Source organism: Maylandia zebra, linkage group LG14 (assembly GCF_041146795.1).
Source record: "Maylandia zebra isolate NMK-2024a linkage group LG14, Mzebra_GT3a, whole genome shotgun sequence".
NCBI classification, from domain to species: domain Eukaryota; kingdom Metazoa; phylum Chordata; class Actinopteri; order Cichliformes; family Cichlidae; genus Maylandia; species Maylandia zebra.
The window spans coordinates 32,339,098-32,475,710 of record NC_135180.1 but is presented as its reverse complement, the minus strand read 5'-3'; the positions used below and the strand labels follow the sequence as shown (position 1 = coordinate 32,475,710).

Below are 136,613 nucleotides of genomic sequence, written 5' to 3'. Positions count from 1 at the left end.
AGTCTAACGTCACATGTGCCTGCGTGTTTCCTGAAGGTATGTCTTTAGTACCATATCATCAAGTGAGATTTCATATACCTTCCACAGAATAACAGGATGTGGTCAAAATTAAGATGCCAGACAAGTTGGCAGAATCAAGTTTAATAGAATTTGTTGATTTTTTATCTTGACACAACTCTACCTGACAGAAAATGTGTTTGAGGACATGTTATGATGAAAGGCAGAGATTCCAGTTCAGTTACTTTATCCCACCCGGTGGCCACAGAACAAATGATGTTCAATTTATTTCCGCACGGCTTTGAAGATCACTGTGATTGTCAGTATGACGATTATTTTGCGTCACGATCCTGCTGCCAAACCACTCATGGAAATTCCAATATCTAATAGGTTCCATCCATGACATTTAAGTTGTGGAATTACTAAAAGGTACTTTTCTTTTTTCATGTGTGTGTATTTGTGTTGAATTAACTTTACACCTTCCAAAGGACTTGTACATCATGTACAATTACTCAACGTGGTTTTGCACAGAATGAGGAAGGACGTGCAACAGCTAACAGTAACTGGCCCTGTGCCATGTACAAATCCTCCTTTACTGAGGCTAAATGCCATTTTAATTTCTGAATTATTTTGGCATGATATGACCCTCTGATTAGATGAATACCACATGGAATGAAGCGAAGAAAGAAAAGATTTATATAAAAGCAAAAAGTGAAGGACCTCAAAATTGTGCCTTAGTAGATGCCTGCACTTAATATCATTTCCACTACTTACTTTCAGTAGTTCAAAGTAAAGGGTAATCTACAGTTTGTTTACTTTTCCTCTTATAGTCTACTTGGGGCTAAAAAATAAAGCAGTCTCTCCAGTGATGTATTTTGTAAGTGGAATAAGCTGTTGGTTTGATAGAGCTCTTTAACTTGTCACAGGGCTTTTTTTCAATATCAGTTTGTGTGGTTGGTTCATCTACCCACTTTGTTTACATCACAGTTGTAAAATTACACACTTTGTGTACATCAAATCCTTGCTGCAGCAGAATGCTAGCACTTTCTGATAAGTCTCGTGACTTAGCATCTGGGAAACCTGTTTTTAAAAAAGAAAGAAAGAAATGCAGGCAGGCCTTTGCCCTAGAAACAACCCAAACACCACTCTGCATACCTATTCAGCCATGCAAAATAGCTTGTTCTATTCAAGCTTGCAATAGAGTTGGGGGTTTTTTAACCATGAGCCAAATTAAACGCTGTGGTTTTATCAGCTTCCTCCCAGTAATGGGAGATGGCTATGAGGTTTGCAAATGAATAAAAACACAGAAAATTGAAAATGGCAAATAAAATCTCTGTGCACTGCTGAGAGTGTTACTTAGTTCATACAATGTCAAGACCCCAGTAATACTGGTTTTTGAATCTCTTTAATACTCGTACTTGCAGTTTTCTTGCATGCAACACTGTTTAGTTAAATTTAGGACATACAGTGATTGCATGTGACACTGTGCTGGATTCAGCATGTAGCGGTTAATGAAGAGCTGTAGGTTGGTTGATAAACAATCAAGCCTCAAACGCTTTTATATGCAAGTTGTTCACTGTCACTTCATATTCTGCTGCATATTGCATATGTATAAAGCTTGACGGTTTGAGATTATAAATTTAGCACTAGAAAGACTGCTAACTTAAAAAAAAAGACATGGGTTACAATGACTTTATTTTTTCAGTACAGTACAGGCCACTAAGTTTCAGTGAGGGCAGAGGTTGGTGGGTGGGAAGTACTTGTTTTACAAAGTAGACGAAAGCTTTAGCTGATAAGGCTGCGTGGGGGAGCATGCTGCCCTTCATTCTGCCACAGACCTACTGCAAACTGTGTATTCTAATATCAAAGCTGGCATGGTTCAGCATACGTAGGAAGAAAAAAATTTCCCAAAAAGATGACGATTATGATAATGAAGTTGTAATTACCATATATTTCACTTACATCATGCAGGCACTGGGGAAACTTCTTTCTGGGCGTGCTTTGATCATCCACTTAGCCTGATAAGACATTTGTCTTGAAAAAAAGGTTTTAAAACAGTTTCAAAAAATATGTTTTTAATGTGACAGAATGATTGTGTACTTGTTCAGGTTTGTTGTGCTGGGATGCGTCAGTGGTTTGTGTATATCCACTGCAGTTCTGCTGTGGTTTAACGTACTTGTAGATGGCATCACAGCGTTTGTAAAGTCCCTGTTTCCAGAGAGAGAGTGGAACACAATTAGATGAAAGCCGTTTCACTCTCAGACTAGCCACTCATCAGAATGCGCTCTTGCTGAGACATTAGACATTATTTTCTTTTGGATTGCTCTCTTTTCATCTTGAGGAACTCAGAAACAAAGTTTTGTGGCTTACAAAATGTGTTATTTTAGATATTTTTTAAAGACTTTGAATTAAAACGTGGCCAGGCTTTCTGATTTGGATCATTGTTTTCAATGTATTCTAAAATGATACAGCAATTTAATGATATTTAAACGTCACTGAAGTGAGCCCTAGTCTCTATCTTTTGATTCACACAGACTTTAGGCTTGTGACGTGATGTGATAGACAGTTAAAAAATAAATTCAAGTGGTATTTAATTTTTTTTTTTTTTTTTTTTTTTACAACATGTGGTTGTCATTGCTACTCCTGACCACATTATACAACAACAACACGTGTCATAAAACTGCTTTTATTTGAAGACTTGGCCTTGGGGGTGCCAGACAATTTCCTGGCATTGTGAGAAATTTAACAGTCCAGGGATTTCAGGCGCATGTTTTTGTTTAGTGACCACATACTTGCATGTGAAGAGCTTGTTTTTATGTGCTCCATGGAACAACTTTGAGAGGGAAAGACAATAGTACAGGTTTTTCTATTTTCTCGCACATTGCATTCTAGCCTTGATCATGTTTGCTTTGTGGTAGGCTGACAAAGAGACGCACGCTGAGCCATAAAACAACCTCTTGTTGGACTATTTTTGGTAGCTCTCAAGTCTAAATTAACCATCTTTGGGTTCTGGGTCATGTTTTTGTCAGTAATATCAGGAAAATGTTATGGTAACAGTAACGAGCGAAGTAGGTTATCTTATCTTTGCCTGAGTGTTTTGAATTACAAAGAGTACATCTGGCAGAAAAACAGTTGCTTGATCTCACAGACAAGCATTTGTTTACTGGCAGGAAAACTAACCAGGTACTCAGTTTCCTATTTGACACAGTAGAAGCCAACACAAATAGACTCAAAGGGTTTATAGCATTTGCTCACCACAGGCCTGATCAAGGGGCTGAGAACTCTTTTAACCCTTGTGTGGTGTTCGTATTTTTGTTACTCAGCCAGTGTTCATGGGTCTGGTGGACCCGCTAGAGTTTTGGCTTTCCAAATTAACACTATCAAACAATTTTATGTTAAATTACTCAACAGATGTTTACTTCATCCCAATTACAAGACATATGAACAGCAAACATGGTTAATTTTTTCCCTTTACCTTTGTTAGATCACATTTATGAATTAATGTGCTTCTCGTTTTTCTTTTATATAAAATGTTATAAATAAATCAGTTATAATCAAGTGGAGTGAGTGGAAAGACACAACACATTTACACGTGAAAAAATAATTAATTGTTTAATTTTTCTTTTGAAAAAAACTGAACACGGGTCTCACAGACCCGAACACCATACAAGGGTTAAGTTGCCTGAGAACAGTTCTAAACTGCACATTCCCCCGTACTAAGCTACTTCATTCACAACACATACCCCAATGTTTTTTACTGACTGCCAAGGAGAGAGTTACTGCAAAAGGATAGCCAGAATGCCCCAAGAAGAGAAGGTTGTGTCCATGGAGTGACAGGGGCAGGAGAAAAAAAACCTGCTGAACAGAAGGAGAGCTTTCTGTTCGTCCTCATTACTAATGTCCTTTTGAAAATAAAAATCGGTTCTTCAGCAGAAGCTTTAGCTGCCCACACAGGTCGTCACAAACAAGAAGAAGACAGCTGAATTTTCCCATACTTTCTGTCAGATGAGTGGAGACCCTGTGGGGTTTCAGAGAACTTCTCAGGCACTTTTGGCCTCCTGCTGTTATTAACAGCTTAACTAATGAGGGGAAAAATAATAAAATCAAGCCTTTTTAAAATGAAAAAGTATATTAGCAGTAAAGTGTTACAATAACAAAAGTAATAGCTCTTATTAAGCTAAAAAAAAAAAAAGTGTTTCCAACATCCCAACTCAATTTCAAAGTAGGTAGTGATGAGAGGAGGTGAAGTGCAGTATTTTTAGCTGTAGACATGTTGTAGCCTATGTTGTACAGCGTGACATATTTTATTATCCAAACATGTAACCCATTTGTAGAAAGCAAATATTTTACCTATTTTTCTTGTCTCAATAGATGAAAATTTTTATGTGCTTTTACAAAAACAAATATTCAGCAATTACAAGCTTAACATTTTACTGAAAAACGGGTCAAGAGAAAAACTTGAACCTTTTCTTTTAAATGTATTTCAGTGATCTGTGTTTCAAATTCTGTGACAGTATTTTAGAGTAACTATGAGCTCATTTTTTAAATTAAGTTTCCTCTCAATGCACTTCTGTTTATGTGGTTGACTGTAAAAGCAGACAAAGGAGTAGGAGGACCAGAGGCAGTGGGAGGAGTTACTACAGCTTCTCTCTCTTCTACCCAAACTGCAAAAAACTGCCGGGTACAAAGGAGTAGTCGAGCCTGAGTGGTGTGATGAGTGGTGAGCAAAAGACCCCGAGGCTGTATGAAGAGGAGTGAGAGAGATACTGGTTGAGCAACTAGGTTAGTAAAACAAAGAAGGGAAAGGAAAGAGAAACTGAGGGCAGACAGAAGACAAAAACACATTGAATTGTCACGCTGAGAGCTCTGCTTGGAAAGAACCATGGTCATTTGTGGTCATGACCATGTGGGAGATGGAAAGCTTATGACGACTTCACTGATTCGGAGCTGAGAAGAACAAAACCACAAGGCTGGGTTTTGACAAAGAACAAGAATCCTGCCATGAGGTCACTTCTCTAATGGACCTGAATGTGGATTTCCCATTTCTCTCTTTGTGGATTGAGCAGCTCGTGATTATTTGGGACCTTGAGAGCAAAAAGGTGGCACATTCATGTGACTGATTTATCTGAGTAAGTAAAGCTAACCCTCTAACTTGTGGGGTGCTGTCTGGCCGAGAGACAGGGCAGGGGGAGGGGAAGACACTCCAGCCTGGATCTCTGTCCTCTGGGAGGGGTCTTTTCAACTGAGGTAACCCCCGAAATAACATCCAGAAAAGGGAGGGAAACATGCAGCAATATGCACCGCTGTGTTGAACAAAAAAAAAAAAGTTGCTCTAATGGATTGAGCATCTCTCAGTACTGAACTGTTCTCTTCTTCATAATTCATTCATGGTCAGTTGATCGTGCTGGAAATACCTTTCCCTGAAGAGCTATTGCATAACAAACACTTCCCATCCCTGCAATCTTAAAACTGATAATGATAATGTACAACAACTCTTCAATATCCAACTCATGCATCAAGAATGATGGGTTCAAATATCCACTATACAGTACGGTCTTCAGCATTGTATTTGTTGTTGGACTTATCACCAACGTTGTGGCCATCTATATATTCTCCTGCTCTCTGAAAATGAGGAATGAGACCACAACCTACATGATAAACTTGGTATTGTCTGACCTTCTGTTTGTCTTCACCCTGCCGCTACGGGTCTTCTATTTCATCAACCAGAACTGGCCTTTTGGAGGGATTCTCTGTAAATTGTCTGTGTCACTTTTCTACACCAACATGTATGGCAGTATTCTCTTCCTCACCTGCATTAGCGTGGACAGGTTTTTGGCCATTGTGCACCCCTTTCGCTCAAGGACGCTCAGGACCAAGCGCAATGCTAAAATAGTATGTGTTGGTGTATGGGTGCTGGTGCTTTCAGGCAGTATCCCCACAGGATTCTTGTTGGATACCACCTCAAATGAAAAAGGAAATGCCACTTACTGCTTTGAGAATTTCTCATCCAAGCAGTGGAAATCATCCCTCTCTAAAGTGGTGATTTTCATAGAGACAGTAGGCTTCCTCATCCCCTTGCTACTCAACGTATTTTGCTCCATCATGGTGTTACAGACTCTGCGCCGTCCCCAAACTATCAGCCGTGGTGGGAACATGAACAAGAAAAAGATCCTGCGTATGATAATCGTGCACCTTACTATTTTCTGTTTTTGTTTCATCCCCTACAATGTAAACCTGGTTTTCTATGCTCTAGTCCGTACTAAAATTTTAGGAGGCTGTTATGAGGAGTCGGTGGTTCGAACCATCTATCCAGTAGCCCTCTGCATTGCTGTATCCAACTGCTGCTTTGATCCCATTGTTTATTACTTCACCTCAGAGACCATTCAGAATAGCTTCAAGAGGAAGTCTCAGACCACTTGTAAATATGACAGCAAGTTCTCTGAGGCTCTGCACTCAGAATCCACCACCAATCTGCAGTGTAGTCTAAGTCATCTAAAAGCTAAAGTCTTTCACGGTGAGTCTTCAGTGTGAAAATGGGGTCACTACGTCCAGGGTAAAAGATAAAACTCATCCATCCATTAAAAAAAAAGACAGATCTGATTTTTTGTTGTTTTTTTGTTTCGTTGAGCGCTTTATCTGTTTTAGTCTCAGGGCAAATGTCCGGATCTGGTCTTCACAGCCTCTGTTTTGCAGTATTAACATATGAACTTTTTCACAACTGTGGTTTTAATGTTACTACTTTCTAATTTTCATTTCCTGTGGAGTTAAATGTAATTATGTAAAGCACAATTAAAGTCGTCTATGACGTTTAAGGGAAAGTGATCACTGAACAGCAGGACAGTTATGAAACTGACTGCTTCATATGCTTGTGCGTTTGTACATTTCCGTGGTAAGTTGTGGTGCTAACTTTAGACTGTTATCTATTTAATTAACATAAAGGTATATCAAGCTATAAATGTGCAGGGCTTTTTTTTTCTTTAAATGTACAGATAGATCACATAAGCGCCCTGTTGTGTTTGGCTGGTATTTCATGTTTGGACTCGATGTCTTTAATGACCTTAAATGCACTGACTGAGTTCCTCATGCTGCACTCATGCCACAGCAATGAATAAAAGTTATGTAATACCTAAAACAAATGATTGCATCTGAAACTTTTTGTCATTTGAATCAACAACATGCTCTTAATGCAAAAATTTCTGTGGTTTGTATTGTTAAACGTGGCAGCTCCGGAATATACAAATATGTTACTGGCACATTACACGCTTATTTGCATTTAACTGTCGTGACATCGGACTTCCAGTTCCAGTTCCAGTGGTGACTAAAAAGTTAAAAACTGTTGTAGCATCCTGCACCAAGCAAAACAGAGCAAAACCTCTTGTTGCTAAAAATGTTTCGAGGATTAGTCTTGCACGCAAAGAGGTTGTACAATTGTGGAAGCAGAAAGTCTTTTGGAGATCGGTAAAAAGAAGAAGTGTTTTTGTTGCTAACTGACAAAAACATACTCTTAAAATTTGTCACCAAACAACTTGTAAAAGAAATACAAGGAAATGTTGTATTCAGAAGCATTAAGAACATCAAAGCTTGTGTGTGCCAAAATGATCAATGTTTAAACACTGTAAGAGGATCAACAGGGGTTCAACGAATGCCATTTAGGCTTTTTTAAAGTTAAATAGAGATTACATTTTATCATCTTGGAACATTTTATTTTCCTCATCTACAAGGGCACAAAGTGACTATAATACAACCCAGAGGTCTGCCACAGAATCGTGCAATTTGTACAGTGAATCAGGATGTCTTTGTTCAACATGAGATTACATTTCTACCAGCCAGGCAGCATAACAAATAATCGCTCACACATTTGTGTAAATACAAAGCCTGTGAAATATTTTTCACACATGCTCACTCTTGCTGTGAGCAACTGCACCGATGATAAGACATGAGCGAGGAGCACGCACAGCATGTGAGAACAGCCAGCACACAGCCCCCTAACTTTATTGACATAGCCTGAATTCGAAGGTCAGTCGACTGCACTTTATTTATACGCCCCATACCCCATCTCCGCTTTTGAGGCCATGTGACTGAGTCAAGGCCAGGATTAAAAACCTGGGATGTTATGAAGACAAACAAGTATCTACGCAGAAGGCCGTCATCATGAACACATGACCACATGCTTACTGAGCAACATTGTAACAGTCAAAAAACCACAACGGCACGTTATGGATCTGTCACTGTGCGTGACTGTATAAGGTTGTGTAATTAGCTAATGCACTCTAACCATCAGGTTTTCACAGCACTTGATAGACAAAGCAAAGGTCAGCACAGATAGAACAGTGATGTAGGAAGCCATACAGGAAGTCACATATTTAAACCTGATTTAAACGTCTCATATTTTTATAAGCATACATTTTGCACATTGCTTCACACCTTTGTCTTTCTGTATCAGTGACTGATGCAACTTGCCATTTTATTGAAAATTTCTAAGTATGCTGCTTAATCTCATGGGTTGTGTATAAGAAAAAAAGTCAAACGCCGGTGCAAAGTCACTGTGTCAGGGATTAAACCCCTCACATGATCCCAGCAGGATCCTCTCCACAGCAGTTATCTAATCAGCTTGACCTCTCCTTCCCAGCAGGCTGCAGGATGAGAAAACACAGACACGGCACTGCTTGTCAACACAAACTGTTCAGGATTGCTCTGGTAATTTTGCATGGGAGCATTCATCAAAGCATACTGCAGTGTGACCTGTGAGTTTCTTATGCCATTGATGCAAAGATAATGCATCAATAGCAGTACCACTGAGTCTTAGACTGTAACGTGCAAAGAAAGTTTGACAAGTTTTCACATTTACCATAAAGTAGAGATACCATAATGTAAACAAGTAATTTAGGACTAGTGGTATCGTCCAAGGTCATACAAAACAGCAACAATGTTTGGGCTGTTGTACTGCCTGCATCAGGGTCATTACAGTTAATGTCAAACTGCAAGTCTTAGTAGAGACAAAAACGAGTCTGGATCTACACTTTAGCTTTAGGTTCATGTTCCCATGTGAGAAATCCAACTGTTTTTAAAATAATCCTCTGAAGGGGCTGTGTTGATGTTCTCTCAGTCTGTTTTGAGAGTCATTTCTGCTCGGACACCTACAGAGGCTTCACTGTGTGTATGTGTGTGTGTGTGCTTTTTGGGTGGGGTTGTAGTGAGATTTAGGTGAAGTTGTCACATGACAGTGACTAAATGGATGTGAGGAAAGAGGGTCTCTGTTGAGGATCATCAGCCGTTTTCCCCCCTGCATGTCTTACAGGAAACATTTAAAAAGGAAGTCGCTGTCGTGATATGGACACTGCCTGTTGTATCTACTCCAGTTTCCCACAATTCTCTCTGAATCAGCCTCATATACCATATATATCATATTTTATATTTTCAAACTCATCTTGGTTTGCTTTTTTTCTTGGAAAATTGGCATTATCATCATTATAAGAGAAGGTGGGCACCAGGCTACTTGTCTTCAAGGCATTTTTCCTGCCTGGGAAGGAGATGGTAATAAAAGCAAAGTTTTAGCTAATGAGTTGCCAGGATGTGGTTTGAAAAAAAGAATGTTACTCATAACTACACAAGAACTTCACTCACTTATCTAAAATCAGAAGCAGCACTTAACTAATAACCAAATGTGGAATGAGTACAGTGTGTGCAGGGAGGCAGGCAAGCAGGCTAAATAACCAGACAGAAATTATCTTCCTTCACTCTCTTGTCACCTTGGACTATAAACAGGCGTTATCAACCCTTGGAGGAGTTCTGTGTCCAAATCAGCTTTTGGTTGAATAATGTCTTGGCAGTAACGTCTTGGGAATGAAACAAAGCATGACCAGCATGTTGATAAAACACTCCCTTCGTCAGGGTACCATGGTGTCTAGCAAAACATGCAGCACAAATAGCATTTGGCTCATTAGGGGAGGAAAGTTCATTCTGGTCTCCCGTATATTTCAGGAATGAAGGCAGGAAATTAAATAGAGACAATTCGACTGGATTTAACTGAAAGCGTGTGCACAAGTCACATCACTGTTCTTGTCTTTAATGACTGCATGAGTCTACCTCTAGGAATGAATACAGCCTGTTGCAGCTTGTTTTGCATTAGTACAGGTGGCAGGAACCCTGATGCAAGATGATTCATGGACAACAAAACTCTATTGCTCAAACTGGGAAAACCATGCCAGGAGTTTTGGGAGAATACGAAAGGGTTAGCAAATTCTGTTACTACATTTCTTTACTTTTTTGTTTCTATGTGTGGGAAGATGCTGGTGGAAGTGTGATGGTCCCTTAAAAAATGTTGAAATACATTAGAAATGAAGCCACAGTTCAATTTCCTGTAAGACCAGAAGCAAGTCCCAGCAGGACAAGAGACATTTTTGGGAAGGGTTAACATTCTGACAAATCCTTGCAAAATCACCTGGAAATTCCTGTAAACATTAAATCACTTGCTTAGACTGGTTGGTGACAGTCAAGTATTTCATAGTTTGGGCTGACAGATTAATATCTTGGACACACCCTACTGCCTCTAAAGCTCAGTAAAGTTTGTCCCTTTCCCATGCAATAAGTGCACATACATGTAAGCTGTAACAAAACATTCAATTTTCAGCCTTTGTGTCTTAAGCCTGATCTAACATGGTGTTACAGTGTCTTTGAGAACGATAAACAAGACATTAACACTGGGTGTGTTCTGCTTGATGGGATAAGTTTGGGTTTCCTTTGCTGGAAGACCTTCCCCTGGTGACTTCTGGGGGCACGGGCAATGTCTGATCAGTCAGTGTAAAGGCATTAATCCCCACCTACAGCTTCTAACCAAAGGAAACTGCTTACTGTTGCAACTGACTATCTTGTGGGAGAAAGTAAAGGTCACTGGGCCATGCCACACACAAGACTGTATGTACTTTTAAAGTGCCCATATAGCAAATAATAATGTGCACTTAAAGACATTCAAAATGATTTCATGTCGTTATTGAATCCTTTTTTTTAACTGTTGCAAACTATAATTTTCTGTTAGAAAAAGCAAAGTTTTCCTAAAGCATTACAATTTTAAAAAATAATAGTAGCTCTGTCCTTTTAAATTCTGTCAGTGAAGTGAAGCAACCTCTGCGGTTCACGAATAAAGCAAGCAATCACATACAAGAAACTTTAGTTCCTCAGCCTACTATTTGAGGAAGGCTCCAAAATGAGTGACTGCACATATGCCCAAATTTAGAGCAGACATAAAACAAATTTTCATTATTCAGGTGGCCTGCTAAGCGACAGGTGCACGCTAACTAGGTATTTAGCTGTCTGCTAGGCTTCACCTCAGCTAATTCATTAGAGTTACTGGCACTAATTAGCAGGTATCTGGAGCACATCTGTGCCATGCATCCATGTATTCTATGGATGCAACTTACTAATCAGCTTGCAAACTTGGCACACTGTACTCTCATTGCAAAACTGGAAGTCTAAGTTAAAAAATAAAAAAAAGCAGCCCACAAACCTGTGGGTGATGTCATTTGTTCATCATGTGCATCTTTCATTTCCTTTAATCTTCTGTATGTATACTTATCAGCACATTATTGAATTTCATAGTACATTCTATAGATTGAACATATATTAGTTTATTTAGCTTTTTGTAGTAACAGGTTTATTTAGTTTGGAACATTTTTTTAAGAAGCATATGGTTACTTTTTTTTTCACAAGTTTGTGAAATTGAGAGCCCTGCTATACACTAACAGCTGTGGTAAGAAGATTGCATGTGCTCATCACTGGTGTGAATGTCCTAATATCTGTGAGCTTTTTAAAAAATAAATTGTTTGTGGTTTGGTGTATGTTGCCCAGGCTCATAGAAAACAGGTCTGGCCTGAATCCGGCATCAAGCTGGCACTGCTGACTGACTGGTGTCATGGCAGGGTGTATGTCAACCAGACGTGGGCCAGGTCTGACAATGATGGCACTATTTATGTTCCTATTTTATTATTTTAGTTAGAAGACTCAAATGCTATGTTGCAATACTATAATGATATGGTAGCCAACGTTTCAAATGCTGCTCCAGTCTGCATGTCAAGAGTGTGAATGTGTATGAATGTAGTTAGGAAGCACTCAGTTTAGAGAAAGTGTGTGATTGGGTGAATATGGCATGTTATATAGAGCACTTTGAGTAATCCGGGAGAGTAAAAAAGCGCTATATAAGAATTCAGCCATTCACTGTCTGAACAGAGTTTCGTCATGTTTATTTTGCACTATTATGTTCCGGCACATGTTGTTATTACATGACTTGATTAAGGTACAAACTAGGCTGACATCTGGGTCCAGAGCTGAAACTGTTCTGGGCCAGCACAGGGCCACCAGTGTGTCTGCAACTGGCCCGTGGCTGCACACAACTTACACATGGCCCACATACCGCAAAGAATGACGGCCCTTTGGTGGCCCAGATCTGGTTTGCCAGAGGTAGTCCACACATGGGCCAGTACAGGACCACCAGTGTGTCTGCAACTGCCCTTGTGCTGGCCCATGTGTGGGCCACCTCTGGCAAACCAGATCTGGGCCACTAAAGGGCCCACATTCTTTGCAGTATGTGGGCCTTTAGTAAGCACATTGTGTGGGCCAGATCTGGGCCATACCAATTTTGTTATGTGGTTCAGTCCATGAGAGGACTCAAAATTCTAAACAGAGATGCAAAAAGGAGATGATCTGCAAAAGTTATACTGACCTGAAATCCACCATGAACTTTTACACCTTAGTTCCATTACGCACATGACACTGCTATTATCAATAGCCCTGCAAATACCTCAGTAGGCATTCTCGAAACACATCCCTGTAGCTCATTCCCCAGTACATCCACACATAAAAGCTGACACTGACAGGTCAACTTTGAGGTCACCGTGTTCCACATAAGGAATTTCCCCAGAGCCTCTCAGAGCACACAATACCTTCCCTCTCTTCCTCAGCAGAATTTAGTGTGCTGGAGCCACAGAAAATCACTATTCAATTCCACATTTAGCTGAACTGAATTGCTAAATTTAATTACTAAGAATTGCTACAGTTCTTAGTAAGATCCTGTTAGGTTTATTGTTTAAGTGTTGGAGTTATTTTTTTATTTTATTATTATTATTATTTTTAGCAATGATTCATTTGTCATACAAAAACATTTAAAGTTCCTCATCGAATTTAGCATGGAAAGCTTAAAATACAGCTTCCACACCCTTTTTAGCTGCGATCTTGCGGAGACAACAGATATTCTGACTTCAGATTGTGAAAATTAGGCTCATTGATCTTGCTGAGGTTATCGTCATTGCTTCAGAAACATGAGACACAATTAACCTAAGCTAAAAGACAGATGAGACGAAAATAATTCCAGCGGTCACAATAGTGACCTGAAGCATCATAATGCGCACGATCATTTCTGCTTGTTGTACATTTCCACTGCACGAGTAGCCTAGTCTGAGTTTTTCTTTAGCTTCTTCATTGCTGGCTTATATCATTTGAATAAAGTAAATTGTCTATGGAAATGGGTGGAGACTGAAGAAATACACAAGAAAACCTGAAACATTGAAGCATTCTTGTTATGCATCTCAACCACTATTTTTAAGCAAATCCTCACACAGAACAGTACATTCTTATTGTAAAACATTTGCTCTGATGCAAACACTACTCAAGCAATGTGTCACCAAAGTTACATGACTGATAAAAGAGCTTAGCCATTAACTGTCTTTCTTTACCAATTTGTGCAGGAGATTGCACTATTCTAAACTTACATAACACATTGACACAATCAAAGCAACGAATGTTTCACTTCACACGAAGTGCTTTCATACTTGAATGGATCTGTTTGACACATTAAACCAACTTTAGTTTTTCTTAGCTAACAAAACTTTTATGTGAAAGCCAACCCAAAGCTTATTTAAAGGTAAATGAAAATTGTTACCTATAGTCAGATGAATGCACATTCTTAAGCTAAGCTTAAGATGTTTTAGCTAAAACTGTGTATGTCACCACCAGCTAGCATTATATGGAAATCATTCTGACTTCAGATTCAACTTCAAGCTTTATTAATGTTTCATGAAAAGACTTGTGAACTGTTGGGACAAGATATTTGAATCAGTATGATTTGTGTCTTTGCAGTTCATGAAATGAACAAAAACACTAAATACCAGAGGCTGCAATCTTGCTGATGATGCTGCAATTACTGCTCAGTTTTTTCCCCTTTTAAGCTATCCCTGTGAACTGCAGACTTAACTATGAAGAAAACACAAATATGATTCAAATCCATTGTTGATCACAGTGATTCTATCACTATGATTAATGAGAGTATCTTAGTTGTGTCAGTAATTTGTATAATATTCATTTTTTAAAGTCCAGTAGTGTATGAGAATCTATGGGAATCAGTTGTTTTTCATGCCTGAAGAAATGTTTGTATTTTTCTCATTCATCGAATTCAGTGTCAAACATATAGGTCTGAGGCCCTCTTCACTGTGGGTGTTCACAATGAATCATCTTCACAATTCGGTTAGTCACATGATATAGGCTAAGCAGTGGGTGATACATGCTGCTTCATTCAAGAGATGTAGAGTATGCAAAAACATAAGTGTCATGTTAAGGTCAGTGAGGTGGAAAAAAAGAGCGTTGTTGAAGGTGTTGTTTCGACAGTGTTTTTTCAACAGTGCTGTTTCCGCAATATCAGAAGTGTTGTTCTTTTTTGTCAAGGGAGACCAGTGCACAAAACAACAGCCACATAATAAACATTATGTATGATTGCAACATGCAACATGCAAATATGTGAGTATTAGGGACACCTTGCTCATAATGGGTCGGCCCCTCTTTTGCCTTCAACAAACCAGTTGGTCTGAGCTTTGTGACACGGACTGTGCTGGAAGCAGTCATCGGAAGATGGGCACACTGTGGTGATCCATAAATGGATGGACATGGTCAGCTTTCGCTCAGGAAGTAGAGCATGTCATCTACAAACTGGGAGGTTGGTGGTTTGATCCTCGGCTGCTTCAGTTTGCATGCCAAATATCCCTAGGCAAGATACTAACACCAAGTTGCTCTCTGATGCATCTGTTGGAGTATGAATGTTAGATAAAAAGCACTTAGAATAAAAAAGTGTTATATATTTTTAGGTAGCATATATATTTGTGTTTATTTTGGACCATTCTCTCCAAACTCTAATTGGAAAACCACATCATTTTCTAAAATATTCAGAATATTCAGAGCAGCCTGTCTGGCCCCAGCAACCATGCCACATCTAAATAACTGAAAATTCAAAATAATTTAAATAACCTTCCTTGCTCATTCAGATGCTAGCTTCAACTTCAGATGGTCATTTAAACCACGTTTACACACCTAAACCTATAGTTCTTCTGCCATATGATTGGCTGGTATAGATGTTCGAATTTAAGAGCGGTTGAACAAACGTGCCTAGCAGTGGCTGATGAGAGGATGAGAGAGGAGACAGCAGAGCCTATGACCTTACTTAAAGGTGGTCCAACTCATCAGGAGTTAACAGGCGTTTAAGTTACGAACAATAGCAGCATTTATAACAACAAATGACTCTCCAACCTGCCTGGAGCCAGCAGTGTCCCACTTCACATAACCCGGGATCCAGATTTAACTGTTCTTGACCTTTTTACTTTGAGCAGCTGATGAATTGTGCAGCTCCATGACAAAGCCCTGCTTGGCTACGCCAGTCTCATATTGTCTGATACATCACTACAAAACACAGGCAAAAGACAATGGAGGGTCACTGCAAAGGGCTTGAAATAATCATAACAATGACAGCTTCCATATTTATAGTTGCAAAGAGACTCCCAACTGCAGCGCCTAAGTGCTTTGTTATTAACAGGAAGAGCGGCTCCCCATGAAGAATAAACAATACTCCTCTTTACTGGGTGAGTCATGACAGAAGGTTTCATGGTCTGCTGCTATGCACTGAGGCTACAAATGTCCACTAGCTATAGCGCAGAAACGTTGCTACATTTATATAAAACAAACAAAGAGTAAAACAGCAAATTATTATTACTGTTTTTGCTCTGATAGTTTGCTCTGAATAAGAAAACTGAGAGAGGAATCTATCAGAAAATGCCTTTCTAAGCATCAGTAGCCAGACTGAGATCACTGGGTCATCTTGCATCTGCACAGCTCTTCCTGAGTGAAACTGGGGGTGTTCAAAAAGGAGGCCACAAAAACAGGGAGACAAAAGGGGAATAAGGGACAGCGGCAGATAGGAAGTCAATTTTTCATCAAGGGTGATGACAGCAGCTGAGGGTCGAAGTGTGGACAATCTCCCAACCAGGCATAATGAAAGGTCTTTTGTGCATCATTTGATAAGAATGGGTGGTACTGGACGATAATGTGTATAATGACACCACACCACACCACACCTTGGGTCATGTGATGAGGCACATTATCAATAACAGGTCAACGATTTGGTCTTGGAACTGAAGAAGCTTCTCAAATGAGAGTTAAGAAATATCTTGAAGAAACTTAAAGAAGTCCAGTCGCTTTTCTTGACCATGACCTGGATGACTGACAACCTACACAGACATACGTGCTTCTGGATTGTTTGCTATCAGGTCACCCGGATGAGCAGGAAGAAAATCGGTGAGGGAACTCAGATTAGGGCCTGAACAATAGCTAGAAGTGCAGCTTCACTACAGATCCGAGCATATAATGAAAAACCGGAAACAGCACGTTTCAAAGTGAGTACATTAGAATGAGAGCAAGGAAATGCTACATCACTATGCACGCCTCGGTATTTTCTGATGTTTTCATATGTGGTGCTCAGCTTGCGTGCAAGGAACAAACTAGGGCCTTGTGGTTTTGATCATACTTCAACAAAAAAGGTGTCACCAAATGTTCACAAACACACTGCACCAAGGTGGCAGGTTACAAAAGTGATAGGAAATCACTGTAGATAGTTGCCCTTCTCGGTGTATGTTTTAGTCAAACCACTGAGTCACAGCAGCAGACACACTATTTTCACAATGACCTCACAAACCCAATCTTAAGTGCAGGAGTTTTGAACAATTTATTTAAACAGCTTTTTTATTTCTTTTTTTTTCTGGCACATTTATACAGCAGACATGTCTGTTGGAGACAGCACATACGTCCTTCCTGCAAGAGGAAACCTCTGTTCATGTTCATTTCCTTTTGCACCAGTAGTTAAATGAGGTGGACAAATCAGGTATACCTGGCACTTGCAAACAAACAATGCTTTATTGTTTAGATTTCTTTGAAACTCTGGTTTTAAATGCAATTTTTGTTTTAATATTATAAAAAATTATACTGGCAAGAAACTTTTAAAAAATGAAATAATTTATAAGGAAATTTGAATACAGCAGGTAGAGGACACACTTACATGGCATGAGAAAAGAGACTGCAGTAACTTACAAGTGATTCAATGCAGTGTAGAGAATCATATCTCGTTGCTGCAAAAGTAGGTGCTCTTTTCATTGTTCAAACGTGAACATTTTTCGGGATTGTTTATATCCTTTTGCAGTGTTTCACATATTTCTTGAAGGCTGTTCCTCCTTTTCCCCAGACATTATTTCTTGCTTCAGGGCCTGTGTTAGTCTACCTTCCTCTTTTAAATACTGAATAATAATAATCTGATATGTATGGAAGTTAGGCAAGATACTTGCCCAATTTCACTTTTTTCTTCTTCCTTAAAACCTCTTGTGTGGTATTGGCAGCTTGCACTTGATCATAATCAGGCTCGGATATTTTTGTGGATATCTTTGTGGATATTTTTTTAAAAGACATGATTTAAGATGCAATCTCTGATCTATCCAACACCTTGAATGAATGCCTGTATTATTGCTCCCCTCACGTCCATACTTGACTAACTGGGCTATTATTTCCCTGTGTGAGGCCTGGCCAGGTTCCTGCCAAACATGTTTTTTATTTCCACTGAAGAAAGTTTTGTTTGCTTATAGCAAAGCTCAATTTTCCAGATATGTTTTTCCAAGCAATATTGTACATGTAATTCACTGGTTGTAAATTTTACTTTATGTGCATTACCACTGCTGCACTACTGAGCGGTACATTTACTTCACCTCCTTAGTATTCCTGCAACTTTGCTTCCCCTCTTGACTGATTTCTAGTTAGTCACTGATCTTCGTGCATCCTCTGTCTTTGTGATATCACTCATGTGAGATTAACTGGAAGTCATAGGTTTGCTCACCTTAGTTTCAGTAAACTGAAGTAAACTGAAACTAAGCAAGTGATCATTTGCTGCAAACCTCTGAGTTTCAGTCTGAGTTCAGTCTTTGTACTCATATTGGATGTTCATAAGGAAATACTTATATTATATTTATAGCTATTACTGTTAATCCTAAATTCTCAGAGGTGGCAGAAGTTCAAACAGCCAGTATAAACTCTTTTAGACAAATTCATACACCTCCAACCCCTCAGTTTATAAGACCAATACATAAAGACACTTCCCGGTTCATCATGGCCAGTGGTGGGAGACCCTTCTATCTGCAGGACACAGACCATGATGAAGTTGCAGCTCTGCTATGATACATCACATTACATGTATCTTTTCCAAACATGCACATCTATGCTATGGAGGTGCTTTTTTTTCTATTTCTAAAAAGCAGGGGGGGGGGGGGGGGGGGTGAACTGTGAGCACTGGAGAGGGGATTCATTGTGCCCTCGTGATAAGGGTTGAGCTTCCTCAGTGAAACACATCGTGGGCAGATATCTGGTAAAAGATACCATGGAGCGCTCATGTCAGCCACTAGGAGTTCTAAGTTACTGAAAGAACTTTAGCAGCTGGATAATCCAGCTCTGGTGTGACTGTTGGTGAATCATTGTGGTTTTGTTGACTCAACGGGCTGTAGTATCCCTATCCTGCTCAGCCCAAACTGTAATGGGCAAGGCTTGGGTTAAGTCTGTCTGTAGCCAAACATGTGGCTGTTCTATTGTCTGGTCCTATTCCGTCAGGCTTCTCATTTGGCAAACCAAATACAGTAACATGTTCCACTTGCTCCTTTGTATTTATAACGTCTTTATGCAGCATGGGGACTCACTGATTTATTTCACTGCCACTGCTAATTAGAAGCTTAATTGCATCTGAAACAATGGTTATCATTTTGTATTTTCTAATTCGTTTTTATTTTTATTTCATTTTTGACTTTTTGTTTTCACTTCAGTTTAGATTTAGTATCCAGAGTGGGTTTGCTCGTTTCAGTTCGGGTTTTGTTTTGTTTGAAAATTGCTTCTTTTTTTTTGGTCAGTGTTAAGATAAGTAGTATTATTGTATGGAGTGCATATGTCAGAGGTAAACTGAGGAAAATCAGCACGGGGATTAAAAAAAAAAACCCTTTATGAAAGCAGTTGACAGACATCTTATAAGAATACAAAATCTCAATAGACAAGTCCATCAAAGCCTCATCAGGGGAACTGATAACAAATTTTACCAAACAAAGAAAGTCTGAAACTAAAGCTATTTTCTACATATTTTCCCATATTTTATTTTATTCTGGTTAGTCTTCTAAGTTCACAAAACCATTTCAGTTATTTTTTTCTTTTCCCATAAGTCTGGTTTTTAATCTTATTTTGTTACCTAAACACATTTTTTCACATCTAATTTTAGTTTTTAGTTTATTTTACCAAACTTTAATTACCCTGATCTGAACCACACGATAGCGTTTCCCATTCCACACAATGGGATCCCAAAGGGATTCCAACTCCACCTAGTGGTACATAAACCAAATAGAGTGCAGGAAGGATGGGCCCTGTAAGCACTCACTAGAAAATGAAAAAACAACAAAGCAGCTGAAAATACCAGATATGTGGTTTGTTTAGTCACAAGAATAAAAGCCATATAACAGCAACAAGATGTTTAGTCTGCTTTTGATATCGCAAAAGAAACAGACTTCAAAAGGTGCAGGCGGGCTCAAATTGGTGCGACTGCATGGAGACATAACCTTTCTGACTCTAATATTTCCTGTTTTCCGAACAAGCCAAACAGAAGCTTCCCAGTGGCCTCAAATTGCAAGGAATGTTTATCACTGCTAACCTGAGGCGAACACAACTTATTAAACAGAGCACACAAAACTTCTAAACATCTTTATGTGCACAAGGTTTTCTGACAGCAAGCTGAAAAATAAACACAGTTAAAATTTTAGTGTGTTGTTGCAGCATTTAAAAGTTAACCTTTCCTTTTTTACAGGCTCAGAAGGAAAAAAGGTCTTAGTGTTCCAAAAATATTTTCTCAGCTTCATCCATCCAGTCACATGGAGATTCCTCTTCAAAGTCCCTGCAGTGAGAGGACCAACAAAGTCAACACAATTTAAGAACTATACTTTCATTCAGTATCCTTCCCATTTCAGTCTTTTTCTCACCCTGTTCACATTAAAATCAATTAAAACACTGCTGTAACTATTTCCCTTTATGTCCAGATGCTGTACAACATCATCTAATATGCTCTGCATTAATGCTGGGATATTAAACAACAATATGTCAGGGTTACTTACGTGTCTTCATCATCAGAGCGTGGCTGCAGTCGGTCCTCGTCTATAACCAGCTCTTGTTCGGGCCCATCCGTGTCATCAACCTGAGGATGGGAGAGTGGTCCCAACAGAGGGTCTTCACCTGAACAACACCACAATGATGAACACATTAAAGATTTCAGTTGGGCTATCTACAGCTTATATTGAGATAAGAGTCTGCTCACAGATCAGCAGACCTCTGTTTATTATGAAGGTGCTGGAGGCTTTGCTCAGCTGAGCCTTCTCCAGCAGACTCAGAAGCCTCTCAGGAGGATTCCTTTCCCATCGTCTTCTCTGCCTGCTGTCCTCTGGCTCCCCTGCAACAGAATGCTTTGGTTTGGCATTTCAGTCTCCGCCGCTTATTTTTGCACCTTTCAGGAAATGAAATTCTGCTGCTACCATACCTTCATGAGTAGAACTTGTGAAGGTCCAGCCAGTTGATGTCACGCTGTCAGATGAAACCAGACTGGCATTAGCTAACACCTGCAGCACGGTGTCTGATGGCTCAGTAGACCACTGCTTTCGAGGGGCGGGGTCTCTGCTTTCGAAGCAGCTTTTTGATAAGTCCATACCTGATTTAAAGGGTTATTTAGGACATATTTTGATGACAAACCATACAGTCTTAAGAACAAATTCAGTAATGTAACCCTGCCAGCAGTGCAACAGTAGATCATTTTCTTCAACATAACATTGTTAGCTTTGACTCCACCTTCAGATGTTGATGTTTTTATTAAACTCTTCTCTCCCAGAAGACGAGCCACATTCTTTCCCTCCTCTCTGTTCCATCGACCTGTATGCCTCGCCTGCTCCTCCCTCTCTGAGGCCTGTAAAAGATTCAAAACACCGCCCTGAATCAAATGCACAGCACGAGCTCTGCGGCCATCTGAACAAACAAAGGGTCCACATTGGATTACCACAGCTGGCAAAGTTGCGTAAGAGTTTAAATTCTCATGCTACCATTAGGTCAAAACAGCAAGTGACTGTGATGAATGTGCAGCCCTAAAATCAGGTTCAACATACTGATTTTCCCTGGGAGGGCAGGTGTGTACGCAAGAGTTTAGAAACCCTGTGAGAGGTCAGGATGGTGTGCAGGGACGGTCTGTCTTTCGGGTTTGTCTTGAACATCTGCTTGACCAAGTACTGCAACTCATAAGGAAGATGACTGGGGAGGGGAGGGTATGCACCCCGGCACACCTTAAGAATCAGACTCTTCCAGCTGGATGCCTGGAACTGGACACAGGAGAAAAGCGTGAAGACACAACAAACCACACTGTGCATGAAGTGTGGAGGAGGGAGTACCGGGTGTCGCAGGGTGCAGAGCTCGTACAGGACGCAGCCTAGAGACCACACATCACTGCAGAACACACAAAGGGAGAAATGGTTATTCATTCACACCAGACATTTCATCATGTACTGGCAGAGTCAGAGAGAACTGGTTAACCCATGCATGAGTTACACAATCACTGCTGAGCCCCTTTAGTCAGAGAACTCAAACTAAATCAGAGACTGAAAATAACATGTAAATGTATGCTGTCAGGGAAAAAAAGCCTGCAGAGAGACTCTAAGCCGGGGGTTCTCAAAGTTTTAATGACTTAGTCCCACTTTAAGAAGCCAGAATATGACTTAACTTTTAGTTAGTCTTTGCACTGTCTCTCTACAGAGGATGACAGTGTTTTATGTTGCTATTTCTTCATTTTATTCAGTCACTTTTTGTTCTGGTACATAGTTGTTATTCATGTATTACTCAAGTGAGTGTTACAGTGCTTGATGCTAGCTGTCAGTGTTAGGAATGTTCAGTCGGCTATGATGGCAAGAACAGAAGAGTTGGGTTTGAAAAGAGATGATCCCTTGGTATCATTCTGCCCTGCTCTATCGTAACACGACATGAAGTGTGGCTGAATGAAATGTGCAGCGGCAGACTCGAGGGCCACTCGAGGGCTAGCACTTGGTGATCCAAGTCCTTTAAGATCTCTGGATATTTTTGTAGTGCAGATTTCACACATACTTTCAATAACTACTGTAGGCATTCCAATGAACTATAATTATCACATACAGTAATTCCGCATATACGCACAAATATGTACACACACTCTGCAGGTGCTCTACTGTCACCATAGTTTGACCAGATTTGGTTCTGGCATGTCCCTTTTTAAAAATAAAAACCACACAGTTGGTTAAACAGATGTATTATTTGTATGTACAGTCATGGCACAAAGTTGATTTTTCAGATTTTCTTTAGATTATTTTTACATGTTTTTTTTGATATTGTGAATAACACAAGGGTTCTGTGAGATTCAAAACATTTTTATTGGCAAACAAATAAAAATTTAGTATGGGCAGTGACAGCACTGCCAACAATTTTTGCACACAACTGTAGACTATTCTAGCATAGGTTCCTGTTTCTTTTCTCATCGATCTAGTTACTATTAAACCGTATTCACAAATTTTATTCATGTAGAAAACATGCCCAGAAACTCTTGTTAGCACATTTTAGTCAATTCATACACTCACCGGCTATTTTAGTGGGTACATGACGGCCTGCTGAAAACGGGAATCAAAATGGGGAAGAAAGGAGATTTAAATGTAAATGTGGCACGTTAGCGCCAGACAGACTATACTGTATATTTTAAAAACTGCTGATCTGCTGGGATTTTTCTGACACAACTACCTCTGGGTTTACAGAGAATAGTCAGAAAAAAGAGAAAATATCTAGCAAGCATAATTTCCTTGGGTCAGAATGACTTATTGATGCCAGAGGTCAGAGGAGAATGGCCAGACTGCTTTGAGCTGATAGGAAGGCAACAGTAAATCAAATAATCACTTACTACAACCAAAGTATGCTGAACAGGATCTCTGAACGTGCAAAATGTTGAACATGAAAATGCTGCGCCACAGCAGGAGAATAAATACACCGAGTGCCACTCTTGTCAGCAAAAAACAGGAAACCGAGGCCACAATTCACACCAAAATTGAACAACATAGATTAGGAAAATATTGTGCGGTCTTACAAGTCTCAATTTCTGCTGCCACATTTGGATGGCATGATCTGAATCTGGCATGAGCAGCATGAAAACATGCTAATCTCCTGTTCAGCAGCATGCTGAGCAGGAGATTTGCAGCACAGGTGTTCAGTTGGCAAATCTGCAGCAACTGTGTTGCTATAATGTTAATATGGACAAAAACTTTGAGAAACCCTCCACCCTCCTATTGAATTAAAGCAGTTCTGAGGGTAAAAGGGGTTTTAACCCAGTCATAGCAAGCTGTACCTAATGAAGTGGTTGGTGAGTGTATATTTACATTTCTGCTTTTAACATTTCTTGTTACAATGGCACACATTTTCTAAGCACAGACACTGATCTATGGAGAAGAAACATAATTTCATCTTTATATTGTTTAATATAAACCGGAGGATCCAGCCGAACGCTCACAGTAGCATACCTCTTATTGTTGTACGGCTTATTGTCCCAGATTTCTGGTGCCACATAATACGGAGTTCCAACATATGCATGAGCGTAAGCCTTCGAGCTGGAACAAATTTACAATCAAATTTAAAATCGACAAACTCAACATTAACTTTAAAAAGCTGAACAGCATCAGGTTCTTTACCTGTTCAAAATACAGGCTGAGCCAAAGTCTCCAAGCTTGACTGTCCCATTATCGGTCAGGAAAATGTTCTGGGTGAGGATGAAAGATAAGTGATGATTTAACATGACACAAGCTATAAGTACAGCCAATTATGGCAAAATTAGATTATATCACATAGATGGGTTGTAATGTTTCTGATCTGGATCAGCAGTCTCATTTTTGTTCATTTCATTCAACACACAACCAAGCAAAATGATTCCGATTTGGATTTAATTGTGCTTGCCTGACATGAAATTCACTGATCCACACCACCGGGATATACAGCAATGACATTGGAATGTCATTCGGGCTGGAGAAGTGTACTCAGATGGTAACAAAGACTGGGAAGGTAGTCAGAATTGAGGGACTCACACTACCAGATGGCAACACTGCAGACATAGAGGACAGCTACAAGTATCTGGGGATCCCACAGGCAAATGTTTATCCATGAAGAGGCTGCTAGGAAAGCTGCAACCATGAAGTACCCGCAGAGAGTCAGGCAAGTCCTGAGAAATCAGCTGAACAATAAGAACAAGATCCGGGCTATCAACACCTACGCTCCGCCCGTGAGCAGGTACCTTGCTGGGATAATAACCTGGCCAAAGGAGAAGATAGAAGCCACTGACATCAAAACCAGGAAGCTCCCCACCATGCATGGAGGATTCACCCCAAGTCCAGCACCCTGAGGCTATACGCTAAGCGGAAGGAAGGAGGCCGGGGAATGGTGAGTGTCAGTACCACAATCCAGGATGAGACAATGAACATCCACAAATACATCAGGAAGATGGCCCCAACTCACCACGTGCTCAGTGAATACCAGGCAGCAGAAACCCAAGAAAAGGAGGAAGAAGAGGAACCACCATGGAAGGATAGGCCCCTGCACGGTATGTACCAGAGGCAGATAGAGGAAGTGGCTGACATCGAGAAGTCCTACAAGTGGCTGAACAAAGCTGGACTGAAAGCAGCACAGAGGCACTAATCATGGCAGCACAGGAACAAGCTCTGAGCACAAGATCCATAGAGGCTGGGGTCTATCACACCAGGCAAGACCCCAGGTGCAGGCTGTGTAAAGATGCCTCTGAGACAATCCAGCACATAACAGCAGGGTGCAAGATGCTAGTAGCCTGCTGCAATAGATGTAGGCTGCCGGGGGATTCCCATGATGCATTGAGTTTTTCCTTTCCAGTCACCTTTCTCACTCACTATGTATTAATAGCAGTGTTGGGACTAACGCGTTATTAAGTAACGCGTTACAGTAACTACGTTATTATTGTGGTAACGAGCACGGTAACTAGTTATTATGCCAAAATCAGGAACGCGTTACTCGTTACTGGGATTTAGATAGGGTCGTTACTCGTTACTTCGTGTGGTGGCATCGCGGAGTTTCCACAGATTCAGTAACATTAGCAAGTGGTGGAGGCAGCAGGTGGATGAAGGAAAAGGGACGCAGAAGGAAAAGAGACCCGAGGCGGCCGCCGGTCCAAGTGTGAACTGAACTTCAGGTAAGAAGTTATGACCTGCAGTCTCTCTGGGTCAGATATAAACCAAGCTTAGGTGGAGTTTATTTTCGTTATTCTGACTTTTTCCGTACTGCGTGCTAGCTAGCATGACGGAGTTTCTATACAGCTGGGTGGTGCTATGAAGTTAATGATGTTGAACCTTATTTTGTTCATAAGTTATTAGAGTTGCCAGCCGTCCCGTCTGGTATTCAGAGAAAATATTACGCGTTTCTTATTGAGGTGAAAAGGAACAGTTTGTCCCGTAATTCAGCTACAATGAAAAAGGCACAAAGCTGGAGTTATTCTGTGTCTTTACGCTGCACAGCTGCCTCTTCTTCTCTCATTCTCCCCCCTCCCTCTCCCGTTTCTACTTCAGTCATGAAAACTGATCAATGATCAGCTGATCGGCTCTCTTGTTTGTTTATCGCCCACTTTGCGCCGAAAGAGGAAACCAGCGGATGTCGCGCTAAACAACAGCAGCACGTTTAAGCTTGATCAGCTGCTGTTAGAATTTATTTAATATTAATTTCTAGTATCAGCTGATGTTTGCTGGAGCCACAGCTGTAAAGCTGCTGGTCATGATATGGTTTGGTTATCTGGTGAGAGGGAAACATGAAGATGAAACCAGGAGATGTTTTTACTGAAGCATCAGAGCTGAGCAGGTGATGGAGAAACAGGTTTACCTTTTAGGTGACATGAATGAGTTGAAGGGAAGTTATGAACTGTTTCTGAGAGACAAATAACCCCAGGATCCTTTTTTAGGTAGCTGACAGCTGGTAACTGTGCAGGTGCGGATCTAGCAAAGTGTGGCCAAGGGGGCATGTAGGGCATTAACAGGGAATGGGGGGCACAAAGAAATACTTTTCTTTCTTATTCTCATTTAAAATGTCTAGCTTTTAAAAAATAATTATCTGAATCTTACAACAAACGATTGATAGATTGATGCATATATACCATCAAAACAGTGAACATCACTGTCACAACAGTGTTTGTTTTCATTCAAAGGCTTTATGATTTTTCCTATAATGGTGGGCCAGTTTCTAGTCAAAATGCCCGGGCCAATTTTCTGTCCCAGTCCAGCCCTGTATGCAGCTCATCTGCAGTCTGGTGTTACTTACATCTTCCTATTCAGAAGGCAGAATTTCTGAGTTCTGAGTACAATCGAAAGCACCACGACTGCAGTTTTTGTGTTGGATGTAAAAGGCGCACATGACTCTGTGACGTAGGCTAGAATCATGGCAGCAGTCAATGACGGTCCAGGCGTGGGATTTCTCTCGTGGAAATATGCACGTTATCATATCCTTTCTATTGGTAGGTGGCACAGTGCACTTGTGGCAAGTAAGCAAGCTAGAAGACTGGCAAAGTTATGGAAGAAACACATTAACAAGAGAATTCTGAGTAAAACCAAAGTTACTTTCCCTAGTAACTAGTTACTTTGAAAGTAACGAGTAACTTGAAGTAACTGAGTTACTTTTGAGAGAAGTAACTAGTAATGTAACTAAGTTACTATTTTAAAGTAACTTACCCAACACTGATTAATAGACCTCTCTGCATTGAATCATATCTGTTATTAACCTCTGTCTCTCTTCCACAGCATGTCTTTATCCTGTCTTCCTTCTCTCACCCCAACCGGTCGCAGCAGATGGCCGCCCCTCCCTGAGACTGGTTCTGCCGGAGGTTTCTTCCTGTTAAAAGGGAGTTTTTCCTTCCCACTGTCGCCAAAGTGCTTGCTCATAGGGGGTCATATGATTGTTGGGTTTTTCTCTGTATCTATGAAGCGCCTTGAGGCGACTTTTGTTGTGATTTGGCGCTATATAAATAAAATTGAATTGAAATTGAATAGTATACAGAAACATCTGTGCCGAATATGGCCTGGAAGTTCCGAGGTCAAAATCAGACACGCCCCCTAGGGCGAGCTAAGATCCTGTGGGACTTCCAGATACAGACGGACAAAATGGCAGTAACATCAGGAAGAAGGAACACAAGAAGCTAGAGAAGTAGCACGGGGTCAGAGAAGAGCTCAAGAAGATGAGAAGGGTGAAGGTAACAGTGGTCCAAGTGGTAATCGGAGGACTAGGTGCAGTGACTCCTAAGCACAGTCACTGTCTATAGGTCTGTTGCATATTTTTTACACACTGGGCTAAAATATGCTGATCATGGATACCTTTTTTTAAGATGTAATTTAGCTGAAATCTGGAATTACAGAGCTGAATTTGTTCAGTAAATGCTACCGAGTGACATGAGTGTTCAAACTGAGAGAACTGAGAGAACAAACATAGGAAATCTGATTCTTCTCTCTATGTTGAAGGCAGGTTTGACCTGAATGAACCAGAAGACACATTCATTAATGTACCCTGAACAAAGTAAAATGCATAAGCTAGAAAACCTAGACGTGACTGTACCTTGGATTTCAGATCTCTGTGCAGAACTCGCTGATCATGGATATGCTTTGCACCTGCGCACATTTCAGCGAACCACTTCAAGATCTGAAAAAAGAATTTAAAAACCCAATGAAACACAAGTAGGGAAGGGTAATTGTGATCATGAGTGCAGGAAGTCAGGACGTACATTATCAACACTGAACTGGTTTGACTTCTGTTGCTTAATCCTCTGGAGCAGATCTCCTCCGCTGCAGTACTCCATAACAATCCACAGGAGTTCATCAGCTAAACAAACACAATCACACATGCTATTTTGAAATCCAAACAATCGTAACTGTATGCTCATAAAAGGTTTGCAATGACTTTTAAAGCGAGTGATATTCGTGTGTACGATTACCCTCGAATGCCTCCCTGAAAGCCACAATATTAGGATGTTTCATTCTGGACAGCAGGATGGCTTCCCTCCTCGAATTCTCCAGTTTGGACTGATTCTATAAAAATGCAAATGCAAACATGATTGTATTCCATACAGCGCGAAACAAAACAAACAAACAAAGGCAGGCTGACAACAAACAGCTTCCATGTCTCAGTGTAAGCAGCAATCTGGCAGGTTATCAGCAAGGCGCAAAAAACGAAACTAAACTCAAATAAAATAAAAAATTTCCATATCCGACCCCAGGCTGCAACATCACGCCTGGAATTCCAACAAGTCTTATTTTACTTGAATGTTTTATAATCATCACAGTTTCGGGGGAAGATTTGAATCAGACTGATCCGTTTGCTCCAAACAGGTGAGGACATTCCCTCCTTTCCTTGCACATACCTTTGGCAGCTGAATCTCCTTCACCACATATTTTTCCTGACTGCTTTTACACCGCACTAACACGGCCCGGCCAAACGAGCCTTCACCGATCACTTTAACAAGTGAGTATTTCTCCATCGATCTTCTCCACATAAAAGACAAAGAGGGAAAGAGAAATAGCACACTGGGGGAAATAACTACAGCGGGATGAGCCGATGGAGCCGACCCTTCACATCACTGCTTTTTTTAAGCCGCGTGTGATCGTACAGGGATTTTTTTTACAATACATACAGAAGAATACCGTCCCAAAAATAACCTCCACCTAGACTAGTGCGGTTTATCTGGCCACTACTTCCTTATTATTATATGACGTAGGGCGAGGCGCCACTGTGCTACCCAGCGTGACCGCTAGATGGCAGAACACAACCTCGAAAACAGACTAATAGTTTCATATGTCGTGCAGTGATATTGTAAAAGCATTGTAACAAATATAGCAGTAGTTTTTTTTAAATTTTACATTATGCATTTTCTTAACCTTGTATTATATGGTATTATGATTCTATATTATATTTGTATTTGAGAAAAAATATTCTTAACTAATAAAAAGTGATGTAAATAGCTGAACAGCCATGTAATAATAACTCTTTGAATACCAACACTTGTTTCCTCGACATCATATAGACTTCCATGGAAATATTAATTATTTAATTAATTAATTAATTAATTAATTAATCAAATAAAGTGCTGGGACCCAGTTAGGTACTGATAGTGAGGCAGACAGCTTTACTTGTGAATCACAAGCATATTAAGCTGAAGTAAAACACATGTGTGTGCGTGCAGGGTAATGACATGGAAGAAGAGGTCCACAATGAATTAATGGAAATGAAACGGACTGTCACTATTCATCATAATGAAACGACTGGTTTGATATAATAGTTCTGATCAGGTAACTGAAGTTTTTGAGTTTAACCCCTCAAGCAAGGAAGTCCACCATAAATGATCCTGTTTTTCATTTCTTAGCAAATGCAATACAAAAAAACTGGCAACCAACCAACGAAATGACTACAAAAACACATTAAATGTTAATAATCATGACTTTGCCCCCCCCCCCCCCCTCTTTTTTTTTTTTTTTTTTTTTTTAACGAAAACGCTTATTTGAAGGTAGGTAGGTATTTGGGGAGGACAGGGGCCTGTTTACTACTATGTTACATCATCCCTCCTTTTGACAACATGCAGTAAGGCTCTGAGCTGCGGTGGCCAGTTGTGTTCTAGTTTTGAAAGTGAAATCTTTTCCTATTCTTCCTATTTCAGTTTCTCAACAGTTCAACGGCATGCTTGTGTCATATCTTTTTGTTTCATTATGCATCAAATGATCACAGTGGGTGACGGGTCTGGACTGCAGGCAGGCCAGCTGAGACTTGAAGTCTTTCACCACAGAGACATGCTGCTGTTATATGTGGAGAATGTAATTTGGCATTGCCTTGCTGAAATAAGCAAACCTGTTGCTGAAAATGGTGGAATCGTTTGGCAATAGTGATTTATCATTATGTCACTACATCCCAGTACCAGGTGGTAGCAAGCTGAATGGGACCTCTCCACTTTGCGTGGGTTTGAGCTGTAGAAGGAAGCCAGAATCACAGACGAGAGGAAAACATGCAAAGTCCAGACAGAAAGACCCCAGCAAGATGGATTCAAACCCAGGACCTTCTTTGCTTTGAGGCAGTAATTCCAAATACAATTAATATTGACAGTAGATATTGGATAGCTTCCACTGCGCAGCTGTCAGTCTTCAGTGTAGTGCTGCCTCAGGATATGAAGCTGTGAAGATTTTTATTATTATTTATTTATTTATTTGAGCGTTTTTGGCATTCGCCTGCAGAGATTTTTTTTTCAGATTCTCTTAATCCTTTAATGATATTATGTGCCACAGATAAGGAATTATTTGCCATTTTCCCATTTCTACTTGATAATATTACAGTCACATTGTTGCATTGTTCCTTACGCTGAATTCACAGGCTGGTGAAGCACCCCCCTCCTAGCTTTACTTCTAAAAGACTTGACGTCTGTATGATTTTTACACCCAGCCATGTTTCTAATTAACCTTGTTAGTTGTGAGATATTCCACCGGATGTCAGATTCTTTATAAAAAACAATGCAATCCATCATTTTTACTTGTTTACACTCATGTACATAAGCTATAAAAGTCTAAATATAAGATCCTGCCAGTACAGCGTTTTGAAATCAGTCTACAGAGCATCACACCAGCTTAAGCATCCATGTGAGAGTCTGCTAATTAACTTCCATATCAGATGGCAATGAATGAACTGGTGTGTAAATGTGTAAATTGTGCAAGGAAAGAAAGTGTCATTTGTAGCTCAGGAGTTGGAAGTTGAGCACACACCTCTGCTGTGCTTTAATGATCAGCAGAATCCCCCAAACAGCATCTTCTGCGTTTACCATAGAACCACAAATTATTTGTTTCATTACCTTCTGATATGCTTCCCCCTCTTTGGTATCGCTCTGGTTGCACCTATTAGCAAATAGCTGATCCTCCTCAGGAGGAAAATAAAGACAGTTACGAATTATGGTCCGACAGTTTGTTTACAGCTTCTGGATTATGCTGCACAAGCTGTTTGGGGAAATGTGATGGACATTTTCCCTTATTTTGGCACATATAATGATGTCTCATTTAGTCTGGAAAGAAGCCCTGACAAACTCTCAGTAGAGCCTACTGATAAATGGTTGGGGGACTATATGCAGCATGGAAGAGCTATCTCTTTATGACAAGCTGTTAACTTTGCATTACAGAATTTAAAGGTAAATCAGAAAACCGATGAAGTTCAGCCTCTTGCTGGTGATTTCATCTACTTCCACAGAATAGTGTTTCTCCAATAAAACTAAAAACATGCTTTAAATACAAAGTTTGTTGGCCACCAGAGGACCAAACTGTAAAAGTTTATGTTTTTCTCTGACAGAGCTATTTTACATCACATTAAACGTTTGATTTGCGAGGTATTTGCTGATTCTATATGAAGGGCCTTGCTGTAGGCGTTTGTGGTATCAGACCGTATCAGATGCTGTGACTCATCTAATTTGTGCTGCTTCATAATTGATGGACGGCTGGCATGAAGCAGCTGTGGGGCAATAAAAATTAAAAATTAGCTTACAGGTTTCTCAATTCAGGATTTAGGCGCTGTATGATATATGGACAGGATCATGGAGGACATCAAAGTGAAATACAGTCTACAGTGCAATACATTTACATTTCATGTTCTTGAAAGAGAATACAAAAACACAGGCCAAGGAACAAAAATGACAAAGAAAACCTGTATTGATGACCTTCTTTCACTGTAATATATTTTAAGAGAAATTCTGTCATGAAATTTAAGCTTCATTTAATTTTTTATGTTTGACATTATAAGTGGAATACACCTTTTGTAACAAAAAAAAAAACCTTGATGTCTTGCCAATTTAATTTCTAGGAGAAGCTTATAGTATATTGAAAGCCATCAAATGTTCGGTCGTGGGAACAATTTGAAATCCATTGTCAGTGAAGGTGAATGTTTAAGTCCATCAGGGAACCATAAACCTGCATGAGATGTAATATGTAGTGTTTAAATTTAAAAAGAAAAAAAGCAGGGCATGAAATACCGCTGCAATATATTGTAACAACAGTGCATTGCCCAGGTGGCATTAGTATGAGAAAGTTAGGACAGTAGTAATAAATCTTCAAAATGAATGCTCTGAGCAGCTTTGTTTAATAAAAACAGCAAATTATAAGGAGCAAGCATTTTTTTAAAAAAATATTCATTGATATAAGCTACTTCATGGAGGAAATATTAAAGATGATGAGTACAATATCTTCAAACCATTGTTTCATTACCCACAGCTGTAAGCTACTCAGCTGTTCAAACAGAATTGGATTGAATGAATTCAATCCAATGATCAGCCATCAAAGAAGCAAGACTATGATTCAATGCACCGTGTGGGTGATGAAGGGCAGATCTAAAGTTCACCTGAATTATAAAGTCCATTTGAGAGACATAAAGCAACACTTTATCACCGTCCTTTCCCTCAGACCACAGTGCTGTCCTTCAGATAATTATCTGGGATATTTTTCACCTTGCCCCTCTTTCTTGTTACACTGTCCTCAAAGATAATTATCCTTCACATATTTTTGGATTTGAATCCTACTGAGTAAAAAAGGACAGGCTAAACAGTCTAAAGAGAATATATTCATTCACTTACTAAAGCCCCATATTCAAAATCCCACAAAATTAAAGAATAGATCCATTATAAGAAACTATTAATTAAAATACCGATTTCCTAGGTGGTTAATACCAATGCAACATTTTCAGTAGTAACTGCTTAGATGTTGCTGCCATCCAAAGAATCAAAAGAGAAATCTGTGGATGTTTTGTGAAACACTGTGTATCATATTTAAAGGTGAATGGCTAGGAGATTTAAAGAAGCAGTATCTCTTTGGGCACTGAAGGAAAAAAGATACGCCTATGAAGCAGGAAAGGGAAAAATATCTACAAAATAGTATAAAATGACCAAACTAAAGCTATGTAATCTAAAAATTGTACTTCATTACAGAGGTGAGTATATGTGGTGTGGTACTTTCCTTAATGCGCACTCTAATGTTCACATCATCCTGGGTGACATTAGTGGTTGAGAGCTTCTGTGGCAGTTCAAAGAAACTTAACAGCACATTTAAGACATACAGGAAGTGGGGAAAGACATAACAATATCATTATCAGACAACTAAATCACCTAAACAGCTTCAGTGGAATGCCTAGACCTATGTGAGCTCAAGAATGAAAGATAAATGCATTTTTCCCCCCAGAGATAATGAACCAAATATAGCACGGGCCACTTCTGCAAAATGAAAGAAAGTTCATAAAATGTATATAGTAGCGGGATAATGTTCGTAATCAGAGCAGACGTTCAACAAAACAGCATCCAAAAAAGGGAACACGTTTCTGAGTGTGTAAAGAGATAGACGCCAAGATATCGAAGACATCGAGATGAAAAGAAACCATGACTGATTTTCCAGGTTAGCTGGAGAACGAAACAAGGGCTGATTTTTGTCATCCCAAAGCAGTAAGAATTGACACACCTACAAATAAAAACCTCCGAAATATCATGAGAAATATATCATAGACGTCATGGGATTTTGTGCTGCTGGTACACCATGTGCAGTCATGTGATGTTTTGCAGAGGTACTATTCTAGTGCTTATAGACTTTTGCAGTATTTTGGAACATTTACCACACAACCACCAGAATGCCAGAGGAAGTTACCTCATAAACTCAGAGTACCAGCATCAGGGAGCAGTTCCCGGAGGAAAATTTTGCTGCTAACAATAGCTGTTTTCTTTTCCATTCCTCTGGTCTGGTATTTTTCACTGGGAAAGTGTATTATTTTTCACTTGATCTGGAGACAAATATCCAGCTCTAAAGCTTGTTGATTTTTGACTCTCGCTGTCTCTACTAAGTGGAATCAGGTGTGTGAGAAGTGCTAACCAGCTGCAAATCATCTGTAATCTTTCCAGCCTTACGTACGGGTCTCTGACTTCCCTACTTTACCAGACTGTAGACAATCCATCTTCACCAGCCTGAGTCCAGCTACTGATGCCCTCTCATTGTACTTTCCTTGTACGTATTTCCCTCTTCTGACTGCCCCTCTCTTGTCTTTCTCTGGCTGGGCTTGACACCGCTGGGCTCCATTTCCCCTCCCTTGTCCTGCATTGGTAAATCCATAAGCTGCCAACTTCAACCTTTCTTCCTGGCCCCTGGACTCAGTATTAACTTAACATGTGAATAGCTTGCTCTTTATTGCTACACCCTACTTCTTCTTCCTGTATTCTTCATTTTGGTTCTCTGTTCAGCCTTAACAATATCCAAGACCACCTGAAGTAAATCAGTTGCAACAACTTTTCAGGATGAAGTGCTTCATTTATGTATCATATAAAATAGGTTTGCTGCGATTCAAAATAGAATTAAAATGGTAGTACATTTGGAATCCTGTACTCGTGAGCTTTTGGAGACAGACAGAAGAATCAGCATGTTTCTCCTGGGAGGCCTTCTGTGCTGCAGAGGGTTGATAGCAGAGTTGATTACGCCAAACAATACCTCGGTGTTGTGACAATTTAGATAGGAGCTCAGAGAACGCTCCTCATACATCTTCTCTGCATATATCTCGTATTGCAGTATAGGTTCTCTATATGGCCCTGAAAATATTTGCACTTTTTTGGATGCTGTGTTTGTAAGAAGTTGTGTTTTTTGAGTAACAAGAAGACATTAATGATGGATTTTTCCTTTTTGATTTTCTAGTGCAACAGAACTCTGTTCAGCCTTTAATGAAAACTGTGCCATTTCTGCAAGCTTTGGGAAGCTCTCTGTGTTTTATTTTTTCTTTTTCCTTTGAGACAGTGCCTAGAGATATGGTTTCAGATCTCTGGAAAATTTGTGAGGCAGTAACTTTTGGTATTTAGGAATTATCTATAAAGTTATTGTACCCAGGTTTCACCCAAGTTTGGAAATAGGCTGCTGCTAGTTTCCTAGTTTGAGTTTTGACTGAAGTGTCTTAAAAGGCAATGGCAAGTGCACACAAGGAAGACATCTGTCTGAGGATACCAATGCTTTTTCACTAATGCTCTTTTACTCCCATCCCTCAGAGCCGGTCTCCTCTTACTAGGAAATAATTTGGATGAACTTGTGAAATGAAGTTATGAAGAGGAGAAGTGAGGCAATGTGGAAGCCATCTGAGATTTGGGTGTTTTTCTCATCATGAGAAATTGGAATGTTATTGATGAAGAGCTGCAGACATACAGCCCACAGGTTTATTTTATTACTAATGTCTGGGGAAAAAAATAGACAGATTTGGTATGTCTATTTATAAGAAAATAGAAACCAGTGACTGAAAATTCCAAGTAGGTGCGAGGTGCAACATGGTAAAATCTACAGAGAGCAACAGCAAAGCTGTTTTCTGCCCTGTGTGATATTAGTGCTCATACTAAAGCTTCACTCATAATCTCACCTGTGGCAAATATACAATCACCAATTAGCCTAGCCCTCCTAACTGCATGTCTTTGGACTGTGGAAGGGAGCTGGAGTACCCAGACAGAACATGCAGACTTCACACACACAGAAAGGCCCCGGCCAGATGGTGGATTTGAACCCAGGACCTTCTTGCTGTGATGCGACAGTGCTAACTACCACCCCACTGTGCTGCCCTAAATAGTAAAGCTGATATATAAAAACTGTATCACCACTATTCTGCATATAGATCATCCTTATCTGTCTGATACTTTATAATCACATTTTAATTAACTCTATGCACACCCATGTTAAGCCCATTTAGGTGATTTAAGTAGTTCCGGCTCATTAGAGGTCTTAAAAAGACAAGATATCTCTCTCAGAGAGTAAAACTTTGCACGTGGAATCAATTCGGAATGTTACAATAGGAAAGGCAACAGAAAAATATTGTTTGCACTAGCTCACAATCATCTATCACCCCCAAGTCTAAATCTCATACTTCTGCAACTACATCTTCTTTTTGTTCTCAGTACCGCTGGCCTTACAAAGTGTGTAATATGTATTCTCTAAGACATACCAATTTGTCATAACATGACCTTGCAGCTGTAGCACAGAGGACTGTGGGTCAGACTGACCAAAGAGTGTACTCACTCACTTACATACTGCAAAATGCTACCAAATGCAGTACAAGTTTAAGGTTAAGCTTTATTTGTCGCACACAGTATAGTCATGTATGTACCTAACTGACTGTGCATGAGGAAAAAAAGAAAGAAACAACCAACATAAACAATAAACCAAAATAAACAACAGTGCAATCATAAGAGACGTCAATGACTGAATATTGGTGTAGTGGGGGAGGAGCTTAAGTCTCTGTCTCATTTAACAGTCTAATGGTCTGAGCTAGATGCTCCTCCTGTTCCTCTGTCTTGGTCACCAGTAGACCATAGCGTCTCCCTGATAACAACAGAGAATACAATCTGTTGTTGGGAGTTGGGGTTCCCAGCAATCCTCTTGGCTCTTGTTCTACATTGTTGATGCCTTTCAGACTTGAGGGGAGTGGCCTTGATTGTTTTATCAGCTGAGTAACCCACCTTCCTGAGGGCCAAGCGGTCCTGTTGGGTAAAGCTTCCCATCCAGGTGATGATACTTCAGCTACCACAAGTTCCTGAGTCGGAGGAGTACAGGCCAAGGTAACTCAGTTTAGTGAGTGACCCCAAAGGGACTATTGTGTTAAATGCTGAGCCATAATCAATAACTAGCAAGCTTAATATAAGCCTCTCACCTGGTGGCCAAGTGGGTGGGGTGGAGTGGAGTAGAGGGGAGTGAGTTGGGTAAGGCTTCATTTGTACAGCTACTGGGGTTCTGTGCAAATTGTAGAGGGTCAAGAAGGATGTGATGACGATTTTTGTTTTGTTGCTATAGTTCATTGACATACTGTGAATGTTCGCCTAGATATTATATTAGATATATTCTAATTATGCCAGATGCCTCATTTTCTTCACCTGTGTCACATGCTTATGTGTTTGCTATTCTTAGCAGGGATTTGACAGAATGATGTAAGGAAGAGATGTAGGGATGAAGGACCCAAAGCTGCCAAACGGGAAAGCTTTGGTTACACAGCGTCAATCTTAAGTGATGTCGTCAAGCTATGATGTGCTGCGCAGCTGGATCACCTGTCAAACCGAATGGTACATCCACAGGAAAAAAAACAAACAAAACAAAAAACAAAAAAACCCAGAACTCCTTCTCCAAAAGGCCAATAAAGTCCAAGAGGTATTTATTCATTTAAAAGGTAAACCATGTTGGAAAACACACATGGGTGTGTGCGTGTGGTCTCTGGAAGGTAAACAGAGGTGCTAATAATATAGAGCAGACATTTTTCCTTGATCAAATATACTCTCTCTGTATGGGCTTTACCTTTTTACTAAGTTCAAACAAACTGCTAATTTTGAAACCCCACTAACCAGAGCCTCCATATATCCCTGAGGGTGAACCAGCGAACCCTGGGCTGTAATCCCTCTATCCCTGTCTGTGAGCTTTGAGTAACAGCCTCTGATCCTCTTTGCTGATGTGGTTTGTCTGGTCTATGTTTTCATGAATTCCCTTTACTTCCCTGCCCATATTAACATGGTGTCACAGTTCGGCTGTGTGGCAGGCAGGAGAAGGACCCAAACGCAAACTCACAGAGTCAAAAGTTAAACTCAAAAAACACAGCTTTATTGCTGGCGTGGAGTGGGACACGAAAAACAATACAAAATAACCTAAACTGGGAAAAACTAAAGCACAAGGAGCCACGGGGGGGGGGGAAAAAACAAAAAAAAAACAAAAAAAAAACACAGCTATGATGGAGGACGCAACACTGACCAAAACCAGAGCAAAAGTCCCACAAAAAGGGCGCAAAAAGCCCATGAAAGGCACTAAAGCTCCGGTGACAGTTCTCAAAACTTTCCAGGGGCCGACCTGGAGGGTGACAGCACAAAAGTCCACAGTTAAGTAGTTCAGGGGGCCGTCCTGGAGGTCGATAGCATAACAGTTCATAGTTCAAAGGTTCAGGGGGCCGGCCACGAGGAAGGAGGCAGTGGCGAAGCAGGTATGGCTGGCCACACTCGGGCGGCTTGGCTGGCGGCGACGTGGACAAGACCCGTCGGGTGGCTTGGCTGGTGGTCGACGGTAGTGTGGATGTGGACGTGACCCCTCGGGTGGTTTGGTGGGTTTCCATGAACAGGCTGTTTTGACAGGCCCCGGAAACAGCCATGCTGGACGTGGCTTGGCAGGCGAGACGAGCAGAGGTGTGGTGTCGACCTCTGGCTGGGCCGTGGCAGGACCAGGCGAGGCAGGACCAGATAATGGCGCTGCAGTCGACGGCGTGGAAGGATGCTGGACGGGCTTGGCTGAACCTCCAGCTGGCGCAACAGGACCAGGCGAGGCAGGGCCAGCAGGTGCGGAGACCTCTGGCTGAGGCGAGGCAGGGCCAGACGCAGCAGAGGCAGAGGCCGGACCTGGCGAGGCTGAAGACTCTGATGAGGCCGGACCTGGCGAGGCTGAAGACTCTGATGAGGCCGGACCTGGCGAGGCTGAAGACTCTGATGAGGCCGGACCTGGCGAGGCTGAAGACTCTGATGAGGCCGGACCTGGCGAGGCTGAAGACTCTGATGAGGCCGGACCTGGCGAGGCTGAAGACTCTGATGAGGCCGGACATGGCGAGGCTGAAGACTCTGATGAGGCCGGACATGGCGAGGCTGAAGACTCTGATGAGGCCGGACATGGCGAGGCTGAAGACTCTGATGAGGCCGGACATGGCGAGGCTGAAGACTCTGATGAGGCCGGACATGGCGAGGCTGAAGACTCTGATGAGGCCGGACATGGCGAGGCTGAAGACTCTGATGAGGCCGGACATGGCGAGGCTGAAGACTCTGAGGCTGGACATGGCGAGGCTGAAGCAGAACCAGGTGACAGTGAGGCAGCCGCAGGTGGTGGCTGGACGGGCTCCTCGGGCCCCCCAGCTGACGTAGCAGGAGGCTGTGTAAGTTGCAGCAACACACAGTCTATAGTGGGTGAGATGAGTTCGTATAAGTTCTCAGACTGAGGTGTAGCAGAACCAGGCGAGGTGTCGTCCTCAGGCTGAGGCGCAGAAGCAGCAGGCGGTAGCGCAGCAGGTGGTGGTCCTGCAGGTGGCGGCACTACAGCCACAGGTGGTGAAGCAGAAGGTGGCCGGACGGGCTCCTCGGGCCCCCCAGCTGACGTGGCGTGAGGCCGGACGGGCTCCTCGGGCCCCCCAGCTGACGTGGCGTGAGGCCGGACGGGCTCCTCGGGCCCTCCAGCTGACGTGGCGTGAGGCCGGACGGGCTCCTCGGGCCCTCCAGCTGACGTGGCGTGAGGCCGGACGGGCTCCTCGGGCCCTCCAGCAGTGGAAGAAAACTGCTCCGCTGCTCGGGATCGCTGACAGCGTGAACGCCGTTTTCTCCGGGAAGGAGGGGGAGGAGACGTGCCAGCCCGCGAATCCTCCAGCGGACCGGGCTGAACCTCCTCCGAGTCTTCATAGTGGAGAGGCCGATCCGGGCGGATGTGTACGGTGGAAACGAGGAAGTCCTGGATGAGAGGGTTTAGCGTGCCAAATAGCCAGGGAAGTCCAGAAACCATCCTCTGCAGACGGATGGCTAACTCCTCCTGGTACTCTTCAAAGGGCAGCGCAAACCATTCCTGGCATAGAAACTCCACCGCATAGATCATGTCCTCCCGGAGCTCAGCGGAGGGATTATGAGTTGCTGGGTCCATTGTCTGGTTGCGTCCTTCTGTCACAGTTCGGCTGTGTGGCAGGCAGGAGAAGGACCCAAACGCAAACTCACAGAGTCAAAAGTTAAACTCAAAAAACACAGCTTTATTGCTGGCGTGGAGTGGGACACGAAAAACAATACAAAATAACCTAAACTGGGGAAAACCTAAAGCACAAGGAGCCACAGGGAAAAATCACACAGCTATGATGGAGGACGCAACACTGACAAAGAGAAACATGGGGCTTAAATACACTGAGGGATAACGAGGGGGAATGAGCCACAGGAGGAGAGCACAGCTGAGAGTAATTAAGCAGGACGAGGCAAGGGAAGCAAAACTAGAAACATTAACATAGAACAGACTGTGAAAGTAAAACAGGAAACACACTGACGGAACTCAAGACATGTGGACTTAACAGACTGGGGGAGACAGAACATAGGGATCTGAAACATGGAACAGAAAGGCACAGTAGATCAACATGAACATAACGCCACAGGGGAAGAGTAAAACTGAACACGATGAACACAGAAACACCAGACCTCTTCACAATAAAACAGGAAACATAATGAGACGTAGACATGACAACCCAAACTTCACAAAGTAAGACACAGACATGAAACACATGAAAAGCAAGGGAGATTTACCATAGTTGGAAACACGAGGGGGAAATAATAAGAACTAGAAACACTTAAGCATGATAACAAATGAACTTAGGAACCTGAAGGGCTTACATAAACTAAAACATCAAAATGAACTAAAACTCAAAACACTGGGTCATAAGACCCAGGATCGTGACACATGGTAATTGTCAGATCTCTAAAAGAAGACATACACAGCTAATTGGCACTTCCTTTAAGTAGAGCAGGGACTTGTGAATCACAGTAGGAAACAAAGAACGGAAAAATGTGGGTGGGATTTTATTTGAAATTAATAAGATGGAGTAACTTCAAAGTTAGTTTACATTCTAGTTAATGTGATCCACCTGTGTAGCTGTGTTTGATGTTGTGTGGGATGCACGTTAGTATTGAAGTTGGTTGTGTAGTTTTTATTTATGCCGCTGCCAGTACATTTAAATATTCCACTACAAAATAACTGCTCTGGGGGGGAAAGTGAGGGTGACACTCTGCTATCTTTCTATACAGGCTCTCCAGATATCCTGCAGCATTATCCATTATGCAATATCTTTATGGAGATTGGTGTTATAGAAGCACAAAACCTTTTTTAAACATGGTTGCTCTTAAGGGCAGCAATTATCTTGCCCAAAAGTGCTGATGGAAAAAAATTAATAATTAGAAAGAACTAATTGATGTTGATGTATCTATCTGGCAGATTAAGTTCAACTCTCTCAAGGTTATTTAGGACTCTCTTTCTTAAATAATTACCATGGCACTGGGAGCTCAAAACATTAGGAAAACATCTTTGCTGTTACGACAATACAGAAATGTGCTCTTCTTAAGTTTCAGTGTGTTAAGCTCTCAGGGGCGTTGTAATCCTCCTAAAATGCTGCAGTTTTAACTGCCTCTAATTTAAGCAACATTCACTACGTTGCCTTTGTTGATTTCTCCTGATGTTGTTTTTCATCTCTTAAAGGTAAAAGGAAAAGCAATTTGGAAATAGACGATTTGCCTTAGGGTTCTTTTGGATCCAGTCCACGTAGTCTTTCTTTGTTTTTGTTTATATTAAGTTTACTTAGGCTGACCTTTAAAATATTAAAAATAAATACCCCTTTTTTTGCCTTCAAGACTGCCTTGGTACAGATTTGAAAAGGTGCTGGAAACATTCCTCAGGGATTCTGGTCCATATTGACATGATGGCATCACATAATTATAGACAGTGGAATTTAAGGATGCTCAGTTCATCTTGAGGAGCCGACACAAAATCTCCTAAATCGTTACATCACCACGGCCAGTCTGAACCAGTGAAGCAAGTTAGGATGAATCCGTGCTTCTATGGTTTAGCTAATCCAAACTTCCATATGTCCAAGGAGAAACGATGACTCATCAGACTAAGTAATGATTTTTCTATATTCTGTTGTCCAATTTTGTTGAGCCAGTGCAAACTGGAGCCATAGTTATCTCTTCTTAGCTGATAGGAGTGGCAGCTGGTGTGGTCTTCTGTTGCTGTAGCGCATCAGATTCAATGATGCCACATTCAAAATCACCTTAAATTGCTTTTTTTCTGATGCTCAGTTGAACTTTGAGATGTTGTCTCATTCATACCTAAAAGCACTGAGTTGTTGCCATGTGATTAGCCGATTAGATTTTTGCAATAGCAAACAATTGACGAGGTTTACCTAATAAAGTGGGCTGGTAAGTGTATACTACTACAGTTGTGGTGATGTGATCCTGCTAGTAATGATTGTATTGTTTTTTGAGTACACGACTTCATAGTTCATCATTTGTATTTGGTCTTTAAAGCTTTGGCTAACTTGAATTTGTTTGTTGACTCCATTGGGGTTTTAAATCATCACCCTCGCTTATAAAAAACAAACTTCTGCTATCTAATCTTATTTTTAGCTCTCTTCCAGCATAAATTAGGTGTCTATAAATCTGTTTGTGATTCTTAGAGCACAAAAAATATGTACAGCTCAAGGTGAACATCAGCACCAGTCAGTCTAAATTCACGTCAGTTACGTCAGTTGTAATATGTCTTCATTCAGGAGCTGATGCGAGCAACTGAATTTCTCAGCCACCACTCATTTATCATGTTTTAAGACAATCAGCCTCTTACTTGTTACAAGATCTCAGATTGAATGGTACACCCTGTCAGTCTGAGATTCGGGTGCAGATATAAAAGAGGGAATGCTCCAACGTGACCCCAATGTGTCTGCGTCTGCTGATGAGGCATCTGGTTGACTCTCTGTAACAATCACTGCTGATATCAATCAGCACAGGAGATCAGAGAGAGGGAGAGAGCAGAATGCAGAGGAGCCATACTAATATATTAAACAGAGCAAGTACTGAGAGGGATATTTCTCCAGTGGGGATGGGGGGGAGGGGGCGTTGCCATTATCTGGGTGATGTTGAGAATTGTGAGAAAATGGGCATGCTAATAAGGGCTAAAACACATCGAGAACAGCTGCATTGTAAATGAGCTGACTTTGTGCACTTGAGCTTGGATGTGGTGTTTGTTAATCAAAGAAAGAAAAACAGAGAACAAATGGCTAAAAATAGTAACTGGAAAAGCTGTGTTCAGCTCGCACCTCTAATGACACGCATGCAGCGGCGGTAATTGCTAAGAAAAGGTTGCCATTATTGTTATTCACACTGTGAAGGCAGGGTGAGGAGCTACGAGATAACCCCTGACATTAAACTGATGGCCCGACGGACGCAGAGCGCCTCAATTTCCCAGGGTATGATTGCATCTCAGGCTTTGTCTGGAAGACTCTGAAGCTTTTAAGCTGAGAAGCCTGATCAAAAGGCAAATACTCTGACTAGAGGTTACTAAATTTACTTCATCAATAAGGTGGAAAAATTAAATTCACAGCACTGCCCATCCTTATCCTCTTTGTCGATCAGAAAAAAAATGACTCCCACATGTAGCGAACACTATCAAGATCAAGAAGTCATGGGAAAAAAGCTTTTTAGGAATGCACGACTGTTCGTTTTTGCTCCGGGGCGTCGACTCAAAGAAGACTTGAAAAACCAGACTTCCAATAAACATTTATTTACAAAACAAACATAATGGCAAAGAATAATTTGAGGGTGAATACAAAACGTGATAAAATGATAAAATACGTTACCATACACAATGTATATCTTATGAATGTGTTAAATAAACTATGCTTTGATTTTTTTTGGGGTCTGAATCGAGGAAGCAGGCAGCCAGTGTCGGATTGCTTTACATTATAGGGATTATTGCATTTCTGTTTGTGTTTAAGGCAAGAATGAGTGATGAAGAGGAGACCGCAAACACTTCACGTAACAATGAGGCAATATTACTTCTGTTCATCACAGGGCGCACTATCACATAAACATTAAAGACCAAAGAAGAGGAAGACAAAAGAAAAAAGAGAGGGAGAATACACTTTTCATTAAAGAAATAGTTATGTAACAATCTTACAAACAGGATTGGTCCATACATTTTTCATTTAAGAACAGCTTTTAAGAGAAGTACCACTTTTCAAAGCCATGTGTGTGTGCTGCATTATGAAACAGTCCCTGCAGTTGTCAGATGAGTAGTGTCCCATGATGTGCAGAGCACCATAATGACTTGATGTCTTTGGTGCCTGATGTGCTGTACTGGTGTGAGTGCACAGAGTCCTCTCCCTTTTGTCGTACCGCCCGAGGTCTCCGCCTGTCCCTGTCTCTCTGATGCTCTCTTCAGTAAGGGTACTGCTTTTGCTTCTTCCCTGCGAAACAGGACAGCCAGGTGCACAGCAGCATAGCACCCGCCGCTCCTGCCCCTGTGCAGTAATACGCCCAGCCGATCTGACAGGAACCTGCAGAGGATGAAAAAAGAAAAGGTCTTTTCACCCTCTAGAAAAACATTGTAACAGATTCAAATTAATCTGGGCAAATAGGTCTTTAGCCAGTAAGACAGTCGCTTGATTTTAATGGAGAACGACACAGCTTACTCTGTATGTATAGCCCTTTTTAGGAAAACTGCCTAAAAATCTCACATCACTTCTGCTATGAAGGGGAACTCGAATGTTTACTCCACTCAGATCAACTACACTGTAAAATTGGACCTAACAGCTCACCCATGCTTTGAATGATAATTGAGCATTACGCTATGCAAAACACACCGAACCATTCAGACGTTAGTTTGAAACGCCCAATCATTTTGTTTGAGATATATCACGAGAACTCCGCACCGCGCCTTTGATCTTGCCCTAGATCTAACATTAACGTGTTAATGTTAATCACAGAGAATGGTGGCAACTACTTAACATCTCTGCTCAGGCTACTATGTTCCCATCTTCTTGTGAAATACAGCTAGCACTGTTGAGAAAATATGCACAAAACAGAGCCCCAATTCATGTGCAAACAGTCTGCTATGTGGGAGATGAACAATTAGAGACTTGGAGAAACGCAGAAATGGAGTCTCTGGAAATTACAGTGATGCAACAAAATGCTGAAATGCAAATAAAACCTAAACCATTAAGTGCCTCCTTTAGACACACCTTGCATAATCATCAGAGGCATAATCATATGCATTATGAAATAGGATACAGTGGTTGAGTTTCTTTTGAAAGTGTTGAAAATACTTATTTCCCTTTTTCTGTGGCATTAACAAAAAGTACATCCCCTCTTCTTAAATGTGACTGTAGCTTATCTATTCATTCAAATTAACGACAAGGGTATTTTCCACTTGCAAAACATATCCCATCAAAGGAATCACTCGGATCCTTCATGCTTTGCTTCTTTGGACTCAGGTATGGAAATGAACACGTCCTCCTGCAGAGGCATTCAGAGTTTTCAAGCACTGACTACAGCCTTCATGGCTAATTAATGAGAGATGAATTAATGAAGGACTGCTTCAGATGTGGTGAAAGCATCATTCGTCGTCACCATCTTATCATAGTGTTGACATAAATGAGACGAACCTTGAGTCGCCAGTTGCTCTGAACAAAACTTTCAACCAAAAGCACTTGTTAACACAAACGTATATGTGCCTGTTCCTCCACAGAGGAAATAAAATGAAAACTGCGAATTCAACATAATTACCTCTGATAGCGTGTGGTGATGTGTTCTTGAAATTTAAAAGGGAGAAATCTGTTTGAATTATGTGGTTTAAGAGTAGATGCTGCTAGAATGGCAGAATCGGTGTGAATCCATAATTCATGTGACAGAAAACTGGATTAAAAATCACAGTTAATGTTTGCTGATGGTGTTCCTAATACATCTGGCTGCTTAGCATTTATTAACTTGCAACTCTTAACTTCATATTAGCAACATTTGCATTTTTTTTTCTTGTGGCAACAGTTGGAGAGGACAGTGAAGCTGTTTGGTTTTCCATTAATCTGTTCAGAGTATCATCTCAGCAGCGACAGAGCACATCTTCATGAAATGGGATACAAGTACTACAACCTGCGGCTATTTTGCCCATTTCCAGTCGGAAAATTGATTAGGATGAATAAGCAAATAAACAGTGGTTATTTTTTTTTTTAACATTTTATTATTTATTTATAATCTGTGTGAGTGCTTCTTCATATTCTGCAGTTGCAAAAAGAAAAAAAAAACCACATGTAGCCTGTGTGCTGAATTACATTTTAATGTTTGCATCCACTGAAATGTGCATCATACGTCTGTTGCCCGGCACCTTCTTTGACCTGTATGCTGAACGGTAGCATGCAGCATAGATAATCCAGTCCCCTTAGTTATTTTAAATCCCACCTAAAAAAGCAAAGAAAAAGTAGTGCATGGGCAGATTTGTTTGCTTTCACGACTAAGAAATTAGCATTAGCAGAAATTTCCCCCAAAAAGTCTATCTTGAAGATTGATTACTGTATGTCGCTGAAGGAAGAAAGACATCTGAAAGCAAACCAAACTGCACGTTAATCAAAATGAAATTTAAACGGATCTGTTTTCCACTGACTTTTTTCATTTATAGTCAAACTTGTTCACTTTTAATTTGTGTGAACCCAGGTAGAAGCTTTAGAGCTAGCAGGCCTATAAATGCTAATAAGTATTTCTTCCCTCCACTATTTGTTTTGTTTTATTGGTAATAAGATTTAGTAAAGATACACATTTTTCTTCTTTCCTTTAAACCTGTAATGAAATGTAAAAAGTAGAATGATTGTAGTGAAGAGGATAGAAAAAATCTCATAAACTGAAGAATATTCACATGGGAGTAGGCTTTAATTACCAATATCTATAGTGATAATGATAATCTGTGTCCCCTTTATTATGCAGGTCAAATGTTTTGTGCAGCTCCATACAGATTCTTTTAATTCAAAAATCTGTTTTTATAGGTTTCCCATCCCTAGACTAGTGGTTCTCTGGTGCTCTTTTCCCTACGGCACGCTTTGATTCTGGACAAAAATATAAGAGCTGAATTTTCTCGAGGTTGATTTTGAGTATTCATGGTCCACACTCAGTGTTTTTAGTGAACCCCACTAAGCATTCAGATCAAGTCAAGATCCAAGCATGTGGGTGACGAATATCAAAATGGGCTGGGATGCTTCCAGGGATCCTCAGAGAGGATGAGCCTTTTAATTTTAATCCAGTGACATTAAAAAAAATCTCCATGTATTCTTGTGTTGAGTGTTAATAATATTAATCCAAGTTCCCAATAAAATATTTTACATCCAGTGAAAAACCAAACACTCTTTGATTAGTATCAAATAAAGGAGCAGCCGCAGTATGAAAAGCTTTTCCACCTCCCTAGTGTCTGATAAAGTAGCATATTACTGTCTGTGAGATAGTCCTGATAATACCAGCTGCATGCAGAGCACAAATCAAAGTATTGCTTATTCTCGGCACACATTTAAAGCTATAAAACATTTTGGAAATGGACAGCTACTGGATCTTCTGCTGTTAATTTTTTCCAAATGCATTAATCAAAACAACAAGAAATCACATCTTTTTTGACTACCAGAGAGAGACAAAAGGCAGCATGTCAACACATAAAGACAAACATCGGTCGTCTGTTTCACGTTTTCTGCGATTCGTCTGTTTTTGGGAATAAAAGATCCAGCGAGCACGGCACAAATTTATGAACCATCTGTGTGTAATTAAAGCCTCTGTGTGTGATGGATCTCCCTTGCAGACATCTTACCTAGTTGAAACTGGCTTGAGCTGTTGTTGCAGGTTTGCTGTACTTCCTCGCTGTCCCATCCCAGTGGATAGAGTGCGCAGCCCGATCCTATGAGCAGACCTGAGAACGAGATGAAGAGCAGGACAGTCGGGTCATGTGACGAGGGAATAGCACTAAAGACCGATCACCGAGGGTTCAAAAATATCACAAAACGTAGCAGCAGGCTGCAAAGACACCGTTTACGAGATAAAACCTGCAGCAAGGACAAACTCATCATCAAGGTGCTCGCTCAGCTCCTTGACGAAGGCCAGCATTGTTTTTAGGAAACCTCGCCTCTCCGGGTTTTTTTTTATAATTTAAGAATCTTTTAAGCGCTGTGAATAAAAATGCAAAGCGCCATGTGTTTTCTTATTTGTTCCATCCAGATATCAAGCAAGGTTTAATTAATTTTAACCTCAGGTTTTGTGCGGATTCTTCCTCATTATTTGGTCAATGATTTAATTAAAATGATCAAAAAGAGACAATGAGCTGTTGCTCTACAGGCATACGTGTGACCTCACCTCTGTGGTTCTTCCTTCTCCTTATCCGCAGCTTCTCATTCTTGTTCTTCCTATTATGTTTTAGCACATATCACCAGAGAGGCAGCACTCACCGCGTCCATCAGTTCTACCTCTGAACTAAGCCTCGCAATCCTTTGGTACATGACACGGGCTGTGATTTTACTACTCTATCACATTTATACAGCAACAAAACAAAGCACCACAGCCATGTAGCTCATAAAACTGAAACAAATGAATGAGAACATATGCAAATAACTTGGCAATTTCTCACTGAGGCAACAGTGAAAAAAACAAGCATTTTTGGTACACAATAATTACTGTAAAACTCTGGAAAATCCTTGAGGGACTTCTTTATGTCAGTGATTAAAGAGACTTATGATTATGCCTAAAGCTGCGCACAGAGACAAGAGCAAAATCTAGTCAAGGCCATTACATTAAGGATTAATATCCTCAATATTTGCCTGCAGCCAGGTCTTGACAAGTTATTCCCTGGATGTCAAGGCCTGTCTCTTAAAATTACCCTGTGGGGGCCCCTGGTAGGTGGCTCTGCCATCACATTAGCTTAATCCCCTCAGATGTGTCTGCTCTGCTATCAGTTATGGGATGTGATGATGGCAGCAGAGGGAGAGACGGGAAGAAAGCGCTGCCTTCCAACCTGATTACCCCTGCCATCCAGGTCTGCCTTATTACATCTAGGCCAGATAACAAGCAGGAATTAGTCCACATGTTAATGAGGATGGGCTAGACAAACTGGCTAACATCTGAGGAGGAGTAGGTAGAGTGAAAGAGACATCTGTGTTGTCCCTGGTCACAGCCAAAAGGACAAACGAAAACGGGCTGTCTCAAATCAATTGGGTGAAACTCTGGCATGTTGATGAGAATGAGGGGATAGCAAAAGGCTCTGACCATGTCTGTGTCATTACAGCTCAGGATCAGAGGGGATCCAGGGATTTTAATACATAACAACTGAGCTGTTTCTCCCTCAAACCCTTAAGAAAACTTCAGACGAACTCCTCCTTCAGACCTAAAAATACTACCTTTAGCCCGTGCACTGCAGCAAAAGCGAAACAGGAGCATTTGATGTAAATCCCTATTCAAGCAACCACTATGGATACCTGATGAGTCTAAAAACCCACTATTTTAAAAGGTGCAAAAATGTATTTAGGAGGAAGGGTGCATTCACGCAGCCATTAAATTTTCTCGGTTACATAATGTTACTCGGTATGTTTTGATTCAAATTTGTAATAGCAAAGACTGTAAAGCATGCCAGCATGATAATGTATTCATGATTAATATTTAACATAATTTAAAATTCTCTTTCAAGTGTTGTGTAATGCAGAGATAGAGCAGCATGTAATCAAACTGAATTTCCTTGCAGCAAAATGAGAGGAGGTAAAAAAAAGAAAAAAAGAGCAAAAAAAAAAAAAACGACTTTATTTCCCAGAGATGTTATTATTCTATCCAGTGAGGTATAATATTTCCATTTGAAAAATCAAACTTGATGGCAATTCTCAATCATACTTTGGTTAACACGTTTGCTAAAACGATCAAAACCATAAAGTTGCTCAGTTCTGCAGCAGGCACCAAACAGAGTAGAATGGGAAAAGAAAGACTTCATTGCATAGTTTCCACATCAGGTCAGATTATGATGATGACAGTGAATGCTGGAAATTGCTCCAAGACTACGGGCGGGAGGGGAATTATTGCCACAACAAAGACTGGAGCTGAGGTTCATTGTGTAAGCGCCTAAAATCAAAGGTTTCCATGTGAAATGTCACTGTTGGCTGTTGTTTTTTGGAAGTAAACTCCCAGAGTCTGCAACGCTGCAGTGGGTGAAATCAATGTGAGCGCTCACATGTTACCGTAACACTATTAAGACAGTTACCGTGGGAGCAGATGAACAAAAAATATGGGCACACTGCTAAGGTGTAAATATGAGGTCCCACGTTTCTCTTTTGGCTTTTATTTATTTGATTTCTTTATTTTTTTTCCTCACGATGGCTAATTCCATCAAATCCCATCCTCCACACTCCACACTGGTTATTGAAAACCAGAGGTAGGGGGGCTGTTGACTGGGATGTAGGAAAAAGATTACTGAGAAAGAAAAAACCCCAAAAACATTCTTTCACATAATGTTCATGAGCCAAGCTGTTAGAAAGAAGTGTGCTGTTGTGAGAGGCAGCTACCTCAGGCTCTCCTTCTGCATGCACGCTGTTATAGTCAGATACTTCTCATCCTTCTTATTATCCCGTCCTAAGCTAACACTGCTACACCCCGATCTGCACAAACACACAGTTGGGGATTTGTGTCAGTTAGCGTGTGGTTGTCAGCTATAGATATGCTTCTCGACCTTTTGTGCCTTTCCAAGTGAGATTGAAGATTTCCTTTATTGCGACTGTTCTTGAATGTTTCAAGATGTTCTCACATTTTGTGACCTAAATCGAATGTCCTGAGTCCTGGTGTGAAACCTACTCAAGTTACAGACACACGACGGTCACAAGCACTAAAGCTAATTAACCATAAACAGCATTTTACTGCATGGAACTTCACATTCTCTTTGCTGCAAAACAGATTCTCTGAAAGAATTTAAAAGTCTTGAATTACGAGTCGTTTCGTTTCATTGAGGTCTTTGAGGTATTTCAGAGCTTTTCCCAAAGCACAGAAAGGAAATAGTCTCTTTCAGACAACATGAACAGCAGATGGTCTCATGATGAAATCGTTGCAGGACTCCGCTATAAGCTGTCATGAGAATAGTTAGTGGAATAAACCACAAGTCTGTCACAGAGCCTTTGCTGCAGCTAGATGACACTCTGAGACTGACAGAAAGGATGACAAATATGAGAAATATACAACAACAGCTTGCATCGACACACAGAGGCAGGCAGAGGAGTTATCACACCTAATACCCCCCCAAAATAAACTGACCCGCTGAAATGTCTGTGCGATCAAATCTGCCTCTAAAGCAAAGAATTAGTGAACATAAAAGTTCCATTACAGATACGAACTATTCTGTAGCCTGTCACTTTAATAACCTCTCTGATTTCCTCCTGTAGCTTTCAGCATGTGGAGCAGATTTCTCTTCACAGATGGGGTGATGGTGACAGGAGGTTATGTCAGAGAGAGCTTTTGTGCATGCACTCCTTATGAACATTGTAACCACTGCGAGGGTTTTTAGTGTAATGTTATGATTAAACTATAATGGTCCATATATGCTATGCCTGATGGTTGTACAGCATTTATCTCTATTGATGAATATTCTACCACATTATGTAGAATATATGTTGATGGTCTTTGTGTTTCTTTACTGTCTCTATAGATACTTTCTCAAACTAGTCCACTTGATTTTTATACTGTGTTCAGCTGGTATTACTGTAATAGGGGTCCAAGCAGCAGAGCTGTTGGATAAGCCCTAGTATTCCTGCATTGGTGTCTTCTTTCTTCTTTTAACATTTAACGCTCTCTTGAGTGCCACCCATAGGTCAAAGTCGGAGGTGTGATTATAAGCATAACTATGGAAGCCCGTTTCCGCCACTAAAAAGAAAAAAGTACCCATAACTTGAAATTTCGACTTATTAACTCAAAATTTTGAGAAAAGTCACTTGAAATTTCGAGTTAGCGCTGCCAATCAGTAATCTATGTGAATGACAATGACATGAAATGCCTTTCCCTAACAGCCACACTTTGAACATAATGATATCAAATTGTCATGGCAACTGTGCCCGGCTGAACTACTAAGTCCACTAGTCGTTGCTTGAGCCCATTGAAAAGTTTTGCACTGATCTGCATGCATGCTTTTTTAAGATTCAGTTTTATCTACTGCTCCAGTGCAACTGAAGTCAAATGAACTGTACTGAAAAGCCAAATTTGTTACTTAGTGAGCTTGTTTTTTTTTTTTTTTTTTTACTATTTCAGCACTCCTCTAAGCTGTCATGATAGGGTAGTTAGTGGAATTCACCAGAATGCTGTTGCAGAGGCAAGGCAGGAACTCATAATCTTTAGAAATCTGCCAGCACCATCATCCACAGACCCCGTGTGTGCTTTCCACAGAGGTGATTAAGGATCCAAAGAGCTAGCTTTCTTTAGTAGCATCAATCATGACCTCAGGTCAAATTTAAAGATTCCCCTTAGCTTTCCGGGAGATCAGGAGAGGTTCAAGTGTGTCTCTATCTGGGAGGTATGTTTGTTTGCCTTACTGCATTTCGCCAGCAACCACTGTTTGTAGAGCGTGCCCCCCCCCATTTTTGAAGTTTTGTTTCAGTTGCTTTGGCAGCCAGCTGATGCTTTATAAGCTTCAGGGGTGGATGAGGCGAAGAAGAGGAGGAAAGGGCTGGATAGTGAGTGCAGTGCAGAATATATGAGGCCAGGCAACTTATTCACGATCGAGTTTCAATTGATCTCCGTGTGGTCATTATCGGAATGACTATGTCAGGGCTAATAGCTTGTCTGAAAGGCTCTTCTATGAACTTGAAAGAGTTGGGTTAAATAGATTTAACCAAATACAATCAGCCTCACATATCAGTGTACAATCCAGAAAATCTGCTCTAAAATAGTGATCTTTCTTCTGCCTCTGCTTGCCTCAGATTTCATCATCACAGTTGAGCACTTTTTTCAAATCAAATTATTGCCTGCCTAAAAAGCATACAGAGAAGTGTTTTATTCCATCACGGCTAAGCCATTGTTCCCCATCTTTTTTTCTCTGTCAATGCTTTTTTACCTGAATGAAAAACTGCCCCCTTTTCATATCCCCCCACATTCTCTGATTCAGGCAGTGCTGATGCCTTTTGTCAAGCTTTCTTGCTCTCTGTCAAGACCCAAGGAATTTCTTTACCCTCTTTCATGCCCCGAGACAATACCATTCAAGGTTATCATTCAAGAGGCCAAAAAGGGCAGGGGGAAAAAATGCAGAGGCTAAAGCTGGAGAGAATTTTTGTGGCCAGGGAATTGGAGTGTGGATGTGCCTGAGTGAGCTGGCTTAATGTAAGACAGTCCCTTTTGGGCTTGGAAGATCATCCAAAAGAAGTAGGAAAATGTAAGAGCAACCACACCTGGGAAGACAGTCTTGTTCTTCTATTAATATACCCTTTGCTCAGCATATGTGTTAAGACTTTTACTTACCAGAAACATGTCAAAGATGGATAAAAACTACACGATCAATAAACTGCTTCATTACTCCAGGAAATGCATGAAACGTGACTCTAGCCACATTGTCATTCTCTCCGTGTTTATCTTCCAGAGCTATAATGAAAAGCACCAGGGGTTCACAGTGTCATATCAGCCTAAAGAGGCCAGTGTGACTAATCTGTTCACAGACCCGTCCCTGCATGTCGAGGCATGAATTCTCTTTCATTTAAAAAACAAGACAAACAATAACATGTAACGTTTCCCTGCCTGCTTTTTAAAAAAAATCTTATTTTGATTGGCTCTGTCATTCAAGTTGGACTGGCTTAGTCGTTCTAGCAGGGCTTACTCCTGTGTGAGCATTTTTGCTGGAAAAGTTGGGGAATTTTTTGTGAGTGAGAAAGGGATCTGGAGTTTCACTTGAAAGGAGCAGTGAGATGGTTAGATGGAGGAAAAGGGGGGTGCAGAGACAGGAGGGATTTAAATAGGGTATGTGAAGTATGTGATATTTGATGTGCACAGTGAAGCATATAAATATTTGCTGCTGCTGCAAGTGACTGGCATTTGGCTGCAGCTGACTGTTAGTCTTCTGATTGGTTTTCCGTGGCTCAAGAGTTGGGAGTTCGCCTTGTAATCGGAAGGTTGCCGGTTCGAGCCCTGGCTTGGACAGTCTCGGTCGTTGTGTCCTTGGGCAAGACACTTCACCCGTTGCCTACTGGTGGTGGTCAGAGGGCCCGGTGGCGCCAGTGTCCGGCAGCCTCGCCTCTGTCAGTGCGCCCCAGGGTGGCTGTGGCTACAATGTAGCTTGCCATCACCAATGTGTGTGTGAATGGGTGGATGACTGGATATGTAAAGCGCTTTGGGGTCCTTAGGGACTAGTAAAAGCGCTATATAAATACAGGCCATTTACCATTAAAAAGTATCAAGTATTTTTAGTTTATTCATGTTATTTTGTTAAGTAGCTACCTCTGCGATCCTGCCACATACAGGGCAGCTGGAAAAGACATAGTGGGAAAGATGCTTTTCCTGTTCTTTTTAAGGTGTTTTCATACTTGTACTGTTGAGTCTGTGGAAACTGAAATCTGGTTTTCTTTCCCCTTGGTACAGTCCATTTGTGCAGATGTTAACACAGCAATCACACTCAAGTACAGTGTGATCCGATCTTGATCTGACCCAGCTACCAAACTGTGCATGGTACGGTTTGAGCAACATGTCTTCCACATAGCCACATATGCTTTGCATTCTGGGATGTGGCTGATTACCATAGACATGCAGGAGTAAATTCTCCCTGTTATCCACTAGTTACGAACATGGCACCTTTTTCCTATATTTACTTTTGTTCTCCCTGCTCCAGACACATGTGGCCAATAAGTGGATTGAGGGCTCTCGCATGGTTTGTAGCGACACATTTTTGATTCCCTTGGTGTTTCCTGTTTGCTAGAAAAAGCCACAACTTTACAAACTCATAATTCAGACCAGAGTAAACGAACTACAGGTGAAAAAACATCCTTACTTGGTACCCAGGGGCTGGACCATGGCCAACTTCCAAGCAGAACTTCATATTCATTTAAACTACACACAATTACCTCTGTTATTTGCACAGTTATTGTTAAAATTACAAGTTTAAAAACCACACCCTTTCTGACATCCCTACATCCATCATATTACATCATATCCTGACAGTCTGTTAGACACACCAAGGACTCTATAACTGCACCCTCTCAGCCTGGCAGGCCTTTTGTGTCCCTGCCATTATACTGAAAACAAAGAAAACAGAACCATCAAGATGGTTGATGCATTAGTGTAGTTGAATTTAAGTTAACCTAATTCATTGAATCCTTTCAGCAGAATATTAGTACTACAGTTTTAGTTTGATCTGTAATTGCATTTATTTGTCTTTATGTATAAGGAAAAACCCACTGAACCAACCACCCACTCAACAAGCTACAAATTCTAAGAAATAAGCCTTTGGAACGACTTTTTGCATCCCAAGTGTCGATGTGCACGCTGCATCACATGTGCTGTGAGCCAACGCAACCGCCTTCACTGCAGTTTTTTTTCTATTATGTCATTATTATGCTGACAAAATCTGCCCAGAACGACATGCAAAGTATTGCCAAAGTACGGCAGATGGCGTCTTCTGCCATGATGAAACTGACAGACAGACTCACGAGGTGAAAACAGTACCTGCCACACTGTCACAGCTAATAATAAACTGAATAAATTTGTTGCCTACTGCGTGATGGTTGACTACACACAGAAACTCTGCTAGTCCGCAGCTTCTGTTTAGTTTCATGTTTCTCCATGATTTGCTTCACAATTTGAATATCAAACACAGGAAACTCTATTACTGACCCGGTCGGTGAGATCAGAGCACTGTGACGAACACAGTCTGACTATTCATTCAGAGTGTGACCATCATCTCCATGACGCAGCCACCTCATCTTCTCTTTGGTATTTGCTTCCGGCCCACAAAAAAGGTCAAACTGATAGAAACACTCACACACCCACATTATTATTTCATGCTCATATGATGTCTGTGTGGTTTTACTTTTATGTCATCCTGCAAACCTACATGTTTTTTCATGTATTCTCTCATTGTTTGGCTTATTTGCCTTTTGTCTGTTGAACATCAGTTGCCCTCCAGGAATGACTTTAAAGTAAGCTGAACAAAAGCGAATTAGAGTGTTTTAAATATCCATCAACAACCCTTATGCCGTTTAGTGGCTAATCAAATTAACATTTTGTCAACTGTATCTTGATTTAGCAAGTCAATTTAGTAAGTTCCTTACATTGTCAGAGATATATAGTATATGAGACGATCTTACAGAGTTTAGTTGACGAAATTTGGACTATGCTTTAGGATAATTTTGTCATTAGTAGGCGTGACAAATATTTTCTACAAGCAGAACTTAGGGCAGAGATAAACCCGTGGTAGTTAAAATGTACTTATAAGTTAGGGCTGTGGAAAAACTTGAGTAAATCAAAAACTTTAATGACTAATGACTTTAATGATTGATGTAATCAGTTTCGATGACCAAAAATAAGTCAGAAATGATGAACAGCAGGTCTAGTTTGCCTGTGCCCCTCTGCTGTTAACTCAGTCTCATTTCTCTCCTGGTCCACCCATCAGTCAACATCACTGGCCCTGGGCGGAAAGAGCAGTTTGTGTTTTATTGATGTGTTTCAGTGCTTTTGCTAAAGGCGTTCTGTCAAGAGCTGGCCTTATCTAATCACACCATTCATTTGTCACACAGTTTCCTACTACAACCAGTAATTAATAAAAACACCAATTACACAACAAAATGAACTTCTGCTTCATCGGGCGTGATCAAAACCTCTCTCGGTCTGCTAGCCCAGGAGAACAACACGGTGCAGAAAATGTGCACAAGCTGAAAATGGGCTGTGCTAAATACGTAGCAAGTAACTTTCAAAAGAGAACATCCTGTGGATGCGTGCGGAGAATGAGCTTTTCACACAAGGGCGTAGATATTTTCTGTATGTCTCACCCTTTCCACTGACAAACCCATGGCTCTCTGCAAGCGTAACAATGTCTCCTCTGATCTCATACTGCAAATTGGATATCATTCCCCCTCCTTTTGGCTAAGATGAGAGTGCAAGTAGGAGGTATGGAAAAAGAAAGAAAGAAAAGAATTTCAGCAGCATCCAAGAGAAATTTCTCCTTTTTATTTTCCAAATGCTACTCATTTAGTTTTCCTTAAATGCAATGCATACTTTAACCTTTCTCTTAAATGTAGTCACCTCTGTGCTAAAGCTAGTGTGTAAAATCCTGAAAATTATATTCATATTGTATATCTTAGAAACCCTACCATTCCTGGATCACTTGACTTCTACTGTTATCAATTTGCTGCCTTATTCCCCCCCCCCCCCCCCCCCAAACAAAGTCCAAAGAAAGATTAGCTTTTGAGCTATCTAGCAATATTTTAATAACTTATTATCACTATGAAGCTTGGTGGCAGGGTGGTGACAGTAAGCTACTTTGCTTGCACATGACACAGATGGAATCAAAGACAACTCTCAGGCTATTCTGGGCAACAGTTTTTCAGCCCTCTTTCAAATCAATTTTCAGTAATTAAAAGAAAGACGAAGAATGTGCTAAATAACATGCATCTATGGCAAAGTGTTGAAGAAATGATCTGCATGGCAGCCTGGAATCTCTGTAAGTCATAGCTTTTCCATCAAGAGTCAAATGAAGAAGAAAATGTATGTTGAGCACAACAGAGCCAAAGGCGATGAAAATCCTCCTCAGGGTAGGATCTACTTTATAGGGTCCTGTGTAGCTGTTTTAACTGGGTCATATCTGATGTGTCGAGTAGCTCCCTCCTCCCACTGACAGAGCCTTACAGAAAAGCATAATGGTGTGCCATGTGTCCGAAAGCCGGCATATACCTACAGCACTGCGTTCCTTTCTTAATTACCCTTTATAATGAGCAAAAAGCATGCTAGCACAAGGCCTTCTAGGGAGAGGCAAATGAAAGACATTGCAATCTACGCTGTAATATTCATGTTAATAGCATCCAAATATGCAATGAATGTTTTAGTATCCTCCATGCAGACACTGCCAGATATCAAAATGCCTTTGACAGTACTGGGTCTCATCATGTGAGCTGCTCCATACCGCAAACACAAAGAGCCTCCTTTCAAAAGACAATGCAACGCTTCAGGGATCAAGGAAAAACTGACTCCCAATGCCAAGTGTAGCTACAAAGTACTCCACAGCCTGTGTTTAAAATCCCGGCCCACTACATTCACGCTGCCTTCTGGGACACACACCAGGCTAGCTCACCACCAGGGATTTAGTTGGATTGAGTTTAAGCAGCCTTACTCTGCTCTCTAAAATCAAATATTCCCTAAACTAACAGGTCACTCTCGCTTCCAGGGTTTCATTGTGTGGGTGTGATGTGAAAACCATTCAGCAAGAGCGGGCTCTCTTAGGACCTGGGGCCAATTCTAAAGCCTTGAACATGTGTATGGATATCACCAGAACATAGATAACATATACATATATATATATAAAAATGTAGTAAACAATTTCTGAAGGTAAATAAGGCTTTATACTGAGAAAAGAAAAAATGTTTCATAACTACATACTGTCTCTTAATGTCTATTTTCAGTCCGCATGCTAAGCTAAGCTAACTATGAGATGATGGAAGTTTTGCATTTCCCATCCCCACATACTAACAACTTCAAAAGTCAAACATTTTTTTTAGTGTCTTACTTATTTACAACCACCCATCCATTCTCTTCTGCTTATCCAATTCAGATCACATGTGGAAATTACTTTTAAAAGAAATAACTTCTTATGCATTAATGGTGAATGGTTATATGATAAAGCTCGAGTGGCTCCTCTTTCATGTTCTGCCGTACTGTTGACATTTAAGAGCCCTTGAGGAAGAGAATAGCAGAAATGAGAGCACATTATGCAACATGTCAAGTAGTCTGTGAGCAATACAAAAGGGCAAATGGAGAGCCAGAGATCAGATTATATGTGCTCATATAATCATGTGTGCTCATGACATTTTGTATGATACTGAATTGGTATTGTGATCCTATAATCTTATAATATCTGGTTTATCCTGTCCACTCAAGGATGAAAAGCTTTCTGCCACAGTGACTTTACAGATTGAAACCAAACAGATGTCAAGAAAAGGCTACTGGTTCTATTTCAGGTGAAGTTTTACCATTACAATACTTTATATTGCTATGCCATCCATGACAGTGCAGTAAGTACTGAGGTAAAATGAAGCTAATGCTCTTACATTGTAGGAGACTGTGCTGATGAAATTATAGCTTCCTTGTGAACTCTTGTATTTTGGGCAGTGCTGTTAGACTCACAAATGATATAATATCATCTGAAAAAAGTCCAGTTTCTCGACACTGAGCGGTTGGAAAAGCGACATCACAGAGAAACTTGTTTGAGTCACTTTGGTCTTAAAATCTCAGATGCGGTAAAGCATGATGAAATATACAGAGCCCCTGAAGTCGTTTCCAAAACTAGTGATTATTTTTTTCCTTCTTCATTAGACTACTAGCTAAATGTGATGACTTAATTCCTGTTTTGACATGCACTTAAACTCCATGTTCATCTTGATAAACAGTTTCTAATTTGTCAGTTAAGCCCTTAGGCAGAATAAATCAAAAACATTTAAGGTAAAGAAATAAAAGCGTCTGGATGAGAATGAACTCCGACAAATTAAAACCCAAAGGGTTGGGCGATAGCGGGTGGACTGAAAATGAAGCACTTTATATGGGTAATTATAGAAAATACAGACAACAACCACAAATATGTGAAATGGCATTGCTTTGCTTAGTGCCGCATACATTTAGGAAAAAGCGAAAAGCCACACTCTAACGCAGGATGATAAATGGATAGGTTATTTATCATATTTTTAAAGGAAAATGAAAAGGTGGTATACTGGTCAAGTTTGTTTTTACTATGCCCCAGCCAATAAAGACCTAACACCTCTATTACACTTGTGCCTCCCACAACCATATGGCTTCAATCTGCAGCAGGCATTCATGCCATAAGAGCAGTGGATCATATGAATCCACACATTATAGCAAGGCCACAAGGACGAATGAAAATCAATAGTTCCCTGGGACTTTCCAATACTGCCTTTCACTGAGGAATATATATATATATATATATATATATATATATATATATATATATATATATATATATATATATATATATATATGCGCAGTAAGATGTGGGAACAATGGTCTTTAAGCATGGTTGGTTTGCTCCACTACTCATGGTGTTTTTAATTTTCCACTATCCCACTGCCTTCTGCTTAATTAACTCTGGACTAACAGCAGTGTATGCCTGGGTATCGTATAACTTGGCAGACAGACCTCTCAGTTTCTCTTAAAGAAACAACATTAGGAAGACAATGCAAAGCAAAGCTAGACTTCAATTTCTCAAAATTCGTTATTTCTAACTCACTTAAATGGTTTCACAACACCTTGAAATTTAATAGTAAAGTCTAAGATTGTAGTTAAAACAAACAAAAAAGCCTGTGGATGCATAAAAAAAAAATCAATTTTGACCAAAGTGAACAAACTTGGACTCAACTGAAGGAATGAAATGCAAAAATTCAGTCAGCTGCCACTTCACATATACATTAAATTGAACTAAATTACTAAATACATTTAGTAAGATTAAAGTTTCAGTTCCACAAATGTTCCACAATAGAAGTGAAGCACAATGACATGGCATCCAGAAGTAATAGAAGTACAGGACAGATTGCTACTCACAGTGTTAAATTACAGTTGGAAAGCGTTAAATTACACCAATATCTCAAATTGTGAATACAATTATCAGCAATCTTTCTGAATTATATATATATTATATTAAGTTACTTTCCAACCCATGGTGTATTAGTTCTGTACAAACAGAGTTATAAAATTCCATTTTTTAAGATCCATCTGTATTCATGAACATGAACCAGTGTCTTCAGAAGCTTAAATTGGAAGATAAAACTCGGGTCCGCTACACTGATGATGTATTAGAGAGCTGCTTTGTGGGATAAAACTATGAAATTTCACAGCAAAATTAACTTTGCGTCATTATAAAGCTCTCAGCGATGAGGCTCTCGCCTCCATAATGTCATGCATCCACAAAGGCTCATTGTCAATAGAACTCGGGTCACAAAACATCCCCTGATTGATTCAGTCTGAGTGTCTTTGGATCAAAGAGGGGCTTGTTCCTACTCACAAATTATGACTGATTTGTCCTAGATCATAGGTTACTGCATGTGCACAGTCATCATTTTCTTTTTTTTGTCTTGAATGTTTATTACTGTAACCCTGTTATGGCAGCTTGACTGTGACTGAATAGGCTGCTAAGGGCTGTTGAGAATGTACCACAGGACATTTCAGAGCTAGTCACTCTGATTGATTGAGCCATAAAGAGTTTGTCCATGGGGTTAACAGGACCCGGACAAAAGATTAAGAGTCTGTTGAGTGTTGATTAATGGTCGAGGATATAACCTCTGGCCAGTGGTGCTGAAAGATTTATATAAACAGGGTCTCAGCAGCAAAATATTTTACACACACTGAATTGGAGTAATCTAAAGTCGGCGAGAACAAAACAATTACAGGATATCCGCAGGACATGAGCTAAATCAAAACAGAATTGTCACAACTCTGTAATCGGACAAACAAGTGTATTATTAACTGACAGAAGAGGTAGAACAAAAGCAAGCTAGGAAATAGGATGAACCATAAAATAGAACTGAAATGGAACAGCCTCACTTTCATTTTTCGTTTTCTAAGTGAGAAGGAATGTGATGACGGGGGGAGAAAAATTTCCTCTGCATATTTATACAGGACGTTGTCTGTGTCAAGCCCTGCCCCACCCCCTGGACTTGGACTGCCTGATTAGCATTCAGAGAATTCATTAAGACACAATCGCTGGTCTATGGGAACATGGGAATTCTTGATGGAGGAGAGGTTGAGTTCAGCCCGCTGGGTAACTTACTACAGAGAAAAACACCCCATCCCCCCAAACCTGAAGGTCACCACGTCCTTACTCTGCTACTGATCTGATGGATCAGAGACACACAGCCAATGCGGAGGAGGGGGATTGTCTTAAGATCTTTATTTGCACACGCTCTGTTGTTTCCAGCATCCGAAAAATGTGCACTAACTCTGCCTGAGAAAAAGGCATGACTAAACGCTAGTCTGACTTTTGCCTTGACTACCCCCAAAGGCAATCTCCCACAGTCCATCAGTTCCATGTTATAAAAGTGTTTCCCTTGTAAGCTATAAAAAAAAATATAAATAAAATCTGACTTTTATGCTCGCACACCATCCATCCTTCAAAGTTTTACCCCCACCCCAATTTCCCCAACTATTAAAATCAATGTAAAGATGAATGAACCGCAGAAACCAAGGGGACATTGGGTAGACAAATTCTTCCGGCTGCGCCAATGGGTCATACATTAGGAAGGCGAGCTTTGGTTGCAACCCAGTGATGAATCATTCCTCAGGGAAGTACTACACACTTCAGCCCGTTTAATAAAAAACACCAAAAAAGTGTCCCGCATGAAAGCTTCACAATAATAAATCACAAGCGATGCATGCAGCGACGCTGCACAAATCCAGCAGTTTGGCTTTGGTCTCCGCTCACTGCTGGACTGTCATTCTGCTATTTCTTTCATCCCGCTGTGGTTGCTTTGATTTGCAGCACAAATATGAATCTTTTTGTCATTACCTCCTTCCTCAGAAAATGATTTCAAATTATAAAGGAATTATCCAGCAGAGGGACAAATACTTCCCTGGGGTTTAATATCACAATTTATGCTTAAGTGTTTCTCTTGAAGTGGTCTCTTGATGGCTGATTAAATTTTAAGCATGCATTAGTTTTAAGGGTTTCACAGTAAAATTAATTACCAGTATACCAGTATGGGGGGTAAAACGAAGAACTGTTGTAAAAGTCCACAACAAATACCCCTAAGAGACATTTGTGCCACATCCTCAAGCCTCCTTCTTTCCTTTTTTTTACCACTACATGGAAGAAAGACTTTGATCATCCACTGCATCTCACTCAGAAAAAGAAGATGAAAACAGAGTCGGGGCATAAGAGTTGGGGTTTTTCACACGAGGGAATGCAGAGCGGTAGGAAAATGAGGTGAACAGCAGCCACAAAAAGAGCAGAAAACCTCCAGCAGCTGCAGCACCCTCGACAGGAAACTAAGCTGCTGAAGCAAGTGTCAAACAAAACAAATTGCTTAAACCCCTGTGACACGTTGCGAGGTCTCATGACAAGAGTGGAAATTAAGTTGCCACAGACAGAGAATGCCAAGGCTAGATCACCAATATGAAGAATAATGCTGACTCTGATGGCAGTGGTGAGGTGTGTGCATTAGTGTGCTTACGAGGTATCGCTTCACACATGAGAATTAATTCATAAATCACTAGACATGTGGCTCCTTTGTCCAACAAGGGATTGGAATTCTTTTATGCACCATGTTCTGTTTTTTGTAATGGAGCCAAAGCTAAAATAGACTTCCTCTCAGCAGGGACTAGAGTATTCTGTCTCAAAAGATCCCTTCTTCTCTCAGAACCCAGGCATGGCTGACACGAATGTGACAGCACGAGTGAGTCAACATACCCAGGCAGTGCACTTTCATTTAGGAAGGAGGGAGCGCTTCAAAGTTCAGCTTATGGAGTAAAGAAAGAATAAAGAACAATGAAGAGCAGTATGTGCTGGCTAAAAAGGCACTTTGAGATGGAGAGAAACTGAAATGGCAGCAACAAAAGAAACAATTTATACATTCGAGTTCATGTCAAGAAGAAGAGAAAAAGTATTTAATGCCCCTCAGGTGACTCATTTATTAATACAGCCGTAATTCACTTTTTGTAGATGAGGTTTGGTTTTCAGTGTTCTTCACTATGTTCATCGTCCGTGGCGAATCCCTTCATGGAAAAACTTTGCTGAACTACAGAGTCTATAGAAAGGCAAAGGGTAAGAATGAGCCATTACTCACACTAGAGCGAAAAAGGCACAAATGCAAGAAGACGTAAAAAAATACCAAGGTTGATGTATGGGATATATTTCAGTGAAAACTGCAACAAAGAAATGAGTGTGTTCCCATGAGTGTGTGTGACTAAGATCAGGAGCATGTTGCAAAGGTTTAAGGTACCCATTACTGCTGAGTATAGCAGCAATGGGATTAGTGGTACCCGGAGGGCACAGATGGCACCGAAATCCTCCGAGCCGTTCTGAAAAGGTCACACAAAATACAGGAGAGACCCCCCCCACCTACTCACCCAACCATTCACTGCTGCTAACAGATTCCTCGGGCAGGATTGTGCTCGGGCTTTTAGTCCCTCATCAATCCTCTGAATGCTCCACAATCATTCTTTTCAAGTGCGGAACAGAGGCAGGAACAGAAATGCCTTTAAAATGTCAAACGACAACAGACCTGAGTTGCAGTGTCATTGATGATATCGTGGCGAGGGCTGAATTCAATGAGAAACATGTGGCACTATAGAGGAAAACAGGTTTATCAAAGCTCTTTTGTTGAAATGTTTAATAAGACATGAAATGCAAGAAAGAAAGGACAGACGCAGAGAGATGTATAAAAATAAATCAGTTCCAATAAATACGAATTGAGCTGATGGGCAGCTTTTAATCCCATTTGAAGGGCATTTTTGACCCCTTCATTTCTCATTTTCTCATTCATTTGTCTCTGTCATGGTGAATGTAGTCATGTTAGGTCTGCAGAAAGGAGGTTTGCATTCCTCCTCTGTTGTGCATTTCCTGCCACCATACGGCTGCACTGTCCCCAGGTGCCGGCTTGTTCGCCAGGACCATATGGCAAGGCCAGCAAAGCAGGTAGTGAGCTCCAAGACCCTACCAGTGTCACCAGTTTTCATGTTTTCTCCAAAAATACAAATATAGAATAATGAGTTAAAATATACAGACTAAGACATATGGACCACACCATGGCACGGATGTGATGTGGCTTCCAACATTAAACCTCACGAAAGTAAGGAAGGTAAGAACCTCTGTAAATCACTACAATTTATTTGATACCTTAGCACTAAGGCTGGGTTTCAATTATTGATTTTCCGATTAAAATCAATTTTAGCTTGAATAACGCGATATCGACAGAGATGGGCAGTAAGGTTTGGAGTCTTCTCTCACCCTCGTTCTCTGCGGCCTGCTGGAGCGGGGGGGCTAGGAGGAGTTGGCCGTCCGACTGCGGTCTGGAGTGTGGGGCCTCCCTGCTGCTGCGGAGTCGGGGCGGTCTGCCTCTCCCCACCGCAGGGAAAAGGGTAACACCACCTGGGTCTGGGTGCAGTTCCCCCCTCCAGGGGCAAGGGTACCTAGACCCGGTTCGTAGAGTACGCTTGGGGAGTGTGATCGTGTGTACAGCGTCTCTTTATGTCTGTCTCCACGTTGGTTGAGTGTGGAGTAAGTGCATATGAGAGCATGAGGGGGGGAATGGATGTTTGTATCTGTGTGTGCCTGTATGTCTGTGTCTATATGTCAGGTTGGGTATCAGACGCCACCTCTCTGGGACATCTCAGGCCCTCCAAGGTTTGGAGGCCTATCTCCACCCACCACCACTTCCCCTGCCAGTGGCAGACTGCCTCAGGTGTCGGTGCATTGGTGGTTCTTTGTGTCTGGGGGTGGGCGTCCGGGTACACACCGGCTCACTCCTTGGCGGCCGCTTATCGGGGCCTGGAACCTGGGGCTCGCTCGGGCCACTTCGGAGGTGGGGTGCCCCCGGCCTCTCGGCCTGGGGCTCGGTCACTCAGGCACAGCTGGCTGCCGGCGGAGCTCACGGGCGCGTCACTGCAACTCCCCCTGGCTTCTGCTCCGCGGCTGCTGAGTGAGCCCTCATCTGGGGCTCTCCTCAGCTCTTACTGGGACAGTGGCGCGGCTGCCCCTCTGTTGGTCTTCCTTGGTCTCTTGTGTTCTGGGGGCCTCTGGATGTCTGGAGTTTTGATCTCCTCCATACCTGCTTCATACCCTGGAGGACGGGGCTGTGGCTCCCCACACTCCCTAGCAGATCGTTACATGGAGAAACCTTTGGAATGCAAGCATGCTGATCCACACAGGTATGCACACAGGTGTACACACGGGTATTCACAGACGCGGACTACAGCTTTCTTGGCTGCTGCCTCAAAGCACATTGTGCGCTGTCTATCTTGCGTGCTGCACAATATCGTTTATTACTTAGTATCTACTGATATTTACTGCTAGCTAGTTTATTGTGATGGTGCCGTTTTTTTTTATTATGTTGCTCTTTGTTGTTTGCTTTCTCTTCTGTTTTTTTTCTCCATACAGGTGACCCAGGTGTTTTTTTTTTTTGTTGTTGTTTTTTTTTTTTTTTTTTTCTTTCTTCCCCCCCCTTCTCACCGTCTCTTCTCCCCTTTGGTTTTCTTTCTCTCCCTCTCTTTCTCCCTGTCCTATCCCCCAGTCATGTCTGTCCCGTTTGTAGGAACTGAAAATAAAATAAATTCATAATTATAATAAAGGTCAATCAAATGGACCAATATGGCAAGGCCATGATGATCCACTTAGTAAAATAAATCCGCTTGGCATCTTTCTTTGCCTTAAGACAACAATTCTGATGGCTAAAGATCCAAACGGGACACAAAAAGAAAAAAAAGAAAAGAGATGGGCAGTAACGCATTACTTGTAACGTGTTACTGTAATCTGATTACTTTTTCAAGTAATGAGTAAAGTAAGGGATTACTATTGCAAAAACGGTAATTAGATTACCGTTACTTTCCCGTAGGAACGCTGTGTTACTGCGTTACTAAAACCGTGATTTTTTGCGAGAATGTCTCATGACAGTGACGTAAGCGAGTGCACCGTTAGTGACAACAGCTGTGTGCAGATCAACAATGGATCACATATCGATTGTGGGAGAGAGTATGAGCGTGCAGCATTTAAAGCGTGGAAGTACTGACCTTACTTTGAGTTTGATTCCATAAAAAGTGACAAAAACATTAGTGTCCGTTGTGCGTGGGAAGAAAACTTCTTTTTGCAGCGAAAAAAACCCCTAAACTTCCGAGCAAGCACTGAGTGCGCAATGACGTAATGGGAAATTCACAGAGAAACTCGCGGATTCTTCCACTGACCGCTGCGGCACACCTGCACCAGGGTAAACCTCCGCCTACCGCAGTCCTGCTTTGCAGGTGAAAATAGAGCAACAGGACCGCTGAGTCTTTGACTTTATTTATTTTCTGCTGTGTTTTACTTGCATCTGTTTGAAAGAGTGAGTGTAAACACAAAAAATATTTTATTTTATGTGCTGGAATGTGTAGAAAATAGGTTTAAATGTTAAACTAATTTATTCAAGTCAGAATGTTGCATATAATTAAATTTTTGCTTGATGCATAAAGTTAAAAGATTAAAACTGATAAAACAAGTTAAAAAAAGAGACTTTTCCATTTGATTACATTTTGTATGATGGATTATGTAGAAAAAGTAGAATTGGGCTGAAAGATCTATCGCTTTCTCACCTCTTCAGGTTGTAAATCGTGTTTTTAAAAAGTAACTAAGTAACTAAGTAACTAAGTAATTAATTACTTTTGAAAATAAGTAATCAGTAAAGTAACGGGATTACTTTTTTGGGGAAGTAATCAGTAATTAGTTACTGATTACTTTTTTCAAGTAACTTGACCAACACTGGATATCGATTCATTAAATCCTGAATCACTTTTTAAATATAAATGTATTTGCCAGAATCTCAGGTTAAAGCTTTCGTTTCAACAACCACCAAACAGCTAAAACAGCAAACGAGAGCAGATAAACGGATTCAACACAAAGACGTAAACACAAAGCGTGGACCCAACGCAACAGAATCTGTAAGATGTTGAAAGCCGACACCTCACAGATTCTGATGCAGCAGGTTTTGTCACTATCTGACCAAAATTGACTGAAAAGAAGATCAAAACTACGCTTCACATTTGATAAATATCGTCATTAATTCCCTCTTACCTTTGCTGTTTTGCTTCCACCATGATAAAAACCACACTTCCTCCACAGCCCTCTCTCTCTCTCTCTCTCTCTCTCTCTCTCCTCTCAGTGCACTTCAAGAACATTTTCCAATCTCAAATATCAGTTTTCTGTCTTGTCTTATTACGCACCAGTCTATTGTTGTGTACAGCGCTGTCAGCCGCTGTTTTTTTTAATTAAAAAATGACCTGAGACAAGAAAGCCCAATTTCTGCTGTTCAAAACCGAAGAAATGTAAACTTTTTAAAACTATACCAAACTGCAAAATGCTTAGCTGTGTCTCTAATAAAACCTCTGTAACTTTGCTCCGCTTGACTTCAGTTTTTGATCTACTGCAGAATATTTTTAAGGCAGTTATCTGCTACAAAAAGCCAGGCCAGGAAAATCTCCTTCATGTGTTTCTGTGCTTTATCCTTAGTTACTTTGGCACAAAGGCGCCTGCTGTGATGCTTACACCTGATAAATGATCAGAATTATAATATTTCTGACTGTCTGAGGCAAAATTTCCCCAATTCGATTCAGTTCTAATCAAATCGGGACCTTGTGAATCGGAATCAAATCGATTATAGAAATCAGTGACGATACCCAGCTCTACTTAGCACAGACAATTTAAACGAAACTTTCTAAAATGATCCTAAGAAATGCGCGGTACTGTGCAAGAGTCCTCATTTCTTCTGACTTTCTTATAAGTAGTCCTGAGCAATAGCCTTCCAGACTTTCTAAAGGTCTTTTCAAGTTTTTTCTTTCGACATTACCTGCTTTTTTGCTTATTTTTAGTCTGGTACCTGACTATTTTCAAAGAAGTATTTGTTTTGTTTTTAAACCACTTCTCACTGACCTATGACTCATTCAAGTATAAAAAGGCAACTAACTCATAAGACCCTGATAAGCCAAAGATGTGTCTACACATAACAGGTCATTTAAACTCAATAAAAAAACAATTCTTAATTGTAACTTTAGGGACTTTGTTACTAGCAGCCTGTCACAAAAAATGCCAAATATTATTTTTGCATCGACAATGTGATTCCCAAAGAGCTATTAGCATTTGGTATATCTTGGAATACTGTGTAATGTGTCCTTTAACAACTTTTGGGGAAACTGGACAAGTGGAGGGCAAAAGAATAAGAATCACGGCTAAAAAACTATCTAGAGCAGATGAACAGTATCTGAAAGACATGTGCTCAAAAAACAGGGAAAAATCCAACAAAGACCTGACACAGGAGCTGAGAGACTCATGTGGCTCTTCAGTTAATCTTCTGTTCACCAAAGCCTCATTAGAAATGGTCTAAATGGAATGCAGGCTGCCAGGGGAAAAAGGCTAAAGTATGCTAAATTACACATGAACTGAACTGAAAATCAGTGGCAGCAGGTGAGTGATGAGTCCAAACTTAAAATGTTTTGTTAAAATGATCACCAGTATGTACAGAATTGGGGCTTCTCATAATTGATGGAATTATGAATGCAGAAAAGTACCATCGTATTTTGATGGAACATGCAGTGCCATCTGGAAAGCATCTGATTGGCAAAAGCTTCTTTTTTTTTTTTTTTTTTACCATTAAAATGATCCCAAAAACGCTGCCAATGTAGTAAAAGCATACCTGGATAGAAACACACAAAGGGACAGCCCACAGTCCAAACCTCAACATTACTGAAGCAGTGTGGGATCATGTTGACAAAGAATAGAAGAAAAGGCAACAACATCCAAAGAAGAGCTCCAAGAACCCCAGAGAATTATTTCTAAAGACTACTTAAAGAAATTACAAGAACGATTGCCTTTCAGGTTGGGTTGAAGAATACAACAACAACAACTTTATTTATATAGCACATTTAAGACCGAAGGTGCACCAAAGTGCTTCATAAAAAGGTTATAACATAACAGATATATGACCATAACAGAGTACAAATAAGCTAACAAATGAGAAATACTGGTTAAACAAAAATACAGATTAAATAAGAAATAGTAGAGTAGAGTAGAGTATTCATAAATATTACGTGGTACATCAATAGAAGATAAATAGGGGTGGCCATACCAAGATTTGTACAAACTACCTTATACCTTATGTACTGTATACACTGCATACACTTTTTATGCATTTTTCCACATTTCAATAAATGGCTACACCTATTCTCCTTATATAAAAAAATGAGGACTGGATCGAGACTTTTGCACGGCACTATATGCATCTTTTCATTCATTTCATACCAATTAAGTATCGGGGCAGCTTAGTAAAGTGAGATCATAAATCAGGTCTTACTTAAAGGCAAAACAAATAAGGGACTGCAGCTGCCTCTCTCGTGTCTGACCAGTTTTTGTGGGTAATTTATGAAAAGTGCTGACAAAAACTGCCGCATATTTTTCCAGTTGAAGATGGAAATCTGATTGAAAGATTAACGACAGCCAAATGAGTGGTATTTTCATCCAGTCAAGGGCAGGAAGACTATATAATGTAACATGAGTGAAGGAGAGATCTGTCAGTCAAGTATTGTGCAGCTTGGTTGAAATTCTTGCCAGGCCACAACGAGCAAAGTGAAACTTGCGGCTTGGCAGTGCGACCAGACCATTTATTCCAAAGGACAGAAATTACAAGGTGCGGTGCAAAAGTATTTTGGTCAGTACATATTGAACTGCTCGACTAAAACTCTTTTTGCACTTCACCCTGGCAACACAACACATACACTTGTCCGTCAGCTCCTTAGCTTAGAAGTTTGGGAGGAGCACCAACATCAGACATCCCCGGTTAACATTTTCCACCGGTTGTGTTTTGTCTGAAAAACAACCAACAGTGTAAGAATGAAACCATCTTGTGGAAGGAAGTGTGAACCCACCTCTGGAGAGAAATCTTCAAACCAATTTACCCAACCCTGGTGGCCAGATGGGAAGGCGGAATATGCGTTATGATATGAAGACGAAACATTTGGACTCTGCGATTACACGTCATGCATTAAATGGTGTTACACCTCACATCTAAGGAAATATAACTGTTGGTTAAGTTGTTTTAGTGATGACAAAAAACAAAAACTAATAAAAACGATCAAAGGCAGGATGGAATTTGACGTTCCAATTAGTAATCTGTTCACATGAGAGCCTCTCATGGAGCTCTACAGATCGCAGGAGCCTACAGTAGATTAAATGCATTATGTAGCAACTCATATCTGTGTCAAGACGCAAGGAGTGATAGAGAATCAGCACCAGCCCTGACATCTGTGACTGATTACAACTTGTAATGTTCCAGTGATAAATGTGTGAACAAGAGGCGGTGATGAATATAACACTGTTCCCCAAGGAAGAGGGACCTTTCATTACATGTCTTATTACTGTCTCTTCCTACTGATGGCTTAATTGATCCTTATGGGCCAACAAACAACCCCCTCCTCCATCCATCCACAGAATATGATACTCAATGCAAGGAGAAAAAAAAAACCCCAACCACAGTAGCTTTTAACCCAACAAGCCCCTTTGTTCATCATTCAATTACAGCGCTTTAAGGCAGTGAGCCTCGTGTAATATTGAGTAGTTGCTAGACCATAAAGGTGAATGCAGCATTTTATCGCATACTTTAATTTATATTGGCCATAACTTATTTTTCTCCAGAACAGAAACCATGGAAATAGTGCCACTGGTCTGATTGGCATGTCCTACTGCCAGAGCTTCCTCTGCTGTGGTGCGTGCTAAACTGAGCGCCTTCATGGATGAATTCAGAGGAGAAATGCAAAGCATGGAAGAATAGCGCTCCTTTCTGCCCACAGAGGTTGACCATGGCCATATGCTGCAGCTTATTATTCTGCTGTCTTCCATTGTATTTATAGCAAGGGGAACTTGATTTAGATCTGCTCCATGTGGTGATTTGCTGTAGGGATGGGTGCCACATCTTCCGATCTTCTATATAATCTCCCCTTTCTCTGCTTACTGGCCTTTATTTAAAGATAGTAAGTGAGATAGCAGTGCATCGTTTTTCTCGCTCCGTCTTTCTTTGACACCAGCTGCTGCTGTGCACTTTATGATGCTGGTTGGGAGAAAATGGGAAGGGGGGGGATAAAAAAGAATCCCTCCCACTTTCTCTGGTGGTATGCAAAGATTCCACAGGCGGCCTCCAGAGCCCCTATCCTTCCACAACCCTCCCCCAGCCTCGGCTTCCATCAACCTTCAGTGGCCTCTGAAAGAGCGGGGTAAAGAGTGGAGGTAACAGAGCTGGGGTCTAAGGCAAAGAAGAGGAACAAGCGTATTAAAAAACAGCTTCACAGTTGACGTCAACGGCTGCATCATATATAGATGTGCAGCAGGGTTTCCAAGGATTTGTTCCCACAAAGGTAACAAGTGTGGGTGGCAATTTCTTTCATATAAATACACTCTTTGGAAATGTAGGGCAGGATAGCCAAGCTGCCAAAACACGATTTTGTGATCTAATGAAGTCTTCATATAGGCGCTGTCGATAAAAAAACAATAGACTAGTGAAATAAAATTCTGTCCGTTTCTGACCATTTTTGCAGGACAGGCACGAGCCCATTTCAACTGTAATTACATTTTAGAGGAGATCATAATACCTCCTAATGGGAGGGAAAGTCATTACAATGGACAACTGGTAATGTGATCGTCTACCCATGACTGACACTCAATTCAAATCTTTCTTTAAATGCCCTTATTTCATTACCCTCTAATGTATTCTTTACTCAGTGTGCCGGTGCAGAGAGAAGTGGGAGAGATGAGGGAAGGGACGGTTAAAGATGAGCTTCTATCTCAAATGCCTCATTTCATGGTTATTTTTCTGCTGAAAAAAGTTCAAACTGGGGAAATTCTAATCTGATAATCAGTATCTGGCTGGTGCTGAAACAGGCAGCTTGTCTCCTTTGCCTCACTGTTAAGCCATCACGTTTACTAAAGCTGTATTTGACTTCCACTTGAAAGGAACAAACAGTGAGCTCGGCCTGTAGCAGCTTTGTCAGGGGCAACATGTCATTCATTTTGCCACAATTGCAAGACTTTCTGAGTGTACTTGCCAGAGTAAACAACTTACCATAAGGCTGACCGTCTGTCTTCAGCAGAAGGCAAGAACTATAACATTGTGCTCTGCACAGTTGGAACAAAAAACAGCAGCAAGGCTGTGTTCAGTTCTATTTCTTTTAAGAAAAATCGGAAATTGTTCACGGTAAGCTGTTTGTAGTTAAGAGAAGGAACAAAATGTTTAAGAATTTAAGAAAATTAACCGTGCAAAATGACTGTGCAAAATGTTTCATCTGCTGTTTTCTAAAGATGTAGAGTCACATAGTGCTGCTATAACAGGCTGTAAAAGCCTCTGGCTACGATCCAATGGGTGCATTCTGTGACAGTACACACAATGCACCTATTGGACTGTAGTTTAGTGTGCATTGTGCGGAAGAAAACATAAACAAACAAGCACACAAATGACTTGCAAACAGTTCTTTGTCTTCCTAGAATCTTTGTGTAATGGAGAGCAAACACGGATGGGGAACATCTTTGGATGTTTCTGCACCATCTGCAAGTGTTTGCATAACTGGAAGACTGATTGTTTGCTCTAACCTGTCAATATGGTGATGCCAGGACTGAAATATACAGGAAGAAAATTTTAAAAATACATATATATATTCAACATTGTTTGAGCAAACATGTATGTGTGATGTGTGAGCAGCTTCCAAAACAAACAGAAGACAAACATGACAACAGGAAACTGCACAAAGAGCACAGCTAGTGAAATTTCCCATGCTATTCGCTCATCATCACCTCAGTGTGATGCAGTATCACACCGGCTTGTTTCCTCTGAAGAAGCTGGAGGGGATGGCCCTTTTCTGCGCAGGGAGAGAGGACAATCTTCACTTATTTTCAAAAGCTCACCGACACGTGGGAAGATACGGGCCACTGCTTCAGTCACCACCTGGAGACCAGATGAAGGCTCCGGGGTTTAGCATCCCTTGCATATGCAAGCGCAACAGGATAGGCATGAGGATGGTCTCACGCCTGTAGCCTGTCTTGAAGACGAATGAAGCGGTGGTGCTGGGCCTTGGGGCCTCACTGTGGGTACCTCACTGTTGGGCTGGTAGATTAGGTCTGGATCGCACTTGACATGCCACGGGAGAAAACAATTGGATGGAGGGGAAAGAGAGGGGAGAGGTTTCTCTACTACAAAGTGGAGCAGCTACCGTGTGATTATGTCCTTGTTTATAAAGATATTATAAAAGGTATATTTAATCCTTGCAAGTCAAGTAACCGATCGTTTAATAAACAAGATCTGAAATACATTTATTAGATAAAACTATTAGCTTTTAAATCGTATTTTCTCTGGTTAATATCAGTGTGAATGGAATATACTTAAGTAATGGCTGTTGAACAAAACAAAAAGCCTTACCTATGTTAAGCTTTCATTTGTGCTGTTTAGGCCATTAGAAATAATAATAATAGATTGCCTTTCTAAGTGTTTTATATTATCATTGGAGAGACCACATTAGCAGCCACTCAAGTGACAGCAGCCTATTTTCCCCTGCTCATTTCGCCACCCCCACCTACTACTCCTTCCCTGGAGATATATAGCCAGCCATATACATGCCAATGAATCACACTCCTGCTCTGCACACACAAGTTGCCCTTGGTTAGGTGTTACTTATCAAGCTCAAGGTCTAACACTGGGGTAATTATCACAAAGAGCTGAGCCATGGGAGCATGTTAGACGATGATATGTTTAGCTAAGGTGTAAGGAGGGGGGGGGGGCTCTTTAATTGCCAGGCACAGACTGTAAGATCAATCATTTGTTGGATTTTTAAGACAAGAGACAAAAGAGGAAGGTCAATGGCTGAATGTGACAGAGAGATAATGCTTCACGTGAAGAATGCGGAGCGAGATGTCTGCAAAGCCACTGAAAGAAACAATGTAGAACAAATGAGAGTAAACAGTGAGGCAACAAATGCTCCATAATTACCTCAAGTATCAAATAGTGGTGTGCCTGTTGTTCATGAGAGGATGAAGATCTCTTTTCAGAGATCAATAAGTCCTACAGAAGCCTGGGCCTCTGGTGGAGTCTCCACCCTCCTCTCTTCCCACAATTCCCACTAGCTCCGTGTTTAACTGCCCACAGGGCTAGTTTAGGGGAGGAGGGCGAACTCGAAACAACAATGCTTAGAGCTAGGACACTAGTGAGCTTCCAGCTGGCAGATCCAAGCTTTGATCATGATTACAGATTACTGTGGTTCAGGGCAGGTGTCTTCCTGAGTAAGCGACACCCTGCTGAGGGCCCATCAATAAGCAGTGGGAAGAAAGACTGTTTGAATGGTATGCCTCAACAACTACAAAACCTTTCAACCACTGATACTGCTGTACAAGCTGGCTACTTTAAAATGTTTTGTTGCCTTCTAAGAAAGAGGATGCTTGTGAAAACCCAGGGTACCTTATGGGTAGATTTCAAAAAGGAAACTCTTTTTTTCTATGAAGGAAATCACAAACTTTTGCCCAAAGGAGTCTATAAAAGCCACACCCAAGTTACTCTGTCCCATTTATGTATCTGTTTGTCAAAGCACACAGATTTTTACTTTGCGGTCCACGGCAGTTGCTGTTTGAAGCTTGTATTTTAGCATACGCGTTTTTCTTTAAGCTGAATGTGCATACCACCTCCAAGCACCAGTTGTTAGAAACCAGCCAACGACTGCACAACAAAAAGTGCTCAGCTCATCTCGAGCGTTTCACTTTCAATGTCTTGGAGAAGCTGAGGATCGACCTGTAACCATATATTTGCCAACTGTCTATAGTGTAAGCTTTCCTTTGTGCTGAAAGTGTGCAGAAATGTCAAGAAGTGAGAGACAAACACCAGCACATGAAAGCCTCAAACCCATGGGAATGCAATCTTTTAAAGCAAAAAGCTCCTTGATTTCTTTAGAAACCTTGTAATGTCACATTGTTTGTTTCTACACTTATCCCTCTTATTAAAATATATATTTTAAACCCTGCATTCACTGTAAAAACCTATTAATGATTCAGTCAGTTAGTTATTGAGTACACAGTGAAACCCTTTATGTTGTTTTTAAGTTAATTAATTAAGCAAAATGTCAAGTAACAGTTTTCATATTAGCAAACATGATGCCAGAGTAAACAGCAGGATTTTCACTACCGGTAGAAGACCTGGGTGCGGCACCTTAGCATTTTTTTTCATGGCGCCAAAGCTAAATGAACAGAAAAAAATATGTTAAGACATGTTTTGCTGTTATTTATCAAGTCAAATGCTTCTGTGCTTTCATTTGCTGTACCAAAGTATTACCATATGAAGGAGTTAGGCATGCTATCCACAGACACACAGCAACAATGGTGAACTAAGGATTAAACAATACTCATGACTAACATGTTTGATTTTTCTGATGATTTCAGGAGAGGTCATTACAGTATCATAATTCTGGTGTTTATATTACTGATATTCAAATTTATTTAGGCTATTCAGATATATATTTTTCAAATTTCCTTTTGAAAGTCTGAATATTATGAAAGCTCATTGCTTTTAAAGGTACTTGTATTTTGTATTGTACCACTGACATAAAATGACCATAAAGTTATAACATTGTCGTTGTATTATTTTATTAATATTATGTAATCTAAACAAAAGTATTTACTATATCAGGCATCTTTTTTTTTTTACTATATTAACTGAACCACATCCAACAATTCTATCAACATCAAAATACACACAAGTAAAAGTCCACTGCATAATTTACAACATCTTCAACAAAGCAGTATGTGAGCCACCCGATTTTAATCAAGAGGTGCAGCTCTTGGTGCGCAATCTAATCCAAAAGTCACTCTAACCATACAGGAAGCACCTGCCAAGATACATAATAAAAATCCTACTCAAATCCTCGAGGACATTTCCAGCGCAGATGAGCTGCAAGTGAGTCCACATGCTTTTCAGCTGTTTCTCTACTTTCACTGCCAGGCAAAGTGATGTCTAGCTCATTTCTAAGTACACTGCCCAAGAAAGTGGAGGCTAAATGATTGCAGAGCACCAGACACATCGGAGGCTAGAGAAGAAGATGCAGAGATAATAACGGACATTTACCGCCTAAAACCCAGCGGGGTATTGCAGGGTCTCTGTGCACTGCACAGCTGTCTCTGCTTTTATTGCTATTTTGTGCACGCAGCCTTTGTCAGTTTACCAGCTATCTTACCGAATAACCTTGATGTTAGTGCTGTATGTGGCTGATGTTCAGTGTAAATACTGAATGACCGATGTCAAACTCACCTTTCTCTGTAATAGCCATCAGTGCCGCCTCACTTTGGAGAGGTTATGCAGTTATAGAGGCAGAAAAAAACAATTTAAGGCAACATATCTTTCATGAACAAGCTGACTGAGAAAGAAAGATGTCAGTATAGCTTGAAAGCAAACATCAGATATCAAGCTGGCAATCAAAACGGTACAACCTACGCTTTGTCCAACTACTCTCTGACTGACAGTCTGCACAGTGTTATCAGCAGGCCGGAGCACCTCTGACTTCTCAGCTCCTATTATCTCTCTTTTGCACATGACGAGCCATTCAGCTTCCATCATGAGTATGACTGAGTGCTCTGTTTGTGGAAAAAAAACCCACCCACACTCTGGCCAGCCACTTACTCTGTGGTTATCTTCCAGTGTCAGATGGGGAGGCACATCATGGTCAGACTAAAACATGTTGAGCAGAACAGCTTTGGAACATTTTAATATTTGATCGAGCAGCTCTCAAAGAAAGTCAGTCAGAATTGTCTTTAATCTTTGTAGTTTTACCCTGGAATAATCACATCCAATGCATGCTTTGTAAACGAGCCAAATTCAATTTAAGATGCTCGACTAAGAAAGCCATATCTTTAGCTTTCTCGCATTTATGTGGTCTGGCTAAAAGACAGGAGGCAGGAAGAGGAGCTGCCCTGAGGGGAATGCCAACAAAGGACTGGCATTAAGTAGCACTATCAGGACAGTCACGATAGTGACATGTTCTATAATATTCAAGTCTTAGCTGGCGGTGCACGAGATAAGTAGATTTGAGTGATATCTCTGGCAGTGGAGCAATACGGTTCAGCTCCCAAGGGCTTGGCTCCAAATATATAATCACTCCATAATTACAAATCCTCCATTCTGCTTCACCTTAACAGGTGACACCCTTGTTTTTAGCGCTTTGTTAAAAGCTTTCTGGTTTCCTTCCAATTTGCCCATGTAATGGTGACTAAATGGTAGAGACTGACTACAGGGTGTGGAGTCTGTAATGAGGTTTACGTATACACTACTACACAACACTTTGGCTGCACCAAGTTATAAACAGAATCAGCGGCAAAGGCGAATTCTGGTGCAAACCAAACCCCACTGAAAATGAGTCATACATATATAATCTCATTTATGAGAACCAAGCTCTCATTGTTTTTGTGCAGGGACCAAATGGCCCATTACAACTGAGAGAGCATACTTCTCCCATACTGGCTTCTACTATCTTCTCATAGGGGATCATCTGATTGTTGAGGTTTTCTCTGTACTATTCCAGTACGGAGGCAACTATTATTGTGATTTGGCACCGAACTTCCCTAAAATCCAAAAAATCATGTTCCTGTAAACTGGCTGGTTGCACAAACTCCCACGCACCCTTGAATATCCTCGATCGATGAACTCTAGCTGAGTGTGAAACAGTTGAGATGAAAATTAGCATGTGTGAGGACAAAAGGGTGGAGTGCCCACTCCAGGTAGGGAATGAGTTGTTGCCTCAAGTGGAGGAGTTCAAGTATCTTTGAGTCTTGCTTACGAGTCAGGGAAAAAAAAGGAGCGGGTAATTGACTGACAGCTTCGTGCAGCATCTGCAGTGTTGCAGAATGCTGTACCCCTCTGTTGTAATACGAAAAGATCTGAATGTAGAAGCAAAGCTGTTGCGTTACCCATCGATCTACATTCCTACCCCTATCTTTGTCCATGAGCTCTGTGCAGTGACCAAACTAAACAAGTTCACCGATACAAGTGAGTTTCCTTCACAGAGTTTTTGGGCTCTCCCTTAGAGATAGCATGAAGAGCTTAGTGATTTAGGAGGGGCTCAGAGCTGCAACTCCTCCACATCAAAAGGAGGCAGTTATGGTTGTTCGGCAATCTGATTAGGATGCTTCTCGGATGCCTCTTGGTTAAGGTGTTTTGGGCACGTTTAACTGGAAGGCGGCCCTAGGGCAGACTGAATGATTATGCCCCTTGGCTTGGGAATTTATATGTATAACATTTGCAAAATAATGTGAAGTAGTTGGATAGAATAGCCCAGACACTTACAGAAAAAAAGATGATACAATTATGTCCTTAGAAATGATTTGAAATGATTACTTCATCTTGTGAGGCTTTATTTAAAATGACAGTCACACACAAAGCAGAAAAATGATGGTGGTCAGTGTTTCCATTATCTTGTAGCTATTCACTGAAGATTGGTGTTTTCATTATGGTGGCTAGTCTATAAAGCCTGAGAATAACACATAGTTAATCATTTCGACTGATCCACACCATCTCCCGCTAGAGACATCAACTCGTGTGCTTGTTCAAGCATTAGCTGGACTATGTGGGCTCAGTCCCAGTGTGGTTCTAAATCAAACCCATGAAAACTCTCTCATGTTGTGACGTAACTTGAGCCAGGTCGCCATTGCCGTGGACCTTGGTGTAGATGGGCTGTTGGGCCTGGGATCAAAACACAGGGGAGTCAGAATGGGTGAGATCCAGAATTAGAGCAGACAGCAAAGTCAAAGAGTATCTTTGTTCCCAAACTCCCTTTGAAAAGGAGCAGAACTCTCAGCTTTCAGTTTTTTTAATCCAAGTATTTTGTGACATTTTGCTTTTTGTTCAACATAAAAGAACAAACAAAAAGAATGCACACGGGTGAAAGAAGAAGAACGTGAAAACAAAAAAAAAAATGATGTGAGTAACAGTAATACAGTGCATGAACATAGCAGCAGAGGAGGTGGAGCCCACATGCAGGACACACTGTCTTGCTAATGTTCTCAACTCTTATAACAGGTGAGGAAAGTGATAAGGTATCATGACTAATATCAGTATTCCCCACCAACCTCAAGGCTGTTTGTACACTGCACCTGACCCAACTTGTCACATTGCAACAAGTCCTTGATTTAGCTTCCAATATGAGTTTATCTTTTATAAGAACCTTTCCTTTGTGACACTTTGTGTAAAAGCTGCCAAACCCCAGACGGCTCTTCTGCAGAGCTGTTTTCCATAACAATCCTATATATGGTCACCTCCTGCTGATCTTCATAAACATATACAAATATGGGTAGAGGAGTATTCTGTCCCCTTTATAGCCTCTTCAAACTCTCTCAGAGATGGAAGCTTACTTTGTGCATTCCAGAGACACTGTGTTATGCTTTCAGAGGCTTATTTTGAACAGAGTGGCTCAAAATACAACCAGCCACTATGTCGTATGGTAAACTGAATGGGCGTCCCAGCTTGGGGTCTCTTATTTCAGTCTGCTTTCACAGCCTTTGTCTGCTCGCTGTTAGAATAACTGCCTGAATTCAAGCTTTTTCATGCTGGGCTTTGTTTATGCCTTGCTGTTGTTGCAGTTTCTTTCTCTCTTCTAGGTTCACCTGAAGGCCAGTCAACAAGGTGCCATTTAGCTGTTGAGGCTTGACAACAATCTGCCCAAAGAGGGTAAAAATAGACTTTGAGCGCTGAACGGACTGTAAGCTGGATGGTGGTGGTGTAACTTAACCTGTTTATCTAGCAGACCCCCAACCACTACAAGACTCCGGGGATTTAGACAAATGTTGACCCTCTCTTTCCTCTTTCCCCCCTCTTCTCTTCCTATCTCTGTCTTTCCTCTGGTTCTGCACCCCCTGCTGCTGTGGAAACCAGATCAAGTAATGGGAAAATCCCACCCAACTGCTGCTGACCAGCTGGAATGAGAGTCTGGGAAGTAAAGGAAAACTACTTCCACCAAAACACTCAAACCTCAGCAGTCAACACAAGTACAGCCACAGGCCACAAATTGAAGATTATTCTTCAGCTTGTGTCAGCCTTTTAAAAACTGAGGCATGCACACTTTTTCCCTGAGACATAATTTCATGAGGCACAATTACATGGTTGTCATTTTATGATAATGATGGGAGTGACATTTTGCTTATTACTACACCAAGGTGCTTTGGTGATTTTTTCCTGCTTCCAAAAAAAAAAGAAAGAAAGAAAGAAAAGGAAAAGGAAAAGCCTACACAGCACATTTGACTTATATCGAACACTAAACACACAAACACTCTGTGCAGAGTGTGTATTGGAAAAATCCCTGGATAAATGTGAATTTTAACACAGATAGTATAAAAAAACTGTGAAATTAGTGCAATTTTAACACTTTCTCTTGTGCAGCACAAGTAACTAATAAAAGCCCTTCAACTTAAAATTGTACTGGGGACAGTTAGTGGGCAGAATATATTTACCCCAAATTCCCACCATTCCTTAAGGCAGACAGCAGAGGCAGGCCTAGGACTCAGCAGACAGGACATTACTAAACTCAGTCACATGCAGAGTTATCTACAGACACCCACCAGAAAATAAAAGCATACAAAAAGCAACCTTTCATGCTAAAAAATGTAAAAAAAAAAAGAGTCCAATTCACACATGCAACTACAGTCACCATGTCATTAGGTAACATGGTGCACAGGTGACCTCTGTCCTTCTCTGATCTGATCTTCAGCTGCCTTATATGTCATCTTCACCTGTCTTCACATGTGTTTGAGTGACCCACTGAAGTACAGGGTCTGTCCCAGAGCTGTACACTGACCCTGATCTAATTCACCCAGAGACAGTGCTTACACTCTTCCACAAACTGACGGCTCCGGCTTGCCATGCAGCGCTTAATGCTATTTCTGGCCTTTCAGTGATAAAAAAAAAAGGGAAACGCTTGGGTTCCCTAAGTCAAATTAAATGAGACATCTACAAGTCAAAGGAGGGAATTACTCACTCTGAAATGAATCTTCGCATTGGCTCTTTGAATACGCAAATTTGAAATTTAATGCAGATCCAGTTTGATGGAAAACACACAATTTAGTCATATTTCTTAAGCAAAAATACACTTCTCAGTATTCCTAGCTGCCTTTTTAGTTGTAGAATCATCTCAATACATTGAGCATATATTCTATTTTCTCACCGGCCTGCTATTTGACCTACGCAGCAGCACAAACGAAGCACTGACCTCACATTCCTCTCACTTGGAAGAACAGGGTATAATTAACTGTAGTGTTAAAGGCATGGTGCCTCTGAGACTGTAAAACAGGGTATGAATACAGAGCAAACTATTTTATCCCATAGGGCTGAGAGCCAATCCATACAATCTATACTTATTCATTTATTCAGCCAACTCATGGCCTCGGTCTCCCTCGGAAGCGTCTAACGGGTCAAATGTGGGCTTTTCGTCCTCTTCCTCTCCAATTAGACATAGCATGTGGTGATCCAGGTATGTGTTGATGTTTTTCTCTTTGCATTGTCTGCTATTTGTGTTTCTGTTTAAAAGAGTTTACTTTTGTGCCTCCCACTTCAGTATTGCTCACTGTGAGCAAAGACCTGGACGCTGACATCATGCATGCCCTCCACAATGTGTCATCAGTGATACAGAGGAGTGGAGCCTCTACCATCTGTGAAGCATCTGTTTAAGCACTGATTCACCCATTCATGCATACAGTATTCACTGTTTTAGTTGTCAGTGGCAAGGATCTGAGATGTGTTAACAATTACTTTTCTGTGTACTTTGCCCTTTCTCTGAAAACAGAGGAGAAGGTCCCAGAAAATAAACTTTTGATGGTCTAGGACAACAAGTAACAAATATTACACAGTCTGTGTAAACAGGAAATAAAGACGCAAAGTTTCACAACTCGAGGAAGGCAGTGTTGGTAGGTCAATCCACCACTTTGGCCCAGGATGAATAATGGATGGTAACATCATCAAGTGTCATTATTAAGATAAAGCTCTAATTTGTTCAATACCAGAAAACCACATACTGTAACTAATGGCATTTCCATCAGCTCTGGCTGTTAACACACTAAACTACTATGATGAACACTGCACTCTGATTAAGTTAAGTGTTGATTAATAAATTACTCAGTCTATAAAATGCCAGAAAAAGGTTAGGAAATATTGATGTTGATGTGGGCAAGGGTCAAATGAAATGTTTTGTGTAGGCAACAATGAGGAACAACTACAGCTGTGAGTGGCTGGATAATCTCTGACGTTTCACTTGCTAAATTCCTAAATTAACAATGGATAATTGCTTGACTACCAAAATTGTTGTTGATTTTTTTCTGTAACTCAGCTAATCATTTAATCAACTTATAGTTTAATTGCTAGGAAATTCATTTCCCCAAATCACCAATTCCCTTCCACTCTCAAGCTGCTAGTTGTCTGTTATTACAGCTGCTTCAAAGTCAGACACGAATGCAGACACAGTTATGTTCCCCGCGACAAAAAACAATCTGATATGAAGCACGCCTGCAACTACAGCAGAGAAAACAATGACTTAACAGAGGAATAGACTGAAATAACCCTTCTGTCTGTGCTTTAGTTCCCCAGACTTCCTGTTTGACAAAACCAAATCCCTGTTGATGCTGAGCTTTCCGCTCTTTTCTATCTTTTTTTGTTTTTGCCTCACTCTTTTCTCTTCTAACATTTGTTCACTCTTTCTGTCTTTCTGGCTTGGACCAGGTCCACTATTCGGGTCACTGGTTACTGGCCCAATCCATTTTTTTCATGCTTGTAGCCAACAGCAATGTACAGTGCCGCTGTGAGGAGTAGGAGGAGGCACTCGTGAGAAAGGGATGGAGAAAAAGAGGGGATGGACACAGATGGGTGGACACAAAGTAGATATAGGGGAAAGGTGAAACAGGCGTGATATAGAGAGTTAAAGACTGAGAGCACTGGAAATAATACTGAAGTACCCCCAAATTGAATGGCAGAAAACAAGTTCAGAGAGTGGAGGGTGAATGAAAAAGACAGACCTGAACCCTCCAGACAATAGACTGCCTGTAGTTCACATGCTACATTTCACTGCTCTTTGACTCCAAACACTCTTACGCTGGTATTAGTGGAGCTTTGAGGCAACAGTGCACTGTGAAAATAGCTGCCGGGCTAAATGAGTGTATTACAGTGTAAGAGTGGTCTTTACTTTAGGTGATCAATCAACCCAGAGGTAGAGACTTCCACTTTATAACCATTAGAGGCCTGAAACATAAGCAGTGAAGAGCAAGACACAGTTCTAAACATCATTACACTAGACTCTTGTCCACAGTGAAAAGTCCTGGCTCCCTCCTCTTAAACATATGCTTTCTCATTAATTTTTTCCAGTGCTTACATGACAGATGAGACACTGCAGTCCATCATCATCAAATCAGACTGGCAGGCCTATGAGGAGGGAGGAATACAGATAGGCTTTGGAAGTAAAAAGGATAACAGTGCATGTCAGGAAATATTTAAATATTGCCCAACCCCCTCCCCTGGAAATGTCTTGTGATCTGACACCATTTACACATGACTGTCAAGAGACACTGTTCCAGACAGAATATTTCCCGGGAAATGCGAGCCCCTCGTGCTAAGCCTCCCTCATATGGATGCGATTTCATTTTGTTGAACCTCTCAAAAATGAGTGCTGGTGGCGAGAGGGGAGTGGAAGCACGCATTCTGGGACTGGGTGGGATCCAGCTGGCAAGAACTCACAAAGCAGCCACAAGGACAAAGCTCCTGGCTGTGCTGGTATGGCTCCAAAACAGGACAACACAAGGCTGTGCCAAATAGCCCTTGGCAAAATTATGAAAGCCATGAAGGCTGCCCATCTGTAATTTATTTACATGTCTTTAAATTTATCACTCATGTCCATGCCCTCCATATACCCTTTGAGCTACACAGGCAGTGCAGACAGAGATGGTAGTAAATGTCATCCAGCCTCGCCAACACACGAGCGGGATACCGTATTAACATGTTATATGTGACAGGTGGGTCACTTCTGTGGAAATGACAGAGCTACTCAAGAAAGTGAGTGAGACAGATCGAGTTGAGTGCATTTGATGTGCTGCTTCATATTCTTCAGTGCGGCCAAAAAGAGTCGCTGGCACAGAGGTTCAAACAGAGCCAATCAACCAGAAAACGAAATGGAGAAGCTATCCTGAAAAGCAACATGGCCAATTATTTGATATCACAGATCAACTGCAGCTTCAGTGGAGGCTGGTGTGGGAAGTATTCAACCAGGACGGTCAACACGTCTGTGCAAACTGCAGAGGCAAGAGTCAACGTGTCGCATGGTTTCCCTCATAAGCACGTCCTTCTGCTAAAACAAACCGGACTAATAAGGTTTCACCAACTTTTGCTATATTCTGTTTGTACTTTCAGTCTATTTGAAGCTTTAGTCTTTTCTTCAGTTCTGCTTTGAAGAAATAAAAAAAACCCCATAAAGAATAAAAATAAAGCTTTGCAAACACTCAAAGGATAAAACATGTCACATAAAATTGCAAGTTTATCATCTCAGTCTGGAAGACCTCACAGGGCAGCGAGGGAACAGTGATGCATTTGAAAAGCCACATTTTTCTGATCTAATTTCATCAAAGAGCTGTCAGAAGCCCGGGCTAACATTTAATGTAATAGACATTAAATGTCTCTAATCAATAATAAATGCTTTTAGCCCATCCCACAGTGATAGCATTGGATTTTCTCCCTCAAACTGTGAAGAGTTCTTCATGGAACAATGACAGATAAAAAAATGAGACTTTATAGATTCCCTGCTGACCACAACTTTCCCTTATAGTAGTGAAAACGCTGCGCTGAGCTATTTCTTGTTTTATATCCCAGGAGACTGTACACCTCAAAGGTCTGCACCCCCTCTGAAACTGTAGCAGTACAAATGAAGTCCCCTATTTCCACCAAACACACTGCCCTGAGAAAGTCCCTGAAAAAGGACAAGCAGAACCTGTCATGCATTATATTGTTTGTCTTGTTGTTTCACCTTCAATTTTAGGACAGAGCAGCTCCCCACACTCTCAATAAAATATAGCTTATACCCACTGGCCTTGAGTTGCTATATCTGCTGACATTTTTATCAGCAGTTATAATGACTTCAATCCAGCTGACATTTTCTGCAGGTCGAGGCAATATATCGAGAGATCGCAGGTTATGTTTTGGAACAATGCTTTACCACTGTCACTTTAGCACTTTTTGTTTTTTTATCAACAACTTTTTTATTTGATTGAGTGCCTTAAAATGAAGATATGGCATAGTTTTCTGTCATATAAATGCAGTTCCAGTTATTAACTTGAACTGCAACAAACTGCTATGCTTTGGTCTTAACAATATGTCGGAACTAATACCTTTAAAATAATTACACTTCTTCAAAATCCCCTTTACTGAGCAACAAAGAAATGATAGGAAAGATCATTTTGTATTTTCTTCTTTTACAAGCAACAACAATACTAATCAAGCCTTTGTTATTTCTGAACAAATGTATAACGCCAAGTATTTTCATCAGGTGTGATTAAAAATAGGTTGCTTTCCTCTACTTTGGCATCTCAGCATTGTTTTCCTGCCTATTTTGTAAAATGGTTTTTAGGCTTTTAAGCTATGGTGCAGTTTGGCATCTGGGTATGTCACAAGGTTATTAATCCCTTAAGGCCAGTCACACACACTGCTTGACTTAGTCTGTCTCAGACAAGGTTTTGAGATCTGGACAAAATCCTGATATCGGACCCAATTCAGAGCACATGGCGGAGACTGAAACCTCCAACTTCAATCTGGGCTGAGAGGCAGCCCGAGGCAGGGATTATGTGCTTTCAGACATCAGTAGATTTTAAACATATTTGAAGTTTTTCAGCGCACAGTCTGCATTGCCTTTGAATGGCACATAGAGTAAGCAAGGCAACATATAAATACAGAGTGACTTTGTTAAAAAAAAAAACAAGTCAATGTTGCAGCCACAAGCTCCAGGCTATTATCAATTATATCCAATATTTACTGATGCTTGGGCAGAGCAGTTATCCAGTCATAGGACTTGTGATTGTTAGTCATTAAGAATTGATACAATACAAAATATCCAAACAAAATTAAATTAAAAACATAAAAACACAACTTATTGTTAGTTTATTTTAGTATGGGGGAAACAGAAAACATTTAAAAGGTACAGAAGATGTTTAAATCATAGCTTTAAAATAGCTTTCTTCCTGCTGTGTCTAGCTCCACTTGAAGCATGCAAAAAAGACAAGGCAAGGCTCTGCGGGGGGGGGGAACAAAATCCCCAACAACAAAATCCGAGTCAAGAATCTTAATGTTTGAATCTGTCGTCTGGGCCACAGTCGGTTTAAGTCCCCAACGCTGTATAAGACAAGACGCTACAGTGAACGCAGTGGTTTGGTGCAAGTACAGGATTTATGAACCAGAGCAGTCTCCTGCTCTCATACTTTGACTCCAGCTCTGTTTCCTAGAGGAAATCTGGGCCTCAGCCATTAGCAATTAACAAGCTCTGGAACAACCTTGCCTGTAGTGAGCTGGGAATAAAACGCTGTTATAAGAGGTAAACAACAACCCTAGAAACAATAACAGCCATTGTCAAAAGTCTTTCTCTCCAACTAATGAGATAAAGAACTGATTTCTTTCAACTCTAATCCGTTTCATCAGAATGAGATGAATTACAGGAAGATGTAAAGTGGATGGGCTACTCGTGCCTTCTCAGAGGTCCTGGCCTCTCTGGCAAGATGCTCTTCATTAATCAGAATGGCACCGGTATCAGAGAGCGGACCATTAGGCTCACTTCACTTTCGCTGCTTCACAAACTGTCCTTGCTCTGGCTAATCACTGATATTTGATCACACTTTTCGGCACCTTCTGCAGCTGTTCTGCTGCAGATCTTTATTTCTCAGCCAGGTTCTCAGTTAATGAGAAGTGAATGCTCGGTGTTTCAGTCATCAGGTATTTTCCGTCCTCTCTCTCTCCCTCTCAACTTCCCCTCCCTGCCTGGATATTTCAACACTTTGTTAGCGATAAAAGACAATACATGGTGCAGCCCACTGAGTTTCCCCAGTTGTGTCACTTCCAATTAGCCCTTCTGAGACATCTCTGCCCTTTGGCTCACCAGTATTCGAGTTAAAAAAGATCTGATCTTCGTTGTATTGCGTGCTGCCTTGCTTCACTCTCCCACTGTCTAAATTCATGCATGTCTGGATTTGTGAGTCTATGAAAGAGAGAAATCGCAAGAAAGACAGACGGGGAATTTTTAATCCTATAACCAGAAATAGCAGCTTGCTGTAAGGCTCCACGTATGGGGCTGCTGTGAACTTAAAAGGAGCTTTCCTTGTATAAAGGTACACATTTCTGAATAAAGCAGCAAGCCTTCACCTTAATCATCTTCCATATTATACATCATTAATACCGATGTTCTTAAGTAGCTAAGCTTTTTAGAACTGGGACATGGCATGTTGTGGTGGCCCTCTGTAGATTTATCCCTCAGGAAAAAACCTGGCAGCTCTGTCAAATCTGCCCGCAACCTGCTTCTATGTCACATCACTTTTTGAAGCCAAAGTGAAGTGGTGGGGATTGTAAACAGCAGAGTGGTGAGCCACAGTATGTGAGCAAACGTTTTTGAGCTAATGAGAGGACTGGAACGCCGCAGCTTCTTAAACTAGGGCAGAGAAACTCGCAGTTTCAGTGGAAGACTTCCCTCAGACCTCACGTCCCGGGAGTACACATGTGCAAAACCAACAGCACAAACAAACAAAATTGGTGCTGTGCGAAACAGTGTCCACTTAGCGGAATCAAACAAACAGCCAACAACAGGACGTTTTCAGGGCCAACGTTGCAGTGAGGACGGGACTCTGTCTTTACAAAAAACAGTGCCGGAGGTTTCATTTAAACTTTAGGGGCACAGAAGAGAAAGTGTGGGTATAATTTCAAAAGTCAAACTACAAAAAGAAGACATAAAATTGATACCAAATGTTGACTTCACAGAAACAAGCACGGGAAAAACAACTGATCATAGTAAAATAAAGGAAAGTATATTAAAATCCACATTTTCATTATATAATTGATTCAGCATATTCACACACCTCCTCTAATTGGACCAAAGCTGTACATGGCCAAAAGGCACTCAGAATTCATGTGATGATGTTAATATTTCAGTTTTTGCCACTTTTTGACACATTTTTACAAAAAATCAGTTCAATTCCAAACCGCAATGAGTAGATAGTGGGTAACTTTTACTATATTAAATGTAAGTAAGTATTAAGACCAAGATATCGGGGATGGTTTTTCGTTTCCTATGCAACGAGTATCGGAGGAAGTAACAGCTTAACTGGACTGAATGCAGGTTTGCTGGCCAAGAAAAGTATTGAGATTTCTATACTGCCTTGTTTCCTCGCTGATGCGCCTGCAAATGGGTTTGAGCCAAATCTGACGAGAAGTTAATTAAAGGCATTACATCCTTCATAATCTCTATAAACATCTACATCTCAGGAGTTTACAGAGGCTCTTTAAACCATCTTTCAACAGAAAGCAAACCGTAACAAATGAGTGATCTGTTCACTTTTCATAACTGCAGTCAGAGCTTCTGCGTTGCATGCCAGCAGTCACAGCCCAGTGAGCACATTGTAGAGTTGGGCTCAGAGTTGGCTGCAGGTACGAGCATGCACAAACGCACACAGACGAACACACACACGCATATAAATACTCACCACCAACAAACTGAATACCGCCAGCCACGCGACCGATTGTACGTGAGATGAGGTCAGAGATGCAGCAGCCCATGAGAGCTGTGAGCGCCACCAGCAGGAGGAGGCCACATCCCACGCCTGTCACCACAGTACAGATCCTCCATTCAAGACTCGGGATGCCGTGGAAGGAGGCGTACCTCCCACACTGCTCCAGCATCACCGTGGTCTGGCTCTCTTCATCCCTCACTGGGTAGGAGCAGCGACGGAAAGTGCCAAAGGACACTGGCTTGTCCATCTGTATTCCCAGCAGCCAATAGGGCATGAAGAAGCCAACACAGGAAGCAGCAGCGCACAGCAGGGACAGCAGGGCCCAGATAACACCCGTACATGTCAGACTAGACGCCATGGTAAACAGTCTGCAAATGGTTCACACTGAACTAACAGCAGTTATATGAGCAGTTGCTATGTTGTGGGAAGTCTTGCAGTGAGCATTTAACACTAGCAGCCTTCACCTCCTCAGTGACTCCGGGTTCCTGTCAAGAGGAAGAGAAACATCCAAACTGAGCACTGACCAGACAAATCATCTGTGTGAACAAGTTGCTGACTTTGACATGTGACCCTGAAAACAAGAAATGTGTTCCCCGATCTTTATAAATGGATCACTAACACAAGCAGAGGAAAAGAATCACAGACAGGAGAAAAATCAGGGGAATAAAGACCTTCAATTATGACATCATCAGGCAGTTATTCTCTAATCAGGTCTTTTGCATGATTGTTAATTAGTAAGAAGTGTTTTTAAAAGTCCTCAGCTAAACTGGGAACTTAGTAGAATAGACTAAAGTAGACTAAAATGACACATTTCTGAATTGTGATTTAAATAGATTTAAGATCTAAGAGGAAAAACAGTCACCGATCATATTCATTTAGTCAATAATTAATCCAAGTTTGATGAACTAAAGGCTGGCTTATTCTCCATCTCACTTATTACTCTTGGGCTTCTTTGTTTATTACATATAGGAAATCATTGAAGATATATATATATAATAAGAAAGTAAATATGAATGCTAATTAGTACATCCTATAATTGGAACAACTGGGATAACTCAGAATAACTCAAATTTAGTTTGATATTTAAAATAGAGCTAATCCCTATAATAAACTTTAAACTTAAGCTACAAACAGTATTATATCGTAACTGACTATGACCCATACTCACAAAATCAGTAGAATTTGGATGCTTAGTACAGGAAACATAGTTCAAGTGTCTTCATGAGCCGCCACTTCTAGAACATAGTGATTTTTTGCTAGGGGTGACCTTAAGGAACACATTATCGCAGTGCCTACACTATCGGAATGAAAAGAATGAAAACAGGGCAAACACAGGGGGAAAGCAGAGGAAAGCTTACATGTTGGGAGACCTCCGAAATTAGGTGCGCTCGGTGTGCACTGAGAGCTTGTTTCCATCTGCAGACTCCAGCTGTGTTGGATCTTAAAGCAAACTTTTCTTCAGACGAGGGAAAAATGCAGAAGAAATGCGTTCGGTCCTGGAATGTAAATCCAAAAAGTGACTGCAGAATTGGCTCATGAATCACTTCGTGCTCGTCAATATATGTAACTGAAAGGATGAAAAATTATTTACTCCTGTGCGGGCGCACAAATGTGCGGTGCAGTCTGACTTAACTCCCGTTTCCACATTCCTCCTCCTCGGAGAGAGAGAGAGAGCGAGCGAGCGAGCGAGGGAGGGCTGGATGGGGGCGGGTCCATAAAACACTCTCAGGAGGCGACCATCAATCACACAAATCCCCACCCAGGGGCTGGACTCGCCGCTACTATCGCTCCTACAGGCTCCTGGTGCATTCACTGACCCTTTGAAAATGATGCACGTTCTCGTACTAAATCCTTCGGGATGCTCAAGATAACGAAAAGCTGTCAGTGACTTTCATGTTAAAATGTTTACCACATCTAGCTTTGCATTTGGTTAGGTAACCTCAAATTCAGGTAAATTAATTCAATATTGACTGACATTGTATGTCAGTATTTGCACTGGACATCCTTAAGGGAGAGTTTAAGGAGCATTGCACATGTATAACTGTTTGTGTGTGTGTGTATATATATATATATATATATATATATATATATATATATATATATATATATATATATATATATATATATATATATGTGTGTGTGTGTGTGTGTGTGTGTGTGTGTGTGTGTGTGTGTGTGTGTGTGTATTACACTCTTTTTCATAGAATTATGGTGTACATATTTTTTCGTAATGCAATTTGCACTACTGCCTATAGTGTCAGTCTCACTATTATTGTTTTTTTTTTAATCTAGCTGAATTCGGATATTTGTGATGCATCTTTCATTTAAGACAAACCTGAGAGTTGGCTGCACCTTTCTAAAAACTCTACCTGGAAGTTTGTCTTTCTTTGAAAGTTTGTGTTAGATATTTCAAGCAAATCTTTTATTATTTTCCTTTGGTTTAAACTCCTTGGAGTTTTTACCCACTATCTTAATTGCATAAAACCAAGGAAGTGCCTAGTGCAGTTGAGCAAAAGTGGGTTATTCAACATTTTCAGATTAGTAACAATGTCTTGTGTTTGCTTTTTTCATTTATTCATTTCTGATTCGAGTTCATGCTTGAATTTTAAAGAGTGCAATATTGCCAGAAGCATTTAAATGCAGCTTTGCTCCCTGTGAATTGTGTGAAGGCAGCTAGATGGAGGAAGTTATTCAGCCTGTCGTTAACAGGCTATAATTCTTTACATTATTGTGTCATCCTTCATATGTGTTAACGTTAATGTGACACAGATATGACTGACGACACAAGAAACTGGAAATAATGAAGCCTCTTGGGCCTACTCTATTCTTTGTAAAAGTAAATATGACCATTTCATTCAGCGCTTGTCCCGCACTTGCAGTAATTTCGAGGACATAGCAGTCAATTAACAAAAACAAGTTTATTTAAATAGTTTAGCTAAAGCCTCTATAGTAGTTTAAAGGCACGGGAGAGTAAAATGGGTATATAAACTTTCAAAGCCTCTATTTTAATTCCGCATTATTGCCAATATTGAGCTCACACGATGGAACGTTGTATCGTTTCTAGTCAGGAATCCAGACGGACGTTTATTTCAAACGGACCACAACATCTTTCCCAAAGTTGACGTGGAAGTGTTTGTGTACAATGGCTGATACTAAAGTAGAAATTTCAGCTGACAGCTCGACTGCAGCACAAAATGCAAATGCGGCTTCACAGCCGAACAATCCTCTGTCGAGGAAGCTTAATAAGATATTAGAAACCAGACTTGACAACGACAAGGTAAGTCGGAAGACGTTAGCTTCTTGCTTTTTGGCTAACTAGCTGAATGTAGCAACGAAATAAGTCGTGTTTAAATCGGCCGTTCATTATTATTAGAATGATTTTTCGAAGTTAATCTTTCCAGGTGGCAGTTGATCATCTCTGACTCTATCAAAGCTCGGTAATAACATTGGTCAGATCTTTAGCTGTCCAAGACTTAGCTTTTTGCTGCATCCATTCACTCTTGTTATCCCACCACAAAGTGCTTGTTATTTAGCTCAAATAAAAGGAAACATACACTTCAAGTGTGAAAATGCAGGCCACAAAACTATTTCCACATTTTATGTTCATTTTGAGATATGTGGATTTGCCAGCTAAAGCAGCTGATAGCTTGGGACATTACAGTTGTCACAACACTGCAGCTGACAGTAATGGTTTTGTTGCTTTGTACTTCCAGGAGATGCTTGAGGCTCTGAAGGCGCTGTCGGTGTTCTTCACTGAAAACAGTTTACGCACCAGGAGAAATCTTCGCGGGGATATAGAGAGGCGAAGTCTGGCGATCAACGAGGAGTTTGCGCGAATATTTAAAGGAGTAAAAGAGGTGATATGGAGATTATTATAATTGATGAGCTCTCAAGGCTGTGGGATCATAGCCAGAAAAATGTATAAAATATATATGCAGTAACTGAGGTGGGTTGGGAATTTCCACAATGAGCAAATAAATCTGTTAATTTTTAACTTTATTTTATAAAAACAGTAAATATTAGGACTTTTTATTTCTAAAGAAAACAGTATTTCAGGGAGTGAAATTAGAGAGAGTGATTTATTAAGACTTCTACTACTTCCAAACAATTTATCTGGGCATTCATAGTCTTTTAATACTAGATATTTTGTTCTGACGAAGAATGAGTCATTACTTTTATGTAGTTCTGTGTGCCAATGTCATTTCAAAACTAATTCATTAATGCTTTTAAAGTTGCTTCTGTGGAGAAAAATGCCATCATTCAATCATAGACATCTCTTCCCTTCATTCTAAGCCCTTACTAGCAGGCAATTACAGGTATGTTCATACTTCAAATGCACCAAAAGTAATTTATAGTTAGTTTTTGTTCTCGTACTAAGGAAGCACTGATCCAGTTTTTTCCATTTCTGATACAAGGCTATGGTAGCGCTGAGAAATTAAAAATGCACTGTGACTTAAAAAAATATAACAATGATGATAGTAGTAATAATAATAATAATAATAATAATAATAATAATAATAACCTTGGTTAGACTGAGAGGCTGAGTGCATTAATAAGGTCTTAGAAGCAGGGATAAGCAGGGATCTGTCCATGTAGAGCTTTATATCTTAATAACAGAATTTTAAAGTGGATTCTAAATATCTCTGGAAGCCAGTAAAGGGATCCAAGAATAGGTGTAATATGTGACCACCTCCTACATTTTGTTAGCAGCCTTGCTCCTTGTGTTGTGCCCCAGTTGGAGACGAGTTAATGAGGACCAAGAGATGCACGTGAAAAGTGCATTAGAATAATCAAGGCAGAAGAAAATTAAAGTTAAAGATGATTGAATGACAGTGAAGGATTGATTTTCACAATATTGTGTTACCAGCATCAGGATGAAGGAAGTTTGAAATGTAAAAACACTGCAAGAGCACAGACAACAAATAAAAGCTCACAAAACATGCAACAGAACACACAGACACAATGAGGATGATTTAGAGGAGACAATAACGTGAGAGAACAGCTGCAGAAAACAGCTAACAGCAAATATACATCTACAGTATTATATGACTTATTATTTATTGCCTTTCCTGTTTTTCTCTCTCACAACACTGACAGATCCCCTGCTTATTTTAGGCGTGTCTCAGTAGAGTCTGTTGCATCTTTCAGTTTCTGTCACTTCAGTAGCTTTATGATGTTGTCTTTACTTCATGTTATTATCTCCCTTAAATAACTTCTGTTGCAGTTAAGGGAGCTTTGGTTTTATTCAATTTTTTATTATTTATACGATTTTTTTTTTTTTTACTTTTGTTTTTCTTCAGTTGTATATTTTGTGTGCTTTTTCAGCATTTATTCAATTAACGGATGTTTTTACCAGTGGGTTTGACCTCTCAGGCCACAAATACAATACGCTGAGAAGGTACAGTACAATACTGATACCGTGGTATCAAAATCAAGTACTGATCCACTACAGTTGTTGTTTCAATAAACTGCATTACTTATTCTGAGGAGAGAAGAGAACTGGGAATCATTTCATCTTTTGTTTAAAGCAACAGCATATCCTACTGTAGAATAAATGTAAATGTTAAATGTAGAATGTAAATACTTTCAAGAATATAACTTTACAGAGTTGGTATTTGCTGGTAAATGATGAACTGGTAGAAGGAAAAAATGCATTCATGTTATTTTGTAAATTTAGTTGCACAAGTCTCATTTAGGGTAAGTTTAAAGTCATCACTGCATGTGGCCAAATGGCCATTCATGGTCATCCTGGTTTCTCCGTTCCCTGCTCTTAGTCACACTATGGGTGCATCACCTCACATACACACACAACATGCTGAGTGGAGCTAAGAAAATACAGATGCGGTAAACATAACAAGATTAGGAGTGAGCGTGCCTTGAGGGCAGCCATTCCCCAACTTCAGACCACTGTGGCCCACTTTGATATGTGAAAACTGTCCATGCAGTCAAACTTGTAGTCACATCTCTGAATATCACACAAATTTAATTTAATTATTTGCATGACTTTTGGAGCCAATCCTGAAGAATTTTATTTTATAGTCCCATACAATGATTGGACCAAAAGGACTATAATCTGATTTACCCTTTATCCTATAGAAGTAAGTCAGGTAACATTTGAAAAGGCTCAGCTTTCAAAATTGTGTGTTTCAATCTGTTTAAAGTTATCAAATTGCGTAAGGAAAAAAAATAATTTCAGTTGACTAATTTTTTTATTTTTTTTAATGAGTTGATTGTAACTGATGGGCGCAACTACCATACCTTCACACCCCATCAATAGGCCCTAGCACATACTTGGGGAATTTCTGTATTAGGGAAAGCATGCTGGATGTTGTCAGTTATGTAAACTCATTTGACCACAGTTAACGGTTAAAGCTTTTGCAAACATACAGAGAAAAGCTTTTAGCATCACAGATGTGAAAAGGCTCCAAACTTCTCACCTTTTGATGTGAGCTTCCTCCCTGCTATGTTGGCTCTCCCATTAGAAACTGGTGCACTGCAGCTGATTTGTGGTGCTGTAAACTAAGAACTGAATTAAATGCATTGGCCTTTTAAATCAGCTGTTGTCACAACACCAGATCAAGCATTTTGAGTAAGGATCAGGCTGCTATCCAATCCAAATATCACATTAGTACATTCCTTAATCGAAAGCTGATATCCAAGATCTGTCCTACAGATACTTTATCTCTTTTTATGCAACTCACTAGATCTTGTGCGAAAAGACTAGTTATTGGGCGAGTCACTGATCTAGAGTTCAGAGCCCAGATGACTTGCAGAAATCTAGTGCTCCATCTAATAAAATAAAAATATGCTTACAATTTGGATATTTCTTTATCCAAAACACAAAAATGTGTGGTCTGGACTCTGGACCAGCTTTAGAAATATTCTCACGGCACACTGTAGTACTACTTGTGTTTGGTTTTTGAATGTGATCAGAGGTGCATCAGTGCTGGTGTAACTGATTTCACATGATCTGTAGGAGCTTGAAAGTGTTCATGAGGATGTCCAGGCGATGAGCACATGTTGTGAAGAAATGACCAATAGATTAAAGGTACGTTAATCAGCTCCATATGTTTCAAAATTCTCCCGTATGTTTAAAAAACATGACCTAGTTTATTCTTATTGGCTTGATGGCGTGTATCAAAAATATGACTAAAGTGATTATAGAGTTTATTTTGGGAATATAGTTATTGTAAACTGTCTTTTAAACATAATCCCTCTTCTACAGGCTGCAAAAGAGCAAACACAGGACCTCATAGTGAAAACCAACAAGCTGCAAGGAGAAAAGTGAGTAAATTTGGATGTGTGTGGAGATCAGCTTGTAACTTTATGTATATTTATGTTTTTAAAAAAGGATACAGGTGAAGAATCAATTGTGAATTGTCCTTAAGAATAAACAAAAGGAAACAGACAGTTCAGTTGGATGCCTATAATTTGTACTTAATGGCTGACTGACAATCTTAATATCTTTTATCACATTAATGGATGGAATAACTTGCGTATACTTAAGTGCACTGATGCACTTAAGTAAAGTTCTGCAGCAGGAAAAAGATTGGTTGACTTTGAAAGTTATTGAACTTTATTTTTATTTTTTACTTTATTGTTATTTGAAAGTTTATTGGACCCAGTTTGTTTGGAAAAATAGATCATGCAGTATAGGATAGCACTTTCTTGTGTTCCCATATTTGCCTCGTACTGTTAGCTGCCAAAGAGGACTTCTCCATTTAACTGGAACATGTTTTAAAAAATGCAAGTGTAGTAGTAATACTATTCTGATTGTTTACAATATAAGATGGTCAGCAAAAGAGGAGCAGACCATAAAAGGCCATAAAAATAAAGCTAATACAGAATCCTACAAATTCAGGCCAGTTATGCTTATTACTTATTTAACACTTACTTTAAATGACTAAAGTAAAAGTTAAAATATCTCTTAATTCAGCTGACTTTACACATAAATGCTTTATAAATCTTTAACACCTCTATACCACCTCTGCAAAAACCAATGTTCTCATTTATTCATTGACACACACCATTGGGGGCAATGAGAATCAAATCTGGACAACTACCATCTGTCTTCCAGCTGTCCTACTTACTCCAGTGTTACAGTTTCGATATCCACAAGTATGTGGGGCTCAGCTTAGTCTTGAGTTGCTTGGTGATTTATACTGCAGTGAATACTACTGCAAGTCATCAAGGTGGGCTCCAGTAGTGGCGTGTGAACAGGTGCAATCCCAGTTTTAGATACAAAGGAAGTACAAGGTTATCACTGAAAGTTGTCTGACCATCACTCATTTAGGTGATAGTGTTACACGTGAACATGAACTGTACTTCTGCATCAGATCTACATTGTAACTTGCACCATAGCCGGAACCCTATTTTAACCCTACGCTGTAACCTTCTGCGACATGCATCTTTCCGAGAAAGATGTCGGGTCGAAAACATAGCAAAGCGACTTGTATGGTGCGGAAGTTTGCGGTGTAGTTATGAAAGGAGTTTCTGGTTACTGTGTAAGTTGGGATAAATATTTCCCACAGAAGTCAAAATCAAGCTTAAATTGTGTGCTTTAGTAAGTCAGCTTTTTAAAGTTCTGGCTGCACTTAAAAACCTTACTGCACAAGACAGTAAGGTGATTTGATGTTACTGATACCTATGATATGTTACTGCATTTTTAACTGTACTTTGAATATAACTGTAAAATAATTAACAGTTAAGATTCAGAAGAACAAGACAATATTAATAATCCTTACAGTCTTCTCTACATGTAAATGTAAGTCTCAAAATCAAGGGTTTGTGGGGGTTTTCCTGTGCACTCTCAGATCTAATTGAAGCCAGACTCTTACTGGAGAGCAGCCGTCAGTACATTCCTGCGTGGGTGTGTGTACATTAAGATTTGCTGACAGCACATATTAACGTCTATCAGATATTCAGATCCAGTACAGCTCATGATACCGAGTCAAACTGTAGACACGCAGTGTATATTGGGTACTCTCTTACAGCTCTTGGAATACTGATGGATATTTTTTGGTTGAAAGCCTTCCAATAATTTTTTATCTAGGTTTCATTAATCTGAATTTGGCCACAAGAGTGCTGGCAGCAATGCAAAAATAAAATGTCCCCCCCTCCCAACATCCTGTTGGCTGATGGCTGACAATTCGGGTGGGGTTCATTAACATTTGTGCCAGATGTGACCTCCGCGCTCAGTGACCTTGCCAGTTGACATGGAGGCAGGGGTAGAGATAATGTAGATTCCTGGCAAAAGACATTGCTGACAGCTGTGATGTACTGCGGCAATTCCATGCTCCACTGGCACAGCTTCAGGACCTCCTAGACAAAAAGGTGACATGGGAGCAGTGGCAGCAAGATTGAAGAGGAAGGAGATGAGTTCCGAGACTGAGAGCAATGAAAGACACCGGTGGGGATAAAGCCAACAGTGAGCGTGTGCAGGCAATTTTTTTTTTAAAAACAATGTGTCGCTTTGTGCAGTGGGTCCTGTTGAAGGTGAACAGTCAGAGGTTTTACAAGAATGCCCTTCTGAGTGGCCTCTTGCCTTGTCTTCTTCTTTGCGTAGCAGTCCCGTGGGACCTGCTGTCTGTCTGTGTGACATTTTCATTTGCAGAACCGCAATGCCCCCACAACGAGATTGGACAGTTTGTGAACGCTGGGCTATGACCTTGTCTTTAGCAATTTTGTCCCAGAAGAGTTGCCAAGGGAAGTGTGCAGTCAGGCTGTCTTTCTTCACCCACCCACCACTCAGCTCACTGCACCACCCCACTCCAGTCTTCTTGGTCCGATCTATTTCAGGTCACACAACCCTCTGCAGTCCTGAGACACTTCTTCTTTTTTTTTTATGTTTTGTCCTGTTGACACTTATTATAGCAGTGCTGCATTTGCCGCACAATCCCCCATGTTTTGCTTACAGGGCAGCTCTACTGAGAGAGTGTAATCATTTTCAAAGGCCTGCAGATGCTCCAAAATTGTATTTACTTGGCCGAGGAGGCCTATCCTCTACTGTTTGCCGTCTTATCTGCCGGTGGCACTGTGTCATTTGTCAACACTAATGAAATGGAAGGCAACAGCAGATCACTTACAGTGTGCAGAAGCAAAGGTGGGAGCATAGAGCTCCTTTGTTTCGAGCTGGTTCTGTTCAAAGATGCTGTCAGCAAGAGCACATTAGGTTGATATGTTGTGTGCTGTTCCGTAATGAAATGTAATGTTACCCACCTGTACTGCTTTGTGTGATCATTGGGTTAGTGTGACATGTCATGGTGTTGAACAAGTTTAGACGTCTCACAAACAGATGTTTCCGTGTAACCGCATGAGCCAGAGCTGAAGGGCATGAACTGTTGGAGCTGTTTACTGAGATGCTCGTAGTTGGCTGCCTACATGGCTAAGATTTACCTGCATTTCCGTTGTGGCAGAAACTCATTTGCCACATTAATTCCGTGAGCATGTGATGAATGATCAAATATGGATCCCTGAGAATAAATGTTCTCAGTACGACGTCGGGGCAGGTCATTAATAAATACAAGAGTGCTGAAACCCCTTAGAGAACAATCAGGGACATCAATAACAACCCGTGTAAAATGACACTTGAGCGTTATTAAGACTCAGCTTGCTGCTAATGAGGACATGGCTGTGAGTATGCCTTTATGCTTTCTGATGTAACTGCATGCTCTCTCTGATCGCTGGCACATGGCTAACAGCTTTGGGAGTGCCAAATTTCTCTGCAATTCTTTGAAATGGCCCCTGATAGATGCTAATGCATAATCGACCTACATGCTTCTGAACTCGTGTGAGACTATTGGACATTTGCTTATTAAGGAGAGGTGTTGCACTAGTTCTTTTCTTTTTTTTATGCATATGCTTATCAGTCATTTTTCAATTTAAGCAATATTGCAATTCTTTTTAAACAAGTCACCTTACATAAGAGCAAATGGAATTGGTAAACGGTGCTCTGCAATCAGGCTGTCAGTTTTTATAAACTTGGTGCCAAGCTCATAGCGCTTGGCACTGTGAGGTAATTAAGAAGGTACTGACAAGGCTGTTTATGAGCTTGAGCAGTGTTATATTGCTTAAACAATTTTCATGCTTGAAGAGACTAAATCAATTGGCCTTATTGGGAAATCTGAGCACACACAGAGACACCAGCAAAGACACAGGCTGTGACTTGTTTTGATCTCGTCACATGACCCAGCTCTAATTCAATTTTGCACGTGTTGGATATTGTTAAGATCAAAGGTAAAATATTGACTTAATTTTCCTTTGAACCACTAACCCATAGTCTCTTGTCATACTTACAGTGTGCTGTTTCCGATTCACTCAAGTACTGTGCCTCTCTCTGGTATTCAGTAATTGCAGTCTTGCGAAGAATGTGTCATGTTCTGACAGCACTGTAGAAAATGATCCTCCTGCTCCACTGTTCCTTTGCTCTTGTTTGGTGTGTAAGAGAGCTCCCACAATCCCCCTCTTTTCACCTTGTACAGCCTCTTTGTTGTGATTTACATCCTGGAGGAACGGGTCTGTCACTCCTGGCTCGGATGTGAGGGGGCATTTCTTATCTTCTAAAGGTGAATCTGATGATGCGGGAGCAAAGTTTTTTTTTGTGCTGCTGCTAACATGTCTGTCAAGTTTGGCGTTTCCACACGGCGAAGACGAATTAAGGATGCGAAACAACGGGGTACGAGTTAGGATGAACCGCATTATGTCGTATTTTATTTAGAATGGGAAGTTGAGTAAATAATAAGTAGTGGTTCACCCATAATAACTGAAAATAAACACGTAAGCTTCATTGTTCCCTTTCAGAAATTGCTAATGATTTTTCTTTTTGTTGTTGTTGTACATCCGTGCGTTTGTCTTTTTATTCCCTCTCTCCCATTGTGAAGATAATAACTCAAGTACCTTAAATGATAGAAATTCCATGTTTATACCACAGTATCTGACTGTAGAACAGATGATCCAATTAGATTTTTGTCAAAGCCTGCTGCATAAATTTGCATATTAGTGATAAAATCGTTTTTCTTCAGACAGCCATTGCTCCTCACCCTAAACGAGTTTACAGATTTTGAATTAACAGTGAGTGTGTTTGTGTGAGGACCAGCATGTTCACATGGAAATGGTTTCTCTCTGTTTAGTTAATGACCTTGTTAGCATAGCTTGTTATTTTGGTGCGATATCAGTGTTTGAGTGTCTCTTGTTTTAATTTGTTATCTCGCAGTAATGTGATGTTTTTTTTCACTTACTCCTGCCAATTTTCATTCCATTTCTCTCCCTTTGCCTTTGGAGTTCAGTGCATTCTCTTCTCGCAGGTACTTCTTATGCAAAACATATAAGTTTGTTCTTTTACTTTACCTAAATATTGTACTGTTAGGTGTTTCTAACAGGCTAAAGAGCTGCTTTGGACAATCCACTAGTGAAAACCTGAAACACAAAAGGCCAGTTTATGTAGGGGGTGCTCTGCTTTATCGCTGAAAAAGTAAAAAAAAAAAACTAAACTTTTTACAGTCACCACTTACAATTTTGATGTCGACAGGTAGCTGTAATGAAGCCAGCTTTTAAAGTATGCAATCCAAGCGTGCCGTTGGATCTGTTGTGTGCTGCAGCAAAATCTCAATAAAGATTTTGCTTGAGGTCCTACAGTGTGTTTGAGCCTTGGCAAGTTCTACAGAGAAATACTGAATTACTAGTTTCTGTAACAGTTTTACAACCCTTTACTTTCAGCCGGCTGAGCACTAGTAATGGCCATGTGAGACACAACTGTCAGATAATGTTGGGTTCTTCTGTTCTACCCAAATAACCCAGTTATTTACTGATCTTTCTGCACTTTTGCCAAAGAGAGAGACTATAGAGGAGTTGGCTCACACGGGGATGAAGGGAGGACACGTTGCTGTTCCGCTATCCCGTGACAGAGTTCCCCATTTGATCAGGGTGGTTTCCATGGTCACTACTGTGTTAAGACACTTATTGTCACACTGATAGCCATCGCTCTGCAGTCATTGGTGACAAAACCTGGTCGGTATCTGGCTCTGTGCTTTCTTTGTGTCTCTTCTCTTACTCTGATATTCAAGCTGCTTCACATGATGCCTGTGTCCCACCCTGCTTTTACTCTGTTTTCTCTGTTTGTGTGTGTGTGTGTGTGTGAAGAGTGTGATTGCCATCTGCTGCAGGATTTTGATCATTGCACCCTGTTGACAGCTTGCCCCCTTCTTTGTTAAATGAAGGCATATAAGGTAGTTTTTCACACCTTTTTATTTGTGCAGTAAGGAAACACAAGGGGCCGTAACAAAATGCTGTGATAACACTCTTTGATGAAAGACTGAAGAAAACAAATTTTTTTTTCTATGACAAAAATCCACAAGGGTTTTATAGAAAGACATAAAACATCATGATGATAAGCAAATACCCTGCTGAACAGAAACTAAAATAGAAGTGCATCATAAGGATAAGAAAAGGTTTTATTACAGTGCAGCTGTGACAAGTCAAGGAAATGAACAACATTTATCTCTTTCCATTCAGTCAGCGTCTGGAGGTGAGGGCTCAGGTTGCTCAGGCATTCCTCACCAAGTTCCAGCTATCTAATGAGGAGATGGCCACACTGCGAGGGTCTCGAGATGGACCCATTACTGAGGTAAATCTCTACTGTCATGAACAATGAATTAGAAGAAGTGACAAATCTTATGTTTTGCAGGGGAAGGATTAGGAGACTATATTTTATCTTTAATTTTTTTGACTTGTCTTCGGTGATCATCTTTCTACTCGAGGCTATACTACCTGCATACTCCATGAAATCTATAGTAAGATGTGAACAGTACTACAATTTCTTAGCAAGTAAATGTTCAATGCTATATTTTCCATCCCTTTATACATTATATCAAGAACTGAATGCAAATACAAAAAGAAAACTGCTTTATTGATCAAATGCACTTTATTTTTTTTACTGAGTACCCAGAATATCAGATTGTTTTTGCAGTTCTGCTAGCATTATTGCTCAGATTACATAATTTGTGTGTTGTTTATTTTGCCAGGATTTCTTCAAAGCTCTCAACCGAGTGAAGCACATCCATGAAGATGTGAAAATCCTCCTGCGAACTAACCAGCAAACTGCAGGGTAAGATCCACATTTCACTGTGTAACTGCCTTTGCCTCCACTTTCACTGAAATAAAAGAATGTCACTTACAGTAATTTAATCTTTGTTATATTCATCTCTATTAAATTTAATAATTTAAGTGGAAGAATTACCAGTAAAGTGTATTCACATCACTGTTATGCTTCTGACATTATGCAGCAAGTCTCGAGTGTTTAATGTGTGGTCTTGGCTTGCATGCTTCTTCTAGGTTAGAGATCATGGAGCAGATGGCAGTGTTACAGGAGACCTCATATGAGCAGCTCTACCGCTGGGCTCAAAGTGAGTGCAGAGTAGAAATACATAAAAGGCATGTGCATGTTCTGAAAAGACAAAGAAAAGTATGATTTTTTTATTGCTTTTGATCATGATGTGTTCTTTTTGGTTTCGCATTTAAACAGAAAACTTTGCTCTTTCAAGTGTGAGTAACTGCGTGTATTGGATACATTTAAGGATACATGTGACTCATATCCTGTCTGTCTTTGCAAAAGAATGCCAGACTACAATATTTTCCGCAGCTTAGCCATGTGTTTTGTCACTGATGTCAAATGGATTGGAAATAAACTGTTTAGGTCACAGTAACTTCATTTGTGTCTTCATGAAATTACAAAATGTAGAGCGTCGGCTAAATTATGAGCTGCTCTACGCACGCTTGTTTTGCTGTGGTTTAGACCTGCCAAAAGCCTGAAATACAGAGATTTGTCAAGTAATAGTTTAACTGTGAAGTGACACTAGGTTAGAACGTTGTTTGGTCGTTTTTGAATTATGTATTTTGGGGAAACCTCTTTTTTGTCAGTTGTTTAAGACTGAGAAACAAATTTTACTTGCAGATACAATTGCAGATTTATCTGTGTTTCCAGCTTGAGTTGAGATTGACAACAGTGGATTGTGTGTTTTGCCACAATCTGGAAGCTTGGCTGTGTGCTTGTACTGTGTGAAACACAAGCAGAGTCACCAAATTCAGGGGAAAGAAGAAGAAGAAGGAAAATAGAACATTTGTTTTCTTCTTCTTCTTTGATTTGCTGTCCCCAGCAGGGTCGCCATGATCCACAACATTTAGCAACAAGGAGTAGAGCATAACTCTCAAGACTTCTGTTGTTAAAATCATCAGATTATGCTCCAGTGGAAGTATTTCTTGTTTTATTTTGTTTCTTTCACCATAGATGAATGCAGGGGACTGACCCAGGAGACGTGTGATATCAGCCCCGTCTTAACTCAAGCCATGGAAGCCTTACAGGACCGACCTGTTCTTTACAAGTAACATATAATCACACACATTAACAGAAGCATGTCTCTGTGTTTGTCTTTCTCTTTGTGTCAGCATGTCTTAAAGTCCTGAACCACAGGATCATATTGTGGCTAAAACATTATTTTGGATTTCATAGTAATAATAGTAAGATAGGCCACAAAATACATCTACAAACTTTCACTACAAATCCATGTTAACTTCAAAATTATGTAGGGTTTTTTTTCACAGTGACTATATTGCACTGTGTTATTGTCTTCTTCTGGCAGTCAGTGGTGAATAGTGAGAACTAAGGGCATTGTTGTCACTGTGGTCTTGGAAAGAGAAGCAAAAAGCGTCTAGGTTATAAAATGACGGCCTGGCACAACCGAATGTTGCCCTCGTGCAGCCTGTAGGACAGGAGAGGGGAGGTCTGCTAAAAGGGAAAAAACAATCCCTCTTATTATAAAAATAGTCTCAAAATAAATAGTCATAAATATATGTCTGCAAATTTCTGAAAAATCCTCTATAAGTAGTATAAATTCAAAGGTTGTATTTTGAATTTCCAAATCTACATCACTCATAGTTTTTATAAGGAGTATTAAAAAAAAAAAAGGAAATCACTTTCCTTTGCACTCAGTTTTCCTCTCCAAAGTTCATTGTGTGTGTTTTTTAAAGTCAACACAAACAGTATAATGTACTGTGTAAGCAGTCTTTCTTTCTTTCATTGCTGATTGTTATCTGCATCATTCCCCCTGCAGTCTACAGAAATCAGTGTAACATCTTTACCATTTTCTTTCTTATAAGCCAAAGAGAAATAGTCATTAGTCTTGTTTTTTTTGTTGTTGTTTTGTTTTGTACAATTACAAATGCTTCCAATTCAGTTCAATTTTATTTATATAAAGCCAAATCATACTAAGAGTTGCTACAAGGCACTTGTAAGGTAAAGACCCTATGATAATACAGAGAAAACCCCCTATAAGCAAGCCCTTGGCCACAGCGGGAAGGAAAAACTTCTATTTAACAGCAGAAGCAGGGAGGGAATCTGAAAAGTAGAGAGGGACTTTTGATTGTAATGGGGGATTTATTCTTCTGTGTCAAATCTATGCTGTTAGTAAGTGTTAACCACAAAACTCTTTCTAACGAAGACATATCCTACACCTTAACCCGATGTGCCCTGCCTGGAAATGCAACTACACGTTCCACTGAGGTAGCCCACAACTATTGCGAATGACCTATTAAGTACTGTCTGTGTATTTCTTGGAACTTTTTTGCTCCAGTTATTGAATTTATCAGTGAGAGAATAACAATCATTCAATATAAGGAGTTATAGTCAAAGCCTCAACATAAGTAGAGGCTAAGACAGAGATTTCAGCATATTTGTGGAGGGAGATTGCTGAATGCCAGACTGTGCAAAGAAATATCAAAGCTACAAACTCAAGGGGCAAATATGTTTGCCTCTGCGGAAAAAAACCACAACACAGAGCGGAGATCCAGGAGGGAAAAAAGTCCCGACCTTCTCTTTGTTTGTATTGTGGCTGACACCAGATTCAAAACACTGGGACGTGACCACGAAGTAATTAACACATAAAACTCCACGCAAAAGCACAAATGCTTTTAACAGTGTTGCCACTTATGTAGGTTATGTTGTAGGCTCTACAAAGATTGACCGCATTAGTCTAAATCCACAGTAAGTCTGTAAATACAACTTGGACACGCATAAATATTGATGCTTTGACTGAAGCAACAGAATGAATGCAGAGGTAATGCTCTGTGTGCTCAAAATTAGCCAAATGCATTCAAATGTATAAAGGTGTGCTACGGGTCAAACATTTTCTAATTGATAAAATTTTCATCGCGTATCAGGCTAATTCATTTTGGTCACTGTCTCGCACAGTTGTGTTATTGAAGCAAATCCACTCAAACCAAAGCTAGGACTTGACACGTTAATTCCAAATTAAACGTGTTAAATTGAAAAGGCTAAGGAACAAAAAAAAATTAATTGCCCAGTGTTTTGGACCATGTGAGTCAATAACATTGAAACATGTTACTCACAGAAAGAGGAAAAGCTTAAGGGCTGAATCAACATGTGTTTTAAACCAGTGAATATCAGTATCTGCAAATAATTTATACCTTCTAGTACAGGAGAAGGTCATTCGTCCTGACAGAGAACAAATATTTGCTCATAGATTTTCCGAGGCATACCGTGAGATTAACAAGACAAGTGAAAGTTTCACACGTTTTTTTTCTTTTTTGCTTTGTTTGTTTTTGTGGCAGACCTCTCCCGTCTGTCCCGCTTTCTCGGAAATGCACCTGTCTCTGCACCCACAAAGTTTCCAAGGTCAAGCTCTGGCTGTGGATGTTGAGGCTTAGAGAGAAGATATGAGAATTTTTGGAATCTTAAGTCAGCGCTATCTTCTGTTTAGTCTGTCACAGAGCCTGACACTGCATGGTCTTCAGAATAACCTTAAACTCTTTCGTTCTGGAAAAGCTCCCTTCATTGTTGACCTTACCGGCTGACCACACTGCAGCCTGCACAACAGTACAGCTGCTTGTTTCACATTACATTTGGTTGTTAATTATTGCTTTGTTTCCTTTTGTTTTGTAAGGTACACTCTGGATGAGTTTGGCACTGCACGCAGGTGTGCCGTTGTTCGAGGTTTTATCGACGCCCTCACCCGTGGTGGGCCAGGAGGAACTCCCCGGCCTATAGAGATGCATTCACATGACCCTTTGAGGTACAACTCCCCTCACACTGTAATTTTACTTTAGGTTCTCAAACTGCATTTAAGAGCTGAATACTGCTTTTTCCTATCTTAAAAAAGAGCTTATTTTCTTATAAGTATGATCATTTTTAAGTTATCAGGTCTGTGGTAGGTCTTTTATAGTTTAGGGAGTCTTCCCTTTAAGTCAGGAATATCTAAGTCTGCACATCTCAAAAGACACATGGCTGTTTGTCTTTAATTCTTTGATGTTGTTGCATAAATAATAGATCAATTTTTAAAAAATCAGAAGAAAAATTGCAGAATCTTGAACAACTATTACTTATGAAAATTCAGTTTTTGATGATATGATAAGGATAGCTTCTCTAATAAATTGTTCAGTAGAACTTTAATAAACAGACACATACAAGCCTCACACTGTATATCAAGAAATGCTCTACAGTTCTTCAGAAGCACAATCATGCCTTTAAAATATTTAGGCTATAAATATTCTAGAGCATAAATCAATCACAGTTTGTTCCTTACTTCTTCGAATTTGGACTCTTAAAACCCAATTCAGGAAGATATTAAATGTCTATTGAATAACAGGATCTGAGTGTACCCGTGTTTCCTGTTGTACCACACACTCCATCTTCCCCCTTCCTCCTCTGCCCAGGAGCCAAATGGGAGATTTTCTCAGAACACCAGCCATGTTTGGAACACAAAATCACCTCCACTTTATAGGAAGCACCAACAGTTCTGAGAACATCAAGTTCTTTCTCACCTCCTTATGTCCTCGATCACACATTCGCAGTCACACAAACATACACTATAATAATTTAAGCTTAGCTTTCCTGTTTTTTACCATTATGTAACACTAAAATTCACGCTGTGTGTTTTTTGGCTGAGGGGAGTGAAACGCGATGGCCCACTGTTGTAGCTGTGACCACAGTATGGAAAGATTAGCCTTGGCTCGGTCCATTGTTGACATGCTGTTTTGTCACCCTTTCAGGTATGTTGGGGATATGCTGGCCTGGCTGCACCAAGCCACTGCCTCAGAGAAAGAGCATCTGGAAGCTCTGCTGAAACAAGTCACTCTGCAAGGTAATGACAAATTATACAATGCACAGTTAAATTCCCATCATCCAGTTCAGGTTTCTGTCCTAAGGCTAATATGGTTGTATGATGCCATTTAAATATAATTCAATATAAATAAGTCATATAAATCGTCTATTCACTAACTATGTTGTAGTTAAGGAATGATGTATTTTTTCTCAGTTGTATATTTATGAATCCAGTGATTACATATACAGTGATCTCAAATGCTAATGTATTTTTTTATGTCTTTGGGCCTTTTGCTTGCATTAGGCGTGGAGGATAACATGCAGGAAGTGGTTGGACACATTACAGAAGGAGTCTGCAGGCCGCTAAAAGTGAGAAATCACATCAAACTACTGGACGGCTGTTTGTGCATCACTATTTGACTGATTTACTCACTGTTAATGTTCCTCAGGTTCGGATAGAACAAGTCATAGTAGCAGAGCCAGGCGCTGTCCTTCTTTACAAGCTGTCCAACTTGCTCAAGTTCTACCACCACACCATCAGGTATTTAAAGTTTTGGTCCAAATAACTCAGCAGCAACCGCAGAGCTAAAATGAAAGGTTGATTAATCAGCAACAAAAACCTGAAAAACATCAATTTCAATAATGAAATAATCAATGAACTCATTGTATAGAACAAAGAATTCTGTGGCTTTTTCGACTGGTTTTTGCAAACTGTGGAGTTAGTCTCTTTTCTATTTTATTTTCTATTAGTCATTACAGTAACTTTCAGGTTTCACGCCTTTGGTTGGACAAAAGATGCTACTTTAAGCTTTTAAAGTGTGAGATTTCAGGTTTTTTTCTGCTCAAGAATGGCAAACAAAAGGTAATTGATCATGCAAACATACACTGATTGTGGCTGTCTGTTTATCTCTCTATTTGGTCTTTGTCCAGCTCAATCATTGGAACCAGTGTGGCCTCCTTGCTCATCACTATTGAGGAAATGCACTCACTCAGCAAAAAGATGTTCTTCAACAGTCTAAGCCTTCATGCAAGCAGACTCATGGACAAGGTAGCATAATCCACAGTATTGTTTTTCTTCACACATTTGTGGGGAAGTGGCGGTTTAAAAAAAATCACTAGTGCAGACATAATAATAGAGAATACAACACTTGTAGTGTAATTTAGAAAAGGTGTCACCATATTGTCTGTCCAGCAGAGAGCACTCTGTCTTAGTTATGTACCATATGCTCTTGTGTTACACATTTACTATACAAGCAAAAGGTCCCTGGTTCAATCCCATGAGGACACAAAGAGCGTTCCTTTGAGGTAGCTTTTCTAGTAACAGATCTTCGTCAAAAGTTGTAAACTAGTTTGTAAAATACTGTGTTAGAGAGTTTCTAAATAGTCATATCATCACTTTTCTTTTTGTTATAGCTTCAGTTTACTATTTGTCTATGATTATAAGAAATGTCTGGTGAAATGTCAGTATTTATTTCTTTTTTTGTCCCCTAAAAAAGATCATCGGTCTCAAAAAGCCAGTATCGGTTAGCCTCTTTACGACATCTTAACTAAAGAAAGAGATAAAAGTTCACAATGTTCTTTCATAAAAATGCTTAAATGACAGTGTAGTGAAGTTTAGTATTGCACCATGTGGACACACTTTGTATATTTCAGCTCTACATCTAAACCCTCAAACACAACAAGGCTATTTCTGAACCACTTATGCTTGTAAACAATTTCGGCCTGCTGGCCGCATCATCAAAATGGCGCTAGCTGCCAAGAAACACCAGACTTGTCACCATTTAGTCAAATTGCCATCCAAATATACCTCAGCACGAGCAGTAGCTCTTCCACATTACATGCTGGCTGTGTCCCGATCGATAGCAGTTACAAGAATTATTGCTGTAGCTTGCTGTTAATCAAATTGAAGGCCCTCAGGGTTTTGGTGTCAATTCCACCTAATGCCAGGAACACAGCTTTCTCATAATTTGCTCTATTAGTTGGACAAAGGTGGCCATGCTCAGTTCTACATTGTGTGTCCAGAGGCCAATAAAATCAAAACCCTCTTCATTAAAAAAAACAGCTCAACCGACTGAGGATCAGTGTGATAGCAGGTTGTAGCATTGTGTGCAGTGTAGTTGGTTGACAACTTGCCTGTGTGGAGGATATATCCTGCACACAACTAACCATTGCGATTGCCATTTTGGTTGTTTTTCTACTTCGCTTACATCTTGTCTTATGGCGCCGTCTGCCTGAGCAGGTGGAGCTACCACCTGCAGACCTGGGACCAACAGCCTCCCTCACTCAGACCCTCACCCTTCTCAGGGAGGTGTTGGCCTCCCACGACTCCTCAGTAGTTCCTCTGGATGCTCGTCAGGCTGACTTTGCTCAGGTAAATACATGTTTTTGGATTTAAAAAAATGTATTCCCTAAACTAACCTCCCTTTATTGTTGTCTATTGTAATATTTGTTTCCATCTATTAATTTAGAAAAGGTGCTATTTAACTCAGTGATTAAGGCTTTGTCTTACTTTTTCTCTCCCAGGTTCTTTCTTGCATATTGGACCCCCTCCTACAGTTGTGTACTGTGTCAGCCAGTAACCTTGGCACAGCTGACATGGCTACATATATGGTCAACTCACTGTATGTCATGAAGACCACATTGGCCCTCTTTGAATTTACAGACAAGAGGCTTGAGATGCTCGAGTTCCAGGTCTGTTCCAGTTGTAAACATACATAAATAATTAGTGAATTAGACATTCTTTTTCTCATTTTACGTAGCTGTATTTGATGAATAAGTAAACACCGTGACTCTAATAACAATGATTAAGAACCATATGCCGGTATGGAACAAGACTTATTGAATCACAAGTCTCTGTTATTCCACATTACTGCATCTGTATTGTTCATTATTAATAGCTGATAATTATTCCCATCCTTTTCATTACAATCCGCAGAGGCCAAATCTTTCACTAAAGAGATCTAATTTGCTGTCTCATAAAAGGGTGTGCATCGTGCATTGTTGTTCACGCTCCAATAGTCCATCTACCCCTTTTATTTTTAGCACTTTTTTGTGTAATTGAACACCACAAGAGCTCCAGTAGAAGCTTCATTATCAACAGCACAGTGATTCTCTATTAATCACAAGTACCATTTATTCACAATGCACGCTTGGACTTGATTTTGAAGCCACTCTCTCCCACATTTTTCAGATCGAGGCTCACCTGGACACTCTGATCAACGAGCAGGCATCCTACGTGCTGACCAGAGCCGGACTAAGTTATATCTACAACTGTGTCCAGCAGCACAGTGCTGAACAGGTCTCACACAGAGCACTTAAACACATGTTCACATGTGCTCACTTATGAGTTTATAGAACTGGATTTTTTTTCTGTCATTTCTCTTGTTAGACACGCTAATGGTCCTCCTTTTTTTTTCTCTTTTTTTTTTAACAGTATACAGACTCCCGCAGTATTGTTTGCACTACCGCTTTGAGACACATTTACAGGCTTTACTATTGCTATGGTTACATGACCAGTTTCTTTGTTAGGGCATAATAGCATGTCCATCAGATTTTTCAGATGAAGGCAACAGAGAAGGGCAGATCTTATCAGCTTGTATTTAAAAATGGGTTCTCCAGTAGTGTCCTGTGCAGATAGGAGCTGATGAGCCTTCCACCCTCTTTATGACACATTTTGCCACTGGACTGACTAAGACCCATAGTTGTGGTTTAGCATGCAAGCTTTGACTCTGGGTCATGTCAGGACATACCACACCCTGCTGCTGCAGTTCAACACAGAGGTCAATCATAAACTGTGATCTTCTGCAGACTATTTCTCTGCCCGGGTGGCCTGTCTTGTTTTTTTTTTTTTTGTTTTATTTTTTGTGGTTGTCTTTTTAAAAAGATTAAATCACGCCTTTTGCACTTGATTCCAGCCCAACTGTTTAACTCCTTAATACTTTGTGTTGTGCTGTATTTTGGGTTTTTTTTATGATGCATTAAATTTCAGAAACAACAAAACAAAACTATGATTTTAAATGAGGCTTTTCACAGAGCTTGTTGCTAGCAGATGACTTTGTAGGTTCATAGTATGTCTGTTAATGTATCCATATCCCTATAAAACGACTCTTTTGCTTTGAACCTTGCACTGCTTTCTATTTGCTGGTTTTAATGTTGGCAATTTAGGCGCTTAAGCTTGACTTAATGTTACCATTCTGGATAATCAGTGGCAGCTAATTGCCTCAAAGGTATCTGCTGTTGTGTGCACACAGTCAGGCATTTATTTACTCAGTGTAGTTAACGTCAGGATTTAGGAAGGGCATTTCTCTTTTTCACAAATCGAGGCGTGCATTTCTGATTTCAGTAATTTTGCAAAGATGAACTACACTGACGAGTATTTTCCTAATTCTGTGTCTTATAGGTCAATTAGAGGTTGGGTACTGATTTAAAATAGTGTCTTTGTAAATTTCAGATTGTAAATCATCTAAACCACATATAATTAAATCAGGAATAGCTCCAACTAACCCGGTTAGGCCTTTTAAAAGGACAAGAAAGGAAGTGTCATGCACTGATGCATATTTACATTTATAGATGCTGAGATAAAGATGACATTTTATCATGATATAGCACTTAGATCATATCGTCTAGCCCTAATGTAAATCATCTTTCCAGCCAGCTCTCTAGGGGTCAGCTCAGCCATGCACAATTACGATTACCTTTTTGTAAGCATTTTAAGTTTTGGCCAGAAGAGCAGGTTATAGCTGCTGCTCAAGACAGCATAGACGGTACACAAAGAAACCTTTTTGGCACTGCATGCAGACATGAATAAATGGAGACCCTCCACTGCCTTACCTTTGTTCAGTTCTTTACATTGTTGCTGCTCGAGCGCTGTAACCTGAAGGTGGATTCTGAACTGACAGTTGCTTTTCTTTTCTTAGGGTGCTCTGTCCCTCCTCCCCGGCATGGACAGCTCTTCTGTGAAGGCGGCAATGGTGAGTTGTGCTAAATGTGTTAATAAAGCTAAGGCCCATGCAGATACCTGATTCATGATGCCTGCTGTTACCCTTCGCATGCAAACAGGTCCAGTTTGATCGGTACTTGTCGTCCCCTGACACGCTTGTGATGCCGCAGCTCAACTTCCTGCTAAGTGCAGCCATCAAGTGAGTTTCTGTCCCTAATGTTGATAGGTGTTTCTCTGTTCACACAGAGAACAGCATACATGCAATATTCAGGCCTCAAATTAAATGTTTACCCAAATCACCTGGTGTAATAACAGAGTGGAGAGCGTTGTTCTGACTGAATAAAAATAGAACCGGTGCATCGACCTAATTATGTTCAACATTCATCACTTACTCAGATGTAATATGATCATTACTGCATTCTAAACAAAACACTCGAATAAATTTACAGAGAGTTTGGATACTAAATTGCTGAAGCCACCAACACATCAAGAGCACGGTGGGCAGGACTGGCTGTATTTGTCTTACTGATCAGAAAAAGCACATGCTTTTAGCTCAATGCAGCTGCTACATTGGAGGGCTCTTTCTATGAGTTACGTTTACTGGAAAGTGCAGCAGGCTTGAGGAGCACTCTGTACCTCAGGTTAATGTTCTCTATTAATGGACATGGAGGACTGATGGGCAGGACGCCATTAATTAGCTTCTGGTCCATTTCTCACCCTCGCTCGTTCCCTGAAATCATCCCTCCTCTTTGTCTTTCTCCCGCTCTCCCCGCTATCGCTCACGTCCGCTCCTCTGCTCACCTAAACACATATAAACAGCCGCCTGCACTCTGAAAAATGCTCCTGGAGCCCACAAATAATGGGAATGTGATTTTAGACTCCTTTCGCTTCACTTTTTGTTTTTCTTTCTTAGTGCACTTGGTTTGGAGTGTGTGGTGTTACACTCAGCACTGTGCCACCTCGTTCTCTGCGGGCCAATTAAAAATATGGATTCTCAAGAGCGTGAGTGGGATACAACCAAGGTGCTCCCACTGTGTCCCCGAGTCCTCTCACCAGGCTCTTCAGCCCAGTTGTTCTATCCTCTCTTTCTATTGCACTGCAAATAAAATGGTCACCTAATGTTTCTTGGACAACACTGAAGCAAATCCTGTCTTTAGAGAAAGAAGTCGCAACTAAAATAAAATGTAGTAATGTTCCTTTTATGTTATTGTCCAATTATAATTAGTTCCTCAAAATATATGAAGATAATGTCTTTCACAGTATCGTAAACACCAACATACTAACAAATAGAACAAAATGGCTTTATTATAATACAAGCACAGTTGTCAGAAATTGTTGCCAATTGTTGTTTTGTTTTGTTTGTTTTTTAAGTTGGCTACATTTTAGAGCTTTAGAACTTTAGATGAATAGTGGCGCCAGATCTTAATTGCATAATTATGACGTCTGTAAAATTGGGACAGAAATCGGAGAAAGAGATTAAAAGTCCCTCATGTGAGCGGTATTTTCTTTGCCAAGTCAGTATGTGTTGTTGTGGCAGTCACCTGATTCTTGTGCCTTAATGCTGTAACGTGCGTCCATAGATGGCAGTGTGCACCACACACTGTTGTTCTTTGTTTTGGTACAGTAGTGGCAGCACACATTGGTCACATGAAAAGACACATCTCATTCAAGGCTGACTTTATTCAGCTCTTGATCAGTGATTAATTGCAACATGCCTTCACTTGCCCGATTAAGAAAAGCTTAAAAAGCCAATTTGATACTGCAACATTGACGGTTTGGTTTTCACGAGTTGTATTTGTTTGTGCAGGGAGCAGATTTTCCGCCAGTCGACAGAATTGGTTTGCCGAGCCTACGGGGAGGTTTACACAGCTCTGACCAGCCCAGCTAATGCCTACAACGACCCAGAAAACCTGGTGCCCAGATCCCCTCAGCAGGTTCAGACCTTGCTGTCATGAGAGACACTTTTGTGCCACTTTGTTGATCTCAAATACACCGGGCGAAGCACAGGCCCAGCAAAGGTCAACCCGCAGGGTATTTAAAGAGCCGTGTAAGTTGTATAGTGTAATAACATCAAAGTATATAAAAGTAGGAGTAAAGGTGGGGTACTTTCTGGGAAATGTGGGGTGTGGTCACTGACCTCAGAGAGAGACAGGACCTGTATATAGAGAGCATTATATGTATATGCTGTATGATGTTTTCACTTTCACTGGGGCTTTCTATCTGTTTTCACCCTGTGTGCTCTTTGGGTTCTATAAGTGTATCTATAAAGTATCTGTACTGAAAATATTGAACATTATATTAAACAAAATAAAAAATAATTTAACAGACTTGTCCAATTTGTTTCTTCACTATACTGACAGGGAAAAACTAAACAGCATTGCAAGGGGGAACCTCAGAAACTCCAACAAAGGCCATGTTTATTTCAATCGCAGGTGTGTGAAGTTGTGGGTTTAACACAGAATTTATTTTTTATAGGTGCAGTTGGCTTCCATGCAGTCCTTAATATGAGTTCAGTGAGACTGAATGTAGTTGCTGACCCAACATTTGATCTTGTCATCTTCTTCACACACCCAGAGCAATAATTTGTCTATACATTTACATATAAAACTGGACTGACTTTCAGCCCAAGGTGCAGTATAACTTCACCTCATTTGTAGGCATACACCTCTAAATTAAAGTTACACTATATGGGCAAACGTATTAGGTCACACATCATTGAATTTAATAATGCTTTGGGATTGTTTTTTCTGGAGTTGTCTTGGGTCTTTTAGCTCCAAGGAAATCTTACTGAGACATTTTGGACAATTCTATGCTTTCAATTTTGTGAACAGTTTGGGGAAGGCCCTTTTGTGTTCCAGCACGACTGTGCCCCAGCGGATAAAGGTTCATAAAAGCATGGTTGGATGAGTTTGGTGTTTAAGAACAGACTGGCCCACACAGAACACTAACCTCAAACTCAATGAGCACCTTTGGGATGAACCGGAATGGAGATTTGATGAAAATTCCCATAGACACACTCCATGCAAGCTGCAGTAGCTTTAAAGGTGAACCAACTCCATAAAAATGCGAGTGGGTTTAGAATGAGATGTCATAAAATGTTGTGTAGGTGGCCAATACCTTTCTCAGTATAATGTAGAAATAAAAGGCTTACTGGGTTTTGGTTTGACACAGAGAATATTTAACTTTTTGAACAAAGGATTTCTCTGTTGATAAAACCCAAGGATTAAGGAATACGGTTGGCCAGACTTATGCAAGTGAAAAGAGTTGTCCTTAAGTTAACTTCAGTCTTAGTTATTTATAAACGCATGCACAGCACAGTTGATCTTTGTAGTATTTTTAGTCTCTTGCCACAGTAAACTTCACGGCTGGCGACATCATATAATATCACATCGCCAAAACGTTGACTCCGCCCAGCAAAAATAATCTCCACAATCGATTGTGCCTGTGGTCTGAGAGGGAGCATTTCATTTCTGCTATCTGACATCAGGGTTCATGGCAACAAGCCTGATCTTGGCAGCACTGCCAGCACTGAGTCCCAGGATTTCCCCAGTCACCGGATGTTACTCAGATATCATTGGCCAGGACATTGAGTACTGGGAATAAATGGAATACCACAAAGTTCAGCATCTGGACAGCGTTTTTAAGTCCTTTTAAATAGCCCAGTTCTCTGTTCCAGTTCAACAGAAAGCTGGGTTCTTGAGTGTTTTTACACAGCAGTCTTTGGCAGAAAGTGCGCTGATGTTTGAGATGCAGGGTTATTGAATAACAAATCGCTGTTTGTGTGTGGCAATACACTGAGTGCTTGCCTTCGCTTACTTACCTGCAGATAAGTTGTATGTGAATATATGTGGGCCTGCACAGTTCAGCATGTGAGAGCTTTGCCCTTCCAAAGGCTGTATTAATGAGAAAGCAGATGTGAGAGCTACAGGGTTCCTACACAGGATAGAAAAGGATGACATTTCGTTTTAGTGATTTCTAGGTCTGGGTAAGCATGGGAAATAAAAGTACTATTGAGAAATATTTGTTTTCAGACCCATTCTCCTGTTCTGTTTTGTAAAATGTAAAATTCAGAATTCCCAAAAATGAAGAGACCATGTAAGCAGGACAATTCATGGCGAGATGTTGTCTGTGAGAAAGCTTGGTGGTGGAGAAAGCAAGGCAAGAGTGGCATAGTTGGTAAAATAGCTCTGGCCCATGTACAGCTGGAGTTGGAAAGATGGCCGTGCTCACTGCAGTTTTTACAGAAAGTGAATTCACAAGGCTCAACAGACACTATTAAATCAACCAGATTTTTAAAACTTTTTTTTTTTATTGTTATTCGTAAGGGCGTAAAAATATGTGTTAAATAATAAGCATTGAATATCAGGTAGTGCAAGCATAGGTGAAAAAATTTGCTGTTTTTACAATTTCCCAGCCTTCTCCGGTTTGGGAGATGGTTGATCTGCATGATCTACACTACCTAGAACTGCAATCGTGTGGCAATAACATACTCACATTTACTTGCATAATAAACCTGAAAGTTTTATTTTATGCTGTGTCCAAAAATCTACAGAGAAATCTGGAAATTTGAGAGTGAAAATGTAATGGAAAGTTGTGTGGAAACACCTGGAAATAAATGAGTCAGCACTTAGAGGCAGGGAGCAGTAAGTCTGGTGGAAGGCATTCATCTCATCACTGGCAGCAGATACCAAGCTTTTGCCAGTTGAAGCGTAACACATAAAAGAATCTGGGTTAAAGGACAATATGGAGTTTTTGTTTTTTCTTCCTCATGCTCCAGTGACTGGCAACAAACAACAGACATCAGGTGACCAGTTGTATATTGCCTCAGGAGGAACTTTGAGAGGAAAATGAGAAATTCAAGCTGCTGTGGAAATCCTTCTGCAAATCTGTGCTCTAAATTTTGTCACTTCCTTATTAGGAACTGACTTACCTTTCTCAACCAAGGCTTAGTAAATAGTGGAAGTGAGAGTTGTCACGGTGTCGTGATGTTGTTCTAATGCACTGTATTTAGGAAAAAAACTATTAAGTTATTACAGGATAAAGTGGGGATAAATGCTGTTTACAAAATCTTACTTCCTGCCTTTTTCTTCAGAAAACTAAATGCACAGCATGATTTGCTTTATTAACAAAATACAGTACTGGATGTATGAGAACATACCTCACCTATAGCTAAATGTCAAGTAACTCTTAATGGCTTTATTTTTTCACCCATTTCCTTATTAGCAAGAACAAGCAGACTCATAAAATTTCTCATATATCCTGTCAAACATGCAGAAGAGATTTGAACATGAGATTTCAACTTTCATGTTGACTAATATCTTTGCAAGGTGAAACAACAGTGGATGTGGCTGTATTCATGTTTTTAATTTTCACATAAAATAAAACCAAATATTACAGATTAATAAAGTCTTGTGTTAGAAACGCTCCAGATGATTTTTTTGGAAACCGAGGCAATGTTCAGTCAAGCAGACGAATCAGTAAGCCAGAACAATTAAAACCACCTACATAATATATAAGTGGAAGCCAGGTTCCTACATGTTTTGGAGGGGGCTTTTGTTGTCGTGTTTGGAGGAATTGTGTTTCTAATGAGGGGGCAACTACACCAAAGTTTCTTTTTTTATGTGTGTTTTCTTTTTTATTGTCGTAGTGAGCTCCCTATTAGCAAGATAGTCCCTCCAAAAACACAGCAACAACAACAGTTAAATAATAAATCAATACCACTTCCATACATAAGCTTTTCATTCAATTTTCTAACCTTTAGGCAGAAAATGCTAGGTCAGCTGTCACAGCAGTTAACCTCCATTACGCACGGATTATGTCCATACTTTTTTACCTCATATAGACTCTTTAATTTGGAACATACTAAACTTTGGAGGAGAAAAAAGGCATGGCTCAGACAAGACACTTTCTACTGTCTTTTTGAAAAGACAACATAGCACCCAGCTGGAAGCTGTTAGGAGATCAGGGATGAAGTGATGGACTTTGCAACACTACCGAGCTAGCACACAACAGTGTTAATGAATTATCTGTTCAGGCACCTTTTTTCCCAGACTGACCTGTACACAGTTGCATCATGTCCTGTGCACCTGTTAAATAGTAAATGCAAACTGGCGGCAGAAAGGGAGCATTTTTTTCCTTTTTTTAAAATCCAGAAATCTAAATTATCAGTAATATAGTTTAACATAAGTAGTACTTGGAAAATGCTTTGTTTCTGGATTCCCTCCCATCGGCCAAATTCTTGGTTTGAATTGAGCCTCTCACCCCTCACCTCATATTAAGCTCATTTGACTGAAGACATAAATTATGTAACATGCTCTCCGAGCATTGTTCCCTCGCTACTTCAAGCCCAGGGTATGATCACCATCTTATTATGAAGCTTAACTATGCCCTCCCTCATATTAGTGCTACTCGTAATTATTTCTCTACTTTGCTTTTGTAATTTTGAGAGGTTACCTTGTGTCAAACTTCTCTCTCACTCACTGTTTGGAGGCTATTATGTAATTTGTCTATTAGCACAGGAAGGGGAACACTGTGAAGTACTGACCTGAAACGCGAGTGCACAGTAATTAATTTTCTCTTCTGATTGTCTGCTGTTCCCATTACCCTAATCAGCATTTCATTCACTACACTCAACATAACACGGCGTCAGGAACTTCAAAACTACCTCAGAAGTCTGCGTTTGCAACTTGTGATTTTGACACACAAGGCACGGTTATTAATGCGCATCCATCTGGCTATTGCTATTGACAGGCATGCTCCCTAGCTGACCAGATGCATGTCCAGGTGGCCTGATAAACAAAGCATATCAGAGACGCTAACAGCACAGTGTTTGGATAGTTGTGGGATGAGAGGAGAGCGCAGAGCTGACTGGCTTGCTCCATCCAAAGATTAGCCAATGATGGAGCTGCTTTTGCCCTCGCACTGTTAGAAAAGGTTGGACCCCCTGATGGTGCCCCAGAATGCTTGTACAGTATTGCGTGTGGCTGAGATACTTCATTGTGTAAGCTTTCCCTCCCAGCAGAAACATGTTTGCTTTAGCCGGCATGAACACTTTGTACAGACTCCTGATCTGAACATAAGCATGGGCAGTGATTTCCAAATTGTGTCACTAATGACCAGATTTTTCCTGTGTTGTTGTTGGATTTTAGTCACTCATGCTGTTTTTTTCCTCTCCACGAACAAAGAACATTTTGCAAAATTATGCACGATACAATAGCTAAGCTCTTCTTTTTTTAAACTTTGGTGATGCATTTATTTATTTAATGTATTTTTATATACCTGAATTTTATATGAATTAAGTAACTGATGTGCTGAAGAACAGCAGAAGCTTTTTTGCCAAACTTTGTCAAGATCACCAGGTTTGCCACCAACATACGACCAACTCTGTGGACTTGAGAGACAGACAGACCTATTCACACGCACAGAATAGAGAACAAGAACATGTAACAAATTTAGCATGACTAATGTTTCGATGAGTAATCCAACATGCTGTCAATCATTACTCACACCGAGAACAGTGTCTTTGCTCTCATTGGTCCACAGGCAGCCGTGCTGTGCGCTTTGTCAAAGCACAGTCCCGTGACTCCCATCCTAAGGCAAAGAATTGGGCCAAGCTGTGCTCGTGTGTGTGTGTGTGTGTGTGTGTGTGTGTGTGTGTGTGTGTGTGTGTGTGTGTGTGTGTGTGTGTGTGTGTGTGTGTGTGTGTGCAGAAGAGGGGAAAAAAAGTAGTGATTATATGAACAGGGGTTGTTCTTGTCACTGGGGTGACGGCTACAGACCAAATCAACCTAAATTCATGTGTTCCCGCTCAGGAACTGTAAACAAACAGGGCTGCAAGGACAGGCTGGAGCTGCGTTACATGCGACTGTTTTGACGCCTGGGCGGTAATGCAGCACCGTGAGGCTTTTATCCAGTGACAAGTGGCAACATCCTCATTGGTGACCCAAGCTTCCACGCTTCTTGCGTGGAAGCTTGAAGCATCTGTATCTTATTACGGATCGGTTACACACACATTTAGTAAACAACACCAACAGCTGGTTGCTTGTATGTCACATTTGCTGAATTTTCATTTGCTTTATTCTTGTGTTTTTTAGAATTAACCCACTTAATTCTCAAAGGTTACTTATGTATAGAACCACTTGCCAAATTATTTAATTTCTTGTGATCTAAATTGTCTGCCTAGAGCGGACTGAGCGCCTCACTGAATGATAAATGCTACAGTACTGCTGAAGGGAAAGGAAATGAAACTCTCGAAGAGATGAGTAAATTTCCCATTAATCCCATCGTTTTCTGTTAAGAGGAAGATGTTTTAGCTTCTCCTGGCTTTGCCCCTGATGTTCCTCATTCAGGTTCTTCTTAATGTATTGCTAAATTTTTTCTTTTCCTGATTGCCTAAAACCAAAATCTGTTATTTACAGTTGGATTTGTGCACTGTAACTTTTAGTCACGCTTGCACACCAGTTTATAGTGTAGCTTTGCATTAGCCTTCATGCTTTCCAGGAAGAAAATGAATTTTAGAAATAAAGTATTGCTTCATTTTTTCAGAAAAGGATGACAAGGAGCAGTGACACAGCTGTAATGTGGTTGCGGCGGGGGGGTGGTTGTGCACAAGCAGCAGTAGAGGTCTAAGAGGGAAAGAACAGAGCTCCAGTTACTGAGTAACCCCGAGCAGCAGTCCCATGCTCACCTTTCCCCTAATAGCCCTTCACCTTTCGAACCACGTGAAATGAGCCTGCATGCTGACTCCCCATAGTGTGCACACACACGCACGCACAGCTCACTCAATAAGAAAGCTAAACCGGTGAGAGCGTCACAGCAGAACATGAAAACACTAGAGCATTAGGCAGTAGTTTTCCTTGACAGAAGAACACACAAAATAGCTTGAAGGTGGAGTGCATTATTTTTGCTGCCATATAACATAAAATGACCAGAGTGTACTGTAACGTGTCTTAATTTGGCTGTTGGTCAGCACTAATGACTCATCGCTTGCCACACTGTGCTGACATTTCTGTTTTAAAGCTCATGTTCACACACTTTAGTGTGCTGAAAACACCAAGCTGTTAGGTGCCATTAGGGCCACACTCAACTGACTGTCACATCACCTATAGTCAACTGGTTTTTTTTCTATGTACAGTACTATGCAAAAGTCTTTATGTTTTGCTGGGAAAATGGGAAATAGGTGCAGTTATTGAAACATTCGCTATCACACATGAAAAATAAATCACAGAAAACAAAAACAAGATTGGCAGTCAATATTTGGTATGACCGCATTTGTTCTTTAACGCAGCCTGAACTCTCTCAGGGAAGCTTTCTTGTAATTTCTTTAAGTATTCCTCAGGAATAGTTCTCCAGGGTTCTTGAAGGTCATTCAAAGCTCTTCTTTGGATGTTGACCGCTCTTTTTTCAATTCTGTGTCAAGATGATCCTGCACTGCTTTAATAATGTTGCGGTCTGGACTGTGGGGAGGCCAGTTGATGACTGGCAATGCTCCACTGTGTGTTTTTTGATCCAGGTATGCTTTTACTGCGTTGGCAGTGTGTTTGGTATCATTGTCATGCTGGAAAGGAAGTAGTTGCTAATGACGCCTTCCATATGATATTGCATGGCGGATCAAAATATCACTGTACTTCTGAATTTGTAATTCCATCAAATTGGACAAGATCCCCAACACCACCAGCTGAAATGCAGATCCAAACCATAAAAATCCACCACTCTGGTTTATAGATGGCTGTCGATACTATTGCACCTTTCTTCTTATCTTTTGATGACAGTTTGAAACATAAATTTCAGAAATTTGAACCAAAGCTTTGGATTAATCACTCCCTAACACGGCTTTTTCTAAGGCTTTAGTGAAAAGGAGGTGGATCAACTGAATGCCCAGATGCACCTCTACTGTCATGTGTCAGGTATTTGTAGATTTTTTTCCCCATTACTTTCAGACTGTTTCAGATACTGTTTATCTGAGTTTTGGTCCTGTAGTGTGATATTTGTTCTCTACTTGTACAGTTTAAGGACACGCATACTGCATGTTATCCCAAGATATTCCAAGTTTTCATTTAATATTTCTTGGAAAATTACCTTGTTGGTGGAAAAACTGTAAAAAGTTTTTATACTAAGCAATGTGTAGACACAACACTAGTTCATCCCTTGATTAGGGATGAACTAGTGTTAGGTTAGGTGCTGTTTTTCATGCTCGAATGATTTGTAAGCCTGTGTTTAGTGGTTTCGCAAATAACAAAAAAAACATTCCTCTGAAAATGATCAGATAAAAGGATTGGACTGAAAATGGGTAAATAAAAAAGCAGCCAATGTCTAACGAAAAACTTTATAAAGACCTGAAGCTTAGTCTTAGTCTTTAGCCAATTGCGCAGGACAACTTAGAAATAATTACACAAAAGTCTGCCTCCATGGAAACAAATTATAAATTTGAAACGAGATCAAGGGCATCTTTTGAATGCATGAAGAGATGCATCCGTTGGTGTATGTCAGTGTTACATCTTTCAACATTCCAGCTCCAGGCACTTCTGTTTTCAGCTTTGGATCCAGCTTTATACTGACAGAGTGCTATATGTCACAGAGGTCACAAAACATTACAACTATGAGTGTTCACAACCCAGATGACGTGCCAATGTGTCATAAAACTATGTTGTTTTCTGTTTCTAATTAATTTTCTAATGACCTAACTCTTTTCATTTGAACTGAAGCTTACTTTACTTTTGTTATTAATTAGTCACTGAGGCCCATCCCGACACATCTGAAATTTGAGGAACACACACAACAGTTGAAAATGACTGGATGAAACAATGTGTGGGAATGTGTGTCAGCAGAAAGCCACTCCTTCTCATTGTAGTGGCTGAATGACTAAGATGTCGATGGAAAGTATTAGTCACTAGACCTACAACTCACAACAATAATATTTAGTATGAACTCGAAGTTGTCTGCGAAGGTAGATTGGTGATTAGTGGCTTTATACGCAGACTGGGAGTGGCTGTGACAAAACTGCTAGCCTGACATCATTAATCCATCCCAACCCACACACTCTCTACGCTAGACTGGTAAGGGAGGTGCTGGCCGAAAGACAGGCTAGTAATTCAGTCCAGGGTAAGGAACAGAACCAGAAAGATCCAGATTGGCCACACGGAAATCTTTGGTGTTGGGTAACTGGGAGCTTTTGTGATGTTTTACAGGGGGGGGGGAGAGGAGTATACGTTCTCAGAGACTGATTTCTGCAAAGTCATTACATGCATGGTTTGAATTTCTGAATGAGTCAAAAAGAGCTGGTGTTAAAGAACAAAACAAAAAAGACCCCAATAGAAACATGTGAAATGTACTTTTATTGGTATTATGTTAGTAGTAATATCATTTTTAGGTACACCTATTCAACTGTCTGTTAACACAAATATCTAATCAGCCCATAACATGGTATGCTTGTTGGTGCCTTATAGACTAGTCTGACTATTTACTGGGATTTTTCCAAAGAACCATCTCTACAGTTTAAAGAGAATGGTCTGAAAAAGACAAAATATCCAGTAAGTGGCATTTCACAGTTTGAAAATCGATTGTTTATGTCAGAAGTCAGATGAGAATGTCTAGACAGCTTTGACCTGACAGGATGGCAACAGTAACTAAAAGCATGGGTCAGTCCTTCCTCGTATCAGTGGTTAAGGCTGGTGGTCTGATGATGTGGGTGTGTGGGGACATTAGTACCAGCTGAGCCTGGTTTAGATGCCACAGCCTCCCTGACTATTGTTGCTCACAATGTCCATTCCTTTATGACCACAGTGTATTCATCTTCTGATAGCTGCTCATGCCACAAAGTTCAAATCATCTTAGGCTGGTTCCTTGCACATCAAAATTTGGCCTCCATAGTCACTCAAGCCAATAAAGCACTTTTGGGATGTGGTGGAACGGGAGATCATGGATGTGCAGCTGACTAATCTGCTGCAACTGAATGATGCTATCATACCAACATGCACCAGAATCTCTGAGCAATCTTTTCAGCACCTGGTTAATCTATGCCACGAAGAAATAAGGCAGTTCTGAAGGCAAAAGGGAATGCGACCCAGCACTAGCAAGGTGTACCTAATGAAGTGGCCTGTGAATGTATTTCGGCCAATAAAGTTTCCAAAAATCTCCATCTCTGTCAATCAAGCAGATGAGTCATGTGCTGTTTTTTATGGAAAACGGTAACTATGTTTTTGCAGCAATATGATGGAAATCAGACGTCTGAATGGCATGACTTATTATAGCCCAAGCAAATTTAGAGGAAAAAACATGCACAGTCAAATCAAATCAAATCAAATCACTTTTTTATTGTCACATCACATGTGCAGGCACACTGGCACAGCACATGCGAGTGAAATTCTTGTGTGCGAGCCCCACAAGCAACAGAGATGTGCAAACACAACAACACAAACGAGCAAAATACAAGAATGGCCAACCTGAAACTAATAAATATATGTACAATATATAATAGTGTATGCATTTCTGGATGTGTATACTAAATATTTTCCTACGTGTGTGTGTGTGTGTGTGTATACACATTTTTACAAATTAAATAGTAAAAAAATAAAATAAAATAATAATAATAATAATAATAAAATATATAAAATATACAGAGTTGAATATGTGCAAAACAAGTGGCATTTATATACAGTGTGGAGTGCATAATGTTGAAGTTCCAGTAGTGAAGCTGAGGTGTCTATGACGTGTTCAGCAGTCTGATGGCCTGATGGAAAAAGCTGTCTCTCAGTCTGCTGGTACGGGACCGGATGCTGCAGAACCTCCTTCCTGATGGAAGCAGTCTGAACAGTCAGACTGTTAGGAGGTGGTGGGTAGGTGTACTGTTGTTGTTTGGGTTTTGTTTTCCTTTTGGTTATAGGTAGGCGAGGCGGGGCTTGATGGCATTCCAACACACCTGCGACGCATCGGACGTCATCAGTGAGCGCTTTTAGGGAGCAGAGTCACGGACGTCTGGTGTCGGAGTATTATCGCTGTCACAAGTGGTAACGAGTTAGCACAGGCTGCATCTGTTGATTTTACGCTGTGGAGCTGTATGTTTTAAAGGATCCACGTTTCGCCTACTTTTCTTTGTCTTAGCCTGTTCCATCGCCTGCCCGCCTACCTAGGATTTTGTGTTGGCTATTCTGGATCCGCGACGGAGTGCTACGTACCATCAGGCGGCGATCACCGCAGCGGCTGTGGTTTGGGTGGTCAAGTAAGCTCTCCAACTCTCTCCGTCCACTTGTGTTTAACGTTCGGCTATCAACGGTATGCCATAAACCCTGTTTTGTTCCCTGTTGTCAGGTAGCTCCGGTGCGTCTGCTACCTACCTGTATGCTTCGGCTCCATCTCATCGCCTCGGTGTTTTCCTGCTGGCACATTTTTATTTATCACTGTATATAGCCCCTTTCCCTTGTAAATATTCCCCCTTACTTGTGTATATATAAAACTTGCATCACCAACTATTCTGCGTCCGTGTGTGTTTCTGCCACGTAATCCATCTGTGTAATCCAGCTAACCTAACAGAATACTCCGACCATTTTTGATGGATTCGGCAGAACACACAGGTCCGGCGATTTACTCCAGAAACACGAGGAGTCTTTGTCTAGTTTGTCTCGGCAGTTGGCGGCGTCCGAGCAATGGGCAGGCCGAGTTAATGAGACCCTGTCGGCCATTCAAGAGACTTTGGCTCGGCTAGTTCCTCCTACTGCTCCCGTTGTTCCTGCTCCCCCGCCCGTACCGTCTGCCTCACTGAGTGTGGGCTCTGTTCGTGACCCCGCTCCCCCGGCTCTGGTGCCTTTGTAACCCCTGGTCAGCTTCTCTTTCCAGCGCTGTGTGAATAAAACTCTCTGGACTCGAAGTGGGTAGAGCTCAGGTGTGATTTATTCCCCTGCAATAACATGGGACATGAATAACCATGGGTTTCAGCAACAGGATTCCGCCCAAACACAGCGAAAGCTTCATTGCTACTAACTATAGGCTTATGATCGTATAGTGGAACTCTTAGTTTTCCCAAATAAATAAAAACAAATATTGATTGAAAAATAAAATGGCAACAATACTTATCACGGAAAATAAAATAGAAACATTACTGCGTTGTGGTTTAGATAACAAAAGAAAAATTAATTCACTTAAATGCACATTCATGTAAATATAAATAAACCAAAGCCAAAATTCCCTTTTACGTACAATAGTAAATGGAACAATGCTGCCATCTACTGGGCAAACTTAATAAGCAATATGTCTTAAACAGAATTAGCCTGCAGCTCAACCATATACATGTTTCAAAGTACACATACCTGCAATAACATGGGACATGAATAACCATGGGTTTCAGCAACAGGATTCCGCCCAAACTATTGAGAGAAGTTTCAAAATTATTAGACACGACAGCCTCCTCTAGCTGTTAGCCGCTAGCTCCACGTGTCCATTTTTCTTACCGTCTAATCTATTAACTGCAAAACACGGTCATAAACCTGAAATCTACTCAAATACTACCGTATGGGCAGTTCATGCAGTTAGTGCACTGTCATATTAGCTTCAATGAGGATTTTCAAATATGTTTTAAACTCATGCTCTGTGAGAGCGGACGGAGAGGAACTTACCACAGCGAAAGCTTCATTGCTACTAACGATAGGCTTAGGGGGTAGCCCGTTTACCAGTAGCAGACTTCCGCTGCGGATTTTCAAAATAAAAGTTCCAAAATAAACCCATGGTTGCGATCCCAAGTTTAACAGGAATTTAACAACAACAAAACCATATCCATTCTTTTACATCGTTACATACACCCCCCTTAAATTCTGTTAAACTCCAAACCAGTTCAAGGGAGTATCAAGGGCCAGAAACAAAAGAACTATGAACAGCAGGTGCTTCGGGGTAAAATCGATACAATAATATTAATCATTGTCGATACAGAATCCTTTTATATAAAAGTGTCGAGACATTGGGTGGTACCAAGCCCAATACCTTCAACAGACTAGAGAAGATGCCATCTACACCTCCTTAACATCACATATAAGAGCACCCGAAATAATACTCCAAATCACATCCTGGACCACACAAAAAAATAAGTCGAAAGATACATGAAACCAAGTCAATTCCCTCAGAGCTAAAACATACTAGTCAGAAATGCAAAAACTGACCCTGAAACAGAAGAAGTTTCCTCAACTTTCTGCGCTGCCATCTCACAAATCAGTCTCTTGGGAGGCCTAACACTTCTCCCATACCTAGTGATAGCTAGCCCATCCATGCCCGCCTGAATAGTCTGAGGCTGTGTGCAAATAGCAAGATCTAAGTCAACATCAGCCATGGGAACCACAGGAGCCACGGCAACAGGTTCAGAGCCTTGACGGAGAGCAGCATCACTGATCACGGGAGCAGGCAAGGGGAATTCACTAATGGAGTTTTCAAACACTTCAGCATTAACTTCAGGGGGTGGGTCCTCCGCTGCGATAGAGCCACTGCTGGGGTCCACAACGCAGAGAGAATGGTGTCCCACGTCGAGGGAACCTTCAACTTCCACCGGCTCATTAGCGAGACCCTGTATCTCTGGCGTTTTCAGCAGCCAGTCCAGTGTCCTGTCATGATGATCCATCTGTGTTGACCTCACAGACCCTTGGTCATCTCCACTGTTCGGGTTCCCTCCGTCCAAGTCAGCACGGGAGGCCAGACTCCCTTCCACACCTAAGCCCAGGAAGTTAACAGGGAGAAGGAGGTTCCTGTGTACAACTCTTTCCTTGCCTGTGTGGCTCTCTCTTATCCTGTACACATTGATCCCAGACCTAACTGACACAACATCATAAGGCGTGGGATCCCACTTGTCGGCTAACTTTCTTTTTCCCCTTTCACCACGATTGGCCAACAACACTCTATCACCTACAGCCAGAGATGAGCCTTTGACTTTGCGGTTGTAGAGTCTGGCATGGCGCGCTTGCTCGTGAAAAGCGTGGTTCTGGGCAATCTGTGAGGCATCAAACAGGTCTTTCCGCAACCGTGAGACAAACTCATGGTGGCTGATCACATCATCATTTTGCAGCACATGTTGGAACATCATGTCAACAGGGAGGCGTGGGACTCGCCCAAACATGACATAAAAGGGGGCCAAACCAGTCGTCTCATGCACTGTGCAATTGTAGCAGAACGTGAGAGTGCGTAACATCTGAGGCCACCTAGCCTTGGCTGTAGAAGGGAGAGTCCTCAGCATATTCCCAAGTGTCCTGTTGAACCGTTCAGTGACCCCATTGCCCATAGGATGATATGGCGTAGTATGCGATTTCTGCACACCTGCCATCTCTAAGAGGTCCTTCAACAGTCTGCTCTCAAAGTTTGATCCCTGATCCGAATGAATCCTCTTGGGAAAGCCATAAACACAAAAGAAATCATCCCACAACCTGCGTGCGACATGTTTTGCAGACTGGTTTCGGCAGGGGAAGGCATGTGCCATCTTGGAGAAATGATCGGTTATGACCAGGACATCCACTTTCTTATTATCGCTGAGCTCAGCAGTCCAAAAGTCTATGCACACTAGCTCCATCGGCTCTGACGTCTGGATGTTCTCTAGTGGTGCACAGGCATGAGGTTCAGGTGTTTTTCCAACCACACATCTCTCACACTGTCGAACATGGTTGGTTATGTCTCTCTCCATCCCGACCCAGAAAAACCTCTCACGGGCGAGGGAAAGTGTTCGTGCCTGGCCCTGATGGCCTGCATTATCATGAAGGCTGAGGAGGACTTGAACCTTCAGGCTATCAGGAACAACAAACTGAAAAATCTTTCTACTCAAGCGGTGATGCCTCATCACCCTGTACAGGATGCCGTTCTGTACTTTAAGCTTCTTCCACTGCCTGAGAAGTCCACCAACACCACCTGGTTCTGAAGCTGCTTCTCGCCTCGTAGCCTTCCTTTTTCTTCGCACATAGAAAAGGACTCTGTTTATTGCCTGATCTTGTTGCTGAAGGCTCGAGAGCTGGCTTTGGGGAAGAGGAACGACCGGGTCCACCTCAGGGAGCTGTGATAAAGGTGGGTTGACATTGGTCAAACCATGGTCACACTGCGCACTCAGCACAGCTGACACCTCATCAGCATCGATCGAACCCCTCTCGCTCTGAAGGTCGCACTCAGAAACAGAGTCTGGTGAGTCTGGCTCTGTGTCTTGAACAATGTGGCAGTTGTTAGTCAGCCGAAAAGCATCCTGCACAGTACCTCTCACAACCCCGTTGACCTCATCTAGCAGGGCAACATAAGGTTCTTTCAGCAAACGATGACCAATACATGACTCGACAAATGGTTCACGGCTCAAAGCATCAGCAACTGTATTTCTAACCCCTGGCACATACTTTAGATCAAAATCATATGCCGCGAGCTTCGCCACCCATCTCTGCTCACAAGCATCTAAACGTGGCTTTGTCAAGATGTAGGACAAGGGGTTATTGTCTGTCCAAGCAGTGAAGTGCCTTCCTTTCAGCCAGTGGCTGAACTTGTCACACACGGCCCATTTAAGCGCCAAGAACTCTAGTCTGTGCGCTGGGTAGTTCATCTGAGACCGTGACAATGTCTTGCTGGCAAAGGCAACAGGTCGAGCCACTGTCTCGCCAGGAGAAACCTGTGAGAGTACTGCCCTGATGCCATCAAAGGAGGCATCAACCGCCAGGATGAAAGGCTCACTAAAGTTGGGATGAGCCAGGGTGACAACATTAACTAGTTCCATCTTGAGCGTTTGAAATGATGTGCGACATGCTGATGTCCAGTCACTTGGTGTCAGAGATGGTTTGGCAGAGGGTTGCTTCCTGAGCTTCTTTCCTTTCCTCCCATGGGGAATTGCCTGTCGTCCCGAAAGTAACCTGAACAAGGGCTTGGCCTTCGCAGAACAATCAGGGATGAAATGTTGGTAATAGAGGATCATTCCTAAGAAGGACCGGATCTTCTTCTGGGAGGGAGTCACACCATCGCTCTCCATAAGCTGTTCTTCCCTGATGTTGGTAATGGTGTTAACCTTGTCCGGATCAGTTCTCACACCATCCGCACAAATGACATGTCCAAGAAATCTAACTGACCTCTTAAGAAGATGGCATTTCTTAGGGGCCAGCTTAAGGTTGTGACTCCTCAACCGAGAGAAGACCATCTCAAGACGCTGAAGGGCAGTTGCCTCGTCAGGCGCAAACACCATCAAGTCGTCCAAGTAACAAAGCAAGCTGCTGAAATTCTCATCACCAAAGATCGACATCATCATTCTCATGAATGTCGCCGGACTGTTCGACAGGCCCTGAGGCATCTGGTTGTACTCATGGAGACCAAAGGGCGAGGAGAATGCTGTGTATTTCTTGTGAGGCTCGTAGAGAGGCACATTGTAAAATCCAGAGGTCAAATCCATTGTTGAAAAGAGAACATTTCCACTGAGAGCAGCCAGGGCGTCGGCTTGGTGTGGCAGCGGGTGCGCGTCTTTAACAGTCTTTGCATTGAGCCATCTGAAATCAGTGCAAATGCGCAGGCTGCCATCCTTCTTCCACACCAAGACCAGCGGCGATGCATACTCACTGTTCGACTTCCGGATTATGTCCCTTTCTTCCATCTCATTCAGAGCAGTTCTTAGCTTCTCATACTGACTCGGCGGTACTCTGCGATAAGGCAAACGAAAAGGCTTCTCATCCACAAGGTGTATTTTGTGGACAAAATCGGTAGCTTCTCCACAGTCCATTTTATCCTTAGAAAAGATAGACTCATACTTTTCCACAAGCTGCAGAAGCTGATCTTTCCATCTGTCAGACACCTCACAACTGTCTAAGTCCAAGTCTTGTAGTCCTAGTCTGTGCAAGAGTTCCTTCCTTTGTTCAACAGACCTTATGGGAACAGAACCCTGTTCAAAAGAGTGGCTGTTAGACATGATCTTTTCAGGGGGAGACAGCTCTTCAACTGCGACACAGAGGTAGACATCAGCGATTTTACAGTTCTTCCTCAGAATCACACGCTTGTTGCTGGGGTTAATCACCTTGAGAGGAACCCATTTGTCACCCCACAATGATGAGACGGAGCGGCCAACCAGGATGTCTCTGGGTCTACACCGTGACTGTGTAGGCTCAACAATAACAGTGCAGCCTGCTGATAGAGGTGAAGAGGGAGGTAATTTACCCCACACAAGGTGTTCCTGAAGGGGTTCCAGCGTAACACGCTGTCTCAACTTCACTGTGCCAATCTTATCAGGCACCGCCCCTCCTCGCCAACGCTCAACATTGGAAAGCATGGATAAAAACTGTCTACAGTCATCATTGGTGACATCACCTGAAATAGATACAAGCCTCCAATACTCATCCGTATTCTTCATTACATGAATCAACGACTTAATAGCGTTACTGCCAATAATCATGTCGTCACTTTGGCCTGGAATAACCAGCGTGGGGATGAGCAGCTTGAAACCATAAAGAGTCACTTCCAAATCACAAACTGCTTTAGGTTGGAACTGGTGGCCCCCAGCACCAACAACAACAATGTCATTAGCTGGTTCGAGCTTCAGATCAGGGCAGGACTGTAAAAGCCGCGTAGCAGTAGCCTCACTAATAGAGCACGACATAGAGCCACTGTCGATCATGGCTCTCAGTGAAACTCCGCCCACAGTCCCCACAGTCGTATAAAACAAACTGTCAGATTTCTTAATTCTTTGCGTCATTTGGAAGACAACTGTCGTACCAGGTGGCGAAGTGGAGCACAGAGATTCATACATGGATCCCAGGTCATCGCTGTCGCAAGTGGGAGAGTCACTCAGATGATCCACACTTTCCTCCCTCAAATGTGGATCAACTAGTTTTCCGACCGTCGAGGGGCAGAAGACGACGAGGATCCAGGACAGGCACGCCTGGTGTGGTCAGGTGAGTGGCACAGAAAACAGAGTTTGTGATCTCGGCAGTGCATGAAAGCTGTGTGCGACATATCATGACAGACGGAGCAGGGCTTATCATGTAGGCCCTCAATCCTGGAACGTCTGGAGTTAGGCCGTGTGGTCAAACCAGGCTGAAAGGATCTTTGCAGAAGAACCTTCTCAAGCATGCCTATGAGCCGCTCCAAAGCAGCTGAATCTGTCGACTGTGGCTGAATGTGCTTCTCTGTTGGCTGGACAGGCAACGCTGTTGATATCTGCTGCGTATTCACTGCAACTCTCTCGGCCGTCGTGCTGCTTGAGTTCAACGTTCCTCCAGAGTGGGACTCACACAGGATTTCCTGGACCTCATTGGCTGTCCATTTATCAATTGTCTTTGATCTAAAGATCATGGCAAGCTCAGGGGAGGGACAGTTTTTGATGAACATTCGGGTGACCTCAGTGCTGGGGCTACCCAATGCCTGTCCTCGTTCCTTCAGGCGCTCAACAGCAAGATCAACAGCACGGTGCAGCCTAAGCCAGTAATCGAATGCACTTTCGCCTTTCTCTGGGAGAGTGGTGTAGAAGTCTGCCAGTGGAAGAGGTGAGCACTGAGCAGAGTCAAAGTGTCTCCTCAGGATTCCAAAAATAGCCTCAGGATCACGTGTGACATCTACGACACTGTTTCTAATGCCAACCTGGACCACATCCTTAGCCTTGCCTCTCAAATGAACAAGAATCTCCTCAGCCTGTTCTTCGGGTCTCAGACTCCCCAGCTTTATAAAGGCTCTCATCAGATCCTCCCACTCTCTCACAGAAATGAGATCAGAACCATCCCCTCTAAAGCATGGTGGGTCCTTAAGCTTCCTGTGGGACACAAATTGCACCGGCGCAGCATCAACAGCAGATGTAGATGACACAGCATGGAAAGGTGTGGCCGTAGGTGCAGGTAAGGGGGTACTAGCAGACGGGCTGAGCTGGGTTAAGATACTCTGCGCTACTCTCTGACCAACCAGTTGGATCACATCCCCCATCTGACTCACAATCTCCGTGGCAATAGTATCTGGGTTAGGAGAAGGTGAACTGTTGTTCTGAGACGTGTGTGACACATGGCTAGGGGGAGGGACAACAACCCCTTCACTGGACTGGGGCCCTGGGATCCCCTGACTATCCCCCCAAACAAAACCACGCCCACTAACAGGAGTGTCATAACGCAAACGCAAAGGGGAACATAACAACCCCCTACCCCTACCAACAACATTAGGAGTACTCGATCCCTCCTCTGTGATGTCCATCACAACAACTAGAATAAAACAAAAATGCTATATATGCTCCTTTTTAAAAAAAAATGTGTCAGAAAGAACAACAATGAATCACAAACGTGCAGCGCTGAAACTGGCCCACGTTGCTGAGAGGAGTCCACCGTCCAAACACTCGATTGACGGCTCACGGCACCAATGTAACCCCTGGTCAGCTTCTCTTTCCAGCGTTGTGTGAATAAAACTCTCTGGACTCGAAGTGGGTAGAGCTCAGGCGTGATTTATTCCCCTGCAATAACATGGGACATGAATAACCATGGGTTTCAGCAACAGGATTCCGCCCAAACACAGCGAAAGCTTCATTGCTACTAACTATAGGCTTATGATCGTATAGTGGAACTCTTAGTTTTCCCAAATAAATAAAAACAAATATTGATTGAAAAATAAAATGGCAACAATACTTATCACGGAAAATAAAATAGAAACATTACTGCGTTGTGGTTTAGATAACAAAAGAAAAATTAATTCACTTAAATGCACATTCATGTAAATATAAATAAACCAAAGCCAAAATTCCCTTTTACGTACAATAGTAAATGGAACAATGCTGCCATCTACTGGGCAAACTTAATAAGCAATATGTCTTAAACAGAATTAGCCTGCAGCTCAACCATATACATGTTTCAAAGTACACATATCTGCAATAACATGGGACATGAATAACCATGGGTTTCAGCAACAGGATTCCGCCCAAACTATTGAGAGAAGTTTCAAAATTATTAGACACGACAGCCTCCTCTAGCTGTTAGCCGCTAGCTCCACGTGTCCATTTTTCTTACCGTCTAATCTATTAACTGCAAAACACGGTCATAAACCTGAAATCTACTCAAATACTACCGTATGGGCAGTTCATGCAGTTAGTGCACTGTCATATTAGCTTCAATGAGGATTTTCAAATATGTTTTAAACTCATGCTCTGTGAGAGCGGACGGAGAGGAACTTACCACAGCGAAAGCTTCATTGCTACTAACGATAGGCTTAGGGGGTAGCCCGTTTACCAGTAGCAGACTTCCGCTGCGGATTTTCAAAATAAAAGTTCCAAAATAAACCCATGGTTGCGATCCCAAGTTTAACAGGAATTTAACAACAACAAAACCATATCCATTCTTTTACATCGTTACACCTTTTACGGGAGAGTTGGGCCGTTGCGGGGGTTTTTTGATTCAGGTTTCTTTGCTTTTTCAGCGTTATCCCCAAGCGTTTCCAATGATGCTGTTAAGATTTCTCATGTTATCGGTGCCCTTCGTGATCGTGCTTTGGACTGGGCCGAGGCTTATCTCGCTTTGCATCCCGTGGAGACTGTCACGTATGAGCAGTTTGTTCAGGATTTTAAGGCGGTTTTTCACCACCCCCTGCGCTCGGATGAGGCCGCGCGGCAACTGCACGGGCTCCGCCAAGGGGGCCGGTCGGTGGCGGAGTTTTCTATTGATTTCCGGGTTAAAGCCGCGGAGACGGGGTGGGGTGAGGACGCGTTGCGCGGGGCTTTCGTCATTGGATTGGACGATCGCATGAAGGATGAGCTCGCCACTCGTGACGAACCGGAGAGTTTCGAGGCTCTAGTTAATCTGGCTATTCGTATCGATAATCGCCTTCGCGAGCGTGAGAGGGAGAGGGGTGGCCGGGTCTGTGCTGGAAGTGCTGAGCGCGCCGCGGTGCGCACAATATTCCGTCCTCCTCCTCCCGGTCCGGCCCGCGCACGGTC

At 41.0% G+C, this 136,613-nt stretch overlaps 4 protein-coding genes across 4 annotated transcripts; 2 read left to right on the top strand and 2 right to left on the bottom strand.

Moving 5' to 3' along the window:
• The first annotated feature begins 4,667 nt into the window (after window positions 1-4,667).
• lpar6a (lysophosphatidic acid receptor 6a) lies at window positions 4,668-7,133 on the top strand. The gene has a single exon (XM_004560541.3). It carries the CDS (start codon window positions 5,473-5,475, stop codon window positions 6,526-6,528), a length of 1,056 nt encoding a protein of 351 aa, XP_004560598.1. The 5' UTR covers window positions 4,668-5,472; the 3' UTR covers window positions 6,529-7,133.
• Window positions 7,134-17,010: 9,877 nt separating this feature from the next.
• nek3 (NIMA related kinase 3) lies at window positions 17,011-29,155 on the bottom strand. Its single transcript, XM_004560543.4, has 13 exons — window positions 28,826-29,155; window positions 28,400-28,493; window positions 28,190-28,287; window positions 28,024-28,107; window positions 24,105-24,172; window positions 23,937-24,023; window positions 21,798-21,852; window positions 21,519-21,728; window positions 21,208-21,322; window positions 20,903-21,070; window positions 20,696-20,815; window positions 20,484-20,601; window positions 17,011-20,266 (listed from the first exon to the last, which is right to left on the bottom strand). The coding sequence occupies exons 1-13, from the start codon at window positions 28,955-28,957 to the stop codon at window positions 20,200-20,202; spliced, it is 1,416 nt and encodes a 471-aa protein (XP_004560600.2). The 5' UTR covers window positions 28,958-29,155; the 3' UTR covers window positions 17,011-20,199.
• A 14,613-nt stretch (window positions 29,156-43,768) lies between these two features.
• Window positions 43,769-91,381, bottom strand: lhfpl6 (LHFPL tetraspan subfamily member 6). The gene is made up of 4 exons (XM_004560544.2): window positions 91,058-91,381; window positions 89,673-90,184; window positions 47,841-47,939; window positions 43,769-44,559 (listed from the first exon to the last, which is right to left on the bottom strand). The coding sequence occupies exons 2-4, from the start codon at window positions 90,055-90,057 to the stop codon at window positions 44,441-44,443; spliced, it is 603 nt and encodes a 200-aa protein (XP_004560601.1). The 5' UTR covers window positions 90,058-90,184; window positions 91,058-91,381; the 3' UTR covers window positions 43,769-44,440.
• A 1,386-nt stretch (window positions 91,382-92,767) lies between these two features.
• On the top strand, window positions 92,768-116,073 carry cog6 (component of oligomeric golgi complex 6). The gene is made up of 19 exons (XM_004560545.4): window positions 92,768-92,976; window positions 93,413-93,556; window positions 96,676-96,747; window positions 96,925-96,983; window positions 103,209-103,320; window positions 103,718-103,800; window positions 104,028-104,098; window positions 104,980-105,073; window positions 107,651-107,779; window positions 108,756-108,847; window positions 109,112-109,176; window positions 109,257-109,348; window positions 109,738-109,855; window positions 111,047-111,178; window positions 111,331-111,498; window positions 111,998-112,105; window positions 113,724-113,777; window positions 113,866-113,945; window positions 115,554-116,073. Exons 1-19 carry the CDS (start codon window positions 92,842-92,844, stop codon window positions 115,699-115,701), a joined length of 1,956 nt encoding a protein of 651 aa, XP_004560602.1. The 5' UTR covers window positions 92,768-92,841; the 3' UTR covers window positions 115,702-116,073.
• The last annotated feature ends 20,540 nt before the right edge of the window (window positions 116,074-136,613 follow it).

Coding starts and splice junctions, on each gene's coding strand:
- lpar6a (XM_004560541.3), top strand. CDS start 5,473: ATGATAATGTACAACAACTCTTCAATATCCAACTCATGCATCAAGAAT.
- cog6 (XM_004560545.4), top strand. CDS start 92,842: ATGGCTGATACTAAAGTAGAAATTTCAGCTGACAGCTCGACTGCAGCA. Junction 93,557..96,675: donor TATTTAAAGGAGTAAAAGAG/GTGATATGGAGA, acceptor CATGATCTGTAG/GAGCTTGAAAGTGTTCATGA. Junction 107,780..108,755: donor CATTCACATGACCCTTTGAG/GTACAACTCCCC, acceptor TCACCCTTTCAG/GTATGTTGGGGATATGCTGG.
- lhfpl6 (XM_004560544.2), bottom strand. CDS start 90,057: ATGGCGTCTAGTCTGACATGTACGGGTGTTATCTGGGCCCTGCTGTCC. Junction 47,940..89,672: donor CGGTATTCAGTTTGTTGGTG/GTGAGTATTTAT, acceptor TCTCGTTCTCAG/GTCTGCTCATAGGATCGGGC. Junction 44,560..47,840: donor CTCAAGCCAGTTTCAACTAG/GTAAGATGTCTG, acceptor CATCCTCTGCAG/GTTCCTGTCAGATCGGCTGG.
- nek3 (XM_004560543.4), bottom strand. CDS start 28,957: ATGTGGAGAAGATCGATGGAGAAATACTCACTTGTTAAAGTGATCGGT. Junction 21,071..21,207: donor AAAAACATCAACATCTGAAG/GTGGAGTCAAAG, acceptor CCTTTAAATCAG/GTATGGACTTATCAAAAAGC. Junction 20,267..20,483: donor CGCTCTGATGATGAAGACAC/GTAAGTAACCCT, acceptor CTCTCACTGCAG/GGACTTTGAAGAGGAATCTC.